This window comes from Diospyros lotus, chromosome 1 (genome assembly GCF_014633365.1).
Source record: "Diospyros lotus cultivar Yz01 chromosome 1, ASM1463336v1, whole genome shotgun sequence".
NCBI classification, from domain to species: domain Eukaryota; kingdom Viridiplantae; phylum Streptophyta; class Magnoliopsida; order Ericales; family Ebenaceae; genus Diospyros; species Diospyros lotus.
The window spans coordinates 50,302,155-50,446,333 of record NC_068338.1 but is presented as its reverse complement, the minus strand read 5'-3'; the positions used below and the strand labels follow the sequence as shown (position 1 = coordinate 50,446,333).

The window sequence follows — 144,179 nt, the reverse complement described above, 5'->3', positions numbered from 1 at the left end:
CTCACTCAATGAGGTATTTGTAATGATAAGAAGTAAGGAAAACATGCGGGCAATGATGTTGCAGGGGGCATTCACTGATGGATCAGCTTTAGTGTCAAACAAAGGAGAAAGATCAAGACAAAGAGGTGGAAAATCAGGGGCACAAGGGTGGCCTAACAACAGAAAGGGACTTTAGTGTACACTGTTAGACCGGGAGGTGCTATGGCACACACCAAGAGGGGGGTAAATTGGTTATTTTAAAAACTTAGTTTGAAACTTGAAATCATTTTGATGGAAATGCTAGCAATGATAAACAAACTAAATAACACAAGCACAAGAGAAGAACACAAAGGATTTATAGTGGTTCGACTTAACCCAAACTTAATCCACTACCTTAGTTCCTCACTAAGGATTTTTCAAACCATCCACTAAAACCCCATACTTAAATCAAGTAGGTCCTCTAATTCGTGACTAGGAAAATTACAAAACCTCTCACTCAAATGGGCCCTCTAGCTACATAAGCTAGGAAAATAAAAACAATACAAATGAAATAGAGAAACTAAGAGTTAACACTCTTAGTTACAAGTTCTCTCACAATGAAAACTAAGCTTAAGAATAGATTTACAATGATAGAACGAAGCCTTGCATAGAAAAATATAACAATGAAAGCATAGACTCTTGTAAAGCTCGAATAAACTGATTTGTAATCTCTATATCAATTCGTTTCCGTCCATTAGCCTCCTCAAGTTCATCCATGACTTATATAAATAGGCATCTCAAAAGCTTTGCCCGAAACTAGCCATTTGTGACCGTTGGAATTTGAAAAACTAGCCATTGGAAGCTTTCTGTGAAAAGAGATAGTTGATAGAAGATAATGGTGTTAGATATGAGCCCTAAAAACCAATTCTAATGACACAAAGGAACTCGATCTTGTAATTCTTTAAATATTATTTAAATGGCAAGTTTATATTTTATTTAAATTGCAATATGATTTAAATTATAAAATATACATCCATTAGTATAATAAGGAGTGGATACCATTCTTAAGCGTTAAGAATACGAGTTATGGATAATCCACAGTTCGTTATACTATAAATATGTTCCTAGCCGTAGAATTCCTAATCTAAATAATAGCAACTCGTAAAGGCCAGCACATCGTCTTCTTCCTTATTCAGTATGAGATACTGAAAGATAAGGTTGATAGGTCTCATGCCATTCTGTATGAGATATAGAAGGAAGATGAGTTGGTGCTCGTTACAAGAACGAGTTCACTGAACGAGACTGTTAACATTAAATCACATGGGTTATTTCTCACGGGTCAATGATTTAATGTTAGCTGCGATTTTTACAACTAGTCCTTAGACCTGAGATGATATGGATATCTGTGTATTGGTGGATTAGGATATCAGTGATATTATGTGGTTGTTCTAATCAAGGATAATCATACGTATCTATGTGCCTGATTCAGTGATACATGAGGTATGTGTGCATCAGACATGAAATCTATCACCTCGAGATTTATGAGGAAGATATCTTATGCAATCCAGTAATCACTTGATGATAAATCTTTGGCCGAGGTAATATGACAATAGAATTTGTTCCATAAGGGTTGTGTCATAATTAGTCGAGATTGATTTTGGATTTGGTCATATGACTAGATTAAGAGATTCGACTTACTGACCATGATCTCATATCTTGTCGAGATATAGGATGATAGAGGGACCGTATTGTATGGTAACGTAGTAAAAGGTTTACAATACCCACTTCACAATAAATTGGGTAATTATGACATATTGCTAAATGTCACTCGTGATTTACAAGAATTAATTGTTGATTATTCTTGTAGTAATTTATTTGTGAACCCAGAAAGTCCCACAAAAAAAAAATCATTTTCAAAGAGTAAATAGATAAATTAGTAATTTTATAATTACTAATAATAGTGCATTTATTTATAAGATAAATAAGAATAATTAAAAAATTATATTATGAATATAATTGTTTAATCATTAATTGGGTTGGGCCTTTTGCTAGCACATTAGGCTTGACCCAATAACACTATTGGATTCAAGTTAATTTAAATGATTTGGGCTTGACCCAATTACATTAAATAGAATGGGCTTGAGGAAGCCTAACCCATTTAATGTATATATAAGCTCTCCATCTCTTCATTTACTTCACTTGATGTCTTCTTGAATCACTTGAAGGTTGAGAGAGTTTTGAAGAAGTGTTCTTGAATCCAAAGAGGTAAATTAGAAATTTTTGTGAAAAATTTCAAAAATTTCTTTGCTTATCATTATCTTTGAAATTCTTAGATAAAAGTGATTTCGGGTGGATCAACTCGGCATCCTACACTTGGAGGATTAAACGGCAGGAAATCTAATGGTGAAATCGGATTTTATCAAAAGAGGTAACCTTTCATTTTTGTTTCCAATTAGTTAAACCATAATTTCTGAAAAATGGGATACCTGTAAACAAAATTTTAATTCCGCTACGAATATGATAAGATCTATGTAATCCCAATAAATGGATAGTCAACAGATTCATAAATAAAACAAGGCATTGTCGACAGAGAAGAAGACATAGTCGACTATTGCCCAACCGAATCTATTGATAGTCGACAAACCCTTTCACATAGTCGACAGATCAAAAAATACAAAGAAATTTTATAACATTATATACATACATAGTCAACAAAACAAAAGACATAGTCGACTATCCTTGCATAATAGTCGACAGAATAGAATATAGTCGACAGAATTTATACATAGTCGATAGAACATCAAGTATAGTCGACTATCCTTAGGCATAGTCGACTATCCTCAGACACATAGTCGACTATTAACAGGCATAGTCGACTATTTTACAAGAAAAAACTCAAACTAAACTGATAACATGTAGAAGAATACTTGATTGATACAAAACATTACAACATATTTACATTTCTTTAGTTTAACTAAATGTCTTCATTTTGTTTAATTTATATTTTACATTCCGTTTACTTTAATACATAAATGTAAATAAGAAAGTACTCCTTATTTGGATTCAATAAAAATATCTAAAAAATCAAAATCTATAACCATAAGAAAGTAGAATTTTGGTTTTAGTACAAACTCGGGATTTAGCAAATTTACCACCTCCAAAATACATACTTTCTATTTCTTGAAAAATTTATTAAAAATCATTTTAACACTAATGGATATTAGATATCAAAATACTGGGAGATAGTTTTCTAAAAAGAAAACATTTTCATATATGTTTCCTTATAAGGTGTTAACCTTTCAGACTTAGAAAAATATGACTTTGAAATCTTGATACTTGAAATTCATTTGGTTTTCATTCTCACAAAGTAATACTTGATATTGAAATTGATTTATGTTGAAAATCACAACCTTGATTCATGACTTAGGGATTAAATAAAATATTATTTTTCATCATCAAAACTAAGTATATAAAAGTAAAACAACATACATATTGCAAGAAACCTTGGCATACTTGAGATAATTGCTTCAAGCTCCACGGAAAGGAAGTAATCATAAGCAAAATGGGAGGATTCTCAAGCACAGTTACTTGACATAACACTCAATCCTATCTATCACACAAGGGACAAGAAGGGGATGGAACTATGGAAAAGCTGGAGGAAAATTTTAGTTCAGATCTCATTCTTCTCAACAGTGAGTAAATCAACAAACTGAAATCTTTTTTGAAGACCATACAAGATGATGACAGCTACTCCTTGGCTCATCAAGACTCTTCCAGTAAGTCCTCAGGTAAGTTTGCTTATTCTATAATTTTTCTAGCATCAAACAATGATAGGAATGATACTTGGATCTTGGATTCCGGAGCTACAGACCATATGACACCTAACTTCCATGTGTTTACTACCTATCAACCCCTTAAGACCACGAAACAAATCTGCATTGCTAATGGCAAAATAGTCCCTATAATCAGACATGGCAATGTTTATCTAAGGCCAAACACAACCCTTAACCATGTTCTTCATGTGCCCCAATTATCAACCAACCTTCTCTCTATCTCTCAACTCACAAGAAACCTACATTGCCATGTTGTTTTTTTCTACTAATGTGTGAGAGTTTCAGGCAATGAAAACCGAGAGGAGGATTGGTGCTACTAGGGAAATAAATGGGTTGTATTGCTTGACAAGAAAAGCAACAAAGAACCAACAACTAGTGGGTTGCTCCTCTCAAATTACAGCCAATTATCACCAAATCTAGCTGCATCGCTACTGGTTCGGTCACCCACCATTTTCTTTATTGAAATCTATGTTTCCTATTTTATTTATTTATTTAGATCCTAGTACTCTTCATTGTGATGTATGTGTTATATCCAAACAACATCGCGTGTCTTATCCAATTAGCAATAAACTCTATTTTATTCCATTTGCATTAATTCATTTTGATGTATGGGGTCTTTGCAAAATTCTTACCTATTCTGGGGCACGTTAGTTTATCTTATTTATTGATGATTGTACTCGGATGACGTGGGTTTTTTTTTCTAAAAGACAAAGCAACCATCTAAACAGTCTTACCAAACTTTTGTAAAATGATAACGACTCAATTTGGAACTCCCATAAAGAAATTTCGATCCGACAATGATTGAGATTATTTTAACTCTTATATGAACCACTTTTTCCTACAAGAAGAAATTATCTATGAATCTTCATGTGTGGATACTCCATAACAAAATGGAGTAGCTGAAAGAAAAATTAAACATCTCCTTAATGTAACTCGAGCATTGCTTCACCATCATACCGTTCCTAAAATCTTTTGGGGGACGTTGTCCTTACGGCCACATTTCTTATTAATCGCATGCCTGCCTATCAAAGTTCTAAACCAACAAAGTTATCTTTCTTGCCTCACTACTCACTTTCCTGACTCTAATTTCCACACCACTCTTCCTCTTAGAATATTTGGATGTGTTTCCTTTGTTCATATTTCCAAATCCTCTCGGGATCAGCTTGATCCAAGAGCTATAAAGTGTGTCTTTCTTAGGTATTCCCCCGCACAAAAAGGATATAAATGTTATCATCCTCCCACTCGCAAGTTTTATGTCTTTAAGGATGTCACATTTGTTGAGACTACTCCATTCTTTGGCTCTACCCAAACTGGTCACCAGGGGAAGACTTTCTATGGTGACCCGAGTGACATCTTCTTTCCTCTACTATCTTCCCAATCCATTCTTCAGCTTAATGTTGATCCTCATTCAGTCTCCAATCAGTCTAGTCACGCCTCTAATCCTGACCCTACAGCTAATCCATCTCCCCAGCACTCAAACAACCTTAACCATGGTAATGATCAGGAAAATTTGATGAGCAAGAAGCCTGCCAGCAGCTGCAAGGAAGATATAAACAAAAATAGCCAAGCCTAGAAAACCAGCAAGCTCCAAACTCCTCTCCCATTCAAAGTCGGGATCACATGTAGACAATAACTCCAGCCTCTATCAGCCAAATCCTTGATGATATCGACCTTCCCATAACTCTTAGGAAATGAGTTAGAAGCTGCACCATCCAACACCCAATGGTCAATTACCTATCCTATCATCGCCTCTCCCAAAACCATAAAAGCTTCTTAACATCTCTATATTCAATTAGCATTCCAAAATGAGTAATTGAGGCTCTAAAAAATCAGAATTGGAAGCTTGCTATGCTTGAGGAAATGAGGGCTTTAAGAAAGAACCATACATGGGATATTGTGGACAGACCTAAGGGAGTTAATCCAGTGGGGTGTATGTGGGTTTTTAATGTCAAGTATAAGGTTGATAGGGCACTCGAGAGGTATAAAGCAAGACTGGTAGTTAAAGGCTACACTCAATCATATGGGATTGACTACTTAGAGACGTTTGCACCAGTGACAAAGATGACTATAGTTCGTATTCTCCTGTCATTGGCAGTCTCATTTGGGTGGAATCTACAATAAATAAATGTTAAAAATGCATTTATCCATGGAGATTTAAAAGATGAAGTGTTTATGGATTTACCACTCGGATATCATGAGAGACTTAGTGGGAAGGTATGTCGGCTAAATAAGGCTTTATATGGGCTTGAACAATCCCCTAGGACTTGGTTTGGGCGGTTATCTAAAGCAATGTACGCTATCGGTTACAGTCAAAACAAAGGGGACCATACCTTATTCATCAAACACTCGACATGAGGAAAGGTTATTGTGCTACTGGTATATGTGGATGGCGTGATAGTAACTGGCAATGATGAAGGAGAACAAGCAAAGCTTAAAGAAAGGCTAGCTAAGGAATTTGAAATCAAAGACTCGGGTGTGCTCAAGTATTTTTTGGGTATTGAAGTAACTTATTCTAAGACGGGTATTTTTCTCTCTCAAATGAAATATGTGCTTGATTTATTGGCTGAAACAGGATTGATTGGAGGAAAATGGGCAAAAATTTCTATTGAACCTAGCTGCAAGCTATGGATCAGCAAGTTTATAGACAAATGAAGGTATTAGCGACTAGTTGGAAGATTGATATATCTCTCTCACACAAGATCAGATATTCCCTTTTATGTCAGCTTGGTAAGTCAATTCATGCACAACCCAACTGAGGAGCATATGCTAACGGTTAGAAAAATCTTGTGTCATCTCAAGGCTACTCTAGATAAAGGGATCCTATTTAAAGCAAGAAATAAATTGAACATTCAAGGTTTTTTAGATACAGATTATGCAGGGTCCATGAGTCCATGATTGATAGAAGATCTACAAGTGGCTACTGTGTATTCCTAGGAGGGAATTTGGTGTCCTGGAGAAGCAAGAAGTAAAGTGTTGTGGCAAGATCAAGCGCAAAGGAAGAATTTAGAGCTATGACCCTTGCTCTATGTGATTCTATGGCTACGAATTGTTCTTGATGATCTAAGAATTTCAGTTCAAAACACATTTAAGTTGTGGTGTGATAATCAATAAGCAATTAGTATAGCACACAATCCAATCCAACATGACCGGACTAAGCATATTGAGATAGACAGACACTTCATAAAAGATAAGTTGGAAGCTGGACTTATTCACCTGTTATATGTTTCATCAGAGGAACAAGTTGCTGATATATTGACAAAAGGGTTGTCAGTAAAGAGATTTGAAGATCTAGTAAACAAGTTAGGAGTGTAGGACATCCATTCTCCAGCTTGAGGGGGAGTGTTGACAGTTGGATGTATCAGTTGATTTATTTCATTAATGTTTTGAGTTATTATAATCTAGTAGGGGTCCTAATTTATAGGAGAGTAATCAACTCCTATATATTAGGAGAATTGTTAGGAGGTTGAATAGTCTTAGAATTCTTCAAGAATTAGGAGTGTATGTTATAAGTAAGATTGTATTCATTAGTTTTGAGATATAAAAGATTAATTTTTGTTCTTTCATAAATCGAAATAATAAAAAGTTCAAATTATCACATAAAAAAATATTAAAATACAGGAGTTAAATTAACTTAAAACTCAAGTTAAGGGTTGTAATTAAAATAACGAAACATTTAAATTATCACATCAAAAAAATATAAAAGTATAAGAACAAAAATATAGATTTGGCCAATAGAAAGCGTGAAGTTATAAATGCCATTTGAAAAAAGAAAATTTAATGTTAGGGTTCTTAGAAAACTTTCAATTTTTGTATTTAATTTCCATTTTTTATCTAAATATTAAACCCATATATTTTGCTTTTAATTGTGATTAATACTTTCTTTCTTTCTTTATTTTTGTATTTGTCCTTAACAAGACAATAACATGTCTTTAGAAGGCATTAACTACTTAATTTCTTATTTTTGTCTTTATTATTGAGTTGGGTTTCCTTTATATATAAGAAAATTTATGAGACTTTAATTTTATGAGAAATTATATATCGTTGATTTTGAAATGGTTTAGATGTCATTATGACTTTATGCAATAATGCAATCACAAGCTTCATAATAATGTTGTCAATATTTTGATTTTATGCCTAAACAACAGGAGTTGGTGACTCTAAAATTATCTAATTGGGATCAAAACTCTTTTTTTTTTTTTTTTTTGTTGGTTTGAGAGGAAATTTGATGATCAATTGTCAATTATTAATGCAAAAATTATTTTATTATTCATGTAGGACAATATAAGATTTGCCCAATATCGCTCTCTTCCGGAGCTATTGTTAATGTCAAATAACATGACTATAAAAACCACTTGTCCCCAACTTTACATACCTCATCCCACACTTCACAATTTTGAAATGTGAGATCATACACATAGTAACATATATGTGTGTGCGTACCTCACATGAGAATTTCTATCTTCATGAACACCAGAGCAAATTAACTTTTTAATGACTCTTATAAGTTCAAGTAGAGTCAACGTATATATAAAAATGATGAAAACTTTCTATCCTACTAATGTGAGAAAATTTTCTATCCTACTAATGTGGGGCAGAGACTATCTATGAACTATTTGATATATTATATGTTTGACAACATCATTAACTTTATCCACCCTCCATGATTGTGGTATCATATTAATTCCCCAGTTGAATTTTTTATCCCTACCACTCTCAACCATGCAAGAGAAAAAATTGCTTTAGAAATACTGAAATAGCATGAAAGATAGAATGGTTAACTTGAGATCAAATGCCTCAAGTTGAAAAGATCCATCTTTAGCTGTATGTAAGAGTAAAGCACTTGCATAACTGTTAAAGAGTGTTGATCAGAACCAATCTAGACGAGTGATTCCAATTCAGCTTCAATTAACAATGTCACGTTGATGAGTTAGCTACTCGCGCATAATGATCTTGCCAGCAAGATGTCTGACTCAAAACAGTGTTTACGTTTATGCATGTATCTCAGTACTAAGAATAATGCCCACCAACTGTTTGTTCTTTGGTATAAGAACAGAGTGACTACCGTTTTACATGTTTTTTGCAGTTTTCCAGTGCTGAAATCGCCTAATAAACATTTGAGTATTACTGGGATATTCTTCATGAAGGCCAGTTTCTATACCAGCCTGCCCATGCAGAGACCAGACCGCTTATTCCAAGCGTGACGGCATGGTTGCAGAAAGGGTTGGGTTCGATATCTGCAATTCCAATGAACAAGTCTGCTAAATTGGCAGCTGTTGCCATCAACCTCATTATCCTGTCAACTCTGATATTCTTGATACTATTCTTGGCATCATCGGTTGCCGACTCCTCTGTCGAGGCAAGGAGCTTTCTCTCGGCCTTGAGGCCCTTTCCGATCAGGATAAGATCAGATATTATGAAGAATATGTAGCCAAAAGACTCACCAAATGCTGAGATGAAGCTCATTCTTCTGGCAAGCTTTGCATCCAGCACTCCAATTCTCGACAACCAAAGGAAGTGGTCGAAGAAGAAGTAGATCATCTCCCCTGCATTGGCAAGAACAGCAAGAGACCGGAGAGTTGGCGTCGAGCCAGGGCTTCGCCTGAGGGCGTTGAATCCAGTGAGAAACCGGCCACTCCTGAAGGCCTTCCGGCTGAGCCCAGAGGCCACTTCCCACTGCTTGGCCCTGCGAGCTACGTCCGGGTTGGTGGACTCCACGTGCCAGTGAACGAGCTTGGAGACATACTGGAAGGTCTTGACAAGCTTGTCAATGCCATCCCTCTTTGCCAGGAAGATCACCAGCTTGTCCACTGTGTCATTCATGGCTGAACTGGGGATGAATATCTCTGCTTCTCCTTGTTGGTGATGAAGAGAAAACCGGGCTTGCTTGGAGAATTTGTGCACCCATCTGAAGATTTGAAGGATAGCCACAAAATATGGTATTTGGATAATACAGCATGGGATATGGTTGGACCTTGTTTCTCCCTTGTTTTCAATCAGTCCTCCTTGTCTTGTCTCAAGCATCAGACTCTTCTTTGCCACAAAATACAATATAAGGCTGCCATTTGTTTCGCGGATCAAATGAAGTCTCTAGCTACCCTCGAAGTTTGCCAATTACCCAATTAATGGTTGCCATGTCAAATATCTTCTTTCACGGTTTTACTTATGAGATCAATTAGCAGTTGCAGCTTTTGCTGGGCTCCTTGATCTTGCAATGTGCAAAGGAGAGGATGATGTAAGAAATACAAAACATATACCCTCTAAAGAAATAAACAGAAATGGTGGAATACACACACACACACACATATATATATATATATATATATCTTCATGAGATCTATCACAAGTCCTCCCAATGTACCCCTAGGGAGTTAAAGCGAGGGATGATGATGCACTGTCCAAATGGATGATGAGTTGGACTGTTCTTTCGATAAATCTACAAATTAAATAAGCGAAAATTTGTGAAGTGTTTTTTGAGATGGGCTTTTCAATACTTAAAGTTAATTGTTGGTGCAATCATGAAAATTAGAAATTAAGTGTCAAGGAAACAGAGGGGGAATGTGTTTGTAACATGAAAAATACTATTTTGTCTGAATGAGAATGATCGAATGTGTTAAATAACAAAAATGTCATCATTCAATTTGCAAATTCATTATCACTGCCCTTGGCCATCTCCTCTCTCTTATGTCATGATCGCTTTTAGCAAGCTCGTCTCATCTTGCCTCATCGTCGCTTTCGTCTCGCCGACAGTCACTGCATCTTGTCGTCGCTCTGCTGTAGTGCCTCGCATGACCACTGTTGCATCTTGTTGTCGTTTTACCGGAGCACCTCGCACTGATCGTCGCTACACCATCTCGTTGCCTTGCCGCTGTTGCCTTCAAATGAAGCTCGATTGATCTTCATGAAGCTCAAGTTTCTCCCATTTATGACAGCTTAATAAAGTCTTATCATAATTCATCATGAAGTTCGATTTGATCATCGGATCTGTCATCTTGTCAGTACAAGTAACATAATCCTAATATTTGATCTTAAGCCTTGTCCCCGTATGTATTTTCACAGTATAAATGAAATAAATTAAAGGCAATGAGACTTTTTTCATTACATAAAACTAATGGATTTAAAAAAAAAAAAAAGTCTTCAATGTAATTCACGTGAATTCACAAAGTCAAAATAAGATGAGTTTGATTATATAAAGCACTTTATAATTTGTTGAGTTAGTTAAATTTAGACTATAATTATTTAATAAAACATTTTAACTCAATTCAATACATCTAACTTACCAAAATTCTAGAATTAACTTTGAGTGGTTTAACACACTTAACATGAGTTTAATAAATTAAATTGAAGTTTATCGAACATCAAATTTATTATACGTACCCATAAACTCAACTTTGATAATTACTAATCTACAGAATTATCATAATTTTAGTTAAGCTCAATGGCACTTTCTCGAAGTGATAGGGAACCAAAATTAGGCATTCTCGTCTGCTTTTCATGTTTATAAATTAACAAATCATGTTACTTTACTATTTAATAAAAAGAGATAATTATTCACTCTAATTTTACATGGCAAAATTCTTTTTTCTCAAATGTTTTGTCATCAGCTTGGATGTTTCCTGAATTTTCTAATGAAATTTATTTTCGTAAAAAATGCAAAGCAAATAAATAAACTTGTATGAAAAAAACAAATATTTCTAGTTCTATGTGTTTCCATTTGATTTTTTATTTTAGGGACAAATGAAAGGTCCTACTCCCACTTAAGGACAATTTTTAATCCTCGAGGAGAATAAAGATATCCGATCACCCAAACGTCCGGGAATGCGAAAAATCTCCGTGTTCTATCCCGAAGCCACTTGAGTTCCCAAACACCAGATTCATCAGCCCTCTCTCCGAGACTAGGGTTTTAAGAGAACGATTCCGAGCTATTTCACTCGAATTCTCATAGTCAGCCATGGACGCTCAACGAGCTTTGCTCGACGAACTCATGGGTTCAGGTACCCTTTCACAGGACTTTAGCTATTTCGCTTCAATAGATTAACCTGACTTTTGATTCGGTAACTCTTATAGGGTTTGACGTGCTTTAGCTCGTAATTTTTCACAAAACTTCAACCACGTGTTGTTGATTCATTCGAATCAAATAGTGTTGTCTTAGCTCTACAACCTGTTGGCGTTTTGATTATATTTGGTTTGATGCTGAAGGTGAATTCTTTTATTTTCGCATGTCGGGAACTTTTGTAATGCTTGGTCTATGTGCAGCTCGTAATCTCACTGAAGAAGAGAGAAAGGGGTACAAAGAAATCACCTGGGATGACAAAGAGGTCTGCGGATTGTATATGGTTCGGTTTTGTCCCCACGATCTCTTCGTCAATACAAGAAGTGACCTTGGTATGCCGCTGTTTATTTTGTTGATAATTTACTGAATCATTAACTTTTAGTTGACAAGAAAATGTAGGAAACGGTAGTCCGCCAAGCTTCAATCATATAATTTTTGTTTTTCAGATTAGAAGTATAGTTTGTTATGCCGTTTATTGCATTATGTTAACTGTGCCTGCAGGTTAGTTGTGAATCTCGATCTCTTTCCTTTTCCGACTTTGCCAATAACCTATGAAGCACGGATAAGGGCACATGGGACATGACATTTTTCAAAAAAGTAGAACACAACACAGTCCATATACGTTAATTAATATATATATATATATATATTTATCTTTTTGTGCTATAATGAAGTGTAAAACTATATTCCAAACTCATAAATATGCCTTTAAAATTCATAAGTCAAAATTCCAAATGAATAATCTAGTCTAATTGGCAATCAACTCACAGTCCACTTGTCTTCATCCCTCAAAATCCTGTTGATGTTTAATGAGCTAGAGAATTGAAGTATGAAGAGTATGAAAACTTAGTCATGCAATCAAAATGTAGAAAAACAAAAGAACCATTCAATTCCCAAGTCAGAAAACTCGAGAATCAAAAAGAAAATCTTTATTGTTTAGTCTTTGAAGTGTGCATAGGGGACACACATGTCCTACTCGTGGTTTAGGGTTTAGACATGTCACGTGGGCATGTCCGACAGGTGTGTTGGAGAGTCCAACACACTGGCGGTACTGCTGCAGCAGCCCCTAGGGAGTGTCTGTGCTTCATAGCCAGTAACCAAATACATCTTTTGTACTCTATCCCTGAAGATTTCTTCTGCTAATTATGGGTGTTTTCTTGGATCAGGACCATGCCCCAAAGTTCATGATCCAAAATTGAAGGAAAGGTAATGGACTGCCATCATCTGAATTCTTTCTGTTTTGGATTTGTGTTATCTGCATTGTTTTTATAGGTTTCTTTTTCTTTTTCTTTTGGATACTACTCATCAAGAACTTCAAATTGTGCACAATCATCCATAGAAGAAGTATTAAAGATTGTGCGACATAAATTGATCATATGCAAGTTGTGGTGTCTTGTTAAATGTTACTCTCATTTTCTGGCAACTTTGAGAGGTTCTCTGGCTCTTTATAAGCACTGTTGAAGAAAATGATGTTTTTCTTTCGTACATGTTTCTCTTTCTTTATGTTACCCTTTTTGAGTGAGTTATGTGCTTCATTACATGTGCTGTAGGGTGGGACTTAAATATGAATCACGGGCACCATAAGCTAGTATGATATGTGGAGTTCCTGGCCTTGTGGTTGTTTCTCTTTAAGGTAACTGATCCAAAGATTTCAGAGCTTTGCAGAGGGTGAACAAAATCACAGTTGATTCAACGAGCTGTAACCTTGGCTTTGAATTAAAGATTTTTAATTTTCTAGATATGGTAGTTCACCACTGTGCTCTTGAACCCAATTTTCTTCACCTACAGTTTCAGGTGTCATTCCATTGCACATCTCTACAAAAGCAGAGGGCAATTTTCAGCCATAAGAAGTTTATTATGTTTGAAAGTGTTTTGTTGGCTCTGGATGTGTCCATACTTTCTCAATTGTCTGCTATATTTGGTACTATATGTGTCTTGTACATCAGCCGGTCACATGATTTATGGGTTCATTTTGTAATTGTTCTTTTTTCGATTAATTTTAAGTTCATCTTAATAAGCATCTAGCAGTTTTTTCCCATGTCCTGTATCTAAATTTCTTAAAACTCCACATTCATATTTTGTTGACTGGGTTTAACATGAACAAGAATAAAAATTATGATGGTTCGAGTTTGGATGGGGGTCCTGTCCCCACTCTGAATTCTCAACTTCCCATGTCCATCCCCATCTCCATTGGGTATTGAGTACCCAACTCGATGAATTCATACAAAAAATTAATTTATTAAAATAAGATGATAATTTTTAATAAAACAATTAATTGATACCCAATTTTAGTTGCTCTTATTCGCTATTTGTTATATCTTGCACGGCCATGGTTAAATAAATTAATTAAATTTAGATATAAAGATTGACAATTGAAGATCACAATTTATAACATGGTAAATTTTTATCCAACTATTACAACACATATTTACATCCAACTGTTTCTTTTACAAAATTTTTTCAATAGTGTTCATAGACACTTCAACTACCTTTGTGCTTGAGTGTGCTCTTTTAAACTCATAATCAATAATTATATAAAATATTAAGATATATATGCAGGTCTCCCACCCCCAACCCGTTCTCTACTAGGAAAAGTTTTCTTACCTTCTCCAACAGGGAAAATTTGGCAGGGTAGCCATTAGATTGGGTAGAAATTGCTATTTGTAAATTAGAATCATTAACATCCTAGCTTAAGTAGACAAACAAATTAATACCAGTTCAAGTATGAACTTTTGGAGCTATGCCATTGTCAACATTGGTCCTTGTAAAGACTAGGATTTTTTTTTTTTGGCATCAATTTTAAAAAAACCATCATCCAATTAGGGTGGGGGCAGGAATGTAGTTTTCATCTAAGTGGCTTCATCTCTGAAAGTTAATGTAACATTTCATAAAGTCTTGTTTACAACTCTAGTCAAATTATCTTTAACTGTATATGGATTGTTAAACCTTGATTTTGTGCTTTTTGCTTCCTTTTATCAATTGATTTTACATTTATGTTTTCGGTAATAGGAAATGTCCATGTATTTTCCCCCAACCTTTAAACTTAGTCTGCTTTGTAGATTGTTTAGACATGAGTGAAGAGCTTTATCAAACTTGATGGTGAAACTAAATGCATGGAGGTTGGTTACCAGGCCTATATTCTAAACTTGGAATGCTGTTGCATAGTCTTTATATTTATGCACGGGGAACTGAATGTATTGGAGAAGATGCATTGGAGACTTTTTAATCTTGTTATCATAGCTGGTCATTCAGGTGTTCGTATATGGTGCATTAATAACTAGAATTGAAATCCCAATGCGTTTGAAGTCTTTAATAGTGATACCTCCTTTAATTACACTTTTAATTTGTTTATTGGCATGCTAGCAACCTGGAATTATCTGACTCCTTACGTTGACATTATTTAATCATTTTTGTTTTGGTATTATATTTCGTGTTCTACGTGTGATATTGATGAGAGCTCATTAATGGTTATAGTTTTGAGAAGTCCCCAAGACATGATTCATATGTGCCGAGATTTGAAGCAGAACTTGCTCATTATTGTGAGAAGTTGGTAAGTTCCTCATGTTATTAATTTCTAAGCATCCTTATGATATATTTTTTTTAAATTTAATTTTGATTATCATCACTCCATCTCAGGTGATGGACTTGGATAGACGAGTTAGACGAGGGAGGGAACGCCTTGCTCAAGAAGTGGAAGCTCCTCCACCTCCTCCCATCTCAGCAGAAAAATCTGAGCAGTTGTTAGTGCTCGAGGAAAAAATAAAGAACCTTCTCGAACAAGTGGAGACACTTGGGGAAGCTGGCAAGGTGGATGAAGCTGAAGCACTTATGAGAAAGGTGCTAATATGCACATGGGAACATATCCTAAATTGCTAATTATACCAGTACCTAATTGTTTGTAAATCATTTATCTGGTACATGAGAACTTTGCGTTTATCAACTCTTTGTTGCAGGTAGAGACACTTAATATTGAGAAGACTGTTCTGACTCAGCAATCCCAGAATGAGAAAGTATTAATGCTTGCACAGGAGAAAAAGATGGCTCTTTGTGAGATATGTGGCTCTTTTCTAATTGCCAATGATGCAGCAGAAAGGACACAATCTCATGTTACTGGCAAGCAGCATATTGGTTATGGCATGGTTAGAGATTTCCTTGAGGAGTACAAAGTGAGTTGCCTCCTAATGGTTCTATATGAAGGAATTCTTTTTTTTTTTTTTTTTAAAGTCTGATAATGAAATTATTTCTGGGTTACAGGCTGCAAAGGAGAAGGCCCGTGAAGAGGAGAGACTAGCAAGGGAAAAAGAAGCAGAAGAGAGGAGGAAGCGAAGAGAGAAGGAATATGAGAGTAGAGGTAGAAGGAGTGATTCAGCTGACAGGGGCAGGTATCGTGATCGGGATCCAGACAGAGAGAGGGAGAGTGGGAGATACCGCGAACGTGATCGTGACCACGAAAGGAGTGGTAGGGGAAGCCGGGATGGGGGTAGAGGGCTGGACTGGAAACAAAACAGTTACAGGAATGGAAGAGATGGAGGCAGGGATAGGTACCATGAGCGGGAGCGTGATAGGAGCAGATCACGTTCCCCAGCTAGGCACAGTCACAGGAGGTCATCCAGAAGTCCAGTTCGCCCATATTAGTGGATTGCATAGATAGATTTCTGAACTTTAAAAGTCAAAAAGAGGTAGATGATCTTTCATCTTGTTGAAGGTTTCTGAATGTGTGCTTTTGGGGTCTCAAGTTAAATTGTGATTGTGGATGAAACTTCTTTTTTGTTCTCACAGCTTTATTGAGACTTTTAGCATCTCCCTACCATCAATATAACTAGAGGAGAAAGGGTTGAGGTAGGTATTACTTCATTGATGTGACTTCTTTTATGTTCTATCTCAAGCTATTGTTGAACTTAATCTCTGTTGTGGATTACCTTCGAAATATTATTTTAAAAGTTACTATCCCTCCTTTTTTGGGATATTTTAGTACCTTACCCTCAACTAGGCAGAATCCAATTGATATGCATGGGTAATACTGCTGCTGAAGGGAATGGTTGTTTTCCAACTTTAAGGTAACCGGAAATTCTTTTGATTCCACAGGTTAATTTCCTATTTTTATCTTGTACATCTGTTTCTTTATATACTGATCATTCAGTTGACAGGAGATGATGCTTTTTGCAACTGTAAAATCATAAAGATTTTCTTTCCCTGATTAGTGCGAACATGGATTTCCTCTTTTCTATTGTTAACTCAGCAGGAGATTTTTACTAGTTTGCAACTTTGAAGTAACTGAAAACTGTAATGGATTTATAGCCTGGATCATCACGGTCTTGATTTTTCTGCATCCTGAACAATCAGTTGAAGCAAATTCTTGCTTCTTGTAGCTGAACTTCTAGTTTGTTTATAAGCTTCGAGAATGTCTTTTTTTCTGTGATGATAAACTCGCCCACTCCTCCACCAGCCGTTCAAGAGAGTGGAGTACTAGTTTGTTGTGGCTCCAGCAATAATCATACGAGGGATTGAGGAGCTTATAGGATAGCTTGTTCTTGCTTAAGATGTTTTCTTTGGTTATAGTATTAAAAAAGTGTCTTCTGGTTTTTAGAACTAGATATTCTGATTACATGTATGGGAAACTGGTTTTGAGAATAGTTTTAAAATGTCTTAGAACTCTTTAGCTTAGGAAATAATAGGAAGATATTGAAGAAGTGCTGTTTATATTGTTTCTGGTTCCAAAAAATAAAACATAAAAACCCCAAATAGCCATTGGGTTTATGTAATTTCAGCTTGAAATGTGAACTAAGCAAGCAGTCCAGTGCAGTGTGTTATGGCGCCTTCGTCATTCTTTTGGCAGGAATGTTATTCTTTCGTTCTCACCTGACAATCTATCTACTACAGTGGACTGCTCTTGGCAGAGGCTCCAGCCCAGGCTTTGGACAAAATTTTGGAAACGCAACTGATATGGGTAAATTGAGCATTAAATCTTCATGATGCATGGCATATTTTTCTGTTAAGTTTGCAGGAGCCGCAGTGTGCTCGGTAAAGATCCCTTTTTAAGGTTGGGGATTAAGTTAAAAGATGGGTAAGCAAATCTTTTTCCAATTTTTGCTACGAGAACAGACAGATTTTTGGAAGAGGAAGAAGCGTAATGACCGACTCATACTGAAGTGAGGAACATATCATGAGAGGTACCATTACAAACCACGAAGCAGGCTCTCTCTCTCTCTCTCGCACCCCAGCTGCTCAACTATGGCTTTTAACCCTTTTAGTCTCTTCTCATGGGACCTTGGGTTCTAAAATCATTCAAATTTTGGCCATGTGCCGGCAATTTTTCCGTTTTCCTCGGTTGCCCGGTACCCATTATTTACTGTTTTAAAGAGCTGAGATGGTGATTGGCCTTTCTTTGTAAATTTAATTCAGACAGAATAAATAGTATAGCGGCCGGCGATGGTATTTCATAATTATATATTTTTGTTTTCCAAGTTTAAAGTACATTACTTTGAATATAAATTTTGTACAAAACCTATATTTATCCATCACGTAATGTAAACAGTAAGCACACACAGAGGCTTCGCAGGCCTGAAAGAAAGTCGCAAAATACTGCTGTCTGCGAATTTCAAACCAAGTTCTCAATTACTGGTTGTTGAAAAATCGCGCTTGACGCGTGACGCGTGTGCTGTACGCTGTTTGAGGTTTCATATAAATATAAATATAGACAGACAAGAGTATCATTTACGGTTCAAAATTTACACCATCTTTCTTCACTTCACAAGTGTACTAAATTATTACCGTTAAATTTATATTTTTAATGTCAATATTGTCGTTTAAGTAAAAAATTAAGACTGATTTTAATGCAATTTTTTATTCTATTATAAATAATTGACTTATTTTAATTTATTTTTAAAAGTGTGATTGTTCTAATCAAATTTTTTGTTCTTCTCTTTATTTGACTTTGTATTTTATTTATTTATTAATAAATTTTAATTTAATTTTACTATTATAAAAATTTATTATTTATTTTATAATTTAATAATAAATATTATGGTATTAAATTTTAATAATATTTAATAAGATAATCAAATGTGCACACATACAAAATCAATAATTAAATATGTATATATACAAAATTAATAATTAAATATATAAATACATTATATCATTTATTCAATATACAAATAAATAAAAAATTCTTCAAAATCATAAATCACAAATCCAATGGTGTTGTTCCCATCGTTGCCCTTCGTTATCATTGCTGCTTCCGTTGGTCACTATTTCTGTTCTGTAACTTGTTGTCTTCGGATTTATTATTCATCGCGTCTGTAATTTGTCTTTTTCAATTGATTTCGTCTTTTGTTGTATTTAGTTAGCCTTTTTCTAGTGTTGAGATGGCCATTATAGGGGGGGTGATTTGATTAAAATTGATTGTTAATTTTGACAAAGAGATTAGATTTCGCAAAAAATTTAACTGGCAGAATTTGGCAATGACGAATAGTGGTGGGCAAATCCGGTTGGCTCGCTCTTATTGGGGATTGCATTAGAGTCAAGCATTAGGGTCAAGCATAAGGGATTGCTCAGTTATCAGTTATGCAGAATAATTTCAGTTCTTTAGAAACTTGCTCTCATCTTATATACCCCTATCGGAGATTCTATAAAATGAATACTTTATTGGAGTCTCAACCGGTTTGTTGCAATTTAATTAAAGAAATTATAATTTCTAGTTTCTTAGATTATAGTTTATAAAACTTAGAATAAGTTGTGAACCTATTTGCTGTAATTTTTTAGAAGTTTTTGTTAAATAGTTGTGGTGTTCGATACCATAAGTTGTAAAATAATTTATTTTTGTATAATTATTCATAATACCCTTAGTAGTTATAGAATGATAATTTAAAAATTAATTAATGCATATGTATAAGTTTCAAGTGTTATAAAAAAATTAATTAAAATATAGAGAGAGAAAAATGGCGAGAGAGAGGAAGAGATCTGAAAATAGAGATGGCGGTGAAGAAGAAAAACTCATAATTGCGTAGACAAGAGGGTAATTCTTTGTTAAAAATAAGGGTAAAATTATCATAAAACTATAATCATTTAAGCAGAAATTGTAAAAATTGAGGTACCCTAATTTTGAAAAAGTCAACTTCTATTCTTTTTAAAAGTTATAAATTAAAATTTTATAAATTAAAACAAATATTACAACTCAAATTTTTTAAAATTAAAAATTAAAAATTATAACTTTTAAACTTGAGCAGTCAGACCCATTATCCGATTATCGGTCCGATTCTCCAACAACGTCGCTGGAGGTAGAAGGAGAACATTTTCTTTCTAGAAACTTCTACATTATGCTCAACGGATCCAGCGGCGCGCGTGTGAATGTGATCGGCTCCTTTCTTGCCTGGCAAGCCATACGCGTTCACACTCGCAAAGCCCTCTATAAAACCCGCTCCTGAAGCCTCTGCCATTCCCATTCTCGGTCTCGTTCCATCAATCATTCGTCGTGATCTCTGAAGTTTCTGTTTCTATTGCTCGGAAATGGCTTCCTCGCTTCCTCCTCTAAAGAGGCTCGTCTTCTCCAACCTCCTCCCGAAGCCCCTTCTCGTCGCTCGCTCGGCGGCACAGCCGGCATCTCGGCTCTTCAACACCAACGCTGCTCGTGTTTCAGACTCCGACGACTACGAATGTAGCGTCAACGGCGTTCGGCGCTGGTGCAATCGCCCTGCTCTCCGTCGCGTCAAGTTCGCTCCCTTCTCGTTCTTAGGTACTTGTCTGATCTCTTCTTAATGTTCTCTCTCCAGGTATATGAATAAATGACTGTAAACACTGGCTACACTGCTGCGTTTGGTTACTTCGGAGGTTTCTGGCTTTGGTAGCTTCGAACTTCATTTCTCATTTTCGATTTCTGAACAGCTCTCTGTTTCTCTTTATTAGTCGGAATGAATCCTTCTCTGAATTTTCAGTCGATTTTATGCAAGACGCGTGCGTACTCGCTTTTATTTCTCGTTCCGAGTGTGGGTTCAGTTTCAGGAACTAATCTAATGCCTTCCAATTCTCTGTTTGTGCTTGTATTTGTGGAAGTTTTCGCTTTGTAAATCTTCAAGCCCTGTTTTCCATTGTCGTTTACTGATACACGGACACCCTGTTTATCTCCCTCAATCCTAATGTATCTTCCTCTCGGATTAATTATCTTTCGAACTCGTTGTTTTTGTGCCTTTTCCGATTTGACATGCATTATAATGTCGTTGATTTCTCATCCTCCGAGACATGATTAGTAACCTGTCAATATGTATCTTAAACCAGATGCATTTGATCCGTTCTCAACGACGAGGAGCCTCAGCCAGATCCTGAACGCGATGGACCAGATCATGGACTCCCCATTGACCGCCGCCGCGACCCCCGGCTCTGGATCACCTCTCCGCCGAGGCTGGGACGCGAGGGAGACAGACGACGGCCTCTACCTCCGTGTGGATATGCCTGGATTGGGCAAAGAGAGCGTGAAGGTGTCTGTGGAGCACAACACACTAATCATTAGGGGCGAAGCTGAAAAGGAATCCGGCGACGAGGATGCCGGGCGTAGGTACACTAGCAGGATCGATCTCCCGGAGAGGCTGTACAAGACCAATGAGATCAAAGCCGAGATGAAGAATGGCGTCCTCAAGGTCGTGGTGCCGAAAGTGAAGACGGAAGAGAAGGGAGCTGATGTGTTCAACGTCAAGGTTGAGTGAGTGATTTTCCTCGTAATTCATAAATAAATTTGTGAATCGAATTAGGTAAAGGCCTAAAGCCTAATGTTTGCCTTTGATTGATAGCGGATTCTGAATTCCAATTTTGTTAATTTCCCAACTTGAGATTGTTGAGCCCAAATACTTTCCTCCATGTGGGCCGTTGTGATTTGAATTGAGGAGACCGTATCAATCTACTTCAACCTCTCATGAACCTGTTTCTAATTCAGGGCCCATTCAGTTTAGCCCTTTGCAAACTCAATTGGGCCCATGAATTAATGCAAACAATTAATTTAAAAATGGTATTGAACTTTCAACACAATCGATATATGTTGCAAGACAAGATTTATACAAACCTTGGATTTTGTTGATTATTGCGATCCTTTCTGCTATTAGGGTTTCGTTGAATCTGTAAATTCAAAGAAGGTTTTGGTATGTCTGTTGTTTAATTATCTTTCCTGTTCATTTGTTGAGTCTTGTGTGAATTTGAGAAATTAGGGCTTTTCAATTATTAATTACTTAAATTAAAGGTTATCGCCCTTTTTGGCACACTTTATTGTACTTTTTAAATGAAGAAAAAGACTTGGAAACATATCCAACAAAGGTAAGGGAAAAATTGGGCAGTGATTTGAATTTGTGGCTGGAGTCCTGTGTTATGGGTTCTTTCAATAGTCAACTTTGATGATAATGATAATGATAATAAATGTGATGTCGTTCACAATTAATTTCAAGACCATTGACAATAACGTCGATAGGGTTAGGTGGAATGCTGCGGGAGGGACGCAGAAAACAAGCAAATAATGGAGATAGAGATTGGGGAATTTAATAAGAGGGTTTTAGTAAATTTTAGAATAGAGTATTTTAATAAGTTTAATAATTAATATTTAACACATTAATTAAATTTAAAAAATTCACCAAATATTCCAATGGCTGATATGGGGGCTTCAATTTTCTGTTATATTGAGCAGATTTGAATTTTTGAACGTGATTTAAAATAATTAATGACTAGTCTTTCCCCCAGTCTGTTGAAAACGTTCTTCTACTACTACACCTTGAAGAATCAGAGTTCAGAACTCACACACTATTTAACATATTTTATACCAGTAAGAAAGTGCTGGCTTAAAAGTGGGCTAATTACATTCATTTTTGTCACCTAGAGACACACTACAACACTACTACTCGCCACATCATCAACTTGCAAAGGTCCTAAGCCAACAAAGGTCCCCCACCATGCATTCATAGTTGATTCCAATTGTATATACATGTACCGTCTCATCCAGCATTTGGAGCTTACCGCGCAAGCACTTTCATGACCAACCATTTATGAGTTTTCCATCAACTTGGCCTTATCTCTGCTCAGGCAAGCGTGTGCGGTCTGCCAGCCATCCAATCTAGTCAGACGTGCCCATAGAATTAAGCGAAGCATGTCATGACGACAAGAGTCTTAGGAGGAGGTCAAAATTTATCCTAATTTGCTTGAAGGATGGAGGCCCTCTCCAGAAGCGAAGGGAATTAACTTGAAAAAACAAAACGGCTTCTTCATCATCCTACTAAAATAATACTAAGCCATGATGATGTTGAGCAGAGGAACGGGAAGTTCATTAATGAGAGGGGTGGGTTTTGGCATCATGCATATGAATGTGACAAGGAATAGGATTGCCTAATCCTCGACTAGAATGCAACCAAGCCAAAGGAAACTTCTCTGAGCTTTCCCTCCACCCCACCCACACAACAATACATCTAGAATCTGGAAACACTTTTAAGGAAACTTATCTGAGCTCTCCTCCACCCCACCCACACAACACCACATCTAGATTCTGAACACACGTCTATCACTGATCTGTATATATGGATCAACAATGGGATAGATATCACATAGATATAGTGTTTATTTGGTGAGCTGAATAAAGTGAGGTAAATTTGATTATGCATAAGTGTTTGATAAATATTTGAGTTAGGATGAATTAAAATTGTAAAAAAACTGAATGATATGAAATATATTCTTTTTAACTATTTGATAAATATTAAAATCAAAATTTAATAACAAAATATATTTACATTACGCCCCAACAGAGGTGGGTTGGGGTTGGGGCACCTACCTAGATGGAAACGCCCCCCATAGGAAAATAAATGCTTTGTTCTATCTTTGTTGTCATCTCTTGTTACGTTAAATGTCTAATTTTCTAAAGATGCCATGTATATAAAGATATTGCTAACATAATTGATAATCAGCTCATTCTTCTGGTACTCAATACCTTGGCGTGGGAGACCCAAGGTCCTAGCAAGGTGTGGGAGACCCAACCTTGGCTAATTGGATCAAGAGGACTATCACTATTATTGAAACTTGTCAATTTAATTTAAGTTATTATCCATCAAAATTTAATTATAAAATAATATAAAATATTTATGATTGGTATGAGATAAAAGTTGAATAATAAAATAAAGACTGAATATATTATTGTTGTGTTTATGGCTGGTATGGCATGGATGACGGATCTATTGGATTACCGACCGGCACTCACAGGTGAGCCAAGAGCCCAGAGGCAGAGGGAGATGGTCCAGGTCCGGTTCCACTTCCACGTCAGCTCATGTTACGCGGACGTGTATCCACGTGGCATCAAGTGGTCCGGCTCAGATTACAAGCCGCACGCCAGGGATATTCGAATATGCCTTTCCCTCCGCCATCGTTTGAACCTGAGAAGCTAAGCATAATGTTGTTCTCTGCCGGCTTCGCCAAATTACGATAACACCCCCTCCTTTGTTCTATAATTTCTGCAGGACCATCGAAATACAAGATTCGAATACCCCTTTTGCCCTTTCATCCCCATCCGTGCTATGCCGATTGCCTTTCTTCTCCTGCTAGATTGTTGTGAAGGAACAATCATTTTAAAAGCGAATGATTGTCGGAATAGAAGATTGCACCGAAGAATGCAGATTTGAGTTATGATAGTTATAGTGTGAGAATTTTATTCTTTTATAGGGTGGTTCCTTATGAGTATTATGTATTGTGCCTCCTACCTTGGGAGCTGCCGTGTTCTGTGATTAATTCCTTCTATGTGCGTGAGACAGTGTGTGGGGCCCTTAAGGCAAGGAATTTCACATTTTACACCCAAGAAAGACAATCGGCTTGTTTTAGAGCACAAGTTAAATGGTTAGGGTATGATAAATTAAGATTTAAATTAATAGAGTATAAATTTTATTTTTTATTTTATATAGTCTTGATTTACAATTTACTTCCTTTATCAAAATTAAGAATACGAATAATGAGGGCCACACAAGAGCGATCAGTCCAAGAAAAACAATTGGTTGTTCATGTAATTTCTTAATAATACATTTTTTTAAAAATTATTTGTTTAAAATAAGTTTAAATAATTATATAAATATATATATAATTCTATATAATTTTTTATTTTATGAAATATTATTCTCAATTGTTTAATCAACCGTTCAAAACTGAGGTAATTAGTAAAACATGATATAACGCATATAAATGGCTGATGGGTGCACTTTCACATACATCCACATATAGATACCTCATTAGTGATTTAGGGAGTGTTTATTAAAATAAATAAGATAAAGTTTTATCAAGATAACTTATTTATAAAGTTGAAGATAAGTTATTTGAAGGGAGAAATAATAAATTTATCTTAAAAAATTAAAATAAGAAGTCAAGTAATTTTTTTTAAAAAAATTAACAAATATAATAAAAAATATTTTTATTTATAATATTTTTCCTATCTCATATTATCTAATTTATATTTTAATTAGCAAATGCAACCTTGAGCAAATGAAGGTTTGAGGCCTTGCCAGTCGCCACAAAGTGAATCAATTGGGGTTGGCATTATGTGTAGGAATATTTATGTGACAGTGGCGCCCTAATCTTGAAAGCTGAAAGACAAATGCAAAGCGTGTGAGCATGACAAGGAAACTTCCCTTCTCTGCGCTTTCTTTCTATTTCTCCTCGCCCCCACACAGCAATGCCAATGTGCGTGTTTATTATGTATGAAGTAAAAAAGAAACATCAATCAATCGTGGTCCGCTAGCCTACTTTAGTTGGTTACCACTCTTATTCATTTCTTCTTTCTTTTTGACACAACAATTGTATAATAAAAACATGACAGACACTGCGCGTTACGTGGAAACAAAAAGATTAAGTAAAATTTAATAATTAGTTAATCCATCAAAAAATGACCCAAAAAAAGACACTGTGAGTGAGAGAGGGAGGGAGACGTGCGGGAAATTGGACAGGCATTCCAATTTCAGCCAAGAGCTCGAGGGAGGGACGCGTCGTCCCTTACTTGCTATCAGACATTAATTAGTATACTTACTATTATCAGATTAACATTATTACAGCGTCACACTGTCATACCAGTCAAGACCGATAATTAATATCTATCAATAATTAATTAATTATTTTAATGTTTCAATTAGTTTCATAAACTGACTAATTTACATGTAATTAATTGATTATTAAAATATATTATAATTATATATTTATTTACATAATAATTGATAAACATAATTATTAATACCCTATAAACACCCGTCCGTCACAAAACAATACTAAATGTATATATGAATCAGTACTAGACAAAATCTTTAGCATATTTTAAATCAATCAATCATATACGTTACGTTATTTTAACAATTATGTTTGTTTTAGGTTATGATATTTTTTTTTTATTATGCAATATAAATTTTATTTAATTTTATAAATTTGTATCTCGATAAATGTTTCATAATCTATGATTGGGCTGTAAAATTATCTGCCGGGTGGCTTCCACGTCATCAATTTATTCTCCACGTGGGCCCCTGCCATGTCGGGCGGAGAATAAGCGCTACATCGGATCATTCCTCTTTATATGCGAATATGCTTCCTTTCCGGCAGCCAACCACAGCCCGTTATTAGCTTTTCTTCATTATTAAAATCCTATGAGTTTGAGTCGGCTACACAATTCCCGCATTACCCATCCACCGGCGTTTTACTGTCGGTTTTGCCACTCCGGTGGATTGCCAATGGCATATGCATTGACAATGCTGCCCTTTTAACCACTCCCTCAACAATATAATGAAGGGTTTATCTTCACAGCTCCTCGAGTTCTTCTTGATTGTAATTTAAATGTTAAATGGATAGTATTCACCATTGCCTTACTTTTATCTTAATTTTTGTTTAGTTGTGGTCTTTTTAAAATCTTAATTATATTTAATATTTCACTCTATCAAAATATAATTATAGTTAAAGTCAAATTTTTTGAGTGATTGGACATTAATCGTGTAGTCAAACCTTAGATGATTTAATTTATTTTTACTGTCACATTATATTCTATTTTTTTAAACATTTACCGGCCAATGATTTGGGAGAGTTTTATCAACAAATAAAAAAAATGATAAATTTAAATTACCCAAATTATATTTTTATTTAATTGGCAAAAATTTTAAAAAGTGAGGGAAATTGACGAATGTGAGCCTATGATATGATCAGCTACTTGCCAAGCTCAAGGACATCCATTGAGAGATTAATTACAAATACGTAAAATAACATAATTTTTAACAAATTTTAAAATTCTTAAACACTCATAATTAATTTTTATCGTTTGTAGTATTTTTTTAAACTTATTTCATTTATTTTAATATTAATTTTATTCAAATTTAGATCAATATGTAATTAATCAATAACTGAATTATTAAAAAAAAAAAAGAATAATTTTCACTACAACTCTGAATTCAATTTATCATATTTTTAATCTTATTAATAATGGATACGTCATGTTAAAGATAAATCCTTAAAAGAGTGAATTTTGAAGGAGGATTAGGATAAATATAGGAGTCCTAATATAACTAGAATTATTGTTTATAAATTGATGTCACCCCGTTTAATCGTTAATTAAGCTGCATATATTCAGGTCAATTGTATTTTTGAAATTTGGTCAATCGTGTATCCCAAAGTCCAACCGTCCAGTTACCTAATTTACCCTGAGGAGGGTATTTCGGTCAATTACCTCCGTCGGAAAACCACTGAAGTCACGCAGGTGAAGCGGTGGGTGGTTCACAGGTTGGATAAGGGCATTATGGCAATTTCGAACCCACCCAGGTTATTCGCTTCTGCGTTAAATAGGAAGTTCCCGTTCGAACAAAGCATTGTGAAAGCTTTCTTTTGTTGGCCAAGCTGAAGGTCGCAGCATCTGAGGAACAGAGAGAGAGAGAGAGAGAGAGAGAGAGGAAACTATCTTCAGAGAAATCCAGCGTCAAGGGGACTGAGAAAATCTGGTAACTCTTGCGTTTCCTTTTCACATGGCTGTTGATTCTTTACATTGGCTATTTTCGTTCTGGAAACTTCCGTTTTCTAGAAATGACTCTCTCTCTTTCCGGGGAAATTTCTGATTTCACACATTCGTCGTTCTGGACAAGCAGAGTCCGGTTCTAAGCGATCGTAGTTCATGGATGTTTGTTCGGACGCGGTTTTATGGTTCAAAATTTCGAACGCTAGTGTTGTGCTTTTCTTCTTACCTCAATTTGAGTTCAAAAGCCGCTGTTTCATTTCAGTAAAGCCATAATTTACTCTGCTTGCGTTTGCTTTCTTGTCTCTGTTCGTTGATGATTTTCTGTTCACGTTTCTTTATAGTACTTTGAGGTTTGATCAGATTATATGTGTCATCGGACGTTGCCTGACTTGTTCTGACCTTCTCGGCAATTACTCCCGTTTAGTTTGCTTACATCTTAGGAAGTTACAACTCAATATCAAATAAAAAGAGGAGAGAACGGTTCCCGATGAAGATCATGATCTTCATCGGGAACCTGGAATTCTTATTTAGTTGGATAGATTGAATTTTCCCCACTACAAACATAAAGTATTGCTTCTTGATTACAAAATTCTTAATTGTGGAATCCCTTGTTTGACAGAGTAGAATTACTTAAAATCTATTTGGCTTAATTGCATTCAGAAATCTTTTTCCCTAATCGTTTCTCATTTCTCGTCTTCAGGTTCTTCTCTCTCTATCCATAACTGGAAGATTTTTCAGTTTATTCTCCGTGTGAATTCATTCATGGGTTCGAATTTAGAGCCTGCAGAAGAAGGACAGAACAGGAAGCCCCTAGGAATTCAATTCTTAGAGTACATAAAGAGATCCTCCCTGTCCTTCAAAACTCACCAAGCCATTGTCCTGATAGTTACATTCTTGGCATACGCAAGCTACCATGCCACCAGAAAAACTACAAGCATTGTGAAGAGTGCTCTCGATCCTCAATCATCAGATTTAGGCTTGAAGTCCTTCCCATTTCAAAGAGCTTACTTTCATAAAAGGGAAGGGAATTCATGGGTTCTTGGGAGCGGCTGGGCGCCATTTGACAGCTCGGATGGCACAGCCTTGCTCGGCGATCTTGACGTGGCTTTCCTCTCCGTGTACGCCCTGGGGATGTACTTCTCCGGCCATTTGGGTGATCGAATCGACCTCCGAATTTTTCTGACAGTAGGAATGCTAGGGACAGGATTGTTCACTTCGTTGTTTGGAGTCGGATACTGGGGGAACATCCATGTGTTCTACTACTACTTGATCGTCCAAATGCTTGCCGGTTTGTTCCAATCAACCGGCTGGCCTTCTGTAGTTGCAGTTGTAGGGAACTGGTTCGGGAAGAAGAAGAGAGGCCTCATAATGGGAATCTGGAATGCTCATACATCGGTTGGAAACATCACAGGCTCCTTGGTTGCTTCAGCCCTGTTGAAATACGGATGGGGCTGGTCCATGGTTGTGCCTGGCCTCATGATTGCATTCATTGGCTTGTTGGTTTTCATGATCTTGCCGGTTAATCCCGAGTCAGTTGGAGCTGATGTAGATGAAGACGACAAGCTGCCTACTGACAAGAAAGAAGGAGAAGAAGGGCCAACAGAACCGCTGTTGAGATCAGAAACAGATAACGAGAATGAGAAAGCTGTAGGGTTCATACAAGCATGGAAGATACCTGGTGTTGCTCCTTTTGCTCTTTGCCTCTTCTTTGCCAAGTTGGTTGCTTATACATTTCTGTATTGGCTTCCATTCTACATCAGCCACACAGGTGAATAACTCTTTCCCCATGAGAAACTTTTGAGTTAGTGTCATGCCCCAAACTGATTTCTCTTTTTGATCACATTGCAGCTATAGACGGGAAGTACCTGTCGAATGAGGCAGCCGGGAACTTATCAACATTGTTTGATGTCGGAGGAGTGATTGGGGGAATCCTTGCCGGCCACATTTCAGATCGTCTCGATGCCAGAGCCATAACAGCTGCGAGCTTTATGTACTGCACCATCCCGGCTCTCTTCTTGTACAGATGCTATGGACACGTTTCCTTGACTGTAAACATTGGGCTCTTGCTAATTGCTGGCTTGTTTGTGAATGGACCTTATGCTCTCATAACAACCGCAGTTTCAGCAGACCTCGGGACACACAGCTCCCTGAACGGCAACTCGCGAGCCCTAGCAACCGTCACGGCAATCATAGATGGGACGGGCTCCATCGGAGCCGCCATTGGACCGTTGCTGACAGGGTACATATCCGAGAAGAGCTGGAGTGCAGTTTTCACCATGCTGATGGCTGCAGCCCTGGTGGCTGGGCTGCTTCTGACCAGGCTTGTTGTGGCTGAGGTGGCCGCGAAGATCGACCAATCGAGATCCCAAGGGGCCGCATCTCGGCCTCCTACACCTGCACATGAAGTATGATTTCTTTAGGTCCTTTGCTAATGGTGCGCGAAGATCCCAAGAGTGCTTTTAAGCTCTGGGACGGAAGCTTTTGGTCATTTGTTTATAGGACAATGCTAGATGAACAATTCTGAATCTGAGACTCAGAAGCAAGTAGAAAGTAACAGTGTGATTTGATAGACTAGAAGATGTGAGAAGTGTGCAGGCAGGAGGGGCCAAAATTAAAGCTCTCTCAATCTGCACCAGTTATACAGATTGTGATGTACATTCTCTATACTCCACGATATGTACATTTTTGTACCCATACGAAGCATAACTGGAGATTTGTGCATTGTTTCTTTCAATACTCAAGAGAGCTTGTGGGAGGACGTTTTATGTTTCTGCCCAGTTGATGATGGTTCATAAACTTCTGAATCGGGGAAGACGTTTTATGTTTTTGCCCAGTTGATGATTTGTAAACTACTGTTCAGTTTAAACTACTTCAATCTTTGTGTCGGACTCTGACCACGCCGCAAATTTAACGCGGTTCGATTTCACCACACCTGCGCCCATAAGTTCCACAATAATGAGAATTCCACTCGATATAGGTTTTGTTTTAAAAAAGTTACAAATGACACGTGACAGTTTTTGCACGAATAAAATTAAAAACTCTTTTAATTTACACAACTCTAGATATTGGTCAGTGACTCTCAAATGACTCTACTTATTGAGTTGTGTATTTAACTTCTAATGGAGAATTGTCTATAATTATAGAATGGCAAAAATTTGAGGAAGATTGAAAAATAAATAATAATAGAAATTAGAAAAAGAAAAAGAAGAAGCATGATGACCCAAAAGAGGAAGAGAGTAACGGGGAAGGGAAAAATCAGTATTATATTCAATTTTATAAAAAAAAAAAGGTATAAGTCCATTAGAATCTGAAACTTAAAAACAAAAATATCATAATAATACCAAATGCTAAAGTTTAAAAAGACTAATTTTTCGTCAATAATTATCCCCAAGAAAGTAGGTTTCTCTAGAACCAAACAAGAAGAAAATGGTTTAAGCAAGATATAATTTAACCATGCGTAGTCAATATCTATTTAAGAACGAAAGAGTTTATAATAAGCCAGCCAACCTTTGACTTACAATTACATCACTGCTAGTTGGGGACCGCTCGGATTAAATTAAGGCTCTTAGACCATACTAATGGATGTATTATTGTGCAATCCACCAGATTATTTAAACCAAACCCTAATACTTGGTGCTGGATTAGTGATGTGGTATCTCTACAGATTACACTAGATTAGCAACTAAGAATCAAATAAAGTATAGAAACTGACCACATTAAAACCGTTCACTACGCCAATTGTCTCATTCAGAGTATAATATTGCTAAAATGTTTATGGTATTCTTCCATGTTCTCCAAACGCGCAAGTTATAACCTAAGCCGCGTATGTGGAAAATCGCGTGCCCGGGTCGTTGTCAAGAAACCGTGAAGCAACAGGCGGCTTGCTTTTTCCCACAACTTACAGTTCGCCTCGACGAACACTCGTCCTAGAACACGGTAACAAGCCAACAAATTCATTATGGTCAATGTCAACTTAGCCTCTCGCCTCTGTTGAGTCCAGGTTGCTATCCAATTAATCAACTTCCCTGTGGTTTTGCTTTGTCTGCTAGAGGTCTATCTAGCTATGGAAGTGCTAAAGCTTTCGCCAAATTGTAAACAAGAATCCAAAAACTCCAACCAAATCTAGAGAAGACAATCAAACACTAGAAACCAGAAAATAACCAAGATGAAACGAATTAAAGGGCTCAAAGCCGTGTCAGTTAGACTATCATGGGATGCATTATGGAATCCCAAGGAGCTAGGAAGATTGGGCTTCAGGAGATGGAGAAACCATTAGTGTCCTGGAGGACCCATGAATACCAACCGTAAACTCTTTCAAACCCCACAGCAAGATTCCAGCATCCAGGTCCGAGACAACCGGTAGGAATGAGAAAACTGTTAAAGAGTCATTCTTGGAAAAGAGTAGCAGTAGAAGAGGTATCCTCACCAAGCACTGCAGCTGGAATTTTGCAAATTCCTATACCCTATAATTAAAGAGCAGGTGCTTGGTTATGGGTAGTTCAAGAAGTAGAGGGATTCAGTACCAAAGCAGCTTTCTTAACTAAGCAGCAGCCTAATCAACCTCCAAGTTCCTGGCATTTCCCCCAAGGAGTGGAGGAAACTTTGGGAGACAAAGTTGCATAATAAACTGAGAATGATGGGTGGAGAAAACAGGAACTTGTAGAGAGATTTCAAGTCATAGATAAAAAATGTTGCCACTGTGATCATCGCCCGGAAACCACATTGCATTTATTTGTTCATTGTCTGAGGGCCAGGGAAATATGGTTTATGGGGGATACAATCAGATAGATTGATATTTGACACCTTTGAAGGTTGGTTATCATGCATCCTAAATCCAAAGAGTTCAAATGCTTGGGAGCGAGGAAACCAGAACAGAACGATGACCTGGATAGCAGTCCTACTGAAGAAAATATGGAAAAAGGGGAATTCAGGAAGGCTTAACCAGATGGAACTCATTCAAAACGTCTCCATGGCCTGTCAAGAACGCATCCAGAGTGCAGAGGATATAAGTGAACAACTATCAAAAAACAGAAATTGTAGTCAAATGAGATGGTCTTGTCCTGGGGATGAATGCATTAAGGTAGATATAGATGCAGAGAATAAGAAGGGTAAGATGTTTGATGGAATGATAACAAGGATCATAATGGATATAGTCTTGTGGGCAAGTACTTGGGTGAACAATCCCAGCTCGGCAATCGCAGTAGAGGTAGAAACAGCTGGTTTGGCCCTGTCCATAGCAGATTTGCAGAGGTAGAAGAAGTTCTATCTTGAAACATATTCACAGCCATTGGTTAAGTACTCAACGAGTCTCGACTCGACCAGGAGCTGTAATGGGAATGCCTATCCAGGACACAAGGGACCTTCTATCCAGATTATATTACACTTCTAGATCAGCAAACATGGTGGCTCACTTGCCGGAAGAATCAGCAAAATCCTCCAAGATCTCCACAACTTTGATCTCTGACAATCTCCCTCACCCTCAGGCAGTGGTAGAAGCATGTTTTCCTATATCTAGCTGCAATAGAATGATTTGTTTGTTTCCTTCTGTTTTGTTTTCTTACCTAAAAAAGAAAAAAAAAAAAAAAAAGGAGAAAATGCCTCCATGGTCCACACTTGTGTTCTCCAGTAAATAGTACAAAGCTTAAACTCCTTAGTTCAGCAAAACTCTTCAGACCTTCAACACCTGCCATCCAGAGGCACAAATTGCTAAATTTAATAAGAGGAGAAATAGCCAAACAGCTACTAATTTATCTGATAACAAACAAGGTAGATTTCTTCTTTCTGTGCTATTTTTGGATGCAAACGAGCCAAGGTTAGCCAAGTAGTAAGTTGTTCAAGTTTTGTTTGATAAGAAGCTTAAAAAATGTTTCAAGCTGAGTTTGCTTAACTTTCCAGAATACTCAAACAATCCTCAATAGTTCTAAGTTCACCAATTCAAGTTCCAATCAAATCCAGAAAATTATTGAGCTCCAAAACATGTTCAAGCTTCCTTATTTAGATAACAAGCCAAAGCTCAAATGAGTTTTTAGTGAGTCGAATATTACTCAGGCTTAATTCTCTTGGCTCATTTTACAGCACTAACCATTTTTGGATTCCAAATAAATGTGCTTGTAATCCAAGTTCAAGAAAAATAACAGAGAGGTTGTCACAATCTGATAACCAAACCAAAGTGAATTGCACAAACATTGTCTTCCAAGCACCTCCAAAAATAAAAGTCTGGTAAAATGGACAGACAGAAAAAGAGAAGCAAAGGAAAATATATTATCTTGATTAAGAGTAAAAACAGAATTGGAAGGTTTTACCTGGAAGTGGAGTATAACCTAACAAATGAATAGGAGTGTGATATTTGAAGTGGTAAAAATGTAGAAATGAAAATTTACCTCCCTCCTTTGTCCCCATCCATCTTTTAAGGGATACAACTTCGTTGGCTTAGAAGAAGTCCTTGCAACCTTACTCTTTCTTGCAATTCATTTTTCCTTACTCTTTCTTTCAATTCATTTTTCCTTCCTACTAAAACAATGGAAACCATATTACCCTACTTTTTTCCCCTACTCTTCATTGTGCCAGCCTATCCTCCTACCAAAGAAACCATAGAATCCCTCAAATGGTACAAATGAGTCACAACATGAAAGCATGCTAGCTGTTATGTAATACATGCCCTGATTTTGACAGAAGATACTCCAAAATGAACCAAAGAAATTATGCTAGCTTCAAAACAAGTCCTTTTATCACCATGCAAGAGAATGATTTCGTCAAAACCCAAACAACTTGACTAAACCCCAACTCTGTACTATACCACACTAGGAAGACAAAAAAGGCAGGGAGAATAAGAGATCCAGATTGACATGATAGTACTCCTCCAAGTTTTCCTCTGGTAACAATATGCATGAAAACTGAGTTGCCAGTTTGAACCACAAATCATCGCTGCGTATTGAAGACAAAGTAGGAAGTACAGCATATTTCTCCAAACTGAAACAAGTAAACTTCTCTTTTTTAGGAGCAGGGTACACAATTGGTAACAAGATATGAGCATCAATGGAGGCTTAAAGCCTCTTGTTTATGCAGTTGACTAGGAGATTGGAAGGGTAGGAACAACTATTTTTATGATTGAGGGTACAGTTTATCTATTTTTATGAATTAAGAGTACAGTTTTTCTATTTTCATTCATGTTCAAATCAAGTACGTTCAGGCACAGTTGACAACTACAACATAGCAAGCTTGGCTATATTCAGGAACAGATGAAAGTCTGCAAAAATACTAATCAGGTTGATTAGGTTGGGTTCGGAATATAGAAGCCAAACACGAGAGTGATTATTCACGTTTCAGGTCATGTAGGAACCTTAATTGATGCAACCACATGAATTTATATACAATTTGGTAGTCCAATAAAAATACAATCAGATAGATTCGATCAGGATGCCCCTGATATTCATTTTAAAAAAATGACCCCGATTGAATGGAAGTTACATGCAAGAGTATTAGATACAGTCACCTGGTTCCACCAAGTTCGCATCTTAGAGAATAGGAATATTTAAAGCCATACTGCCAGATATAAGATCCAGTGTATAAACCATTTACCTCGAGAAATAGGGATTTCACCGTAACTTCATCGTACATTAATCTCTAGGGATTACATTATTTGGTAATATGTTGTGTTAGATAGATTCCTTTTTCCTTCAGTTATCATTTTGGTCATTGTAATTCATAAGATACATGCTCTAGTCTCTTTAATCAAATCCCACTAAATGGTAAGCCACAAAACAATATCCTGCCTTAGAACAAAAATGCATATGGTGAACCTAAAGTTCCGAGCATAACTTAAATGAACATTCTAAAAACTCTTTACTTACATGAATAAAAAAACTTCATGTATAACATAAATCATAACCAAAAAAAAAAAAAATGTAATAGAAAGAGGCACCAATTATCCAGGACTATATATGTCTCATAACAATTCGAATTACCACAGAGCCAAAATCATAAACACTGGCAACACAACATCGTAATAGAAAGAGGCACCAAAATTGAGAGAACAAATCAATACTCTCGCCACCGAAAAAACCAAGAACTGGTAACGCTCATAAAACCTAACAACCATCAATTTCACCTAATTATTTCATCTTTCCCAGTACAAACCCATCAATTTGTATTTGTATTGTGTGGAGCCCAATGAAGGGGAAAACAATGTGTCAGTAAGAAACCCGAGTTAGAGACGTACAATATCTGTGTATCACTTTGAACTAACTAAACGGCGTCACCTCCGTCGCCCCTCTTGGGCTTGCGGTACTTCTCTTCGATCAGCTTGGCCATGAAAATGGCAGTGTTGGCGAGCTTCTGAACGTTGGGTACGTTGTAGTTCTGGGAAATGTAAATCCCGCACACCGTGCCTGCTATGAACGATAAACTGCCCCGAATTATGCCCATCGGCTCCGCTCCAAATTTTGTTGGGTCTTCTCCCTCTCGCGCTGCTGCCTTTTGCGGTTTCTTCAAAGGGAGAGTTCGCCCCGCGACTCGGTCTGGGAGAGAATTAACTCGGTGGATTTGTATTTTTGGGCCTCGCCGGAGGACGATGACAGGGCTGCCCAGATCCGCAACATCTAGAAGCTGCTGTTAAATATATTAATTTATTTTCTAATTATTATATTTTAATTTTTTCATCACAATTATTAAATTTTGATTTATGTTAGAATTAAATTAATTTTTAAATTTTATTAACGAAAATTAACTTGAGGTTTAAATTAATTTTAATATAAATTGATTTTAGAATTTATATAAATATACAAATTTGATGAAGAATTAAAAAAAAAAGTAAAATAATTAATTTATTACTTAAGATAAACTTAATAGTATAATTTGTCTGTAAACTTAATCCAAGGAATGTAGAAGAATAGACGGGGCAGCTACGGCGGGGACCATGTTGCGGCGGTAGGAAGGTTCCAATCTCAAATTTTATATTTGATAATTGAATTAATTAAGGTAATTATAATAGGAATCATCATTTTTCCTTTTAACTTATTCCCGCTGAAACTGATCCAAAGGTGGAAAACTTTCTGTGTCCAACGAATTTAGGAGAAGGGTCGCCGAGAATTTGCTGTCCGACGCCGACGACATTCCAATTGAGATCGCAAAAGGTTAGCGATTCTTGCGACGCCTTGGCTACTTCAATTAGATTTTTCCCATATTTCAATGTACAGAAGAAACTTGTGAAAAATCATGTTCACGCAACGCGCATACATATATTGTTTTGCAGATCGATTTGATCGGTTACTTCACCCCCTTTGCATTGGCTTCCACGCCTTGATTTTTTTTTTGGGTGCTATTTAGGGTTTTCTCTTTTGGGCCGTTTTGTTTTTTTTTTTTTGTTTTTATAAATTTTAATAGCTGTTTTCCCTGAAAATCTAAGGCATTGTCTGCGAACTTGTTTCATTGTTAGGTTCATTAAGCAGTGCTTTCTCAATCAACCGCTACTTTAGTTTTGCTTGGATGTTGAGCACCCATGTTTCTTCTTTTGGCAAGTGAAGACAGGTCCTCTCATATCTGAGATTGCAAGCCATTCAAGCTGAGTCATATTTTTCACCTCTCCTGCTGGCTTGACGTTATGATTAGTTTTGTGACCAAAGGGTCATACCAATTTGGGTGTCATGAAAATATGCAACCTTGGCTTTTGTGAAGAAGTTGTTCCTCATGGGTGTGAGGTGCTTGTCAATCTCAGCAGTTTGCACATTGTTAAGCTTCATTGGCCTCCAGTACTGGACAGAACTGTCACTTCAGAAGTTAACATCATATGGGTCAATTGGCATGGATTTCTTCAGACCTGGGAATGCCTTTCGGCAGCTCTCTAGTTCTCAAGTGACAATTGCATTGTTGGCTAACCTTGCACTAAATATATTTGTTCTGCTCATTCTGGGTCTCAAGGTATGCTTCTATCATTTTTATATCCTTAAATCAGTATTTTTGTTGCCATAGTTTTCCACTTAAAAAAGGATGCTGGGTATGGAGTATGATGCTTTATCTAAAGCAGCTTGTATAGCCAATAGCAGTATAGATTGCATCATGAAGTTGCACTTTAAATTTTTTGACGACATCTTTTCAACCTTAGAGGTCAAAGACTTGATGCTGTTAATACAATTCCAGTGGACATGCTTTAATGCTGTCACTTCACATAACTCTATTGTAATGTGTGCTGTATAACAGTATCAATTCATCATCTTCTAATCTTTATACGAGGATATTAACATTAAAAATAAGTTGCACAAAAAGAAATTATCCACACATTATGAGTAGGTAGCATAGGTTGGGCTTTCCTTTAGTGGGGATGGTCAATGAAGTGGTAATATGCATTGTTAGTGGAATAATTTTCACAAGAAAAAAATTTTAGTGCAAAAATTTAACTTCAGTCCAACTGAAGATACTTATGTCCTCCTCATGATACTTTAAACATATAATTTTTTCCTTTTATTGGCACATAACTATTTTTATTGAAACAAGTCAATGTGGCAGGTATACTCCTGAATACCAAATTACTAACACTTTGAATGCACATTGAATTATTTGGTTTGAGAGGTTTTATTGAATTATTTTTATTCTAGGATATGTCAAAATTGGAACTATGGCATTTTCAATTTAAAAGTACTGTAGCATCATGATCATTATGGAAGTGCAAAAGAATAATAGTTGTAGTATCAACCTTTAGTAATCCTTAAAAAAAAGTTGTTTCCACTTTCCTTTTTGTTTGCTTGGTTCCACTTTCCTAGATGACTTTAGAACTAGAATTCATGTACCCAACCCTATAACACCCCAAATATTTTTAGAATTTTTGGGGACTTAAAAGGAAATAAATCCAAATTTAATTTAGAGATAATTTCGGATTGTCGGTAAGATTTGGGCAAGTAAGATGCTAATGTTGATTGTGCTAATGGTGAGAAAAGAAATAATATAGGCTGTTTAACATCCTAAAACCTTATGGAATCTTGAGAATGAATTTTTGGGACAATTAATTTGGAAAAGTAATTGAGAGTTCAAGGAAAAAATTAATTCGGAGAATAGTCTATTTGACCAAGAGAATGCAATTGTCAAATTGCATATATATATATATATTGTACATATTGTTGAATCTAGGATCGGTTTCCTCATAATAATAGGCACTCTCCCACACCCAAACCCTTAACCGATAGTAATAGAAACAAGAGAAATGCTAACAGAACAAATAACAAACAATAACATAAATAAGAACAAGAGACTTATCCTGGTTCGGGCAAGAATTTGCCCTATATCCAGACTACCAGAAGCTGCCGACAGAATCCACTAGAGAAGAATCAAGAATACAACACTCCTTCACTGATCTCTCTCGCACACACTTAGACTAATAACCAATAGTCTCACTCCCAAGAATACAAGGACCGAGCAATAGCTCTCTCTCAATTCTCTAACTCCTGTGTGCGAATAAAAGAAGAAAATGAATGCTGAGTGCAGAAGCAGACCCTATCCGCCTCTATTTATAACTAATAGAGGCGGTTGCAAAATAGGGACTAAAAGACAAATAAGAAGAAATATAAGGACTTCCAGAACTAATTCAAAAAATATTAGATCAATTACATTTTAACTCAAGGAATGCAGGCATGCTAGCAGGTAGGGTGCACTGCAGCCAGCTAGCAGGCATGCAGCCAAAGGAATGGATTCCTTTGGCTATTTTTTTTTAAATAGATTTATTTTATTATTTTCCTTTTAGTTATAATTTCACAAAAAGGGAAGGTACTATAGCTCTACTTTTTTTTTTTTTTTTCAAGGATGTCTCCTATTCTAGAATGATTCTTAATTCAAGTTAAAGTAGTTAGTTGCACAAGAAGAGAAAGTTTTAAGACATAAAAATAAAACAAAAATTCCTCAAGCTAATTGACTTCTTAATGTGAAAATTAGGGTAAAAATTGAGAGTCCTATAAAATGGATATTAGGGGGATGATCTTCCACTAGAGGGAGTTGAAACAAATGTGAGAGAGGAGAGAAAATAAAAGGAATAGAGAATGAAGAAAGAAGAGAGCATAAGGAGGAAGAAGAACCCCCAAGGTGAGGTTCTTCCACCCACAAAACTCTTACTTTGTGGCTTTTTTTGTGTTGCATGAGAAATCAGTTTTGGAAATATATTTTGTTTGGCTTTTCATTTGCATCTATGATCATGTATGGTAGTCATGCTATTTTGCCCTATGCCGCTTAGGCCCAAGGTGACGTGGTCGGGGACTTTTTAAGAGGCGTTTAGGGTATTAGTTGAGAATGCTCTCGGAAACATGCCAACATTGCCACAAGTGACATTGCAGAGTAAAAACTTGCATTTTTCTTTCATGGACACATTTTATTTAAATATTTTATTTTTGGGGGGTCCCTCACTTAGAAGGTTCATCTTTTAACTTGGGTTCACCTCTTGGAATATTCAAACGTTCTAGGTGAGGTAAGTAGTTTGAAGGGAAAAGAAATTCTTGAAATGTAGGTTTTGGAATCTTCATTATTTTTGTGGCATGCCCTATTTTGTAGATGCTATGTGTGTTTTTATGCGACACACTATAAGCATGTATATGTTTATTTGAGTGATATCAAGTGTATTAAGCACGACAAACCCGTTGTACGAACCTAGGTTGCTTGTAAACGGAAATGAAAAACGGATATGAAAAGGAACGGAGACGAAAAAATAAATATTTTCCAAGATAGTAGGAACTGGATACGTGGTGGAAACGTGTAAATAAAAATATATAAGGGCCTTGTAAATATAATTTTTAATATAGAAAATTATAAAAAATAGTTATTCAATCAAACATAAACATAAATTCCATCATCTATTGAAGCAAACATAAACATGAGTTCTATTATCCATGAATCATGATTTAATAATTAAAAAACAAACAATAAATTCAAAGAAAGAAAATAATCGAACTTAATACAATTTATGAAAGTTCCTCCCTTTTAATTTTTTGGTGTCGATTTTGGTTTGGGTTGTTATTTGATGAACAATCTTTTGGTGTTGCCTGTTGAAAGAAATGTGTGGAGGTTGGTGTTGGGGTTAAATATTTGGAGTGGAGATAGAGAGTTAATTACAGGAAACACGTTTCCAATTTTTTCAAAATTTCCCAAATGGCATGTGACGTTCCTAGGGTTTTCCAAGGATGTAGAATGGAATTATGGAAGAGTTTGGGAGTGAAAAAATAGAAAAGAAGGAAGAAACAAAAGAAAGAGGGGAAATTTGGAAGAATGGAGGGAGAATTAGAATTAAGAGAGGGAAGCAAAATTCAAATTCATTCATAAGCTACCATTCTCTACTTCTACAGCCTATTTATAGGTTGTTACATCCCTTTAGTTACTAACTGTAGGTACAACACCATAATAACCTAAGGTACAACAAAGACAAATGCATGTAACAGAAAAATTACTCCTATACCCTTAGGGTTGTGAAAATCCCCTCTCCTTGAAAGGTTTTTTGTTCCAAAGAAACTTATTACAACCGAGCTGTTGTTTCTTCATCCAATGCCTATCTTCACCATCTGGTTTCTTCTTTGCCTTTTCTTGTTCTTATCTCTTATTTTCCATTTTTTTTGCTTTCCTTTTTCTTTTTCCTCAACAGTAACAGTACTATGACTTGCTGCAACACCAAGTCCAGCCATCCACCTTTTCTCTATTACCGTTAAGAATGATTCCAATTGATCTGTCATTCCTGCAACCTTATCATTTCCAATCATAGAAAGGAATTCAAACTTCTCTGCAAGCCACAATTTGATTTGACGCTGTAGCTCTCAAATTGAAATAGGAATAAACAGAACAACAAGAGTCTCATTCCCCTAAACAAAAATTTCTTCCACCATCTTCCTTTCATCTCGTTTTGCTTTTTCCTTCTACATCCTCCTCTGCTCCAGATCAAGAATATACTGCCGGATGATTTCAACGTGATCAATTTCTTCCAAGCGCGAGCATCCTCCGTCAATCTCTAACCAACCTTGAACTGTACTTCATTGGTCATTCACTTTGATTAAAAAACCTATTCCCTCACCATTGTCTGATTTTTTTTATCGCTGTTACCTGATCCAATGTAGGTAATTCAACAACTTCTTCTAGTCCTGGTGATTGAGGGTTTATGCCTTCATGGAAAACAAACTTACAATCTTCAAACTCCAAGGTTGGTGTAATCATATCCTCTCCCATCTTCACAATCTCTTTTCCTTCCTTATCTTCAGTAGAGACCTCCTCAAGTGGAGTATCTTTTACTTGCTAATTGCTAGTGTACACTAAAGTCTCACCTTAGCAAATTTCTTCTCTAGTGAAACCTCAGTAGCTTCTTCAGCAATTACCATTCCTTTCTTGTCATCCTGAATTGTCTGATCCAATTTAATTTTTTCCTCATTCTTTGTAGCTACCATTCCTATTCTTAGGACCTTATCAGCCTCATACTTCTCATAAGCTGCATGTACACGATCTTCATCGCAATCCTTCTCTTCCAATGCTACTTTATCAAATTCATGCAAATATAAACTATGATCCTCATTGATATCCTTGCCCGATCTCTCTTCCTTGCTGGAGTCTTTAGTTTCAATTGGCCGGTCCAACTCCAACTTTTCCTCAGATTCTTGCTTGACATGATTTGTAGCTTTAGAAGCTATTTCAATCTGTTGGTTGCTCTTAGTAGATTTGTTAGGCTGCAGCTCATGCTTTCTAAAAATGGCTTCCAAGGCGAGTTCTTGCAACCTTGCTTTCTCGACCGCCTGTTTCATGGTTGTAGGCATCATCATCTTGACCATTGACCTTAGTTCGTCCTTCAAACCACTAATAAAACTTGATACAAAATAGTGTTTCATCAGAGCTAGTTGAGCGCTTCACATTAGGGATCTTAGCTCCTCAAATCTAACTTGATAATTCATCACTGATCCCTCCTGCCTTAATTTGTTGAACTCCTCAATCACATTAATCATGTTCTTCTCCCCAAATCGGTCATATAAATTTCTAGCAAAATTAGTTCGTCTGGCCTCCCCTTCCCTAGGCATTGGGGTATGATGGGGAGTGTGGGAAGATGATTCTCTTACCTAAATTTCCGGTTCCAAGGTTGGTAGTTCCTTTGCCTCTTGCAGGCCATAGGTCATAGGAAGGGTGCCATGGTTGGGAAAAATTGGATCAGCTACTGCCCGGGGAGGAAAGTCCAATGATTACTAGAATTGGGGTAGCAAAGACAACATGTTGAACATGTTGTGGATCCACTAGCCATGTTGCTCCATCATCTCCCAATGTTTCTCTATGTCTCTTTGCACTCCTCGAGAGGTATCTAGATCCTCCCGCATGTTTTCTTCGTTGGCCAAACTATCGTCCCAGCTGTGGGTCATCGCCTCACACGTTTGCGTCATCCTGAACTCCCACACCTCCATCCTTGATTCGAGCTGTTTCATCCTGATCCCCTCAGCTATCCTTTAGTTCCCGATTCCGAATGCGTCTTACTTCTTCAAATAGTTCCTGATCTGGACCTAACAGTGTGTAACGAACAACCGAAGCTGCTCCTTGGCTCGATTGCCAATTATGATCGGAATTGCTATAGATCAACAATCGCCACACCTCTATAACAGCTTCCAAAGACCACAAACTGCCTTTTGAAAATCAATTCTCTTCTCACCACTTCTTGCTCGCCTTCCAAAATTCGAGTTTGAATCAATGTCAAAGATTACCAAACCGAGAGTCATCCATCAAAAATTAATAGCCGAGGATTGTTGGCCTGTTCTGCTTTAGTAATCGCCTTCCAGAATCGTCCCTAGCTCGCTTCTGAAACTACTTCCGTTGCATAACTCCTCTTCGTAAACTTGATCGAGTTTGTTCGGCCTTCAAGTTCCCCTGCTATCAGCTTCCAAATTCATTGGAACCTCCCCTTAGTTACGATGCAGTAGCTAAGGACCATCACCTTTCTAATTTCAACTTCTTGAGAGTTCGGTTGGCTCTCGTTGCAATTTCTTATGAGTCGCCGACTCTCAACTTTAGTTAAGATCACTTTAATCGCAACTTGTGGCAATCGCTTATGGAACAATTCACTAACTTGCCTTAAATGCGGCTAGGATTAAGATCAATTGCTATGGGTCAATCAGCAATTGTCGACGATTAATCAATTGCTCAAGGCTCTGCTTTTGATCGCGCGCCTTCCTTCTCGCCTTGGTCACATGCAGTGACCTAGATCGATTCCGAGAATTGCTTTCCCTAGGATCAACAACTTTGCTTGGTTGCGATGTCGGATCGGTATTATTGTATCGTCTATGTGTCCACAATTTTTGTGACTTGGTTGGCTTTGTTGAGCTTTTTAGAGCATCAACTCTCTTGTCGCAACTTCCTGCTTCAACTTCAAACTCAACCTGGATCAATTCTGCAGATAGTCATCGGCTCTATTGCAATCTTTTGAGAATTTGATCGACTCTGTTGAATTAGCAGCACTGAATTGCTGGAATCATTTGCAAAATTAGCTTCGTTGGCCTGCTTTGCCTTCAATTTCGAGCCTAGATCGTCAAAATTCGCCTGAATGTTAATTGGAAATTTCTTTACTCACAGCTAAGGAACGATTAGTTCTAATACCAAATCTGAAGTACCTAGGGTTTTCCAAGGATGTAAAATGGAATTATGGAAGAGTTTGGGAGTGAGAAAATAGAAAGGAAGGAAGAAATCAAAGAAAGAGGGGAAATTCAGAAGAATGGAGGGAGAATTAGAAGAATTAAGAGAGGGAAACAAAATTCAAATTCATTCATAAGCTACCATTCTCTACTTCTACAGCCTATTTAGAGGCTATTACATCCCATCAGTAACTAACTGTTGGTATAATACCATAACAACCTAAGGTACAACAAAGACAAATACATGTAACAAAAAAAATACTCCTATGCCCTTGGGGTCGTGACACGACGATGAAATTTTTTTCCAAATTACCAAAATGAAACATATTTTTGGAATTTCTCAAGGCTTTGGGATATAAAACATTTGAGAAACCATTTAAAGTACATCATTTTATGTTGGTGGAAATGGATGACTTAGAAATTTATTCTAAGGTTTTTAAAGATTTCTGGTTAGGACACTAGAAAAGTCTTTTTTTCCCTTTTCTTTTAAATTCATTTTTGCAGAATGAATTAAAAATTTGAACTTCTTAGTATGAGTTATGAATTAAATTAGGTTCGATCCGCAAAAATGAGTGCGCGCACAAAGATATCGTCTTGATAAACTAAACCAAACACAAGAGTTTAGGTGGGAAGGTGAGGCCACTAGAGGTAAACCTTCCTAAGTGTTGTTTTGGAGAATCATCTCTAGTGAATTTGAGGAAAATAAATAAATGGAAAGGAAAGGTCGAGTGAATGAAAGTTTTGAAAGCAAGATGTAAACCATAAGGGTGCGTGAGGGGCCTTTATGGGAAATGTTTTTTTTTTAACCCCCCCCAAATTTGATGTGGAAACACGCTCTAAAGAGAAGGGCATTTCAAACCGCATCTAGTGAGATTAAGGTTTGTGATGATGATGATGATGATTGATGCCACTTTCTGCCTCTTGTAATTTAGGAAGTGGGATAAGATATGGAAAGGGAGAAAACATCTTATCTCACTGTTGTGAACAAAGAAAACATCTTAAACTTGTTTGGAAGCTCAAGAAAGTGGAAGAGAAAAACAGGGGTAAATGGAAGAAACGTGGAAGGTGAAGGAGCTGATTTTCTTTAGTGGGATTGTGAACGATTAGCCTTTAATATGCCTACTTCTGAGATAGTTTTCATGAAAGATAATTTTAGTTCAAAATTGACAACTTTGGTCAACTTAAAGACACGAGTATCTCTCTTCTCTTCAAAATTTAAACATATAATATTTTGTTTTTCTATTTAGTATGTAAACTTTTTTCTATTACAACACAGAAATTTAGTGTCTGTACTCTAAAATACTAAATTTCCAGCACTTGAAATAACAATATATTAGTTAAAAAATGCATTGAAAGGGCACAAAATTAAAGCGTTGCTCATGGGAAAAAGACATCCACAAAACTCAATAAAGAATTGAATCAAGGGACATATAACACTTCCAGCTCACTAAAAAGGGTAACAAGAACATTTCACTTAAAAGTAGAGAAAGAACTTTCAGAATTCCCACAATCTCTCATATTCCCTTATGAAAAACCTCCAATATTCTTCTACTAGGACAAGCTCCATCAGAAGAAAGTAAAACATCCATAGTTGAAAGCTGGGAGAATTTGCTGGACTCCAAAAAATGATAAAAAAAAAGAAGCTCTAGACAGCACAAGCTACCAAACAGTGAAGCAGCAAATGATCGACCAACAATTTTGGAATAATCTATGGAACAAAGGAACCATCTCTTATTTTCCTTTATGAACAAAAAGGAAACTGATAATTGATAAAGTTGTTTGGAATTGTGAGAAAGGAGACGTGGAAATAAGAGAAACATAGAAGAAAAATAGAACATTGTTGGGCTTTTTATCTTTGTTATTATTTTTTTTAGTATATTATCTTCTGTACCTGAGTTACACACATCTCTTGGTTTTCAAAAATTATGAAAACCTGTTTTATTTCTAAATCTTTGTGATAGTTTATCCCAAATCATTAAGGAACTTTTTGTTGATTAATGGATGTTGACTTGGTCAACATATAATTTTTTTGTACTTCCTCAATCTATTCTTCTTCTTCATTGAATACAACATAATAACCTTGCTAATGGTGCCTATTTGCAGGTCTTTTAGAACCCTGAAACCATACAAATTAGCTAAAATTCATCTTGGGCATCTTGCTTATAGATAAAATCTTGTCTTCTTATTAGAAAAATGAAAACCACTGAACCCATAATAATCTATCAACAAATGAACTACATTTTTCATAAGTAGGCTACTAATAAAATACCATCAATTACTAGTTCTTTCTTGTCATAACGTGTCAATCTCCCTTTGTTGGAGAAAACTTGGGCTTGAGACTGGTGGTTTTTCAACAACCAGGAGATGTACATGAAATGATCGAGAGGGAGGGTCTTGGGGGGATCAAATATTAAATAACCTCCAAGAGGCTAATTGCTTTTACATCTTAAGGTTTATCTCATCCTACCTATGAGGTGGAAAATAACCCTCTTTTGTTTTATAAATTATCCAAATATTATAAGGAAATGGAAACTCATAAGCATGATTCCAACAATCTCATAACATGGTTCAGACCACGACCTTCTAATTAGCTAGGCATATTATTGACATAGGAGGGCATTATGTTGTTACAATTCTTGAAGTATAGTATCCAAGATTGGAAAATCCACTACATGTTTGTTTTTTATTTTTTTTTCCTTGAGTACTTAATGATCAGTTCATTAACAGCCAAGGGAAGAACAACTAGGCATGGCTCTCCATCAGGAGAGGGACTTTACCCAGTGTTCTATAAATCGGCCTAGGCAGCCGCCCCGAAACTGCCCTAGTCGGGCCTCCTAGGCGACGACCCGAGTAATCGGCTGGCTTGGGCGCCTAGGCGGCCTAGGCGGTGCCTAGTCAACCCGCGCGCCTAGGCGCCCAATTCATTGGCTTTAAATATCAGCCATTTTTAGGGTTCTTTTTACTAAATCATTAAATCGAACCCCTCAACGTCCCCCCCTCCCACTCTCTTCTCACCTCAACGCTGCCGCCTCAACGCCGCCAAGCTTTATTGGCCTGCCAGTAGCTCACTGCCGTCATTGCGTCTAGCTCCATCCTCGCCGCCAAGCTTCATCGTCACTGCCTCTTATCCGTCGCATCCTCCTCGTCCTCGTTGCCTCAGCATTGTTGCCGCCGCCCCCATCCTCGCCGTCGAGCTCCATCTCCGCCGCGGCAAGCTCCATCTCCGTCGTAACCTCTCTCTCTCTGGTTATTGGGGCGTTTGTGCGTTTTTGTTTCGGTTTCTGTTTTTGTTTTTCATTTTTTGTTTTATTTTATTTTTCTTTTCTATTTATATATAATTATTAGATTTATATTTAGTTTTTATTATTAAGTATATATATTCTATAATATTTTCAAGAAATCCACTTAGCTGGTTGCTTATAGTATTGATTGTATGACTAAATTAAAATGCTGTTTTCTCATGCTTAATTATATATTTCACTTGTCATTCTATTATTGTTGTATTATTGGTTTATGTTGCATTATTAATGCTTTTCAACTTTGATTTAATTGAAAATAATGTCAAATTACATCACAAGTTTAAAAAAAAAAAAAAAAAATAGCAGTTGCTTAGGCGCTAGGCGCTAGGCCCCAGCCTGGCGCCCGACTAGCGCCTAGCGCCTTTTAGAACGCTGACTTTACCTATTTGGTCCTTCTACGAGGTGCTTAGCGATGGAGGGGTGACTAGCTTTCGTTGGTAGACTATTTGGAGAGCTAGAGTGCTGTCCAGAGTGGCTTCCAGTGGTTTGATGGACAAGTTGTCTTATTTCAAGGCTTTTGGAGTTTCTTGGGTAATCCCTGCTTCAATATTAGATCTTTTTTCACACTCGGGCATGGAGTTGCCAAGGAGGAAGATTGGTTTGGGAAAGTACTCCTTAAGGTGTAAACTGGTGTATATGATGAGAAAGAACAAAAGAACTTTGAAGTGTTAAAAGAGTCCATTGCATTTTTTCCCTTAAAAGAAAAAAGAAACTGACTCTGATTCAATTCTATAAGGGAGCATTTCTCCTTTCCCTTGAAGATAGTCAGATTTTGTTGTCATTTTGCTTTTTATAGGATTAGCCCCTTATCATCCTTTCTTTAGTTGTAAAAAAAAAAAATTGTAACATGACTGCTAATTGAACAACATTAGTAAGAAATCATTTTGTTTTGAGTCCATGATCATCCAGGTGCATAACATAATGATAAAAAACTGTTAGTTCTGTGGCACTTCTCTATATTATAGTGGGTGCCGTTCATTTGGGTTGGTTTGTTTTAGATTTATGCACTTATTTATTTTTTGAATCTCTGGGTTCCATTGGTGAAATAATATTTTACATGAGCTCATTACTTGATTGATATGATCTTTATTCTCTTTGGCAGACCATATTCTTTACTGAGTTACACGCTTCAGAAACCTGGAAGCTGGTGGAGCGACTTGTTAACTATGTTATTTACAAGGCAAATATTCTTAATCTTCAGCAAATGGATGGAATGGATATATATTTGTTTAGGGTTGCTCGTTTGTGTTAACCACAATGGTTGACACAATTGTACTTTTTTTTGTTATATTCTTGGTTGCCCTTGTGGTTTGTTTTCTTTTCTAGGTTGTTGTCATAGATGATAACTCATAATGAAATGTTTGGATTCTTGCTCTTGGGAAGTTGAGTTATTCTTTCTCTTAATTATGAAGTGAAAAGTAGAAAATAATCAATTTTGCCTAAATAACCAATTGAACATGACCTAACAAAATGATAATATTTCAAAATCAAGTAACCAGCATAGACATACATAACATTTGCATTTTTGAACTTTTTTGCACAGCATTGAGACAGGTGAAGGATTTAGGGTTTTGATTTTTGCCTTCATTAGGGGAAAACTAGAGCTAAACTATGAAATGTAAAATAAAAAACCAGATTGCCTAGAGAAAAAAAAATTCTGATTTGGGTGTTGGTTGGGGGTGGTGCTTTATGGAGCTAAAATATATATCATAATACAACCAAGAACTTAAACCAACATATATGTTGCTTTGTACTAATATTATGAAGCAACACAAATTAATTACATTACCCATCAAACATCAAATTTTGGGACAAACCTCCTACCAACCTGAAAATTCTTATAAGGGGTTTAGCATTTGGAAAGAGCTTTACCTACTATCTATGTACACCTTCATTTTCAGTGTAAAATGTATTAATATGGATAAATTGCTGCTTGTTCTCTTATTAACATAATCTTTATTCTTGTTTAACTACCATCTGCATATTGGTGACCATTGAGCAGGGAACATTTCTTCCCTTGATTGTCCCTCCTACTATATTTCAAGTATGTCTATGGTCCACATGGCTGATTATCCTCTGTTCATTAAAGGTATATGAATTATTTTCTTAGATGTAATTGGATTTTATGGACCTAATTGGCTTATAGTTCATGCTCTCATGATTTTTACAATATACAGATGTTTCAAGCTTTGGCTAGAGATCGACTAGAACAGTTGAATGCATCTCCTTCTGCAACTCCATGGACGTATTTTCGTGTATATTCTGCATTGTTGTTTGTCATATCTAGTGACTTGCTCTGGTACTGCTTAAAACTTCTAATCTTTTACAAGCTTATTGCAACTTCTTTTTGGTCTTAATTACCCTTGATTTTGTTGTAGAAAAATAGTTGATTTTAGCAATTTCTATTTCATGCATTATGATGTTGAAAGTTGAAATGCATTATAAAGAAAACATCAGCTCTGGATTTTTGAATAAATGTGTGTGATGTAAACCATTCACCTTTTGGAAACAAAAAAAGTTGCTATTGGAAAGAAACAGTTATAATGATTAAACAAAGCTACATTATTGCAGGAAGAAGAGATTCAGAAACTTGTTTTGGTTGTGCCCATGAGTACTTGTCTTCTTATTTGTGTTTCTTGTTCCTTATATCTAGGAAAGATCATTTTCTTCTTTTAAATCAGAAAAGCATTGTTTAAAGCTTACTGGTAGAATAAGCAAAATTTGATTTCCCTGAGGAGCCAGAAATAATTGCTCATATTACATTTCATCTTCTTAGGAGGTGTATTCTTGGGAGTTCAGTATTTTGGCTTATCTGTAATTGCATTGCATTAAAACGGGAACAGTTGAGCTAGGGCACTTGAGAGTTAATTATTTTTTTGTGTATAATTATTGGATTAACACAGAACAGTTTAACAGGAAATAAAACATCAGCAATTTTTTGAACAATAAGAAAAAAAAAGAAAAAGATAAAGCACAAAAGTACTTGAAAAAAGAAAAAAAGATAGAGCACAGAATTACTAACAGAATTGATCAAAAGTTATATATTTCAGCAACATGTCAAAGTTAGTTTTATTCTTTTCTCAGTTTCAGTAATGACAAGGATCGCTGACCTCCAACTTTATGTTTTGAGGGTTCTGTTTTCCTTGTTGGGTGGGTGTGGGTGGTGTTCCTTACTAGCCAACAGGAATTGATAGATCTTGTGTATTGTCAGTAGCAAAATTTAAGTGATATTTTCATAAAGTATGTATGATCAGCAAAAGTGTTTGATAACTTATTTGTGCCTTAATTATCATATATTTAGAACAATGTTCTAGAAGAAATCCAAATCAAGTAGGAGTAGGCAATATGTTAATTCCGACTTTAATCATTTAGAAGTTGTGAATGGTGATTGTTGAAATTTATCTCTTGCTGACCACATAGTTAATGTCCAGGATAGTTTTTTCTCAAGTTTTCATTTACTCCCGAAAGTGTTAAAAATATGTGATTATTCTCTTTTTGTCTTACTATTTTTCTACTTGCAGGATAAAGATGTGTCTGCTGATGCACAGAACATTAGAATCGCATGTGTTTCTGTTGTTATTCTTCGAGCCTCTTAGTATTGCTTTTGAGACCTTACAGGTAGTCTTGCTAGGGATTTTTTATTCATAACAGTTAGATCTTTGTTAATCCATTACTTTTTCCCTGTGGAACATGCAATAAACTCAAGTTATTCTTTCTTCTGCAATATGTCTGTAGGCTATTGTAGTGCATGGTTTTCAGTTGCTTGATATATGGCTTCTTCACTCGGCAGGGAACAGCTCCAACTGCCATATGTCTAAACTCTTTGATGTATCTGCTTCAGGTAGTTCTTAACCAACAATATGTACATGTGTATATTTGGTTTTCTTTTTATATAAGTAATACTTTATTTTTCTGTTAGTAGGGGTTTGTGGATTCTCAGGCTCTCTGGTTGCATTGCTTATCTTTATCTGCCTATTGCTCCCAAAAATGATGAAAATGTACTGGTTTTTCCTCTCATAATCCCTCAAACCAAATATTTCATGGTCATGCAGAGAAGATATGTCTTGCCAAGCTTTGTCACTGTAAACGTGACTATCTTTTTCCTTTTCCTATAAACACAAAAGCCATCTTAATAAACAGTTAAAACATGTTAAGAAAAACAACATCTTATCTGGTCAGAAAGAGGAAAGAGTTGGCCGGGAAATGTGAAGGTGAAAATTGGGCTGTTGCTTTGTATGAGTAGGTGAAAACTTGGGCTAAGGAACATGAGAATGTGGGTCTGGCTCTTTATATACTTTGTGTAGACAATGCCAAATGTCATTGCTTCCTGCATCCAGCCAACTCAGAATGGCATATGGGCTGAGACAGTTCAAGAGCAGCTTGTAGAAACATGAAATAGGCTTCACCCATTGTCTTCGATCTTTGAACTCCTTGACCAAATTTATAATTTTCTATCAAGGGTGTTATTGTCACTGTCCAAAGCAATTGAAGCTGCACTTAGCCATCTATGAAGGCATTGGTTGCAGATGTGAACTTTTAAGGCCATCCAACCACTCAGTTCGTGGTTGGGCGAATTGAGCAATGAGAGTCCAATAACTCAAGGATGAGTTTTTTCCTATTGGGGGCAATCTATTAGAATTATGAGTTATGGTGATTATTTTCTTTTGTTTTATTTGTTTTAATTTTGATTTAGAACTTAGCTTTCATCCTTTATTTTTTTATTTATAATTTGCTTTGATTGATTTTTCTTTAGCCTACAAATAAGTTTTATGGATGTGAACATTGACTTGGAGTTATACATTGAGATTTCTTCCCTTTGCTTCCCTGCTGAATTCTTTCCCTCCTTCCCAAATTCTCCTCTCTTTGCAGTCCCAAATAAAAAATCCTAGTCATAGAGAAACACCAAAGGTACAAAGTATTTCCAACTTCAATCAACATATTTTTAACACTGATATGATGCGCCTGACATGTAAATTTTTGTGTCCCACTTGCCATCACCTATACATGCACCACATGTTGTGTGCCACATGTTTGGATTTGTCCAATAAGTATATTTGTTGGATATGTATTGAATGTAGTTATCAAACTTATGGCCATTCTTCACACTATGGGCAATTGCCTTCTACATTAACTATGCAAAAACCATGATGATAATTATGGGAATTCTTGATGCTGCTCATTATGTTTGTTGGATATACATGGAATGTGGTTATCAGACTTTTCATTCTTCAGAGTACGGGTAACTGCCTTCTACTTTAACTCCACAAAAACTGTGGAGATACTTATGGGAATTTTTTGTGGTGCATATAATATAAGGTCTCTTTTTCCTATGCTGAGGTTGCTTGATATGTCTGGTCAATAAAGGACACAGTTCTTCATTCTTTTTCTTTAAAGCTTTAAACATTGGTGGTAATTTCAAATTGAACTTTTTTTCTTTTTGTTGGTGGGTAATCTTGGCAACCTTTATCTAATTGTTAATCTTTCTAAAGTTGAGGCTTGCCATGATTTTACCCCAGTTGTTTGTGTTCTATTGTTATTGTTGTTACTGCTGTTTCTAAAGGTCAAGGTCATCCCCGATTCTGCTGTGGATTAGATTTTTTATTTTTTGTTCTTAATGAGGACTGCAGGTTCCTTGTGGGAATGGAAATGCATTCTTAGCCGGAACTTGGGTTTTTTTCTGGATATGATGACATTGTTGATGGCGCTTGGTCATTATGTGCATATTTGGTGGCTTCATGGCATGGCGTTTGATCTTGTGGATGCAGTTCTTTTCCTCAATATACGCGTAAATGCTTTTCTATTTCTTTATTCTGATAAAACATTTGTTTGACTTGGTTGTTCTGATATCCAGTTTCATTTTTGTTTTGATTATTCTTTTACTTAATATATTTTGTGACAGGCCTTGTTAGGTGCAATTATAAAACATATGAAAGGATTTATTAGATTGAGGATAGCTTTAGGTGCCCTTCATGGGGCACTTCCTGATGCAACATCTGAAGAGATACGAGCATACAATGATGATTGTGCTATCTGTAGGGTAAGCTTACTATTTTGTCCATTCCTATGTCTATTTGATTTATCTATTTGTCTACAATCTTTGATGGATGGTTAAATTACAGGAACCAATGGCAAAAGCTAAGAGACTATCTTGTAATCATCTTTTCCATCTAGCATGTTTAAGATCTTGGTATGACCTATATAGCTTATTGTAAATGCTATTATACTTGCCAAAGTTCAGATCTAAGAGCTGATACTGACTGTTCAATTTTAGGATGGATCAAGGTTTAAATGGGAATTATTCATGTCCTACTTGCCGAAAACCACTTCATTTGGGCAGATCTGAAGATGAAGCAAATCCCCGCACAGTACATGTTTCAACCAATGAGCAACTTGCCCTTCAATTAAGTTCTGTCCTTGACCCACATAATCCTCCCGGTCATACTGTTCCCACACAATTTTTCCCCAATCAGATGCGTGATGCTATAGAGACTGGTGCTCGGAGGTTTGTGTCCTCAGCTCTAATCTGTATAATTAGTCCACGCTGGATATCATTTCACAAAGTGGATTCTTGTTGCTTATGGCTCAAAATGGTGAACCTCTTTTAAATAAGTGTAGCAATTCACAATTCATTGGTTTCCTTGGTGTTCCATCTCATATCCTCTTTCTTTTTTCATATTTTCATTTTTAACTAGTTTGTATGCATTTTTCTACTTTGAGAGTAATCAAAACAATGTGTATATCTGGAGTGGTTTGTGTTTACTTTGGCTTGACTTTATACTTTATATAGGAGGAGAGGACTGGATTCAACTAGGTTACGTAGTTGGACTGGTCAAGGTCTAGATGTAGCCGATCCATCTACTGGTAGCAGACCGGTTGGACTGGGGAGAGTTCAAATGATGATGAGACTTCTTGCAGCAGTTGGAGAAACCTATGACCAAACTACCCTTGAAGATGGTGCTTGGAGCCTTTGGCCAATAGATCCATCTCAGCCTGGTACATCCAATTCACCTGTTGCTGCCGGTTCTGCAAGATACCCTGGAAATGTAGGTGGTTTACACATGACAGCTGCCTCAGAAGCTGAAAATGATAATATATCAAATATACTTGCCATGGCTGGAACGGTGCGGGAGGTACTTCCACACATTCCTGATGAACTAATTTTCCAGGTATTTGTTTGAGTAAAGTTGTGGTCTTTCTCTCGTTGATTCCATGCATTTCTAAGAGACCCTACACTTCTTTTCACGGAACTTCTCCTCTGGGTTATGATGCACCAGTTTAGAACTTCTTTAGTTTCTTTAAAACTAAAAGGGGATCTCGTCCCCCCTTCCTCTCACTGTCGGTCTGTTTATCACTGCCTGTTTTCTTGATGTTATTATATAAAATTGTAGTACTGAGTTTACATGAGGTGTAAACTCAGTATGTTTGAAGTAATAAAACAAAGCCCAACTTTTGAAGTAGTGCTTAGTTAGTATGTTTCCTTTATAACCTTTGGGTTTCCTTGAGCATTATATATATCCTGTTAAATTAGGACCAGATCTAGGTAGTGTTTCATTAGCTACTTTGAAAGCCACACTTGCAAGGGTCAACATGACTCTATGTCTGCAGCTTTTTATGGGTAGACGGAATTTGCCCATTAGTACACTCTGCAAACTCACTGGGCATGAGTAGTAACTCAAAAATCATGTGAACCAGGTGAACACACAGAAATTTGCGAGTAGCGTCACCCTTAAAAGACATTTGAACTCTAATGGTAGAGCAATCCATTATGGTCTTTTAGCAGTCCAACCCTTGAGGTGGACAAGGTTTTTAACTAGATGGGGATGGTTCCTTGTGCAAACTTCATGGTTCCTTTTGTTAGAACTCTCTACTTGGTTGGAAACTAAAATGTACCAAAATGTTGCAGGATTTGCAGCGTACAAATTCTGTCACAGTTACTGTGAACAATTTGCTCCAGATGTGATTACCAATGACTATTTTTTTTGTCGTGGTCCATGACCCAAAGCACTCAAAGTGGAGGATGGCCTAAGATTTTGAAGGCTCTGGAGACATACTGCTAGTGGTTTGTAAACCTCCACCTTGCTGTCTGATGAATGTCCACAAGCTTTAATTTTCATGTCTGTATATAAAGGCAAACCATACACCGGAAGAGAAATAACTGTATAAATATACCTTGTCTTTATTATTATTATGTGTTTTATGGGATTTTTTGAGGGGGTTGAATAACATGCTGTAAACGTAAGCATAACCAAATTTCTATTAAAGTGGTTCACAACTTGTAAAATATGAATGTTGTAGACAATGGGATAATGGTACATCATCTTGGTCTTTTTTATCTTGTGATTTATCTGGTACATTTAAGGATAATGCTTACGGTTTGATTTAGTGGAATTTTCAAACTTGCTAACGTGTCTAATGTTAATAAATATTAAAATTTATTTAAAATACTCAAAAAATACTAAGCTCCGGGTACTGGGTTTCCCAAATTTTTACTTTAATGTATATATATTTCCAATTATCGTGGATTCATTTGTTCTCATTCACATCACATGGCCCCCAAATAGTAAGAAACCGCCGCAGAGACAACGGCGCCGATCCACTAGCAATTCTGCCACGGGTTTACGCGACAAACTGACTTTGATTCTGTTTCTGATGCATTAAACTATTCTTTTTTTCTTTTTTCTTGAACTTACCATGAAAGAGAAAGTAAAACTTATTAAAGTAAGGTGAGTAATTTTATGAAATAGTTAGCGAAAATATTATTATAAAAAAATATCACTAAGTCAAATGGTAACAACAACCTTTTTACCTTTGAATTTTTCGTAGTAATTGTCGGGATTGGGAATAAGAGCAAGAGACACGGAGCCACACTGAAGCATGAAATGTTGAGACCAAACCCAACAGACAACAAATTTTGTTAATCGATAGATGGAAACAATTAAATGGGGGTGTGTGTGTGTGTGTGCCTGCCTGCCTCTCTTGGCTTCCGTTCTCACTCGCCTGCTTCTGCTTGTCTGCGACAAACTTTCACGCTAATGCTATATATATATATATATATATATTTCTTCGATAAATTGTTACAAAACTAATCTACTATTAACATCTAATTGAGTTTCTTTTCTCTGCAGCAGCCAAAGGGGGAACAAGGAAGATTGCCATTGATCTTGATCTTTTTTTTTGCTCTTTACCGCACATTGACTTGTTGCGGGGTCTATTAGGCAGCCTCTTTTTTACTCTAATTGGAGCACCTCAATTTAATATATATATCATTCTGTACTACAGAAATATATATATATATATATATAGTATAAAGTTATTCTTGCAAATTAAGTCGATCGAGGAGGTATGTATATATATTAATATACATCCATCCAAGCCCTTTTACATGTACTGTTGTTTCCTGCAATTTAGAAGCTTTTAGATCCTTGATCTGATAATATCATGTCCACCATGATCTCTTCTATTTTCATCTTCTCCCTTTACTTTTCCCTGCGTGCATGCGATGCCCGGTTTGTCATCAATGGAGCTGGTTTCAGCAGCAGGCTGTTTCATTCTCCAATCAAGGTTGGTGCCACGCAAATATGCATGCATGCATCCTCATATACATATATATTTCTTCGCAAAAAATAAGGACAAAAACTGCATACGGATACGTTTGCATTTCGTTTCAATGTTCAAGACAAGAACTGGCTTTCTTCTGGTAACATTGTATTAGAAATAAATCTAAATGAACGTGTGGTCGCAGCAGGTGTTTGAGAAGGTGAATATCAGCAACACGGGTTCGACTCGAGTGGGATTAAATGAAAAATGGAAGGAAATGGAAGAGAGAGAAGATGCAACAGCTGCTGCTGCTGCCGCAAAGCCTCTCGTTTCAGTTTCTTCTAATAATAGGCTGCAGAAACCTGATCGTCCTGCTGGCCCAGGCCTTTTCTCCGACTATTCTCGGCCGAGGACTCGGCCGCCCTCTCACAACTGATACTAATTTGATGATTTTTTCATTCTTCCCTGACTTTTGTTTTTGATTATCTAGATAATTAAGATCTGTAAAACAGTTATATATATATATTAGAAAACTAGGATCAACGACTCTTTTTTCTCACCCACAAGCATGACACCCCAATTAGACTAGCTAGTCAACTAATAATATATATGTTTACAGTGTGAGAGTGAAGATGAAGATTTAGCCATATATATATATATATGAAGCTCCATGAAGGTTAATTCTTCCATCACATGCTTCTAATTATCAGTAAACTGACCTATGTTAACCCTCTAAGTAAAAGTTTACATTTACATTGTATTGTAGTATTTTCAAATTCATACAACTAAAATTTTTAGCACGGGTTGTGGGTTGGGCAGCAAGTAAGATCATCCGCCTTCATCTCTAAATTGACAATAGTAAAGCCAAAAGTAACCTGTATATAATAATATATATAGTAAAATATCAGTAATTAAAGCAATTTAACAGGTGAGTTGGAGATAAAAAAAAAACAGCTTAATTATAGAATTATATATATCAAGTCCCGTTTGCACATGCATGCATAAATTCAAGAAATTAATTAAGCAAATTTAATTCTAATTTTATAATTAAAGACTTCCTAAGCTTTTATGTTTCAAAACATCATAGTATTTATTTTTAAAAAACTTAAGAATATTAAAAATAATATATTTTTTTAATTTATGGTATAAAGTTAAAAAATTAAAAACTGAGTTCTCAATTTTTTAATGAGAGATTTAATTATTTAATGAAAAATTAAAATTATAAAACAAAAAAAAAAAATTTCAACAGCTGAACAATCCCTTAGCTTAATTAGCTTTTCATTCAATTTGGAAATTGGTAGGTTGCGTGACAACGAAGGCTTCTTAGTTCTTATTCTTAATCCTATAGCTACCACCAAGAAGCTTCTGAAACAAACTAATTAATAAGAAACTAACGATCTGATGAAGAAGAAATGAACAGAAGAAGCTTGCTAATTAACAAGAACACTGGAAACCATGAGGGGAGCGCCTTTCCACATGCAGGCACTGAGAAGCAGATTCAACGAAAGCGGGACTTTCAGATTGATGCCCAGAAGGTTGGCTTTGATGGCGACGCAGGGGCAAGCAGAAGCCTCGACGTCGACCAGTTCGATCAGCGAGTTGCAGCACGGGTGGGTTGGCATCGTAATTTGTGACGACCGCCTCTCCGACCAGTGAGCCGAGCAAATTGGAGCAGGGGTCCCAGTTGCAGGGCGTTCCTGGGACAGGTTTGAGTGGGCGGAGAGGCTGAAGAGAAGAGAAGATTACGAGGTTTAGGAAGACGAGAATGGCGGCTGAGATTGAGTTTCTTGAGGTCATTCATGTCTCGACGAAAAAGGATGAAGCAATGTCTGATTGATGATGTAATTTTGGATGAATTATTGAAGAGTAGATGCAGAGTAAAGCTTTATTTTTTTTTTTTTGGGGGGGGGGGGGGGGGGGGGGGGAAACAAAAATATCAGTGATTTTTTTTCATAATTTTTTTAAAAAATAATTGTAAATTGAATTGTGATAATCGATATATATACGTGAATATGCTATCTCATAATTATACTGAATATTTGGGCGTAGAGATTTTATTGGGTTAATTCAAAGGTCGTGTCTCTTGAAATAATGGTCACAATCCCTCATAACACGTCCCACAAAATTGCCCAAGTGGAAGAATCCAATCCATTATTCATTGATACGGTGGAAGGCCAGATGCAACACCCCCTCCCCTACAGAGATGGCAGGCCCATACGCAAACTTGCAAAAGAAACTCCTGGAACTCGAATCCGATCTCGTTCGTCTCTTCAACCTCTCGCCAAACTCTCCTTACCGACAACCCCTCTCTGACGACATCCACCAACGCTTCCTCTTCTTGAACAAACGCTTCATCGCGGAGACGGCTTCCGGCCCCCTTTCCCATCCCCACCAAATAGACCACTTGCTTGCACGATTCCAGGCTGACTTCCAAAGCTTCCATGATTGGCTCCACCGTACAACTTCTGCCTCGGACCGACCATTCGATGCCACATCCCAGTGTTTTTGTACCGAATCCTGCCTCAAAGACGGTGATGAGGGGTGGTTGACTGACGTAGGTTCGCCGGTTCATCATGAAGAGGCTCAAAGCAATTTTTCTGATCCGGTGGTGGAGGAGAAGGAACCGATGGAGGCAGCGGCGATTACGACGGAGGGTAGTGGGAGGGAAGAGAGGAGAGTGGAGGCCTGGGTGAAGAAGTGGTCTTGGGTGAAGAATTGTGCGGTTTTGGGAAGCGGAATGGCTGTGGGCGCAGCGGTGATGGGCTTTGTGATGGTAAGGCTTTCTGGTTGTTTCTGTGAGATGAAACTTCAAGGCGGTCTCATCCCTACTTAGAAAGAATCACGTCATCATTTTGACATTACATATGTCTTACCATTTTTTTTGGACAGTATATTTATTTGCAGTATATTTTGCGCTTTGTACCACTTTTAGGTTTGAATTAATTACATTGATTGTTACAGTAACAAAATTTTGACATGTTATTGTAATAGCTTGAAAAATGAAAAATGATGGTAATTCATCCCTTCTTTTATAGCCCACTTGTCAAAAAAAAAAAAAAAAAAGGTGGTGTTGTTATATGTGATTATTATATATTAGCAATTTGTGTTGTTATCATTGTACTAGCTGTAGTAATTTACAAGTGTTTATGTCTTGTAATATTCAAAAGTGTAAATTATTCGAGTACTATATATACTTGTATTAATATTGTAGTGGTGTTAGAATTGATTTTGTCGCAGAATGATGAAATGAGCGAGACTGAAGAATAAAATAGAAAATAAACGTACAAGTATACTCCATTTAACTTTCTAAATAAATATACAAAAAATGTCAAATCATTAAAATAATATATATATATATAAATAAGAATAATAAAATATGACAATGAGATAAACAAAAATTGTTATATCCACTAATTAATATTCATTTCATATGAACAAAGTTAAATTAATATGATGATTGGAATAAACAAAACAAAAAAATTATTCCAAAAAAACCTTGATTTTCTTGATTAAATGAAATAAAACATGGGGTTGAGAATGATTGGCTTTAAAGCTTTGTTATAATTAGTATGCATGCTTTAACATCATTAAATGATAACAAAGTGAACATCAGCCATCATTCAAAAGCTTCCCCCTTGAGAATTTAGAGATGTCAAAATGACCGGGCCGACCTGGTATGGTTCATGGACTTTTTAAACTGGTCGAGCCAGCCCATTTACTAAAAGGGCTGGGCCCAATCCGACCTTTTTTGTTGCGGGTAGGGCTCGGCCCAGCCCATCAGATCAGTCCCGATCTTTTTTTTTTTTGAATAATTTTTTTTAAAAATAATACATATATAAATATCAAAATAATGCATATATAAAAATTAATTTTTTTAAACAATTTTCTATCTTAAATTTTAAATATTATTTCATCATTTTATATTTCAAAATTTCCTGATAAATTTTATAATGAATTGATATGAAAAATAATACACATATAAAAATGAGAATGTTCATTTATAATTTAAATATATAAAAAATTTAACTTAAATTTTTTTAATATATTGATGATTATTATTTATATATATTACGAAATGTAAATTTTTTAACATTCAATATCAATAATTAATAAAAAATAACATAATTAAAAAAATAAATAAACAAGAAACGTTGGGAATAACATAAGATTCCAACGGGCGGGTCCAATGGGCCTAACTAACCGGGCCCATAAGATTCCAACGGGTCAAGCCCAATGGGCCACGGGCCGGGCTATGAGCCCAAATTCTGGTGCCCGGGCCTACCTCAGCCCTTTTGACATCTCACCTTAAATCAAACTGACAGAGAGGAGGAGGGCAAAATTCTCCTCTAGGAACATGGCTCGTCCCCCACATTGCTTCAGAACATCAGGGGGGGGGAGACATTTTGGTCCATTCATCCATTTGAATACCCGCGCCAGTGCCAGTATATAATAGAAAACCTGAAAACAAATAGAATAAGAGAATACGGATGAGGGGTTGATATGAGGGATAGATAGATAATCGAAGGGAATTTGGCAACAAATGTATAATGTATGTGATTACGGGGTGGGGGCGTGGTCCAATGAGGTATCGTCACATAAGAGTAAGGCCAATGGCTGGCTGGCTATCTCTATATTGCAATTTAGCATAAAGAACAAACTGAAATGACTTTCTTGGATCCTGTGACTGTGAGGGACAATGGTCACTGTTGGGCAAATTTATCAAATTGTTCGGCTAAAGATAAAGGAGGAGGAATGATGAAAAAGTAGAGAGGGAAAAGAAAAGGAGAAAGAAATCCAAGAAAACAAAAGTAGTATTGTAGGAGGGGGGGGGGGGGGGGGGGGTGCAGAGAAAGGTAAAATACTACTGAAAGGGAGCTCAGCAGGCTTAGCTTATTATCATGACGGGTAGAAATTTGAGTAGAAGTTGGAAGAAGGAGAGGGAGAAGAAGGAATAGTGGTGTGGTGGAAGTATTACTAGTTTCACACACACACACACTCTCTCTCTCTCTCTCTCCCTCCCTCCTCTCTTTCTTCAAATTTCATAGCCAACAGAACCCACTGAAGAAACTAATAATCATGAAACACCCTCTGCGCCCAACACTCCAAAAAAGCAATTCTCTCCGCCATCAAAACCTTCCGTCCCTTAAATTTGCTTCTCTCCAAAGAACCCATTTCTCAAACACAATCCACCAAAAGCCATGAACCACTACCGCCCTTCTTCTTCTTCTTCTTCTTCTTTCCCTCTCTTTCTCACCACATTTTCAGTTTTCTTCTTTCTTAGAATATTCCTAGTCTTCTCCTCCCCCACCACCGCCGGCGCCGTTCCCCTGCAGCTCTCCGCCCTCCTCTCCCTGAAATCCTCCCTCAACGACCCTCTCAAAACCTTAGATGACTGGCAGTGGGACCCCACCCCAGCCTTGTCCACGTCTACTAATGCTGCTGGTTCTAAGCCTGTTTGGTGCTCGTGGTCCGGCGTCAAATGTGACCGGAAGGCCTTCCAAGTCACGGTGCTGGACCTCTCCAGGCGCAACCTCTCCGGCAGAATTCCGCCGGAGATAAGATACTTGACCCACCTTCATCGCCTGAATTTGAGCGCAAACGCTTTCGACAGCACCCTTCCGACTCCCATTTTCGAGCTACCGTATCTCAGAACTCTCGACATCAGTCAGTCACAACATGTTTAACTCCACGTTTCCGCCGGGGATATCAAAGCTCAAATTCCTTACCGTCTTCAGTGCTTTTAGCAACAGCTTCACCGGTGCCCTGCCCGGCGAGTTGGGCTACTTGGCTAAGCTCACGACAATAGACCTCGGAAACAACAGGTTCGAGGGCCAGATTCCGCCCAAGTTTGGCAAGTTGTCCAACTTAAAGTACTTGGATCTCAGCCACAATAATCTTCCCGGCGCACTCCCCATTGGAATCGGGAAACTGTCCAAGCTCCAGATGTTGTTGATATTCGGGAACCGATTATCGGGGCCAATTCCGGCGAGTCCGGGCAAACTGGAGGGGCTCAAAGCCATTGATTTATCGAACCGCCAATTTTCTGGGCCCATTCCGTGGATCGACAAAGTTAATTTATCGCACAATCTGTTGACAGGGACGATTCCATCCAATTTTGAGAACTGTAGCAAACTGGAGACCTTCAACACGTCGCGTTCAATAACCTCAGTGGGTGGAAGAATTCCCCCCCTAAAGTTAGCGCAAGAGGCTAGAACTGAGTGGGTGATGGTCTTTCCGTGTTGTTTTGCTGTGCTGTAAGATAATAAAAGTAACGTCGGATACTGTTAGTGTACCTATATATTCATGTTAATTAATATTTTAGAAAATGTATTAACTTTTAAGTTCTGTTGTTTAGTATGTACATTAATTCCTGGAGAGATCAGACAATGACACTCTCAAGTCATGGAAAATTTAAAAGAATGCAATATATAGATTAAGATTTTTGTGTAATTTATGTCCAGCCTATATATGATCCGCCTTTATCTAATTCAATACAAGATGCATGCATATACTAATTAGATGCCAAATTATATATGTCCTAAATCAATCCCAAATTAGATCTCAAATCATCCCCTAAACCAACCCCCCCATATATGAACATGAACTAGCTAGCTAGTTCAAAATGAATTCCAGATTATCTGTTAATTAGATGATAGCCTCAATCTTCTAATTAATTCAGCAGTGTGATACTAATTCTAAGTACATAACTATATACTTGACAAAAGTTCTGAATGAATCCCTTTACTTAGTTGTTTGATTCTTAATTAATTTATGTCTTGGATTGGATATGATTCCTGCCAGCTCGATCTTCTTTTATCATGGTTCTTAGGCATATATATGCACAAGGCTTTCTGGTTAAATCTCCATCTCACATCAGTGGACATGACTTCAAAATGGTTATTTGATCCACAAATCTTGGCTTAATAACCAAAATAAATATATCAAATTAATACAAAACAAATGAAAGCTAACAAGAAATTAGAGAAGTATCTGAAGAAAATCATGCAATTACAGGAACTGAACTTAGGATCTAAGCGTTACACCTCTGACTTGTCGCTCGCGCTAAACCAAGAACCACTTCATTATATGTAGCTGGCAACATCCGTTTGCAAGGTTTGAGTTAAATAATAATAATAATAACAATGTGAGAAAGGAAGACGAAGTAGAAGAGATATGCAAAAGGGGCGGTGGATATGTTTGAGGTTGTAGTTACAATTAATATATGTATGTTAAGAGAGGCGGTGGATATGCTCTGGATTATACAAACATCCTCGAACCCTAACATTAATTCCAACCTCCATTACTGAGACTCCTTCTACCTAGCTAGCACCCATCATTATACAGAAACCAAACTTTCATGTCATAACTGTTGCTCACTATATATATATATATATATATTATATTATATTATATTTTAAGATTAGATTTATGGTATTTCAAACCATATATATTCTGTAATTAACACTGTAACCTTGACCTCTTCTTTTCTTTTTCCTTTGGACGGCTTGCATGCCCAAACTCTTAATTAAATGTGGGCACTCCTCGCAACAACTCAATTATAACTCTCTTGACCTGTTCAATTTTTTATTTTTTCGGAATTTAATATGCCACATATTATGTATATAATATAACAATAATAATTATAATTTTTAATCTCACTGAATAGAGTCATTCTTAATATGCAATAATAATTATATAACTATGTGTACATTATACGTATATATGCATTGGGTACCCGTTAAATAGAACAATCGTGTGAGGGAAAAAGTTAAACGACCACCTTACTAATTTTGTGAACCCATAAATTACCAATTAATAACGTCAGCACGCGAGTACTAAAACGAAAAAATAAATAAATAAATAAATAAATAAACCGGGTTTGGCTTTTCTTGGAGTGAAGGGTTACTTACTGGAATCCCAAAAGGATATGGCAAATCCCATTGCTGTGATATGCATGTTCAGTTTCAGCTCCCTCACATCAGCCGGTCACTCTCAATCTCACAGGATTACATTAATTAATTAATCTTAAACTTTGGGTTAGCGAGCACTGGCGGTGCAATATCTTGATTCTTGAGAGAAGAAAGAGAACAGTTTAATTAAGGGTAGTTGACTTTGGCGTGTATATATCCTATTTATATATATATATATATGAGTAACATGCATTTTTGGGAGAGACAGAGAAATGAAGAACAATCAGGTGACAGTACTGCTAAACAGTGGCACAACCATACCTATCATGGGTTTTGGGACTTTCTCTTCTATGAATGACAGAAAGGAAACCAAGCAGGCAGTTCATATGGCTCTCCAGGTATATATATATATATGTATAGTATTTTTATTCCTCCTCCTAATTGTGAATTTGCATGGGAAACGGGGTAAGTAAACAGTGGTTTTGTGGCGTATATGCCAGATGGGATACAGGCACTTTGATACAGCAAGAATATATGGGTCTGAACCTGCAGTGGGAGAGGCCTTAACAGAAGCAATTCATGGTCAGATGATTGACCGGGAAGACACCTTTCTCACTTCCAAACTGTGGAGCAGTGATCACCATGATCCCCTCTCTGCACTCAACCAAACTTTAAAGTAAGTATATCTATGCTTCTATGCATCGTATCTTTGGGTGCAAAAATGTGAAATTTCTCACTTTAAGGGCTTCACACATTGTTCCACGCACGTGAAAGGAGTTAATCACGGTACACGACAGTCCCCAAGGTAGAAGGCACAATGCATAGTGCCCACAAGGAGCCACCCCCATAAGAGGATGAAACTCCCACTCTGCGACTATCATGACTCAAACTTACATCTTTGGGTGCAATATTTTATCATGTGAACCATCCGTACTACACCAGTCGGGGACTATGCATGGTATCTTTTATAATATAAAAAGGTATTTTGTGTAACATAAATAGTATATTATACAATATGAATATTGATCTGTGTATATTATACATTAAATGGTATTCGAATTGTACTGTACATTAAAATTTTATACTGTATAATACATCATTTATGTTATACAAGATAAACATACACAATAATTCAAGAATAGTATTATTTCACAATTACATAATCAGAGTCCCTCAACTTTATACTTCGGAACAAACTGTCACTATATTTTAATTTTTGACATCACTACCACTAAAAATTAATTTTTATTATTATTTTTTCTTTTCTTTTTTATCAAATTCTATTAATAAAGACCAACACAACATACATTAATATAAACTTAAAAATTACTTAATGTTAAAATTAAGATAACTCCCACAATCAAGTAATTTTCAAGTTTATATTAATATATATCATGTTAATTTGACCAAAAATTAAAAAAAATTATAATACAAATTAAAATTTAATAATTATACAAAAATTAAAATACATTAATTAACTTATTATGAAGCATCAAACTCAAACACTACATCTTGTCTTGGACCTATATTTAATCACTTTGGCTGGATTTGATGACAAAAGACTCTGGTTTCAGTGTTTATGCATAATATGGCAACTTGGAGATTGCAGATCCGAAATGATTCGGGTCAGCAATTTTGTTCTTTAAGGGTTGGAGATTTGGGTAGACTTAAAAAAAAAAAAAAAAAATTAAGGATTCGGAATCCATGCAGATTTGGGGTTTGTGCTTTGTAGAGGAACGAGGAATCTCCTTTTGTCCCATGTTTCAAGCAAAGATACAATAGATTTATGTGTACTTATATATTAAGAATTAAAAAGTGACATTTTTTATACAAATACTAATAAAGATATCATTTTTCTTAAAGGCTTTGTTAAAGGGCTTCATTATATTAAATGTACCCCAATCTTACTCATTTGAGAGTTAATGTAAGGTTAGATGCCCAAGTAGAATTGATTTTTGGCCTACCCTTCTTATCAATTATTTAGCTGTAACCCATGGCATGACATGACATGACATGGCATTATTAATGTTGTAGGAAGTTGGGGATGGAATATGTGGACATGTACTTGGTGCACTGGCCGGTGAAGTTAAAGCCTTGGGCAACTTATGCAGTCCCAAAGGAAGATGACTTTGAAAGTGGACTGGGCTTGGAGACAACATGGGCCGCCATGGAGAAATGCTTGGACATGGGCCTCTGTAGGTCCATTGGTGTCAGTAATTTCTCTTCCAACAAAATCCAACACCTCCTGGACTTTGCTTCTGTCCCTCCTGCTCTCAATCAGGCAAGCAGCCGTAGCCTCTTCTTCTTCTTCTTCTTACTGTACATTCAGTATTGAATCACAAATTGCTGCATTTAAGATGTATTTTTTTTTTTTTTTACTGTATATTCATTTCCCTGCTGCTGTTGCTTACTACAGGTGGAAATGCATCCAACGTGGAGGCAAAGAAAGCTGATAGAGGTATGTGGGGACCACAACATCCATGTAAGCGCTTACTCACCGCTTGGTGGGCCAGGCAATGCATGGGGATCAACGGCTGTGGTGGATCACCCTATCATCCGATCCATTGCTCTCAAGCACCATGCAACCCCTGCTCAAGTATCTTCTCTTCTCTTTCCATAATTTTTAGAATAAATACACTTAACACCCTCCTGAAGTTTTTTCTATTTCAAGAGACCCCGCTTGATTTCTTAAAATTTACAATCCTTAACCCTTAAAGTTTAAAACAGCTTACCCATTCCATTAAACAATCATCGTTAAATTTTGAAAATTACTAAGTATAGAAAAAATTTAAAAATTATCCAAAATTTCTTTTTTTTTTTCTTTATCTCTCGTTTTCTTGTTTTGGTAATCAAATATTTTTCTCATCAACTTCTTTCTTTCTACAACAACAAAGATGATTGTCACTGATCATCATTAGTCTCGCTAGAACTCAATTATGACTAGGTTCTAGTGAACTCAATTGTCTCTTTCTATGAAGAAAGAAAAATTAATTTTTACATTTTCATGTTTAGAGAAATTAATTCAAAAAGAGAAGAAAAATATAAGAAAGAGTTGAAGAAAAATTGGTAAAATGGTTATTTTACCCTACTCTTAATGAGAGATGTGCCCGATATAATGGTGTTTTGTATAATTTACACTAATTTATATAAAAAAAATGCAATTAGAATTGTATAATTACCATATTTATTTACTAAAAGATAAAAAAGCGATTATAGTAATTTGAAATTGCAAAAACATTATTGACATGTCATTTCTAGTTATTTTTATTTGAAAAAAAATCATGTAAGAGTAATATTGTTTACATATCCAAAATGAAATATAAGTGAAATAAACTCCATGTAGGTTGCACTAAGTTGGGGGCTATCCAAGGGCGCTAGTGTAATTGTCAAGAGCTTCAACGAACAGAGGATGAAGGAAAACTTGGGGGCCCTTGATCTGAGATTGGATGATCAGGATTTACTCAGCATTGAGAAGATGGAAGAGAGGAAAATCATGAGAGGAGAGTTCCTTGTCAATGGAACCACAAGCCCATATAAGACCATTCAAGATTTATGGGATGACGAGATTTGACATCAATAGCTATTATATATTACATGATTTTTATTACATGCCATATGATACATTGCTCCATATCCTAATATGGAAAGTAATATTAAGGGACGGTGGAAGTGTTTGGTATTGTTTTGATATCACTTGATACATAATAATAAAATAAACATAGAAATGAACTTTGTAACACGCTCGTGCTAGATGAAAAGCAGGGTTTTATTTAGTACTTTTTGAAATATTTAGATCCCTTCTTTCCCATGCCAGTGCCAGCAAGGGTAGATGAAAGGAGAGACTTGGTGTTGGGCCTCCACTTGAGCTCTTTAAGCTGAGAAAACAAAGCTGAAAGTGCAGGTGTAACTTCATTGTCCTTTATGTTTTGACATGATACAACTTCAAGGCTTTGAAGCTCTTTCCAAGAGAACAGCACAGACGCCAGGCCTTGAGTTGTTAGCAGTGAACAGCCTTCTAGAGATAGGAATTTCACCCCCCTGAAAAAGAAGTTACAAAAACTCAGTAGAAACATAAAGACTCAAAATAAATAAATTTTGTATTTGTTTTGAATGACATTCTATGATTTACGATTGATGTGTAGAGTATTTATAGACATAACCAAGAGATAAAATTTAAACACAATCAAGAGACAGAACTTGTGTTAATTAGGTAGTCGACAGCTGATGTAAAACTTCAAATATCATGAATTCTTCTTGTTGTATTATAGAGTGGCACTGATGATGCCATCATCTACAGACGTTCAACCCAAAATCCAAGCTATTTTGGAAGCTCATTTAAATTATTTTCAGTTGACTGACATGGGATTTTTATTCCTTTGCCTATTAACATGACTCTTTGACCAACATCTTTTTTACAGAAGAACAAGAGGAAGACATGCGCATACGAGTACAATCCTATCCCAACCCGGCCTTTGCTGTAGTACAAGTGAATGAAGAGAGAAAGCCTCAAACCTGCAAATGCATGCTATCCCGAACGCATCATTCTCCAATCCCCAGCAGTCCTGAAAAACAATCTCCCTTACAGTTTCACATACAAGAAACAAAGCTCTTAAACTCCCCTTGTCCCTCAATTGGCACCTTTCAAGAATCAAACGCTCTAGCAAAGGGCAAGATGCCAAGCACTCATCGAGCCCTAGACCAGAATCCACTCTCTTACATCCCTGAAACCTCAAAGTCTTCAAATTCCGACAAAATGAAAGAGCCAACAACCACCCACCATCCATCCTGTGATTAACCAAAACCAACTCTTCCAGCATTTCACAACCCTCCCCAATTGCCTTCATCCCTTCATAGCTTCCCTCACATCCACTGAGCTCAAGTTTCACCAGCCTCCCACACCCTTCTGCCAATATAGTCAACCCAATGTCCGAAACCAAAGACCCATAATAAAACCCATCAACATTTGCCACCAATTTCAGAATCCTAAGATTCTGGATAGCCGCAATCCCACGCAGAACCTGTTGAGAGTAAAAACAATAACAAACAAGATAAATTAACTCTTTGTCTACTAATATAGTTTTTAGAGATCTATTTGTTTAAATTTTTAAATAAGACGATGGTTAACAATTTAACGGAACCTGATCGGTGCACCGATGCAGCTCCAGCTCTTGCAGTGTAGGACACTCCTCTGCAACACTCAACAGACCCATTTCACTGGCGTTGACAACCACAAGCTTTCTCAAATTAGGGTACCTACAGGCTAATGCTTTCAAACCAGAATCAATTTGATCGACTGATAACATGGAAGCGTAATTCTCCGGGGCAAACCCATTTGGAGAAAGATGGGAATCGACGTGGAAGGAAACCAGTTTGTGGGTCAGCAAAATGGGTGAGTGTCTAGGAGAAATTATGGATCCGTGAACCAGATCGATATGGGTGAGGTTTGGGAATCGGAGAAACAAGCGACCGGACACGAGGAAGTTCCAGTCGAGAAGCTTGAGGGATCGGACGAGGCGGCCTTGAAGGTTCAGCCACTGTTTTGAGACGAGGAAATTGGAGTTTCTTTGGGAGTGGGGAAGCCTGGAGAGGATTTGGAGAAGAAGCTCGTCGGAGAGGAGGGAGATTGGGTTTGAGCGATGGAAGAGTTGGGTTTTCATGGCGAAGAGGACATGGTTGAGAGCTGCTTTGTGGGTGTTGCCGAGCCAAAGGTGTGACCAGCTCGGCCGGCGGCTCTGTTTTAGTCGGTGAAGACGGCATGGTTTTGTGTGTAGCCTTCCAGACCCTGTATCACCTCTTTCTCTCTCCCAACATTCTTCTTCGATATGTTTGTTTACTGCTTCTGCCAGGCCATGGCCATTGCCATTGCCATTTGCCAAGTTGATTTTAGTCAGTTTCGAGTTTCCATTCCAGGCTTCTATCTATCTGATTCAAGTTCTAACGGACTTCCACTTCCGACATGTGGGGTCTGCAAATTTGAATTTGCCTTCTGATTTTGACTGTTGTGTTGGTCTTCGTGAACATAAACGTTACTGTTTTGTCTTCGTTTTAACACTACTAAAATCCAACTTACAACGACGTTCTTAACTTCTTATACAAAAAAAGAAATACGTTTCTTTGTATATATAAAACATGTGCCGCCCGCACATTAATTTTAAACCTTAATCAGTCAAATCACAAAATTGAGGTGCGTTACATATGAATAAAGATTTTTTGTTTGAGCTGTTTAATGATGCATGTTATTTAGATAAAGATTTTATTTGTGTTTGTTTGAATTTATATTGTTAAGAATATTGTATAGATTTACGTAATTAAGAATGTTGCATAAATTATATATATATATTGTTATTTTCTTGTTACATCATCTACCTTAATTTTAATAAAAAAAAATTAAGATGAATTGAATAAATATGTATATTTTAAAAAAACGGTAAGAATACAATCTATATTCATCCCTAAGATTTACACTTTTTAGTACCTAGGAAAAATATAAAATTATTATTACTATAATCTTTGGAGAACTTTCACAAACATGAAATAAAAGAATTTTTTCACACTTAAAACCTATAAGATTGTGCCCTAACTGATTAGTCAGATGGCGTTACTAACTTTCTTATAAAATAAAAATTATAAAATTTAAAGATAATTATTTATATATATATTTTTATTTTTATACATTTCATTTTAGAATCATATATCTACTTCTTGTATAATGAAAAAACTTACAGACTTATCCAAATTAATGTGTTAAGACAATTTATCTATTTTATTATATCGACATTTATTCAGACAACCTATTCGCAAAATTTCTCTTTATTCAGAAAGTCATTTCTTTTCTTTTTTTTCTTTTCTTTCTTTTTTTATTTTCTTTATAAAAAGACAGACTATAGAGGGCACCCAAAGACCAATGCATAAGGCTCCATTTGGTATTGCAAAACAAAAAATAAATAAATTCACATTTTTTTAATATAAATGTTACAGTTCCCTAATACCTATAGATGAGAAGAGTTCAAACCAGTTGGCTTTATACAAGGAATGCCATACAAATGATTTTTCATAGGGAACAGACATCACTAAATATTTTGTAATTCTTTCATCACAGAGCAAAAATATCCATCATGTAAGGCTGGAGGCCATCATTCAGATGCCAAAACCTGTACTGAGCTGTTGTTGAAGATATGCAGTTTCAAACCCTACCAAAACAGCAGATAAGCTAAGAATTACATGAAGAGCATCAAAAAATGGCGTCGTGACTGCATTGGCACTGAGAGAGTGCCACGGAATCAGTAAAAGGTTTATGTATGTTACGTTTAGTATATACGTTCATATACATAGTAACAGCAATATGTGGTTTTTTTATTACTTGAACATTCAATTTAGATAAGTAACTTTTGATTGTAGATGAGAAGCCAATTAAGTACTGACCCCTTTTTTTTCTTTTTTTAATTAGCACTAAGATATCTCATCTAGCTTCGAAGAGCCACATGCATTTGGAAACAAGTCTCGATTCCAAAAGCAAGAAAAACAAAACACACGCACGCTGTTGAGACCCATACTATTATTATATAGAAACACAACTGAGTAAAGGATCTGATATGCATGCTTACAAAGAAGCAGAGGTTGCCGAATGCTGACGAAGATATCATGATCGGGGTGCTGCCATTTGCTGCTTCTTTATCCTCTCTCCCTGTTTTACCACGCTGAAACAAATATACTGGAATTTAGTTCTATAATCTTAAATGAGAAAACAAGTATGGTGGGTGATCAAATATTCATATGCTACTAATATACCGTTCAAATAAAAGTAACCTTCCAATTAACTACAAAACAACGGGAAAATAGAATAAAATAGAAAGGCTATAAGATTAACATACTTTATCTACAAAATAAATATAAAATAAAAACAATTGAAATGGCTCAATAATGTGTTGACAGGAAAAATAATATATTATAGATAAAGATCATGATTCCACCTTCCTGTACGACGACAGAAAGCTAGAACAAGCATGTCTCAAACAGAAACAAAATCCACAAACATAAACCAAAAGTACAGTTCAGCCCAGTAGAGCAATAGATTAAGTCAGTTCTACAAGGCAGCATCAATGTTTCAAAAAACCCTTATAACTTGGGGAATCTTAAACTATCCCTGAATCACCATCACCACCATTGTTTTGTCACATCAAATCAGTGAATCTAGTTAATCACTGGTAATATATGCTAAAGAAAATTGCAGAATCCATGAATCTACTTCACAAAGCTTCAGAGACTGAATCTTGCATGTTAAAATAATAGAAATGTAAAACTACTTTTCTTTACAGATAACAGTATTTGCAGAATTCAACTCCAAGATGCATATCTACCACAACTCAGTGCATTAATATTAATATTAATATTGTACTCAATGACAAATTTGAATAGGAATGATATCTTAAAACTGCTTGATTTTACACAACACAATGCTACTTGGATTCCTATTTCTGAATACAGTGCAATACCCAAATCTGAATTTAACTTTTTCAAGGTATCCAGGTGACAAGAATGACAACATTTAAGGTTTAGATTATTTGGATGTCGCAGGTTAAGGTCAGGAAATAGCTTCTTTGCTAAGTAAGGGCAAGGCTGCATACAATCGACCTTCCCCAGAGCCTGCAATACCAGGAGCCTTGTGCAATATGTTTAATGAAAGTTGGATCTAGAAGCACGGTTTCACAAAAAGATGTTCCCAAGCACGATTAACTAAATAAATACTTGATATTATTACTATGTGCAGCACAAAATCCTCATTCCCTCACACAAAGGTTTAACATTACTCAGTATCAACAACCAAGTTAGGGATAAGAAGACTAAATAGAGTGCAAATCCAGAGATTTTGACGAAGTTGCTCAGCAGGTAAGCTGTCTGATAAAAGAGCCTTGGCATGTTCACAAGCCATAAGACTGAAAGAATTATCATCAAAAAAGTGACTAAAACCTTTGTGAAAGATGAAAATTATGAAAAATTCAGATATAAATGACCTAGTAATGCTAAATGCCAACAAATTTATGATCTATTCCAATGATTTTCAGTTCTTGTACATAATGAGAAGCATCAAGTAGACATTTTAGGATTATACTCTTCATTCTGAGATGATACTGAGCCAGGTGAAATCTAGTGCATGCATGATTGCAAAGTTCATTTGCCTATGAAGATTTTACACCTTGCCCTCATTAAGCCTAACACCTCCTGACAGATGACATTCCACCTGGATTATGTCAGCATCAAGGTGGCCCAAAGGTGCACTTCATCATTGTTGTCATGATCATCACCATCACAAGCCTTTGATCCCACTAGTTGGGCCCAAAGGTGCACTTGCCTCAAATAAATAAATATAATATCTAAAATTTAACCAATTGTGTAATCAAGGCTAGGTTTCCATCAGTGATACAATATCTAAATCAATTGAAGGTTTCAATAAGGCATCATCATGCAAAATGACAGCAACTTTTTAAAACAGACATCAATCAAACACCATAGTAAAACCACAACCTGATATCATGAGGGGTGATAAATATCCACTGGGATCCTTGTGCCAAAGCAAAATCCACAAGTGCGTCTAAGCTTATTTTCCGGCTAACTGCATCCTGTTTATGAAAATTAAGTGAGAAAGTTGAAAAATATATTTTTCTTCACAACTTCAACAAGGCCAAAAGACAAGCCATTTCTGGATATAAGGTGAGTGATCACTTTGAAAAAGAACTTACCATGAACACATCAAATTCGTCCATTGCACGAAATGGAGCTTCTGTCATTTCATGTAGAGCTAGTGCAAAGCACAATGTTGAGAAAGATCGTTCCCCACCTAATAAAATATCCATCACAAGTTTACCAAAAGTGGATGACGAACATGACTATGTTCATGCATGGCTCCACTGACAGTTAAACAACAAGATATACCCCTAATATAGCTAAAATTGCTTTTTGGCTATAAGCTGCACATAGTGGAGAGAAAGGCATGCATTTATAGGTAAATACATTGCTCATGAAAAGGCAAAGCTTAGAGAGTACTACATCCACCTTGCCTAATTCTTTATCCTTTTGTAACATCCCCTTTTTGTGGCTGATAGGTTTCAGAAATTAAGAGAGAGTCAGGTAAGAATTGAAGTAACATTTAGTATGCTAGAAGGCGGTATGCTAAACTCCTAAGAAGGGGGCCTATGGATTAGATAACTTATTATCATCAATAAGGCTCTTGCAGGGTGGTGGAGCCATCTAGGAAGTATGGTAAGCACCAAATCAGCAGAACTACTTTGTTGGCAGCTTGTGTTGATATGAGGACACTGCTAACCTTTCAAGGAATGAAAAGCGCCTTTTTTCTGGACTGGGTACAATTTTTCCAGGTCTATTTGTATAGTTGGTAATTAAAGACAGTTAACTCGTAAGGTCAATATTTGAATTATAGAGAGACTATGGACATATAAGCCATACATTAAAGGCATCTTGTTTTCCTAAAAGTGTCTCATACACGGGCAGAAATAACATTGATTTGTTTCCAAAGTGTTCATTGCTCTAAAGAAAATGCAGTATCCTCTGCTAGTATGATTAAATCAATAAAAGGTCATAGGTCAATCAAACTTATGAGTTGATTGCATTAAAAAAAATAAAAATAAAACAGCATAGAGGTCCAAGAACATATACATGAACTACACAAACATTGAACAAACCTGAGAGCCCTCTAGTGTCACGGACATTGTTATGCGAAGCATCTTGGGGCATCTTCACCTGCAGAAAGATAGAACTAGATCAGGCTCTCTCCCTCTAGTCAAGAATAAACCCAGGCATTGGAAATGAATAAAGTTAAAGATTCTCATTGATTTGGGTACTACAGGATAAATATAGCAAAAAACTTAATATTCATTTGTTTTCTCCGGGACAAAAAACCACAGCAACAATAACATTCCAAAACAATGTAAATTGCTTACCTCTATTGAAAGTGTCTGCTCTTCATAGCTAACTTTAACATGGCCACTGATTCCTTTCTTTCTCAAATGCCCATTAAATCTGGTCAAAAAATAATTGTTCATGTAACAGTAGAAAAGATTCAGATGTTTAGGACAGCCATATGGGCTGTATAAATTCTTGTAAAACATATATCTGAAGAATTCACACTATATGGAAAAGCAGCTCATACTGCCAAGTCAACTGGCGCTTCAAAAGAGTTGCATTTCTCTGAAATTTGCTCCATCTCAATTCTAGGGCTTTCTGGCATGCCTATGTTTGAATTACAAATGAATTGTCATGGTGAGGACAGGTAATGAAAATGATAAGACTAAGGAAAGGATGAGAAATAAATTAATGGCAGCAAGATATCATAGAATTCAAAAACAGAAGATGCCATTCCATGCAATTGGAAAATCTCAAGAAACAAAAACCACAGGGAAGGAATAAGCAAAGAGAAAATAAAAAATAATAATAATATAAAAAAAAGAAATGCAGGTCCTATATACCGTACATCATGGCTGTTTGTTGTCTCTGTTGAACACAAGATATCAAGCCTTAATCACAATAGAAGGATTCAGCTACATGGATTCTAGCTTGCCAATCATCTTTATTTAGGCCATCTCTTCTATTAAGCCATTATAACACACATCATGCTTGAAAGTTTCTAACAAAGTTTTTCTTGGTCATCATCCAACCTATCACAAACCTATTCATAGGTTCCAATAAAATAAAATTTATGATTGCTTGTATACAGACATCAAATTTTTCAAAGAAATACATCGGTTGTATAATTTACAAAAAGAAGGTACCTCTAGTAACACAATATGGGAATAAGTAACTTTCTTTGTGTCCAGAATGACTAATTTTATTCCTGCACTTCGGCTCTTTTGTGTCATTTAAAATAAATTTATGATTTCAATTCTGCAATGATATTTTGTTTTGATGAAAAAGGGTAAGTAAAAATAAATGTTGGATATTCAAAACAAATGCATCAATATTTTGTTTGTTGCTTCTGATAGAAATGCATATTGTAGTCAAGAATCAACATTCTTTCTAGGAAAACCATCTTCTAGAATTAAATACTGTTGGAGTTTTGAATCATCCAAGTACAACATTTGCAACTAGAATCACAGTGAAAATTATGTACTATAAGTGCAAGCAATTGTCACGACCCTAGGGAGTAGTGTGTAATATTGTAGAATGTTAGGGTCTAAATAAGGAAATAAAGAAGTAGTAGAAATACTATAAGCGGCTAATTGAAGCCGTTGGGGAGGTAGAAGGTAGTTGAGGTAGCTAGAGGTCCTATAAAAGATAGACCTATGGCACTTTGAGGGATATCTTGAAAAATGAATAATCAAAGTCTCTCTCTATTGATTCTCTCTATCCTTCTCCTTTCTTTCTGTTCTCTCTTTTCTATCAATTCTAGCATTCTCATATCACCAAATTGCAAGCCCTAATTCAAGGGCTTGACAGCAATACAAATCAATATCCCACAATAAGTATCATCGAGTACATTAGCATGCATCATCAGCAACTTGAACCATGTCACACTTTCTGCTCCAAAAGTTAGATCAAGAGAATAGATATATGTATCTAAAAATTAGATTAAAACAAGTGATTTCTAATGCACAAAAAATATCTTGTTTTTCAGAAACAGCTAGAAATATAAAACTCACATTCAACTTCTCTCGAAAAGCTTTGTATGTTTGCTGTTTTCTCAATATTTTACGCTCCTTTTTCTCATACAACATTCTGAGATCATCTATTGATTCAGTATATCTGCATAGGAAACTTTCACATTTCAAACTACACTTCATTTTTATTCAAGATAGGATAGAAGAAAACATATCACATTTATACCTCTCACTCTCACGTTGAAATCTCTGATTTAGCCTTGTTAATTGTGCACTAAGTTGCTCTGGAGTACTCCCTTGACAGCCCCCTAAAGCTTCAATGTCACTTTCTGGACAAATAATCGAAGCTTTTCTGTGACTCTCCTGCAACACATTACATAGTTGACATAAATAGCTGGTAGATGCTTATCCCCAACTCACAAAAAAACAAAAAAAAAAAAAAAGCATACACTATAAACATTCAGAGGGGTAATTCTCAATAACTACGGCCAAACATTCCTTCATAACAAGGTCAAACACAAGCAAGTATTTAAATATTGGGTTGGTGAGGTTTGAAAGCATGATTTTTCGTCTATTGTAATAAACTGTTAAATTTGCACCTACCAACTAATCTATACGCTTAAAACAGATAGAGATTGGTAATTTTATCTCTTTATACAGTTATTTTTACTCCTAACACACTTCAAATATTTAACAGCTAATCTAATAGTGTATGAACAGGCATTGGTTTAAAGATTCTATGGACCTGTTGTGTGTGCCAATCAACAATAATGACAAGCCTTAATCCTACTAAGTTAGATCAGCCACATGAATTCTAGAACCCAACAATCTCCATCCATGGCAATATCTTCTGTCAGTCCATTTTTATATCCTGTCATGTTTAGGGTTTCCCAGCAAGTTTCCTGTTGTCTCTCTCCCTCTTTTGCTACAAACATTCTCCATTTCATCCACTTGCCTCATAGATGTGCCTATTGGTCTTCTCCTCCCATGTTCAAACCATCTTAATAGATGAATACATCATATCTTCAATAGGCGCTACTCCTACCTTACTACATATATTCTTTTCTTATTTGTTAGAGAGTGCCAATGTTTTAACCAAATCATTGACCAATATGCTACCATACTTTTTTTTCTCATGTTCATTACAGCTACTAAACCACGAAAAATTGTTGGTTTGCACTTGTAGAAAACATGGATCTACATAAGAATGATTTCAGCACACACCCCCCGGTAGTTTTCAAGCTCCTGACACTGTGTCTCTGCCTCTTTGATTTCGGGGATGACCTTTTCATTCATCACTTTTTCATAATGAATCTTTTCCTGAGAAAGAGATTGCTATCAGAGAGAGAAGAAATTTGCATCCCCAAATAAGCATAGCACTACATAAAAGTTAGATAGAGAAAGAGAGTTAAATAGATATCAGGATGTGTGTGTGTGTGTGTGTGCATGAGCGTATAGAGAGAGAGGTAGGTTCAGCAAGAGTAAAGGATAGAAGGAGGTAACTGCTTCTGTAGACCGTAATTCTTCTTCAATTAGCATTAGTTTACGCTCAGCTTCCTCAAACGCATCAATTTCCCCTTTGGCCGACTCTACATTTTTCATTAAGGAAAACGATGCACATTAACTGTTGAAGTGTGAATTGATAATGATCTGAGCAACAAAAACTACCATACCACATAAATTCTCAAATGAGGCTTTTAGATCATTGGCTCTATTTTCTGCCTCCTTCATACCAATAAGGCTTTTTTCTAACATCATTTCCTTCTCTTGTATGCCAACTTGAATTTTCTGGACATTGTTTTGAAATAAATGCCATAATGAAAAGAGAATTCATATAACAGAAGCCATGGAAAATTAGAACTTTTGTAATATAGCTATCAGATACGAACAGAGATCTCATGACGAAGCTCATCAACAGTAGATTCTGAAGCAGGACTTGCTTCCGAAACATTTAATTTCTTTATATCCTGGAGTTCTAATTTTTTCTGCATAACACCACGTTCTGTCTCCATACGCCGCCTCTGTATGAATTGAAATAGAGTGAAATGAAAAAATCAAAATCAATAAAACCATCATCTAAACTTGTAAATAGATATGCACTTAGTTCCTCTTCATGCATATAAATGAAGTAAAATAGTATACAAGTATTAGTAAAACATTTCATTTCATAACTGAAGATAGCAAAACAAGAAAAAAAAAATCACGTGAACTATAGGGATGTACTAAAAAGATATTGATATAATGTAGAAGTTTTTCAATGTCAAAGCATCTGTGGGAATGCAAGTCTAGGAAAATTAGCTCATCAGGGGGAACTATAATAAATCCTGTATATTGTGGATGAAAATATTGTGCAGCCAAGATTCATAATGTCTCGAAACAAGGTTGCAGCCAAAAAAAAATGTCTAATTGCAGTTATGAATCATTTTGTAAAGGATGTAAAATTTGCCCAAAATGGGAGGACCTTCCCCACCCCAATTTACTCCCTTAGGACAGGAACAGGAAGATCCAAAATGCAGTAAGAGTGGGATCAGATTGGTGCTCAAAAACCTATTAAAACTGGGTCAGGACAAGGATTTGGACGCCACCACCAAAATCTGGCTTGAATTGATATCTGTCAAGAATTCAACATCTTTGTTTCCCTACCTACTCTGAGTTTTTGCAGAAAAAACTCATTACCAATTTGGAGAATAAACAAAAGTCAGGAGCAACCTATTCTCATAGCCTTCCTTACAAAGTCAACAGGATTTCCAACAGAATGTTTCTTAATGGATGTGTCAGGGCTCAACTGTAGGCCAAATAGATATGCAGCACCTTGCCCCTGATCAGGCACTGCCCTGTGACCCAGCCGCTTGAAGACACAAGGGAATCTTCCCACCAGATAGATGTCCATCTGATACCTTCGCATGTGGTTAGGCCCTCAGTTCCCATTTCAGTCCCAAGTCTAGTCTTCATTATCAGGATTTTCACATTTCTAACAACTCTTATCATGTATATGTTATAACATTAAACTAAGATAACACCAAATATGAATATCACAAAATCCTCATTCTATTTATCTCAGATAGCTTTCAAACATCAACAAGCTACTGAATATACTATGACATACTTTAAAATTAAAAGCGCATATTGCTAGCTTTATAGTATTGTACATGCTTAGACTTGTACATAGTGCTTCCTAAGTTGTACCAAGTAAAGTGTATATATACCTAATACACATGAATAAAATATTTAACTTTTTTGTCTCTTTTGCAAAACATGGAGGTATTAAAGCAGCTGGACACTTTTGCTTTCTTTCTTTGCCACTTAGCCCTATATGCAACCTCTCTTGTATGAAGACATCTCACCTATACCTATGCCACCCCATGTTGTTTCTAGAACCTTTCACAAGCTTCCCCAAGACTATACGGATTTCCTAAAGCTGGGACTGTATAAATCCTTGCTTGCTTAACCATAATCTATTTAATTAAGTCCTTAATCAACTCTCTCAATTCTTAACCAAAGTTAATCATTTTCATACCATTAGAATCCTCTTTTATGCTTAATAATATTAAAAATGGATATATTTATCTCTTCAATTCTTCCCCAAAAATTGATTTTAAATTCAGCAGCTTACCTCTGGCTTTTCACCTGCTTCAGCAATCCTGGCTGCCACCTTGCTTATTTTTGTTTCAGCAAATTTTGGGAGTAACTCATCACCTTTTTTTAAGATTCTCAATGTGACCCTCTTCCTATGGTTATTAAAAAAATGATGGGATGCCACAGGATAGCTAGCATGATTAAACTCAATTAAGCATTTGTAAAACCGATGAAGTGGCGATAGATGAAATGGATGTTACCAGGCCTGTATGGTTAGATAGAGAATATGATAGAGGATATTGTTTAAGAGCGCAATGGAAACCATCAAAAGCCACTGAAATATTTCTCAAAACATCAAGCAATAAAACTATTTCTCTGTTTAAGTGCCTTTAACTTGACACACCTACAAGTCTACCTTGTTTGCAATTTAAACTTCAGAATCCAAGAAGCAAACACTACAAATTTGGACAAAGATGTTATAGACATGGCTCAACTTGGTCTAACAATATTAGCTTTTCCTTCATCTCAGTTTGAGCTCATGATAATTACAGGACAGCAAGAATTGGTAATTTCATAGGACTCTTTGGACTTCCACTGTGCTCCGGATGATGAATACGAGTCCATAACATGTCCTCAATAGCAAACACCAATTGCAGCAAATAAATACTGCCAATAACACTAAACATGCATTAACTTAAAAATACATTTGTGTGCACATGGTTGTGCAAGCGATACCAACAAAACAAGATTCCTTTCGGCCAAGGCGACAGCTTCAGGTTAATCAAGATCTTTTGGTCAAATTAGTATGGCATGAGAATTAAAATCACAGAGGATTTACTGTTGGAGCACAGATGGCAGAGAAAGCTGTACACAATTGGGATGACAGCTTTTGAATTTCACATCCAAATAGCAATTTTTTCTTCTTGCAAATATAAAAGATTACAGAATTCAAAATCAATGAGAAATGAACAAAAATGCCACAAATATAAGTCGCTAGAATAAATTATGCACAATCAGAATATACTCACAAAAATAGACGCAAAAATGAGGATAAGTTTCACCTTAACACTTTGAAATTTATTATTAAGTTCCTGAAATCCTTCCTCTGTTTCCCGCTTCCTCCTACGAGCTTGTTCAGTATGTTCTTTTGCATTTAATGCATCCCTTTCAAGATTCTTAATTTGATCATCATACGAACCACAAAGGCGACTGGTTCTAGCCCTCTTATTTGGAGGGAGAATGGTCTGGGCTGAACCACGGGAAAACCTAGGAAGAAATTTTTGACAACATTGCAGAAAAATTTATAACCATACCTAAAATGGTATAAAGATTAATTCAAAGGAAGTAGGGAACGGCAAGTGTAACAGGTTAAAGAAGTTAAGTAACAAGCATGCATATGAACCAGTTAAGTAATTGATCTCCAAACCTACAACTATATCCAATAGAAGGACATAAGGCATTGCATCTAAGTAGTCCAAATTTTTTATTCTCCTCAGCTCAGGTTAATGTTTGTTTTTAACCTACTCCACTTAGTATTTTGTGGACTCTCTTATTCCTCACCCGCTACAAATCCTTTAGACCCTACCTCCAACTGGGCAGTCCTGTGCAGTTATACCCCAAAAACTATCTACAATTGCATTCAAATGGTTTGAGAAGTATTAGAAGAAAATTTGAAATTTCACTTTCAGAATCTTAAAGACTATTACTTGACATGAGTGAGATTGCTGAGGTACTTGTGCAATCAGATTACAGGATAGAGAGAGATTGTTATATATCCTATGGCTATTGTTTCATCATCTAGGCTTCACCAAACCCATCGTATTCATAGTGTTTATAAATTAAGAAGGGGTAGAGAAGAGGTTACTCACTAAGTGACAAACTGTTGAAAATGTCTATTATAACTCCGTTTCAAGCATTTCTTTTGAGATGAGGAACTACCAGGGCAAGCAGAGATAATATAGCTTGCATTCACAATTAACAAAAATCCCTTAGTAGACTATTTAGACCTATCATTATCAACTACATCTTATCCTAACCAGTTAAGATTGGTGGCACACAGCATATATAATGCCAATTGACTGCTAAAAGTCACATTGACAATACAAATCCATGCAAAAGAACAACGCGGCAAAATTTTAAGCTGGATGCCCTTTCCGATGCAACCATCTAGCCAAGGAATAGACCATATTTATACTTGGAATATATATATAAGTAAAAATGATCAATTTCTATGTACCTATAAATATGTTTGCATATAATTGCCACTATTCAAGGATTTTAGATTTTCAACTTTAACTAATAGCTTCAATAATTTGAAAAAGTTTCAAGAGACCATGAATATTTTGGCAATATTATTAGTTGATTGAAATCACCACACAGCTTTGTTATTTCTACCATACACATGGACGCTGTACCTAGGACGGACTTATGGAAAATGTTATAAAACCCAACTAGTATAAGACAAAAATTACCAAATCCAGCCATTTTTTTAAATTTATTTCCAAAATCATTGCCTTCATTAAGTTTTTTTATCAAAGCAATTTCTAGATTTAAGTCATGTCTTCTATACATGACTTGACCTGTTTAGAATGGATTTTTCTGAAGCATGGTGTTAGGTAATCAGTTCTGAGACCACTTGTTGGAATTAGGATCTGATACCACTTGATGCAGGAATAAAGCAAACGCAGAAACTAAATTCTGTAACACTCACATAGGATCAAAATCAGAGACAAGACAGATATAACGTGATTCAGCAAATTGCATAGGTACATGCCACAAGAAGAATACAGATCATGTGAATACTTTACAGAAAAGAGATAAATTTCACACTCACCCCTATAATCCCAATACGCCCAAACTCACAACTCCTAAGCTACACTCTAATTTGTATGCCCCACCACCTTCTAATCATTTGATATTCGACTCTATTTATAGAGAAACAAGATGGGTCCAAAATCCAAAACTCATTCTGTGTGTACAAATTCTATCTCAATCATACTTTCGACTCTATTTATAGAGAAACAAGATGGGTCCAAAATCCAAAACTCATTCTTTGTGTACAAATTCTATCTCAATCATACTTTGTGTTTGGTGATCTAAATTTGAATTCAAGACATTCTCAACAATCTCCACCTTGGCTTGAATTCCCTAAGCATAGCAAAAATAAACCCCCCAAAAAATACACTTTCTTCAATATGCTCTAAATAGGGCCTTGCACCCAATGAACTCGACAACAAAACTGGGTTAGATCAAACGAGCCCTTACAAAACCGAATCTTGATGGCTCAAACCAAAACTAGGTCAGACTAAAATCTGAAGAACAACCCAAACTGGGTCAGCAAAAAAAAAAAAAAAAAAGGGATCTAGGCAGCCAATCGCTTAAACTAGAGTTAATAGACTCCACTAGATTGGGGCAAATCCCAATGCTATCTAATAGACCAGGCTTATCCAGACCAAAACATCAACCAAATCAAATTTGGATATCACAAAAATTCATCTAGGTCGTGTGTGGATATCAAAAGACCAAATGAGTCGTGTTCATATGAACCATCTAAAACACCTAAATCACCCAGAACGTGAGCTAAATCAAAAGAAACCCCAAACCAACCTGTCCAAGACTCTAATTTGAGTTAAGACCTGCTTTACACAAAGCCTTCAAATCTAGTCCAACCTTGATTAGTGAAGTTTCAAGCTAGTTTCTTGGTGGCAGCAATCCCCTTGGCAGCGGCAACCAAAGGACCAACATTGACAATGACGATGGTTTTCACTTGTCTAGCAGGTTTTCTACTTCCTTGAAATGGCTCATGAACCTCCTTTCTTTTCATGCACGACTTTAGTCAACAGAGAGCAGTGGAGGTCATCTTCAACCTTCAACAGTGCGCTTTACCTCTCTTAGTCTCTCCTTCAGCACTCTCAAATGGCAGGGATGACTTAATGCAGTTGCAGTGAACCAGCGACAATGATCCTTCTTCTATGATGTTGTGCATTATCTCATTAGTTGTGCTCTCTCTGGTTGCTGCTTAATACTATTGCTTCTGCCATGTTGCTGTCTCTCCACGGGTGCTTTTTAATGCTTTCTAATCACTTGGTTTCTATTAATGTGTGGCAAGCATTTTGATTATTGTAGATCGAATTTCTATTTGTTGAGGTTGCACATTAAGGAAATCAAATTGGTGGCCTGCATGTGTGTTTGATTTTCAAATCAAAGGCCACTCTAATGATAGCCTACAATTGACTGGGACAGTTCCATTCAATCAAGTTGGATTATGGAAGTTGTGATTGATCTCACAGTCAATTGTCAGTTTGAAAGTCAATGTACTTTGCTCACTATAATTGGAAGCTGGCCTCAGAATCGACTCATTGTGCTAGTTGATCTTCTAGAAAGCTTGTTTTGCACTTTGGTTTCAGAAGTCAACTTGAGAGTTGACTGTCAAAGTTGGCAGTCGATCTCTCTAAGATCTTGTATTTGGTTCAAATTTGAATTGCTTGTTAGAGTCAACCTTCCAATCAACTATCAATAATAGCAACTAATTTTTCATATGTTACTATAGATGTCATCCTAAAGCATTTAATGCCATTCTTGCCATTATGGATGACTCAGCGAAGAGCTTGGACTATAAATGTGCCCTCAATAATATAATGTCACAACCCAATCCCAAATTGGTAATTTACTAAGGAGGTCTTGGATATCTTTGGTCTCATAAACCCATAAGTCACCTTCAATTAGCACTTTTGGGTGAGAACCCATGGTGTTACAAACAAGAACAAGTTTATGGGGTGCACTTAAAGCTCACATTCAAGAAAGTTCAAAGACAAGTCTCCTAAAGCTCAAAGCATTCAAAGGCTCACTCCAGTTCTCTCAAACCCATTAACTAAAGAGCCTCTACATACAAAGCATTGTAAAGCATGTATATCATTTGTATTCTTCGCATTGTATTCAGTTGGTTCTTCATTTCCTCATTTGGTCCAAGTGTGGACAAGTCATTGTAATCTCTATCTAAAACCATTACTGAGTTACTTGGCTACCTAGATCCTAATTGAATCTAAGGAATTATATTCTACGTTTCCAAGGTGAACTTGTAAGAAAAACCTTAGTGACTTGATCGTGGACACAAGGTGGGATTGCCTTGTAGAGTGGACGTAGGTGTTTGTGACACCTAACAACTATAAATCTCTTTGTGATCTTTGGGTTGTGGTTTTTAATATTGCCACTTAAGATAATACTGCACGAAAGTCGAAAAGGAATTAATAAAAGATAAAATTTGTTAAAATTTATATAAACTCAATTCATACCCTAGCCTAACTTTGAGGTAATTGACACAGGTTGTTACAACCTAACTTTGAAGCCTCCCTTTTTCAAGTAAAATAGGTCACATGAGCCTCAAACTTCCAATTTTCAACACCATATACAAGTTATCATAATTAAGCCCCATTTCTAATAGAAACCACGCAATGCCTACAGAAACTTAAGAATGACAAGTACAAAACTATAAACTAGGCATTTCTCCATTTCTTAAGATACATAATATGTTGATTCTCTTTTCTCTTTATAGAGGAAGAGAATAATACAAAAGGAAAGAGTAATATACACAGAATATACATGACTTCTAAAAATACAAAGAATATTCTATATCTAAAAATACTTCTATTTCTACACTCCCCCTCAAGCTGGCTTAAAGAGATCTTCCATGGCAAGCTTGCTCACAAGTTTCTCAAACTGAGTTTTGTGTAATCCCTTTGTAAGAATATCATCCACTTGGTCAACTGTTCGAATGTAGGGCATACAAATTACTCCATTATCATTTTTTCCTTGATAAAGTGTTTATCCACCTCTACATGCTTTGTACTATCATAGAGAACTGAATTATGAGCAATAGATATTGCAGCTTTATTATCACAATAAATTTTAGCTGGTAGGGAAGTGGAGACCCTCAAGTCTGATAGAAGCCTCTTTATCCACATGACCTCACAAATACCATGGGCAACTGCACGAAATTCAACTTCAGCACTCTTTCTAGCCACCACATTTTGTTTCTTACTCCTCCAAGTAACAAGATTGCCTCCCACAAAGGTCCAGTACCCTGCTGTAGATCTTCTATCAGTTACATTGCATGCCCAGTCTGCATCTGTACAAGCCTCTATATGAAGGTGTCCACATTTTTTTAAAAGCAAACCCTTCCCAGGGGTTCCCTTTAAGTACCGCATAATTCTGTAGGTAGCTTCAAAATGTTGTGAACCAAGTGAGTGCATAAATTGACTTACAACACTTACAACAAAGGTTATGTCTGGTCAAGTATGGGATAGATAGATAAATCTACCCACAAGCCTTTGATATTTCTCCCTTTTTACCACATTCTTGGCCTCAATAGGTTGAAGTTTTAAGTTGGATTCAATGGGAGTTTCAGCAACCTTACACCTAAGCATTCATGTTTCACTAAGTAAGTCCAGAATATACTTACGTTGGTTGACAAAGATCTCCTCTTTAGATCTTGCAAATTCCATCCCAAGAAAATACTTTAGAGGACCCAAGTCCTTGATCTCAAACTCATGAGTTAATCTCCTCTTAAGCTCTTCAATCTCTCCCTTGTCATCACCAGTCATTATTATATCATCCACATAGACAATTAAAATTGCTTTCTTACCGTCACTAGCTTGTTTGAAGAACAGTGTGTGATTTGCTTGACTCTGAATGTAGCCATAGCTTTTCACCGCATTTCCAAATCTTTCAAACCATGCTCTTGGAGACTGTTTTAAACCATACAAGGATTTTTTTAAACGACATACCTTGTTTGTACCGAAGCTCTTCTCAAATCCTGGTGGGAGATCCATAAACACTTCTTCTTCTAGATCACCATTTAGGAAGGCATTCTTTACATCAAATTGGTGAAGTGGCTAATCGAAATTCACTACAAGGGAGAGGAGAACTCGAATGGAGTTTATTTTAGCTACTGGAGCAAATGTTTCTTGATAGTCGATGTCGTATGTTTGGGTGAATCCCTTAGCAACCAGCCTTGCTTTGTATCTTTCTATACTCTCATCTGCCTTACATTTTATAGTAAATACCCACTTACAGCCTACCGTTGTTTTGCCTTCTGATTTGTTCACAATCTCCCAAGTTCCATTCTTTCTAAGCGCACTCATTTCCTCCTGGACTGCTAACTTCCAATCTGGGTCACCAAGGGCATCCTGAATTGTTCTTGGGACATGCAGGTTAGAAATATTTGAAAGAAATGCCTTATGATAATTAGACAATTTTTGGGATGACAGGTATTTCGCAATCGGGTGTTTGGTACAAGATCTCACTCCTTTCCTAGTAGCAATAGAGATATCAAGATCGGACACGTCAAATGAGGAATAATCTAAGGGAGTGAGTTTAGAGTTACCATGAGAAGAAGTACTCTCAGAAGGCCCATTATTCAGAGACGTCGATTGTTCAATTGTTAGAGGAATATTCGAAGTATTCTTCAGGGTTTGACTTCTTATATAAAACTGAAGCTCCGATTTTGAAATATTTGGATCCATTTGTGGTAATTCTCCCCCTGGTTCCAATCCCATCATGCTAGGCACCTGTGAACCAAACACACCCTGTTCCACAACGTTTGGAACATTTATATTCTTGAGTTTGTTTATCAGAGTAGATGGGAGTACTAATTATGGTAGGACGAGGGTCATAGAGTTTTAAGGAATTATCCTTCTCAACATTAGAATTCAAAAAATTATCTTCTTTCTCAATATGCTCCCCCTGAAGATGATTTGTGGCAAAGTAGGGTTGAGTTTCGAGAAAGGACACATCCATACTATTAGGATACATTTGTTCTAGATTAGGGCTTGTAATGTGAGGGAAATATCATGTTGTAATTCTGTTTCTGTGCTTCTAGAAAGAGTTATGTTGTCTTTTTTCTAGGTTTGACCAAGGTTGTTGTAACTGCCATTTTGGGTAGTCGGTCAGGAAGGTTTTCCCGCCCCTATGGCTTATAAATAGGGGCCAAGATGTAGGCTTTGGGGTGTGCTTTCTATTGTGTAGTTTACAAGCTGTCTTGGGCAAGAATGTGCAGTGAGAAGGAGTGAATATCTTTCTTGTATACAACTCTATATAGCTTTCAAGTTTATGGGCTAGGTGAGAGTTGGGTTTTAGGGCACATACAATCTTGTAATGGTATTCAAGATAGTGGAGAAAGCAGGGGCAAAAGCCAATCTGGATGTAGGTCTTTTATTGAGACCGAACCAGGATAATCTTGTGTGTTGTGTGCAGTTCTTGATTGTGTTCTTGGTTGAATTCTGATTTCTATTCATTGCAAATTAGAGAGAGGTCGTTGGGTGAGTTTGAGTGATTGAGTGATCATATAAAAGGGTGAGATCTAGGTTAACACATACTGATATAAGTTTTTTTGGTGACAGGATTAAAGCATTTGTACCCTTTCTTATTTAGTGCATAGCCCAGAAAGACACATTTTTCAGCTGTGGGATCCAATTTCGAACGAAATATTTGAGGAACATAAATGAAGTAAGTGCATCCAAAAACTTTTAAGGGTAACTCAAAATATATACGGCATAGAGAAAAGAGTTTTTTTAAATAGTGTAAGAGAGTTTGAAATTGTAGAACACGAGTGAGCATACGATTGATGAGATAGGAAGTAGTTAAAATTGCATCACCCCAGAGATATTTAAGGACATTCATAGAAAACATGATGGCCCTGGCAACCTCTAGGAGGTGTCGATTTTTTCGTTCAGCAATACGATTTTGTTGGCGAGTTTCTTGACAAGTGGCTTGATGTAAAATTCCTTTTTCTTTTAAAAAAACCCCCAAAGATTCATTAAAATATTCAGTGTCATTATCAAATCAAAGAATACAAATTTTTGTGTTAAATTGAGCTCAATCATATGGAAAAAAATCCTTGAAAGTTCTACACACAACTGATTTTTTTGCATGTAAATCCAACAAACTCAAGTATGATCATCAATAAAAATAACAAACCATTTTTTGCCAGACAAAGTAGAGACCTTAAAAGGGCCCCAAACATCACTGTGTATCAAATAGAATGATTTTAAAGGACAATAGGGTTTTGGATGAAATTTAACACGATGATCTTTGGATAAATGACAACTCTCGCATTGAAACATAGAAGGATCCACTCCTTTAAACAACATAGAAAATGCAATAGGAGTCAAAAAAGATAACACGACAGTTAGAGTCTTTGGATAGTTTACTAACAGATAGAAGATTGCAGGCAAGTTTAGGTACATGGAGTACTGATTGAAAATCAATACTATCAAAGAGTTTAATGAGACATTTACCTGCAATAGGTGAAAGAGTACCATCAGCTATTCTTATTTTTTCATTACCAACACAAGGAATATATCAGTTGAATAGATGCGATAAACCAGTCATATGATCAGATGCTCCTGAATCAATGATCCATGGAACAGATTGGAATGAACTAGACAAGACAAAGGAATTTTTACCTGAACAGGCCAATGAACAATTGGGTGTACCAGGGGACATATTAGGCTTTAGCAGTCGCAGAAGTTGATCAAGTTGCTCTTTGTTGAATGGTCATGCATCAGCTTCATGAGCAGTAGGTTGGGATCGCTTTGATCTAGGCTTCCAATTGACTGGTTTGCCATAAAGCACCCAACAGGTCTCCCGAGTATGGCGTGGTTTATTGCAATGATCACACCAAACACGAGGTTTTTCTTCCGCCTTTCGTTAACCAACAATATGTCGTCCACCAGCATTAGCATCAGCAGTCACGAGTAGCATATTTTCAGATAGCCCACTTTCACCACTCTTCTTCTTGCCCAACATAACCAGTCTTCGGCTTTCTTCACGCCGAACTTCAGAAGAAGCTTCACTTAGAAACGAGAGTGGATTTCTACCGACGATCCTCCCACGTACTTCATCATACTCAACATTGAGTCCAGCGAGAAACTTAAATACCCGATTAGCATCAACCATTTTCTGATAATGTTTGCAATCGTTTGTGTTCTTCCACTCATATGTGTTGAAGAGATCCAAGTCCTGCTATATACGCTTTAAAGAATTAAAGTATATGGTGACAGTATCACTACCTTGTCGAATCTCACCAAGCTTCAAGTTGAGCTCGTAGAATTAGAATTGATTCCCCAAATTGGAATACATGGCAGTGACTTCATCCCATAGTTCCTTTGCTATAAAGAAGCACATATAATTCGAACTTATCTCTTCTTCCATGAAGTTAACAAGCCACGTCATCACCACTGAATTCTCAACATCCCACATGTCATACAGTGGGTCTTTATTGTCTGGGGCTGATGTGGCGCTAGTTAAATAGCCAATCTTTCCCCGACCTCGAATGTACATACGAATAGATTGCGACCAACGTAGGAAATTGGTACCATTGAGACGAATGATCGTAATCTATACCGAATGTGAGTCGGAGGAGCTTTTGGGAACTCGAAATTGGTCTTGAGAGGACTAGGATTGTTGGGTCGGAGTGACTGAAGATGCAGAATCGGTCATGGTGGTTGAACAATCAGATCAGGGTATTGCACTGTGTGGTGGCAACAGAACAATCAGATCTGAACAACCAGATCTGGTGGCTAAACAATTAGATCTGACACACCAGTAGAGATCCATAGATCTGAACCCAGTAGTGACCCAAGGATTTGGGTGCTTGGATCTAGGTGCCCAATCTAAACAAGAACTTATTTAGGCGCTTGGATCTGGGCGCTTCAAAGGATGGGAGCGACTCTGATGTGCGAATAGGGGCGGCTCACGAACGGCAACCAGGGATGGCGTTGAATGGTGGATGGGAGCGGATCTGATGCGCGGACAAGGGCAGCTTCTAATTCGCAATGTCGAGGCAACAAGAGCAGCGACAGGTCCGACGAATGGAGGCCGACCTTCGCGAGGGGCTATGAGGCCGCGACCATTCCAGAGGTGGGAATCCTTCTAGAGAACGACGACTATCGTGGTGACGACAGCGACAGGGATGTCAGATCGCAGAGGCAGCGGCCGGCGTAAGGGCGGTGGCGGCCTGAGGATTGAGCGATGACTGGCGATCGGTGTAAGGGCAGCAGCAAATCTTGGGTATAGCAAAGGAATAGGAGAAGTTAGGGTTTCACAGTGGACGACTGTGATTCAATCCCTAACTCCCACTCTGATACCATATAAACTGGGTATTTCTCTATTTCTTAAGATACATAATATGTTGATTCTCTTTTCTCTTTATAAAGGAAGAGAATAATACAAAAGGAAAGAGGAATATACATAGAATATACAAAACTTCTAAAAATACAAAGAATAATCTATATCCAAAAATACTTCTATTTCTACAAAAACATAATAAATCTAGCTTGTGATTCTTGATTTAAATTTTTCCACAAATATCACAATTAAGCCCCATTTTACTAAAGATTGATTAGTAGCATGCTTGTCCTTATCTTATGACCTATAGGATAATAAAAGAATGAGTCACAAATGTAGGTCATATCTTAACTACTTTAGTAAACACAATTATGATAAAGAATACAAGTCACTCGTGTTGGTCATGTCTTAATAGTGCTTACAACAACTCATACAGCTTTTTAAAAGTAGCATCATTTCAAACAGAGAACACAGGGAACTCTCCCAATTTAACCTTTATACTACTACAGAAAATAGTAAAATGTTTGAAATGAGAAGAGAGAGAATTAGCCACAGAAAAAGAGAATATTGTCTTAATCGGAGAACCTAGAGGTGAAGGTACTATCATTGCTTTCAAGACACAGATAGTAATTTTAGAGAATCAGAGCCATATTTGGGGTGAAGACATGGACAATTCCACATTGAGACGGTACACAATCTTTGGATAATTTCAGTAGTCTTTCCTTGTAGATGAATGTATATCCTGCATGTCCTTCACATTGTGTCTAGTTTAGAACCCAACACTCAATTTATTCCTGTCAAAAATTCATTACATATAAAACACAAATGTAAATAATTTCATTAAAAAAATGCTACTGTTGCAAAGCCCTTTGAAATACCAACCATTTTAACTACAATGGGTCATATTGTATGCATCGCGCAGAAGCAGAAATTTATGTAGCCAACCACATGTAATGGGGTTAAAAAGTCTCTGATTGTTGTTGTTGGGTCACACTATAAGCATTAAAGATGAATTAAAATAACACAACAAAAAAAATAAAATCAAATTCCATCTTACATTCGGTATCCATCTGACGTGTAAACTTCCTTTAAATTTAATATCTTCTGCTCAAAAGCCACTGATTTTCCCACATCATAATTCCGGACAAGCACCTGTCTCTCTGCACTACCCTGCAAAAGTAAGGAGGTTATGGAAAGATGTTTAAGGGAGCCCTAGTACTTCAGGAAAAGAGAAGGTCAGAGGATAAAATCATACAGATATAGCAATGGCAGACTATAAGAATCCTCTTTAACAAAAATTGGATTGTCCAGGCTTCCATTAGATAACTAGATTCAGGTTTCACTATTAAAAGTCATTACAACACTATCTATAAGGAACCATGAGCCAAATTAGCTCCACTCTCAACCAACATGAAGTTATGTTGAATTCATGATAATATGAAGCTGTCCAGAGCTTGTTCAATGAGCAGCACTTTTGTTTAAGAAGTAATAAACTGAATGAAAGAACAGAATACACATTGACAATGAAGGAAAATAAGCAGAAATATACCAGATCCACCAAGACGTTCAGAATGGTAGGACTGTCAGAATGTAAAACAGAAATAGTAGTAGGGTGCTTAGTCTGAGGAAGCATGTGATTTGGAATATTTAACCTACAAAAGAAATATATTAGTACAATAATGAGAAATAAACAATGCAACATAAGCAAAACCAATATGTAACTTGGTAGTCCAATTCTACAGACATTTGCCCTTACCTTGGCCTAGCAAAGTCATATATGATAATTTGGAGGTGGTTGTAGCCAGCTTCCCTAGCGCATCCTCTCAGAAAAACAGAATCTTTGTGGTCCGTCACAACAAAAGCGTTAAGAAGTTTTCCTATGGCATTCTCGACAGCAACAGCCCACATATCACCATGAAGCAAAGACTGCATGCAGTCACATGTTATGTAAAAAGTTAGTAACTAATTACAAGAAAATAGGTTAGAAAAAGAAAAAAGAAAATGAAATATATCACAATAGGAAAGAAAATTTCTCAAGCATAACAGAATCTAAATATCAAAATAACACATTCTAACTATAATTCCAAACTTCATAAGATTGAAATTGCCATCCTATCAGAGTGATCAAAGACAAATTTACAGCACTCCATTTAGAAAGATGGATGGGATAAAGGTCAGAATTGTTCCTAAAGGGATTGATCATCTAATAACTAAGGTTTAAGTATTTTCTTGCAGGAAAAAAGGCCAAAATTGAATTAATAGTCACATGGAAGTAAAATGTGTAGCAGTTAAAAACAGAGCATCTATTTCAAGTTTTTTTTTTTTTTTTCCGTTGATATCCTTTTAAGTAATTACTGGAACAGTCAAGCCCTTGAACAAATAAAAGCACGCGCCACATGACTGGTCAGCCTGAGGGGAGGAAAGTATATTTTGGATATGGGACGAATAGAAAGTCTGATGGTGGAGCAAGTTTGCAGTGTATGGCAAATTATAAAAGTTCAAAACATATTAGTTCAAAGTTGTCTGAACTCCAAAAAATAGAGAACACAAAACAATGGTGAATCCTGCTCAAATAAATCCAATTGCCTCACCATGACTATTAAGTGTTCTAACTTTAGACATTATAAAAGCCAAATAAATCCAACCTAGAATTGGCTTGATCTCAAAATAGTCTATCCACAAACCAGCAGAGATAAATACTAATTAGGAATTAGATATACTGTCTCTACTAGTTCAGCCAACAGTATAATTTGAAAAAAAAAAAAAAAAGAAACGGATACAATTTATGAGCAGATATCCAGGACTAACAATGACATGGAGACACAGTGGTACCTAAGCTTTCTGACATTACTTGGCTAATTCAGTACAGACTAGCAGTCAATTATTGATTGCTGAACAAACCCTGAATCAGATTACCAAAAGACAGTCACAAAAATCTTATTTGAATTTCATATTTATAATTTCAATAAATTACATGCAGCAAAATCAAATAATTAACAAAAGTGGCATAACTTCTACATCATTTTGCAAAAGTCCAAGCATCAGCACCAAGGCGCTTCTCACAATCCAATCCCACATCAGTAGCCTGCTAGGGAGGTCTTGAGTATTTTACTTGGTCCCATAAGTTATCTTCAGCTAGCACTTTTGTGTGAGGACCCATGGTGTTACAAGTGAAAAAAGACTACTGATGCAGGCCTGGATCATGGAAAACTCCCCTCTTTTAATACTTGGCATCCTCACCATGCCAAAAATCCCATATCGATCAATCTAACCTGTAACACCCCACTTTCCCGGGCATGTTATAACTTAGAAAATTCCGGGCTATATTTTTTTTCAAACAATCTTCGCATGCTTAAGACAATCATTCTAGAATTTCCAAAATTTCCGTCTATCTACCTAGCATGAGATTCATCATACATTACACACACTAGACTAGATATTTCATCAATAGCGGAAGCAAGAATCGAACTTAACTTTAACATTAACCACAAATTTGATCATTCATCAATAACTTTCAAAACGTTCTGAATTCAAAGTAGCAGACTTAAATACATAGTTGCAAAATTGTAAAACCAACAACATACACTTGCTAAGTGCCATTATATGCTTCTTCCATGCCTGCCTCTGCTAAATCTTCACCTGGAACGTTTGAATATTCTAGAGACAAAGTCCATGTTAGATGATGAATCATCTAAGGGTATAAACTTCATAACTCATGTATGTATGCAAATGCAAAATGTCTTCATTTCTTTCGTTTGAGCCAACAAGGCATTAACCACACTTTATTGCTACTTTTCATTTTTACGACCTTCTTACCAGCCTAAGGTGTATGGAGGCACCCTTAGTAGAGCAGCAATGCCTGTCCGTACTCTCAAACGTATGCGATGCATGATCAATAATATTCAGTGTTTCAAAAGGCGGTAGTCGGGCGGCAAGCTACCGCCTAGCGCCTAGGCCACCTAGAAAATTTAATATTTTTTAATTTTTTTTCTTAATATATTCTTTCTTTCCCCACCCCACCCCCTACCCCCTCAAATTTCAGCACGTTCTCACTCCCCCCCCTCCCCTCCCAAAAAAAAAAAAAAAATTCACAATGCTCTCTCTCTCTCCCTCTCAAACCTGCCTCCTCCAAGCACATCGTTGCCCCCGCCATAGCCAATCGAACTGTCTGCCTCCTCCAAGCACATCGATGCCCCCCACCATTGCCAATCGAACCGTCTGCCTCCTTCTATCACATCGTTACCCCCCGCCAATGCCAATTGGACCGTCGTTGTGTTACCACAGGTAAGTCCGAAGGCTGTTCTAGTCCCTATCCAGTGGTGGTGACGGCGACGAAGTCGGGCAACCCAAGCTGATGCGGCGGCAGCGGCTGCAACAATCATCACTAATGGAGTCGGGTGAGAGGTCTTGAGCCCAAACCACGTCTGGGCGGCCAAGGCAACACCTCGTTGCCTTGGCCGCCTAGGAGCCGCCTGAGCCCAATTAATTGGGCCGGCACCTAAGGGGCCGATTTGGAGGAACTCACAGCTGCCAAGGGTCGCCTAGCGCCTTTTTACCGCCTAGGCGGCCTCCTAGAGGCCGCCTATTAGAACACTGATAATATTATCATGAGCATATGCATATTTCATCATCATGACATGTAAATGCAATATACATGACGTATAGCATAACAAGGCATGTCAACATGAAACTAAATCTAGGATCGAACCACTTACAAGTCAAAACCATTTGCATGAAACTAAATCCAATTTTGGTATAACTACTCACCTTTGAAAGCAATTTTAACACTGAAACCTCGAAATGCGTGTTGACCTCGATTGTCGTGTTGAGACCTAATAATCACACTCTTGCTCAAATCTCGATGTCTCAATGATCCCTGGTCATCACATTTATTCAAGAATTTCAATATCCTATTTTCCTCTAATTGCCTCCCATTTTCCTCTCGATAATTCCAAAATAAATCTCCTTAAATATTTTCCCAAATTTTTCTCCACAATAATTCATAAAATAATTTTGGGAAAATTTAAAAAAAAATCAAAAATAAATACCTATCCACGCGCCTAAAGAAATTGGCCAACGCGTGAAGTCCACACACTGGTCATCTTCTCCGATCCTCCAGTAGCCGGCAATTGCTCCGATCACTGATTTTTTTGCACCACTTTGAAGGCCTCTTCAAGTCCCCTGATGGCACAACCCTTGGCCTAAAAACACCACCGAAGATGCCTCAATTTGGTTGATTTCAAGCTGGCTCCAGCGACCCACGCGATAATCCGGCCAAGCTCAAAACCTCTTAGAACCTATGCGAAACCTCACGAAATTTTCCAAAAATGACCCTCTTGACCTTAGGAACAAAAGCCCTCTAACAATGTCTCTCAAATCACTCACTAAAGCCTCGGTTTAGAGCTTGAATTCGATGAACAAAACCCTCGGCCATAACCTCTATTTATACTCGATTTCTAGCCTTGTCGAGCCATTCCTTGTCAAATCCAAGCCTTTAATGCCATAAAACAACCTTAAATCACCTCAAATTGTGGTGATTTGCCATGAACACCCCTCTCCTAAATTTCTGGCGACTCACGGCCATACCCCATCATCCTTCCGTCAAATCACGGCCATACTCGGCCCATAGTCACCTCAATCGATCCACCATGCTCTGGGGCCCACTCTGGACCCTGAAACGACCTTTTCGATGATGGCAAGAGGCTGGCCAGTGGTGGCCGGCCGTGGCCATGGCTGTTTTCTTCAAAATTTGCACTTTGACCCCCGCTACTTTCCAAATTTCATTTTGACCCTTATTTGAAGTGCTTAAGCTTTGATATTTTGTCACTTGAACCCCTAAGTCCCATGCTCTTAATTTGGCCCAACAAATTTGGAAAAATATCCTTTTTGACCCTTTTCCAACTAGAATTTAAAATTACACTTAGGCCCGAAACTATGCAAAAATCACATTTTGGTCGTGAATCCTTTTGTTTTACCCCGAACCCACTTCAGAGTTTTTCCTTATGCAAAACTTAAATCCTCTCAAGGTTCTGTTGCCTTTTTTGAAGTCTCTTATGATGATTTGATTTCCTAGGCTGCATCGCAGCTGTACCAAAAATAATTTCCATTTTGATTCCTTTTAGCATCATAAATCTTGCCTTGAAACGCTCATCAATGATATACCTTTCTCTTTGGATATTTACATTCTGGGTATTCCCTTTCATTGATTCGGCTGTTTAAGATCTTTAAACTGTTTTCTAGATTTTTCTTATCGTCACAAAATATGTAATATTTCACATATTAACGACGTATTTATTTATTTTGACTTGGGATATTACATAACCCAAGTCAGATTTAAAATATACCACTACTGCATAGGTGTGGGCCAAGAAAGTATTTTTAATTTGACTCAGGTTAGATTGATCAATATGAGATTTTTGGCATGGCAAGGACACCAAGAAATAAAGAAGGGTAGTTTGTCACAATCCAATCCCACATCAGTAGTTTACTAGGGAGGTCTTGAGTATATTACTTGGTCCCATGAGCCCATAAGTTATTTTTAACTAGCACTTTTGGGTGAGGACCCACAATGTTACAATGCTAATCTATTGTAACAATTTTCTAGTCAATAACATGCAAAGCAGGGACAGGGAAAATTATGTGATCAAAAAAGAACAAAAGCGATACAGAAGCATATTCTTGGATTCATAAGTGATTTTATTATTTTATTTCTTTAGTTTATGGTTAGTATCTATGTTATTAGGTTTTGGTAGGATTTTATATTATTAGCTTTAATAAGTTGTCATGTGACTAACATGTGATGTTTAATATAGAGATGATGACTAAGATTAAAGATTCCTTTGTGAGCAACGGACATAATTTATTTCCGTAGTAACCCTAGTATAAATAGTCTTTTAAGACACTTTTTAGGCAGTTGTTTATATTCTGATTCAACATTTGAGGTTTTATTAAACCTTTCATATTATTGTTCCAGATTTGATCTTACACTGTTTTAACCCAAATTTTGCAGTTGCTTTTCTAGTTCTTCCTCTCATACTAATCAATAAGTAACTCTTTCTTCCTCGCCAAAATAGTAAAATGTTTCCTAAGATTTATAAGAAATTGAAAAGTAAGCTCCACTTCAGGTGAAGGAATACTTATTCAGGAACAGAGCTAAATGGGTAAATAATAATTACATGACAACCAATCCAATTAAATGAATTAACTTCACTCACAATCACAGATACACACGCTCCCACACTTCAAAAGACAACATCATTTTCTACCACTAACCAGATGAGCACCAATTGGACCAATGGGTGGTCTTTTAAACCTATGATGGTGTCTCTCTATTGTCTGCAAAAGATTAGTTACTCTGAATCCTCCAAAAGCTGTAACCTGGGGTAAAAGAAAGCATGCCATGTGTAAGCAATACAACTGCAATCAAAGCATAGAATCATAGGTTTTGCACTTGTGAACAAATCTAATTATTCAAAAAGGCATCATATTCCAAAAAAAAAAAAAAAAAATCATGTTTAAGTGCTTCAAAAGACCCAAAAGCTAAAGAATTATCCGCACCTTGTTGGTTTGATGCAAGCGGAGATCATGTATCTGTGAAAAAATTTCACGATGCCTCCTTTCATTTTCTTCAATCTGAAAAAAGATAACATAGATCACGTAATTCCACTTTTATTATGGATAATAGAACACATGAAGAGGATGTCATGACCCTATGAATAATAAAAGGGTATTATTGTAATAGGGTAGAATAGTTGGTTAGGGATATTCTAGCAATTAGTTAGGTGCACATGGCTGCATGTGCAAAGCTGTTAGGGGACAAATATGCCTATATAAGGCTGATGTAAATGGAGGGGAGGGTATGCTGAAATTGACAATAGAAAATCTGATTCTCTCTCTCTCCAATTCTCCCTCTCGTTTCTCTCCATTCTGCTCTCCCTCATTTCTCTTAACTTTCTCCCTAATTCTCTTCAATCTCCCCCTTCATTTCTTCTTTGTTCTTCCCCAATTCTTCTTCTAACCCATCACGAACCCTAGGTTCGTGACAGAGGAACATACAAATCAAGCAGCAGGTGCGACGCCATAAATAATTAAAATTTCGTGAGATATCTCACAGGTTTGCCAAATTGAATAAAAAATCCAAGCCAAGTAAGATTCAAAACTACTGGTTCATCATTTTTAATAAATTTTATAACAATAAAGTTTTCCAAATTCTTTATCAAATAATTTTCTGGTAGATATCTGACATAAGTAGCTTCGTTAGAAAGCATCAAAGGGGCATGGCATCCATAAACATGGAAGTAAAGACAAAAGCTAGCCAAAAAGGTATAGTGAGCCTCAGCAAAGTTAAGCTATCCTATGAAATCAATTCAAGAAAAAGAAGTCACAAAACTTTAATATAAGCCAAATACAGAGACACTGCAGTAAAGAAGATTTTGAGCCTATGAATTGCAATTCTAGTTTGCTCTTCCAACTAGCAGTTTTTTTTTTTTTTTTGGTTTCTAAATTACAACACACATGGCTTACTTAAGGAAGATTGTTTCAGCACAAATTCTCATTTATCAAAGAAAATAGTAAGAAAGCAGTATTTCTTTACCTAATTCTTAAGGCAGGGAGGTTCTAAACTCAAATGAAGTTAACTCCCACATAGCCGTAAGATTGTGTCATTGATCACCCATGATAAGAGGTGTCATTGATCACCCATGATAAGAGGTCATAGGAGAAGTCATATTGATTATAGACATTCAAGTTACACCCATTCTAACAACTTCTTAAGTTTTCAATACTGTTGGTAGCTAACAACATAACTATCACTTTCCCCAAGGGATCTAAAACAAGAGGCAAAATCCCTGAGGAATGCATCATTATTATTTTAATTGTGTTCTATCTTTTGAAAGAAAACAATGTATAAAAAATAAAAATAAAAGAAATCCCTTAACAAGCTAACACCGGCAACTTGTACGACATGATTATTTAAAAACTTTTATAAAATATTCAAAAGAGAAGGAAAATTCCATTCTATCCCAAAAAATGGAAAATAAGGATACTTCACCTAACATAGGCTAGAGAACCATCACATTTTTCAAAAGCTCTCCTATTTTTCTCCCTCCAAAAATTCCACATAAAACAGAAGAAACCAAAAATCACTCACACTCACAACCTCACAGGGAGTAGCCCAACCCTGAGAAGACAAAAAATCAAACACCAAAGCTAGATTGACCCACTGGACATGAGAGAGAGAGAGGAGCACTCCATATATCACAAGTTGCAGAACAAGTAAGAAGTAGATGATCAACCAATGCCCAGTCCACCTCACAAATCCAATCATTCACAAAAGACACCTCTACCGCAAATTAATAGTTGTGAGAATAATCCAAGTGGAGCACTCCAATCAAAAAAGGCCACTCTAGGAGTAGCCTTCAATTTCCATAACAGTTTTCAAGGAAAATACAATCACCCTTTATCAAGAGAGCTTCATAAAATGAAAAAGAAAGATCCACAATTTGATAGATTCAAACCACCAGTCCTTCCTTGGAGAGAGTCTTAAGGAACTCAAACAACAAAAAGCAGAATCAAACTCTCAGCCATGCAAGTTCCACCTTAAAAGAGGGAACAACATTATCAAAGTTGAAAGAAGTGTAATCACGTCAGGCTATTACTACCTAACAGATACAAATCTAGTAATAACTGAATCAAACATCTAAAATTATACTAACAGTCAACCAGAATCTAAACATTTCGTATCACCTACTTGAAAAGATAGAAACTAAAACAAATTAAGAAAGCATTCTAGATTTATGATACCTTTCCAAAAAGCTATCACCATAAGGTGAATTAATCAAACCCCCAAACCAACTCCATTCCCCTGGCCCCAATAAAGAACCATAATTTGATTACATAAAACTCTTTCCAAATAAATTAATTTTCATTAGCAAATCCCCACAGCCACTTACCCAAAAGGACTTTGATATCTTTAAATTTCCAAGACCTGAACAGCCAAACCACTTCCGTCCCTAGGAAGACCAAAGACATACCACATCCCAACTAACCAATGAATCTTGAACTCCTCGCCTAACCCTCTACAATGAGAATATCCTTGCAATTATCTAACCGAGAAACAATCAAGGTCAGGATTTGGAACAAAGCCAAAATATAAGTGGGAGTACTAAAAAGGGTTTTCTTAAAAAGAGTAATCTCTCACCCTTACACAAATCCCTGATCAAGGTGTGAAGCATAATGAAGGTTAATGCTCTAAAAAAAAAAAAAAAGATAACCAGAATATATTCTTTCAAAGTCAATGAACCGCTATGTTAGACAAAGTAAGACTTACACAAAGATAGCACAATGTAGTTCCACTTTATGCAAAACATAGAACTCAAGGCACCTAACTATATCCCATGGTTAATCTACCAACAGGAAGCAACCCCAACCAAAACATGATGAAAAGAAGCTAAATGCAAAGTTTTCAACATAATATCAAAAACAAAACAAACTATCAAAACAATCCTGTAAAACTATACAGTCCAGCATTCTCAATTTTCATCAATCTTGTAAAACTATCAAAACAATTCCATACCTCACGAGCAAACTTTTCTACTTCTTCCTTTCGCATGAATAGGGTTTGAGATAAGGCTTCCTCTTCTTCCCTCAATCTATAAGTAACAGAACTTAAAAATCAGAGGACAAATACCATGAAAGCAGCTTATGCTAAACATATACATATAAATTCAAAAATAGCTTATATGCCCAAGTCCAGATGCATTGCGGAAATTAAAAACCTGTTTTTGGATCAGAACCTGTATCAAATCATGAGCCATGAGATGTGTTGACATTATAAAAGACATACAACAACTTCAGGTCTGGAGAAATTAAAATATATAAATATATATTTCAAGATAGAAAGTAAAATTACAGAAATACATTCCTTTTAGGAACATGGTCAGACTATCTAGTAAGTCAGCTGCCATGTCCTCCAACTATCCTCCCTTCTTTTATTTCAGACTTAAATCCTTGACATGAAACCAAGCAAATTTAATCCTCTTAGCTAAACAGAGAGATCTATCAAATAGCAAAAGCAAAAACATACAGAAAATACTAATTTCTCAAATAATAAATTTCAACTCTTCAACTTTCTTTTGTGTATGTGTGTGTCTTCTTAACGTGATGTAATTGCTACAAAATTCACAAAAACAAATGTATTTCACAAATAAATTATTAATCTTATTAAGAACCATTTAAATATTTTTTCATCTTATTATGGTTTTTTTACTTACTCAAGTAATAAAATATTTGTCTTTGTGTGTGTGTGTGTGTGTGTGTCTTCATATTCCACTATGGGATCCTTCATAATACAAAAGTTGGCATGAATAGTACCAGTTTTTCTTTTTTTGCAAATCTGATTATTAACAAAATATACTAACAATAAATTCTGAATAAATAAAAATCTTCTAGAAGTTCAAATTGCAGTAAACCATTCAATTTGTCATTCAATGATTATATCTTACAGGTCAAGTTGCCTTACAAGAAGTAGCCATTTTCCAAAAAATGGGACCAGACAACCATGTAATATGAAAAGAAGTGCTGACTTCAAAGAAGAATATAATTGACTAGCTCAAATTCAAGATAGGACAGTTCTCAGGTGCCTGAACCTCTTGGAAACTCCTAGAGAAATGTCCAATAACTCTTGAAATGTCAACAATTTTGAATATTTTACCTATTCTGTCCGCATGCTCAATCAAAACCATTGTCATTGTTGAGTTTAATGAGCTATGAACATCATGCAAATTACTTTAATTCTAGAACTTAATAAAATAAAATAAAAATAAAAAGAATAACCTTGAAAGTGTTGTATTAGCAGCATCATACTGGTCATGAAGCTCCTTTAGCCTTTCCTCAATTTCATATTCCTCAGCCTACCACAAAATAAATATTACAACAAGGTGTTTTGCAACATGTTTCATTCACTCTCCAAATGACTGACCAAGTTGATGAAAGGAGAAAAGGAGATCAACTGTAAGAAGTTATTAGTGATGCCACTGTGCCCGGATCAGTTACATAGTAATACCAGTATAAGTTGGTGCTCTGTAACCAGCCATCTTTTCCTTCCTGTTGTCTACTTAGGTCTGACATCAACGCCAGGATTCCTCAAGTAAGAAGGGAAAGAAAGCTTTGACAGGGTTATGATGGACAAAGCCAGGCCTTGTGACCTCTGACCTTTAATCCACGACTCTTAACAGTCCAACCTCCAAGCTGGGTCCCAGAAGTCAAGCTCACCATAGCCTTGCTTGGGAGCAATAGCAGACAACATTATCCATCAAACAATTAACTTCTAATCTCAGGCACATAGGGTTCGCTGACTTCAGTCTATTTCATTTTGCTTTTCAAAGGGGACAAACAGTTGGCAGTTGGGAAATCACTGAACAAGATGCTTAGGAATATGATGTATATGATTGCTCAAATCAAGTTGAGTCAATGTCCAGGTTCAAGTTTATGAAAAAATTGTTTTCATTCTTTTTTTTTTTTTCATTTTACAACTGCTGTTACTGACAATGCTTGACATTCAGGAAATTGTCCTTTCTAGTTAGCAAATTACACCAACAGAAACAGTTGAAGAAAAGTAGTAATGAATGGGTGTCAAAAACGTATACCTTAAACTATAAGTAAAAAATATAGAGAGGAACATTCAGGAAAAAGAACATTGCAATAAAGAACCTGTGTACTCTTGATATGTTGCTCGTGAATATGATCAATTTGTTGTTCAAGCAACTTCACTTGCTTCACCATCTTCTGGATGTGGTCAATTTTGCGGTGGTGATTTTCTTCCAGCTCAAGTCGTTCTTTTGCAGCCTAAAAAATTTTTACTTTGATTGAGTGAGGGATTAACCAGCTCTCACTGTCACAATTTTGTGTATGAGAATGCTTTGAGATGGAAAATATGCTTCATGAGTGGTAATTTCCACTTTTCCTCTTCACTATGTGCAAACTTGAGCATTCAAGAGCAAAATTGATTACTTGATATTTTAAAATATTAAAGACTAACCAAGGAAAAGAACAGGAAGCAAATAACAAACAAACTTGAACAAATGGGAAAAAGAAAGCCCCAAACGAAAGCTAGAAATAAAACTAATATTTAAATGTATTTTGTCTAGCAATCAATTACCAGCCTTTCATACCAGAGAGAGACTCTGCTGCAACTCATCCTTCATTCTCCTAACTTTTGCTGTCCTCTCCATCATTAAAGCAATTTGAGTTTTCTTCTTTGTCAAGAGATCCCTCAACTCTTCCATTTTACCCTGTCAAATTTATTAAACAATCTCATCTTCCATGTCATCTGATTATTGCAAAAGCAATGAAGTAAAAGGTAGCAGATTACAAATGGATATCCACAAACAGTCCAGATATTAAAACAGTCTAGGTAATAATGTGCCATAGAAACTTCAGATGTCACAAATATATTGCCACAAAATAATTCTGTAAAGCATGACGTCAAATTCATTTCAAATGTTAGGAGTAAAACAAATCAAATGGAAAAGGCTAAAAAAAGAGCTAAAATCTCAAACTACCCTATCAATATTCAAGATGTCAAGACATTACAATAAACACTAGAAGTCCCTTTTCCACACACTTCAGACCATGCAAAAGAAAAAGAAAGGAAATGCCCACAAATAGAAGATAACCTAAGAAGAATGAAGCAACGTTGCAGAGCAGTTGATTGGTGGACGCCATCTTATTGCCACATTCAATAGTTGTCCTCAGAAAGGCATTATTAAACAAAAACAAATCATCTATAGCAGAATATATGCAAGCAAGACCATAAAAAATCTCACTTGGCTACTGCACCTATGGCATCAATCTCACATGTTCCCTGCTCCCTGGTGTAAGTTGGAACACTTGGCAATAATAGTAAATAAAACCAAAACAAAATTGCTAATAAAAAGTAAATCCACCAGAAGGTGACAAGCAGAAGAGACTACATGGGAGCAACAGCACATAGGAGAAATAAGCAGTCTGGGGTATTTTAACTTACCTCATCATGAAAGTTCAAAGACTCGGTTTTTCAAGAAGGCTAAATAGGAATACCCAGTGGCATTTTATTAATTCCTATCAGGAAGAGCGGTTCTGTATGCATCTAAACATGATGATTTTCAACCCCAATTTGCTTGTCCTGCTATTAATATTTATTAAAGGCAAATAATGATCAGGACTTATCAGGTGAAGCTTGGGTCTGAAGAGGCACCTAATACAAGCAAAGTAACTGTAAAAGTTATTATACCAACTAAGTGTTAGGACTCCCATTAGTCACACCTAACAAAGGTGTAAAAGGAAAGGAACAATAGGGGCAACCAAGGAAATTGATTCAGGGGCAAAAGAGTCAGAACTTGGTTAGAGGGGAATATTCATTCACGTGACTGAAACGGAATGAGGAATAGGTATAAAAGGGGAGGGAGGAGGAGAGAGAGGGTGTGTGGAAAATTTGGAGATTGTCAGGGAGAGAAGAGGCCCTCTCGAATTGGCTTATTAGCATATTTTTTCCTTGGGGTGTAATTGTTCAATTTTGCTACTGTAATTTGTTGTAATAGAGAAAATTCCTATTGTCATACTATGGAATACAATCAAAATTGAGGGAGTTCTATCATTCTAGTATCAGAGCAACAATCCATGGGGGTGACCGTCTCTAAGAGAGTGGGGAAATTGGAGGGAAGAATGGAGAGTTATCAACAGCAGATTGAAGGGAAGATGGAGGGTTTGCAGATAGGATTGGAATTGATGAAAAAGGAGTTCCAGAAGGTGCTTAACATAGAGAAAAACATGGCGACAATGATGGAACAGTTTCAGAAGGTGAGGAACATAGAGAAAAACATGGCGACGATGATGGAACAATTTAGCCTGCTGATGGAGAGATGGGAAGACCAGGAGAAAGGGAGGAAGAGGAAATAGTTGGCGAGAACCTACCGATGGGTTCATCCCTCATTGGGGAGGCCACACCTGAACTAGGGAACCAGAACGGGGAAGTCAATGACGAGTACAAGAGCTATGGGAGGTCGGAAGGAAGGAGTCGACGCCTGGAGATGCCCATGTTTGAAGGAGACAACCCGGATGGTTGGGTGTTTCGGGCTGAGCAGTACTTCTCCGTGAATCAATTGTCAGATGCGAAGAAGTTAGACTCCACTTCTAATGGGAGCAGCAAAGGCGACATGTGAGGAGTTGGGCGGAGCTTAAAGCGATGATGAGGAATAGGTTCTGGCCCACACAGGAAGGCACAGTGGAGGAGCGGTTCCTTCTGCTCCAGCAGTGGGGGTCCGTCAAGGACTATCGCCTCTGCTTCAAGACGCTGGCTTCATCGCTCAAGGACATGCCAGAGGCGTTATTGGAGGGACACTTTATAAATGGGTTGAGACCCGACATACGGACGGAGATGAGGGTGTTGAGCCTGATTGGGCTAGAGCAAATGATGGACCTAGCCCAACGAATTCAGGAGAGGAATCTAGTGGTCCGAGGGAGTCATTCTGGTCTCGACCCAAACAGAGCACAAGCCCCTGCAACCCTGGTCGCCAACCAACAACGAGGGAAGTACAAATGAGAGTGAACTACAAGCCAAATGTAATGGCTCCTTGGTGCCTCCCTCGAACCACTAAGTGAGAGTGAACTACAAGCCAAACGAGCTAAGGGGTTGTGTTTTCATTGTGACAAGAAATATACGATTGGACACAAATGTAAGAACAAAGAGCTGCAGGTGATGGTAATTTACGAGGAGGAAAGGGAAGAAGAAGATATAGAAGGAGCTAAAATAGGGGAGAATTCAAGAGAGGAAGGTGATACGATCAAAACGGGGGAAGTAGTGGAGCTGTCCATAAACTTGGTAGTGGGATTAACCCCTCCACAGATCATGAAGATCAAAGTGGAAACAGAGGGTCAGGAGGTGGTGGTCCTAATTGAGAGCGGGGTTTCCCATAACTTTATAGCGTCTGAATTGGGGCAGAAATTGGGACCGGTCCAAACACAAACAATAGGCTATGGCGTGATCATGGGGTCGGGCATGGTTGTTCAAGGGGTTGGAGTGTGTAAGGGGGTAACCTTAACACTGCAAAATGTGGAACTAGTGGAGGATTTCCTACCATTATGACGCAGCGTGTAGCGCGAGTGTGAAGAAAACACACCAAAATAAACCCTTGAAAAAACAAACTTCAATAGCTGAAGCTTGGCTCTCAAAAAAACGCAAAAACAAGACTGTTTTGCTAAGAAAACCCAAATAGGTTGCTGAAATTTAATTGAGAAAAACTTGATTACGAACTCTAGATACTAGGCATATTTATAGTATTTGACTAATCCAAATCCATCTAATATTTGTAAACAAAATCCAACTAAAATCCTAATAAAAATAAAATCCTAATCCAACAAGAAGTAGAATCCTAAATCAAGTAGAAACCTGAAATTGAATCCTAAATCAAGTAGAATTCTAAAACTTAAGAAGTATTAAAATATTGTTCCGGCGTGATCGGGTCGGCTTTGGGCCGGGTCTTGATTGGTGACCGCATTATTCACCTCCACTTGAGAAGAATTCATCCTCGAATTATGATCTGGGTATGACAACTCAACGTCCGGCTAATACAAAGAAAGATCAGCAACATTGAATGTTTTGGAAATACCCATATGATTTGGCAAATCCACAACATAAGCATTATTATTGATCTTCTTTGTAATCTTATAAGGACCATACTTCTTTGGCTTGAGCTTGTTTTGTTGTCCTGCAGGAATCCGTTCATTCTTCAAGAATATCATGACTTCATCTCCAATCGCAAATACCTTGTATTTCCTATGCTTGTCAGCTGCTGCCTTGTACTTCTTATTCACCTCATGCAACTTTTGCTTGACATCTTCCTGAACTGCTTGAATGTGTTCGGCTAAGTCACTAGCTGCAACACTGAAACCTGGTACCTTTGGCAATTTTACCAAATCCAATGCATGATTAGGAACTTTCATGTATACGATAGAGAATGGTGATCTTCCTGTTGAGCTATGCACGGCGTTGTTGTAGGCAAATTCCACTTGAGCTATGACTAGGTCCCATTGTCTTGGCTTGTCATTGCAAACACTGCGAATCAGATTTCCTAAGGTACAATTCACCACCTCTGTCTGTCCATCAGTCTGGGATGTGTTCTGCTGCTGAAATTCAAAGATGAATAGAACATTCTCCACAAGGTAATCCAGAAGTGACTCAAAAACCTTGTATCACAATCCGAAGTAATAGTTTTAGAGACTCCATGTAGTCTAACAATCTCCTTGAAAAACAGTTTGGTTGTAGCTACTGCATCTGTCATCTTCTTGCATGGGAGAAAGTGCGCCATCTTGGAAAACCTGTCAACCACTACAAAAACAAAATCCATACCTCATTGGGTTCGCAGTAGACCCAACACGAAGTCCATAGACAAATCTTCCCAAATAGCATTGGGAACGGGCAATGGCATGTAGAGACCGGCGTTAGAAGAGTGCCCCTTAGCTATTTGACATATATAACACCTCGCCACAATAATAGAAACATCTCTCCTTGCTCTTGGCCAATAATACCTTCCCATAACAGCTTCAATAGTCTTGTCTCTGCCAAGATGCCCTGCTAAGCCACCACCATGCAAATCTCGAATAATTTTCTCACGAAGAGATGTGCAAGGGATGCACAACTGATTTCCCTTCATGAGAAACCCATCATGCACATAGAAATCTCCTGACGGTTGCCGAGACATGCATTGTTCCCACACATGTTTGAAATTCTCGTCTGTCGCATATAATTCTTTCAAGCACTCAAACTCAACAATCTCAACACTAAGGGTCTTGATCAAATCCACATGCCTACTCAAAGCGTCCGCCACTCGATTATGCACAATTTTATAAGAAAATTTATCAATAAAAGCATACCATCTAGCATGCATATCATTCCTCAATTGCCTTTGGCTACTCAAGTACTTAAGAGCTTGGTGATCCGTGTAAAGAACAAATTCTTTGGCAATCAAGTAATGTTCCCATGTCTTAAGAGCCCTCACCACTGCATAAAACTCCTTATCATTAGTAAACCACTTTCTTCTGGCTTCACACAACTTCTCACTAAAAAATGCAATTGGTCTCTTCTCTTGGGATAACACAGCACCTATACCCACTCCACTCACATCACACTCAACCTCAAACAATTTGTCAAAACTTGGCAAAGCTAAGACAAGAGCGATACATAATTTCTCTTTTATCAAGGCGAAACTTTGATCTTGTTCTGCACCCCAATGGAACTTTCCTTTCTTTAAACACTCAGTAATTGGAGCCACAATACTACTATAGTGTTTGATAAACCGCTTATAGAAAGTTGCTAACCCATGGAAACTTCGCACATCACTGACATTTTTAGGGGTTGGCCACTCTCTAATAGCTCACACTTTTTCCTCATCTACCTTTATGCCCTATTTGCTTATAACAAAGCCCAAGAACAACAAGCTCTCACTCATAAAAGTACACTTCTTCAAATTACCATAAAGTTTGTTTTCCCTCAACACACTCAACACATCCCGAATATACCCCTCATGCTCATTAATAGACTTACTGTATATCAAAATATCATTAAAATACACCACAACGAATTTACCAATGAAATGGCGTAATACTTGATTCATTAGTCTCATGAAAGTGCTTGGTGCATTGGTTAGTCCAAAGGGCATGACTAATCACTCAAACAACCCATCTCTCATCTTGAAAGTTGTCTTCCACTCATCTCCAGATCGAATTCTGATTTAATGATAACCACTTCTAAGATCAATTTTGGTAAAAATCACAGCCCCATCAAGTTGATCAAGCATGTCGTCCAGCCTAGGAATTGAAAATTTGTACCCAATAGTATTTTTGTTGATGGCTTTACTGTCAACACACATCCTCCAACTCCCATCTTTTTTTGGTGTCAATAATGCTGGCACTGCACATGGACTCATGCTAGTCTGAATGTGCCATTTTCTCAACAATTCCTCTACTTGCTCATGCAAAATCTCATTCTCCCTAGGACTCATCATGTAGTGTGGTAGATTAGGCAAGCTAGAACCAGAAAGCAAGTCAATGTGGTGTTGAATATCCCTCATAGGAGGTAGCTCATTAGGCAACTCCTCAGGAACCACATCAAGAAATTCCTCCAACAATCCCTGCACCTCCACTAGAATTTGATTCACCTTCAGTGGCTCACTCATGCTCTCTCCCTTGATAACCAATAAGTGAACCTCTCGAGTATCTTTATACTCCCTCACAAACTCAGTGTGCTTATGTGTAATGGTAAGAAAATTTCACCCCTCCACTTCAGAAGCTTTGGTTTAGTTCTTTTCCACTATGAGTAACAAAGTATAACGCACACCTTCTTTCTCAAGCTGATATGTGTTCTTCCTACCCGAGTACTTAGCATCCACATCAAATTGCCAAGGCCTCCCAAATAAAATATGGCAAGCATTCATATCAACAATATCACAATAGACTTCATCAGAGTACTTACCAACAGAGAAAGGCACCTTGCAACATTCATCCACATGTATGCCACCAACTTCTTTGATTCATCCAATCATGTAAGGGCTTGGATGTTTTTCAGGAGTTAACTGCATCTTTGCCACCACGTCTCTTCCTATAATGTTCTCCTAACTTCCACTATCAATAATCAACTCAAAGATTTTTCCTTTCACCGTACACCTCGTGCGAAAAAGCTTATGCCGTTGAGTAATATCTTTATTCTTTTGAGATAGCCTTAACTTCCTCACTACAAAGGTATATTCCTCATGTCCATAATCTTCTTCGTCATTGTAACATCCCGCATCGAGCGATAGGAAGATCCGGGACAACTTACCTTGATGGGCCTACGCGAACTTCTCAGGGGGGTCACCCATCCTTGGATTACCCCAAGTCAAGCACGCTTAACTTGGGAGTTTTTTGCCAACATTCAACCCAAAAGGTATTCAGCTGGTGTTGTTTCCTTCCTTATCTATTCTCGATATATACTATTCTCCTATGGGCTCTCGAGGTATTACATTCTCCCCCCCTTGAGCACATGACGTCCTCGTCATACGACCTTACAACTGGTCCTATATCTTCTCCCCTTGGGGGCTGCCATCCTAGAAGCCTGCCAGAAGTCGCTCCTTGTACAGGCCCTCGAGCCCCAGCACCACTCCCCGCCCTCTTCGGACCGCCTTCACCAAGGGTCGGCTCTAATACCACCTGTAACATCCCGCATCGAGCGATAGGAAGGTCCGGGACAACTTACCCTGATAGGCCTACGCAAACTTTCCAGGAGGTCACCCATCCTTGGATTACCCCAAGTCAAGCACGCTTAACTTGGGAGTTCTTTGCCAACATTCAGTTCAAAAGGTATCTAGCTGGTGTTGTTTTTTTCCTTACCTATCCTCGATATATACTATTCTCCTCTGGGCTCCCAAGGTATTACAGTCATCCTCACCATCAGGCCCGCAATATACTTCCTCTTCAGCAACATCTTCCTCTTCCCTTTCTACAATGTTAACTGTTTTCCTCCTTGGGCAATCACTAGATCGATGTCCAACCTCATTGCACTTGAAACATTTTAAAAGAATAGGCTTTGCATAAGGATTAGGGGATTTTGGAAGATTAGAAGTAGTACCTCGAATGTTTTCCCCCGTTGTAACCTTATTAGGGTTGGCTATATGGGGTGAATTGGAGGGTTGCGTTCCCTGAACCGACTTGCCTTTATCAAAAGCTGCTTGTTTATTTTCATTCTCACTATACCGACGATAATTGTCATTACGAGCTCTCTCACTCAACATTAACACAACCTTTAAAGTTAAGTTCCTTGTTTCTTGCACACTCAGAACCATCTAAACCCCAATTTTGTCACAAATAACAGGCTTCAATCCATTCAAGTAACAAGCTGCTTGTTGATTGTCACTTTCTAACAATTGGTTTCTCTCTACCAATCGCAAAAACTCAGAGATATATTCATTCACACTCTTCATTCCCTGTGCACATCTTTGATAAGCTTCAAACATATATTGTTCATAGTCAGGGGGCAAAAACCTACCTCTTAACAGCTGCTTCATTCGTCTCCATGTCTAAACTGGTTGTCGGTCTTCCCTCAATCTCGTCTCTCTTAATCGCTCCCACCAAACGGATGCATCGCCCTTCAATCTGTAAGCCACTAACTTTACTTGTCGTTCATCTAGGATCTCCATGTATTCGAAAAAACGGTCAACCTCAGTGATTCAATCCAAGAACCCCTTAATATCAAGATCTCCACTAAAGGTAGGAATATCAACTTTTAGTTTATACTCATCGTTACCCCAGTGGTTGTGCTAATGCGCATTCCTCCTAACCCCTCTACCACCAAGGTTAGCTATTGCTCGACCAAAATCATCATCTTCATCAATATCTTCAATCACTGGTCTTCTAGGATTAACAAGGACATGATTAATGGGTGGTCTTCTCGCTCCGGCTTGATTCACCCCATTATTCAGGTTCCTGTCATTATCAACTCGTAGTAAGGTACCCAATTGGTTGCTAATTTGCTCCAATCGCTATTAGATAGTACGAGTTACTTCCCGCTGTTCTTCGATTGCTCTCCAAACTGCGAACAACCCCCGATCACCGTCACGAGGCTAGTTGCTACCGTTACCTTCAAGATTAGCCATCTGATTGGTTAATTAACCGCTACCACCTAACGCAGAGTGTAGCGCGAGTGTGAAGAAAACACACCAAAATAAACCTTTGAAAGAACAAACTTCAATAGCCGAAGCTTAGCTTTCAAGAAGATGCAAAAACAAGACTTTTTTGCTAAGAAAACCCAAATTGGTTGCTGAAATTTAATTGAGAAAAACTTGATTACAAACTCTAGATGCTAGGCATATTTATAGTATTTGACTAATCCAAATCCATCTAATATTTGTAAACAAAATCCAACTAGAATCCTAATAAAAATAAAATCCTAATCCAACATGAAATAGAATCTTAAATCAAGTAGAAACATGAAATTGAATCCTAAATCAAGTAGAATTATAAAACTTAAAAAATATTAAAATATTATTCCGGCGTGATCGGGTCAGCTTTGGGCCAGGTTTTGATTGGTGACCGCATCACATTGGAGTTGGGAAGCTTAGACATAATCCTCAGAATGAAGTGGTTGGCCACACTCAAGGAGACACAAATGGATTGGGTCTCATTAGTTATGAAGTTTAGAGTAGGGGGAGCTACCATAACACTGCATGGGGATCCCAGCCTCAGTAAAACCTTGGTAGCGTTGAAGTCGATGATAAAGGTGTTTAAAGAGAATGGAGAAGGGGTGTTGTTGGAGTTGCAGAGTTTAACTGCCAAGGAAAAGGAAGCGGGAGGGGCAGTCCCTGGCAGCTTGCAGGAGCTACTAGCAGAGTTTGAGCATGTATTTGAGGAGTCATGTGGGCTTCCCCCACACCAGAGGCAGGACCACGTGATTACATTGCAACCAAGAGTGCCTCCGGTGAATGTACATCCTTACCGATACCCCCCACCTTCAGAAAAATGAGATTAAGAGGCTGGTTCGAGAGATGTTGGCAGCAAGGCTTATCAAGTCGAGTGTGAGTCCCTTTTCCAGCCCAGTGTTGCTAGTCAAGAAGAAGGATGGAGGTTGGAGATTTTGCGTTGCGTTGACTATAGAGTTTTAAACAATGTAATAATTCCCGATAGATTTCCAATTCCAATTATTGAAGAATTATTGGATGAATTGAATGGGGCTGTTGTTTTCTCCAAGTTGGACTTGAAATCGAGGTATCATCATATACGAATAGCACCTAATGACATTCCTAAGACTATTTTTTGCACACGAGGAAATTATGAATTTTTGGTTATGCCATTTGGGTTAACAAATGCCCCCGCCACGTTCCAATCTTTGATGAATGAGCTCTTTAAGGAGCATTTGAGGCACTTCATTTTGGTGTTTTTTTATGACATTTTGGTTTACAGTAAGGACAGGGCCAAACACAGGGAACATTTGAGGTGTGTGTTGGGGCTCCTAGCAGTTCACCGACTATATGCTAATGCGGAGAAGTGTCAGTTTGGGCTGCGAGAGATTGAGTATTTGGGGCACATCATTTCTCAAGAAAGGGTGGTTGCGGATAGCTCTAAAGTTAAGGTGGATATGGAGTGGCCCAGCCCTAAATTCTTGCGTGACTTTAAGGGTTCTTGGACCTTACAGGGTATTATCGGAGATTTGTGAAGGATTACAAAAAGTGGCATGGCCATTGACAGATCGCCTCCAGAAGGGTAATTTCTTTTTAGATGAATTAGCGGAGCAGGCTTTTCAATCCCTTAAAAAGGTGATGACCGATCTGCCAGTGTTGGCTTTGCCAGATTTTTTGAGGGAATTCATTGTTGAGACCGATGCGCCTGGGCATGGATTAGGGGCAATCTTGATGTAGGAACAGCGACCAATTGCCTTTTCAATCACTCCCTAAATTCCACTGGTCAAAATAGGTCAGTGTATGACAAGGAACTGATAGCAATAGTATTTGCAGTGAGGAAGCGGCGACATTATCTTCTCTGGCGTAAGTTTGTTATTAAGACAGATCAACGAAGCCTTAAATTTCTTATGGAGCAACGGGTGGTCAATCCAAAGTGTAAAAAATGGGTCATGAAGATGATGGGGCACGATTTTGAGATTCAATATCATCCTGGATTGGAAAACTGAGCAGCTGATGCTCTCTCACGCCTCCATTCCCCTACCACGTTAATAGCCCTCTCCATTCCCCGAATATTATAGCTAGACCAACTAAAAAAGGAGGCAGAAGGAGATGAGCCACTCCAGCAAATTGTTAGAGAAGTACAAATGAATCCTTCTAGCAAACCCAACTTTGCATTGGTGGATGGCCATTTGCTATTCAAAAGCAAGTTGTATCTTCCTAAAGGGTCTGCTTTAATTCCGTTAATGTTGAAGGAAAGGCATGATGGACCAGTTGGGGGTCATTCCAGGTTTCTCAAGACTTATAAGAGGATAGCCGCCAATGTGCATTGGGTGGGGATGAAGCAGGACATTCAGCAATATGTCCAGCAATGCCATGTGTGCCAGCAGAATAAATGAGGTTCTATCACCCGGTGGGTTGCTACAGCCACTTCCAATTCCTAGTTAAGTTTGGGAAGATGTGTCTATGGATTTCATCAAAGGGTTACCCAAGTCGGTAGGGATGGATACTATCTTGGTGGTAGTGGGTCAACTAAGTAAATACAGACATTCTATTGCCTTAAGACACCCATTTACAACAACAAGTGTTGTGGGATTTTTGTGAAGGAGATTGTACAGTTACATGGGGTTCCAAATTCTATTGTTTCTGATAGAGATAGAATTTTTGTTAGCTATTTTTGGGAAGAATTATTCAGGCTGCAAGGCACTCAATTGAATAGAAGCACATCCTACCATCCTCAGTCCGATCGCCAAACAGAGGTCTTAAATCGCACATTGGAGACGTACCTTCGCTGCTTCTCCTCCTTCAAGCCTAAGGCATGGTACAGCTGGCTACCATGGGCGGAATATTGGTATAACACTTCCTTCCATGTCTCTTCTAGATTGACTCCGTTCTAGATAGTCTATGGGCGTGAACCTCCCCCACTATTCAGGTTCGAGAAGGGCACCATTGTTGTTTCGATAATTGAACAGCAATTGTTAGAGCGGGATTTTGTTTTTGGAAGAATTGTAGTCCCAACCATTGCGGGCACAAGCAATGATGAAGGAAACAGTAGATAAAAGGAGGGATGTGAAATTCAAGGTGGGTGATCTGGTTTATGTTAAAATTCGCCCCTACAGGCAGAAGACATTGGCTACTTGGGTGAATGAGAAGCTATCACCTAAGTTTTACGGGCCTTTTGCAGTGGAGAAAAGGATCAGAAAGGTGGCCTACAAGCTGTCTCTACCACCTTCTTGTGCAATCCACCTTGTATTCCATGTCTCCCAGCTTCACAAAGTGGAAGGAGCAGTGTGGGAAACGACTGAATTTCCCAACCAGTTACAGCTGAGTGGGAAATGAAGGTGAAACCAGAATTTCGGCTAGGTGTAAGGCCAAGCAGGGGAAAGAATCTACGGAGCCTTAAGGTTCTTATACAATAGAAGCAGTTGCCATCCCTAGAAGCCACCTGGGAACCCTATCATTAGATTCTGCATCAGTTTCCTAAATTTCACCTAGAGAACAAGGTGAAACTTGTGGGTGGGAGTATTGTTAGGACTCCCGTTAGTCACACCTATCAAAGGCGTAAAAGGAGGAGAACAATAGGGGCAACTAAGGAAATTGATTCAGGGGCAAAAGAGAAGTTGGTTAAAGAGGAATATTCATTCACGTGGCTGAAACGGAATGAGCAATAGGTATAAAAGGGGAGGGAGGAGGAGAGAGAGAGGGTGTGGAAAATTTGGAGATTGTCGGGGAGAGAAGAGGCCTTCTTGAATTGGCCAATTAGCATATTTTTTCCTTGGGGTGTAATTGTTTCAGTTTTGCTACTGTAATTCACTGTAATAGAGAAAATTCCTACTGTCATACTGTGGAATACAATAAAAAATGAGGGAGTTCTATCACTAAGCTCTTTGAAGACTCCATTAAAAGGTCAAGTGTGCCTTGCTACTACATGCTAGGTATACACAGAAGAGAGGGCTTACTTACTGTGAGAAAAAGCATTGCCAGAACAGAAAAGAAACAAACCGGCACATCCATCCAACCTCCTCAGAATATACTTAACATCTACCTATATCAGGTTTATGCTTCACATGTTTACGGATAAAAAAGCATTGAATCTTCATTGAAGAGAAAAAACTCCCAAAATCCAAAATAGTGAGCTCAATGGATAAACTATAACTAGCATTCTCACTCCTCCAAATCAATGTATGTTCCTCCCAAATATTTCACCATGGGCACATGGCATTGTTGGCAACAACTCTCCCATTTCCCTACTACAACAGTTCCCAAAATCCCACCTCTCCTCACTCTCCCTACCAGCCTACTAAAACAAAGAGGACAGGAAAAACACACCCAACCAACCTCTACAATGCAAATACAGATTCATAAAGGTACTTAGTCCATACCCAGATAATTAAGGCAAAGCCAGTCATCATTGGCAATAGGATACCAATTATCAAATGGACATGTTAAAAAAAAAATCTTAAGCTACTTCAGCACAAGGAGTATATGCTTAGAGACTAGAAGTGAAATTAACTAATTTACTGATTGGGCTCTATGACTGAACCTTCAAAAGTTTAAGGTTCTATCAAGAAAAACTCTCTGTTGGCCGGTTAACAGCCCTGGAAAATGAGGAGGGGGAGAAGGGAGTGTGGAGCGGATCTCTGATATCACTGAAGAGAATACAATAGCTTTTAAAGGGGGAAAAAAATATCTCTATTTGAAGGAATTCTCCAACTATCTCTACCTACCAGCTAACAGCCCACTAACCAAACAACCAATAACTACCAACTGAATCAAAGAATTGCTGTAATCAACAACTGAAGCAATCAGCAATAGCTAACTGCCACATGTCCTATTCCAGTTGTCAACAGCTATAATAATTTTAGCTATTCATCTCATTGCCCTGCCCTTTAAAATGTACCTTGTCCTCAAGGGGTAAATTAGGATAAAATTTGAATAAATTGTTGGTATTCCATCCAAGTAGCTTCTTCAACGGGCAAACCCTCCAACTGCACCAATACTTAATTTGTCACCAATATCCTGTTTTCAAGGATGGCTAAGGGTGTTACAACTGGTTTATTATTCACTTATCAATGGAAGAGGAATGAAAATTGCTTGTTGATTAGTCCCTTTATAAGGCTTGAGTTGGGAATTGTAGAAAATAAGTTGCATTCTACTGTTTTCTGAAAATTCCAACTAGCAAGCAACAACCACGATTTGCTGTAGAATTTTCTAAGGTCCATAGAATCATTTGCACAATTTTTGCCACCTCTGAGACTGTTTATGTCTATGGGGTTGTCTTTAGCCATACCCAATCTCCTCTGTTGAAATGCAATTCCCTTCTATGTAATCATCCCAATTCTTCACTCTATTCTGAGCTTCCTGCAAAGTCCATTCAAGCTCCTGAATAAGGTCAATCCTGTTAGTTAGGTGTGGAACAGAAGCTTCTAGTCTTGAAACCCCTTGAAAACTGAAACTTGTTCTCTGATATCCTTGAAGATAGAATACAGAACCTTCTACAGGAGAGAGGAGAGTTCTCTTTTGAAGGGAATTCTCTGACCATCTCTCCAACTATCTCTAACTACCAGGAAACAGCCCATTAACCAACTAACAACCAATAACTGCCAACTGAATCAAACAACTATCGTAACTAACAACTGAAACAATCCTGCAATAGCGATCTGCCATGTCCCATTCCAGAACCCTTGGTTGCAAAAGCCTCCACCTACTAGTCTTTTTTCAAGACTTCTCTAGACATTAGAACCCTCCCTCGGTCAAAACTATGAGCAGCAACCGAAAAGGAGTCTTATTTAGGTAGTCTTTCCACACTTGGCTTTGCTAGGCAGGTTTCCCCAGTCGTAGCATTCCTAAATTCCTTCCGTTCAGAGCCAATTCTTATTGTTTGGCTTTCAGGCCTAAAGCCTAGAATAGAAGGAAATAATTGATGACTTGCATTCCTGAAACTCTCACAAGGAGGGAAAGCCATGGAATTGATCGAAGTTAGCCAAGTTCTGTTAGCCGTTACGTTAGGGTGACTCGGAAAGCTTGAAAGGGAATTCTGAGAGCCCTTAAGCTTCAGCTATCCGGCTTCAAGCCGTGAAGGATGAATACGAGTTGCATCCTAAAATAAGGAAGATCATTCATCAGCAATTTCAGTAACTAAGAGTCAATCAGGTGCATACTCAAGCTAATCTCATTCCTTAGGTGCTGGAGCAATAGGGGATGAAAGAGTTGACTTTACGTTGAATACAAGAACTAGTACACTTAGCATAGATGGAATGAAATGAGACCCTGACTAAAATTCAATTCAATGAAAGGCAGACCCCGCAGAAGTAAGCCTGAGCCAGCTCATTGTCAACAGCCAATTATATTGTCTAGAATTCATATCACTCTTACAACAATATTCTTATAGGAAAACAACTAAACAGGAAACATAACACATTGAGACAAACACCTGTCAGTCAAATGTCAAATTATAAAGACAAATCTTAGCATTGCTCAGATGCCTATTACTCACAATTTGTCGATCAATCTTCGCTTGGCATTTAGGTATACGGCTTTTCAGTGTCTCAATCTTTACCCTGTGCTCCTGGAGCTGCCTGTCCGTGTCATATACCCATGACCACGCAAGTTTCTTCTTTAATAGTTGTACCTGCTGAGATATTTCTTCTACATGCTCCATACTTTTAATCTTCATTTGCAACTCATTGAGTTCCTTCTGTATCGGTCGTATTAAGGATTCCAGCTCATCAACCAGTTGATTTGCATCAACCAGTTGACTCTTAATACTCTTCAAAAGCTCATCCACTTGATAGAGAAGTGTTGCCTTGAAAAAGAACTGATAATACATTATCAGTAAAGCACAAAGAAAGAACCCCTTATCCAAAACAACAGAGGAGGAAAAACACAAGAACAAAAAGCCTGTACAAAAGTTCGAATAGTTCTAAGCACGGAAGAAAGTTGGTCCTAAGCTTTCACATATTAGCCTCCCAGGTTTATTCATGAAATCATTAAACAAAAGTACTGAAACCACAAATGTCTCACCTTGAATTTATCTTTGTCATTACCAGAATGCAAAAATTCTCTGCTTTTATCTTGAGTCATTATGACACATGGATTCTCAACATCAATCTGCACAATATAAAGCCTAACATCTTGAGAAAATTCCATTATTCAGTGCAAGGTTTCAAGTTCAAATAAATAGAAATATCCAAGAAGAAACAGATGTTAAGATTGGAACCAATAGACACATCTATGAGAGAGAGAGAGAGAGAGAGAGATGGCTACATTAATGTAAGTGCATATCCTTTATTGTTTCTCTGTTGGTAGGATGTGTGTGTGTGTGTGTGTGTGGTGGGGGGGTAGAGCCATGAATCCTTGGATGGAGTTAAAAATTTAAATACAAAATGATTTAAGATTTTTATGAGTTTGAAATTCTATGTCGATTTAAAATGCCAGATAATCTTTACATGAAAGAAGACGAAAACTTTCACAGTTGTGGAAAGACATCTTCTTTTTCAGCGGATAAAATATGCAGAATCTTGAATCTATTCTTGAATAAAGTAGACAAGGACCAAGTCCTGGAAAGACGGAGGGGAGAGAGGGAGACCTAGACTGCCATAAGTCCTTGGACTGAGTTAAAAGTCTGAATACAAACCCAATTTCCGAATGCAGAATGGTCTAAGATTATGATTTTGAAATTCTATTATCAGTCAAGAAAGCCAGATAATATTTACATGAACAAGGAAGATAACTTTCATAAGTGCAGAAAAAGTGATCTCTTCTTTTTCAGCAGATAAAAAATGGCACCAATTTGTATCTATTCTTCAATAAAGTGGACAAGGACCAAGGCATGAAGATCAAATACATTTCAGGAACAACAGATGGAAGATGGGAATAGACTCCTGCAAGCTCTGTGTTTGATCATCAAAGTTCTTCCTTTGCTTGATCAAGTTCAAAAATTTCTCAGTGGCAGAGCATTCACAACCCAAATCCTTGCAACTGCACATTTTCAGTCTATCAAGGAATTGGCTGCAGCACAACTTCTAAGTCATCCAAGTGCAGATGAAAAAAAAGGATAGGCAGCTGAAAACAGCATGAATTGTCAAAAGTTGCAACAATTACTGTTACTGGAGTACTTCAGGCAGTTTGCCTAATATTTCAAGTTACTAGAGCAACTCTGACAAGGAGCTTAAGAAGTTGTAAAGACTTCCTCTACATGGTCCCCCATTAGGCAAGGTAGGTTCGGAGTTAGAAGCCAGGAAATTGTTAAATGAAGTTCTGCCGCACAAATGATTTGGGGGTTTTCTGGTGAAGAGAGCAGGATTTTACAAAACCAGATGTATCATGGTAGTGCTTTTTTAAGAGTTTTAACTGGTTTGCTCCTCATATTAGTTTGGTGATGGACAACGGCAAGCAAATTAAGCTTTGGTGATCATAAAAGGTGCCCAGAATAAAGGTCAGAGGCATTTTGGAACCAAGAGTAAGTTAACTCATTTAGGTTTTGACAGAGGATCCCACTTTAAGGAGTGGTTTTCCAAGAATATACCCAGTGTCTTTTGTAATTAACAAATACAGCAAAAGCAGCATAATGCAGCAGCAGCTTACCGGCCACCAGCTTTGAGCTATTCGTCTTGGAAGAATTAGCAGGGTATCAGATGAGGTGGAATATGGATATTATGCAATTGGTCTTCCCTATCAAAGAGTCTGGAGAAGTACAATATTTTATGGTGTTGACAATCTTCCCAGATGGCAAATACCCAGTGAAATCAGTTGATGATGTTATGAATACAGCTAGTGTTGTACATAGATACTAATAGAACTTGTACCTAGGTGCTGACAGAACTTGTACCTAGCAGTTATATATATACCTGACACATAATTGAATAGAATGAGATCTGAATTTTCCCTCCATCCTCTGTGTCTCCATTTCTCTCTGTTCTATCTCTTGTTGTCAATTAAAAATGAAATTTTGATGACAAGGTTGTTGTAGAGGTGGAGATGGTTGGACTTGGTCATGGCTGTCAGGTTCTGAGCTCCGCCATAAGTTGTAGTTTTTATTTGTTGAGTGGTCCATGAAAAAAAATTTATCAACAGACAACATGATTAAGAGACAAGATTTTGATTATTTTTTGTTGCCTGTGCGATGTCTTCCACCTTATTCTCTGTACAATTGCGAGAGAGCACTGAATACTAATTTTACCGTTTGTGAAGTGTCTAGGTTTTCTTTAAGATAATCTCTGATACGTTGTACCATTAAGTGCAGAATGAGGCTAGGTACGTGCCATATTTTGGCTTGGTTGGATTCTTTGGGGGAAGATAAAGGAATAGAAGAACCTTTTGAGTAATAAGGAAGTATTATATCTGCTGGAGAGTTTTCTATTATCTTCTTCCTCATTTCGATGAAGAGTTTTCTGTTATCCTCTTTTAAAGGAATACAAGATGAAAGGATATGGAGTATTTTCTCAGATCAGTTAAGACAATAATATTCTCCACACTAAGGTGAAAAGTAAAGCGTGTTTCTGGGCTCCAAGCTCAAATATTATCGTACAAAACACTTGTGAGAGGAGGGTTTCAACAATGTTTGTGGGCAAGTGAACCAGTAAAGCACTATGTTTGAAAGCCCGGGATTTAAACTAACAATGCACCAAGTCATTTACCCAAAAAACAGATATAATCACGCAAGTGTAGTTCCTATTATAGTCAAATAAAAGGACAGCAGAAGTCTGCAAACAATTATTATGCAAAAAAAAAACTTACGTTAAAATGTTCTATAATCTCACGTAGATCCTCCTTGCGACCAGCTACCTTTCTTCCTGCCAAATAACTCGGCAAAAGAAAAGAGAGTGAATCTCAATGCCTTTAGCTAGTCATGAAAATTTGAGAATTTTAAAAAGAAATTGAAGTGCATGGGGGATTTTATAGCAACAAGAATTTTTTTTTTTTTTTGGCTGCATTAGCAACAAGAATATTTTAATTACAACAGCCCCATATTTTAGGTCGTAAAGAAAATCAATGGTCAAGTTCAAGAAAGTAAAGAACATTGCAAAATCATTGACACATGAAGAGAAAAGGTGTCCCCAACGCACATAGCTCCCCACTTTGCAAGGGTCAGGAGAGAACAATCTTTCTACACAACCTTACCTTGCTTTACAAAAAGATTGCTTCCACAACTCAAACCCATGGCCCTCCAGTCACAAAGGAGCAACTTTATTATTGCTAGCAAGGCTCACCTCCGGGCACATGAAGAGAAAGAAAAGAAAAAAACAAAGGAAAGAAGAAGAAAAGTCCAGTATAAAATCTGATGCATACAGTAATGGTGAACCACAAAACAACAGGACATTAGATCAGGTGTACTTTCTTTCTAGGTACACCGCTACACCAACTTTTCTTGAACCTTTTATAAGTTAAAAATGTTAAACATTGCATGTCAAGCTTAAGCCGAAACAATTATATCAACCCTTTTGCTGAAATCTCCTTTCCTTTAAAACATAATTTCAACTGTCTGAGTGCCTCTCATGAACGAATAGATTAGCAACACACGCCCTTGCCCATATCCAGGCTTCATCAGTGGGATAGACCAGAAAACATCTGTAAATTGATGTTAATCACTCCTGCTTGCCATTATCCTCTTGCAACACATGAAGTACCATATGCATCCCTAGGAATCTTAAGCCATCATTTCCAACAACATCTCACAAAAGAGAAATATGGAACCCAGCGTATGAAAGCTTTAGACACAATGAAGTTGGAAAAATTTAAGGGGCTCATGTGAGAAATTGTAAAGAAAAAACTCAGCAATCACAACCATTCCCCTAAAAGCCGAGGAGGCCACAGAAAACACCAAGACTTGAGGCAGCTGAGGAAGTACAGGAGACTGAGACAGTCAAGAAAACCCACAAGACTCTCAAGCCAACATTTCACATTAAATCCGAGAGAGGATCTCAAGCAAACCTTGACAATTCTTTAAGACAGTAGAACTGGTCGTGTCAGAAATCCTGCGCTCTACTATTATCACATCCCCATATACATCTGGTTTAAAAGCATCTTCCCCTTGATTTTTAATTTCCACATTTACAACAGCATAGCTGCAAATAAATACCAAGAATAAGCACATATCAGGTTACCAATAAAAGTTGACCAGGTAATGTGAATGCATAAGACATCTTAAAGGGCTAATAGATGGAAGACAGAAAATAATAATGCAGTTGTCACAGTGTTCTTAATCCACAACAAAATAGGCAAGATGCATAAGCTTTCACAAGTCAAATATGGTATACCACATATTGAATTTTCTGCTATCTTTTCTTTCTTTCGTGTTCTCTTCTTTTCTTATTGTAAATAAAATATTTCACTGATTAGGGGAAATGCTGAGAAGCATCGCAGGATGCTTGGGGTTGAAGAATAGATCCTCAAGGGTAGAATCTAAAAATGCAAACCAAGACCAGTGTCTAGGGTTCATCCTCCTCAATATCATCACATATATTTGTGAACATAAAAAATTATGGTTGGGAGAGATTGGGAGAGAGAGAGAGAGTAGAGAATTGAGTTATTGGGAAAACAATTGTATTAAATAAAATGCCTTAAAATCAGGCAGAACAGAATAACACTAGCATATACAATGACTAGTGATTATAAATCCTTACCATGTCTTTAAGCCTGTCACCATCTTCTTTTAATACATAACTTAATGGAACTCAAACTCAAGTCTTCTTATTGGCAGAATGCAGCCCAAGTTGCTGAGGTGTACATCTTCTGTGAGGCCCCTTCCTTGATTACCCATAATTGATCAATTAACAATTGGTAATGCAGGGTGTAATTGTCACGGTCCTAATATGTAGAAGTAGAATATACCATGTAAAGGGTGGGCCTAGCATACACATGTGGCAGTTAGGGAAGGCAGTTAGATAACTCTAGAAGAGGGTACCTATGTAAATAAGCTGGGTGGCAGAAATGTAATTGTGGGATCCTATATAAAGGACCCGAGCACATGTAAGGAACTATCGAGAATATTGAATTGAATCATTCTAGCATTTCCCTCTCATTTTTGTTTCTCTCTCTCTCTCTCTCAATTTCTCTCAACTCTTCCTCAATTTTCTTCTCCTTTCTCCCTCTGTTTCTACCATTCTCCAAAATTCTTCAACAAATTCTAGAGAATTCTCGTCAGATCTCTTAGGATCTGACAATTTGATATTAGATCAAATCTGGGCCAAGGGAATTCAATAAACAAAATGGCGGAAGGGACTCGAATGAAGAACTTGGAGTCGCAAGTGCACCAATTTCATTCGACGGTGATTGACTTGCAAGCTCGAGTAGAATTGCTGGAGATTAGATCCAATTGCAATCATGAAGCGATCATGGCGATGGGTCGGAAGATGGACGCATCATTATGGGGTTTAGAGAGAAGATTGGATGGAATTAGAGATGAAGTTGGAGCTCAGATCAGGGACCAACTGCAGAATTTTATGGTGATGTTTACACGACAAAATCAGATAAGTTTATCCCCTAATTTTCCCCCTAGAGAAAGGACAAAACCGGTCAAGGAGTGAGGAATAGGAATGCCGGGCCCTCTAAAATTGAGGTTGCTCTAAGAGAAGAAGGGGATATGGGAATAGATCTAAGGCGAGAGAGACTGGTAACATTTAATCAATCAAGATTCCCTATGCCCAAATTAGATATTCCCCTATTTGATGGGGAGTAATCCCAGGTGGTGGGTGAGGAGATGTGAGCGGATGTTTAACTGGCACAATGTTCCAAAGGAGCGTCGGGTAGCATTGGCGGCTGCTTACCTTAATAATGCGGGGGATGCCTGGTACCAAGGGTGGTCACAGGCTAGAGGAGAATGTCCATGGGAGGAGTTTGTTGAGAAATTGTGTGAAAGGTTTGGAGATAGAAATAGGATGGACGTGGTGGAGGAATTCAATAAACTCAAACAAGAAAGAGGACTACAATCTTATCAGGCCCGATTTGAGGAGTTAAGATAATAATGGTCACCCTAAACCACCACCTATCTGAAGCTTACTTTGTCTCCAGCTTCATGAGTGGGTTAAGTGAGGATCTTAGGCCTACGGTCAAGATGTTACGACCGAAGACGGTGGAACAAGCTACTAAGGATGCTAAGCTACAGGAGGTTTTGATAGAAGTTGTCATGAAAAAGCAAAGGCAGGAGAGTAAGGGAGTCGGTATAGGACGTACAGTACCTGTGGTGAAGGGATACAATAAGGAGATGGTAAGGGTGAATTCAGGAGAGAAGAGAATGACAGTCGTTGCACCTGTTCATTCCTCAACAGGACAAAATGGGAGGTTGATAGATCAAAGAAGGAAAGCAAGACTCTGTTTCAAATGTGGTGACCGGTATTTCCCAAGACACCAATGCAAGAGGCAATTGCTCTTGCTGGAAGGGAAGGATGAAGAAGTAGAAGGAGAGCAAGTAGAAGAAGTGATAGACATAGCAACGGATGACAACGGAGAAATATCATTGCGCGCCCTTAAAGCAAACAATAAAATTATTAAAGTGGAAGGAAGGGTTCAGGAGGGGAGTTTGATGATCCTGATTGATAATGGGAGTACCCACAGTTTCTTGGACGAGGGTATGTCATGTACCTAGGGTTTAGCCTAGGATTGGATTGACAATCAAAAGGATCTGATGGAATAAAATCAAAAACAGAACATTGGAGAGGAAAAAATGGACAGAAATGGGGGAAGGATGTAGAGAGAAATGAGGGAGAGCAGTAGAAAGAAACAAGAGGGAGAATTGTAGAGAGAGAATCAGAGTTTTATTTAAACAATTCAAGCATGAGCCATCCCATCTGTTTACAGCAACCTTATATAGGCATAACAGACTATCCCAACTCACTCATGTGCTCCTAACCAATTGATAAAATATCTCCTAACAATTATCATAAGCCTATTACTATATTACCCCTTTAATGCTCCTTGGGTCATGATAATTCCCCCCTCCTTGAGAGAGTTCTTATCCCCAAGAACTTGCAGCAAGTAGCCATTGCTTCATCCAATTCCTGCCTTCTCTATCTAATTTATCCTTCTTTCTTTCTTTCTCCTTCTAGGCCTCTTCTTCTTCCTCGTTCTTAAGTGTCCAAGATCAATCCTAGCCGTAATTTGGCATAGAACTTCAATGAGAGCAACCTGATAGAGTTCAAATCCAATACACCCACCTTCTACAATAGCTACCCAATCAAGATTGGTCTCCAATTTAAGAACATAATCAGCCATTGGTTCATCCCACCATGCAGTAGACAGCAACTCGAATTTTCCAATAGGAGTAAAAAACAACACAGCAATGGGAGTCTTGTTCTCTTCGATAACACCTTTGACTTCTTCAGCTAACTCCCTTAGCTTTTCCCCAACTACCATTGGCTTCCAAAATTCCTCACCACTTTGAATTTGTTGCAAGTTGAGAGAACTACTTTCAGAGTCATAACTCGTCGAAGATTCCCCTTGAATGAAAGAGAAATCAACATCTCTATTTTCCGTGAGGGTGACCTGCCAACCCTCATTAGGCACATCCAAATGTATTAACTCTTCCATTGGCTGCAAAACAACCTTAACTACTTTTTCTGTCAAAATTTTCTATTTCCATGTTAGCAGTCCAACAACATCTTCTTCTTTGTGTTTGCTGGAATTTTCCTCTATATGAACTTCTTTTTCAAAAATATTCGATGGTCCCTTTGCATCTATTGTCCTATCCACCTGATTGTTACTGATTCCCTTTGAATAATGCCATTTCTGATATTGTAGTCATCTTTCTTGTCATTGCTGTTGAAATCAGAATACTTCTTTTTCTGCCCAAAATCTAAAGTAAGCAATGAATCGCTCTTCTATAATCTTGACTTCTCCTTCGGCTACTCCATTTTAAGGAAGTCCTCTTTATTAAAACTTCCGCAACAATCCTCGAAAAATTCTACGAGAAAGCTGTAATGATAATTCTTAATCAGTATCACTGCAAACTCCTGCAACTGCTCGTGTAACATACGACTGAATTCCTTGCTCGTATCATGTACCCAACTTCTTGTTTCCTTATCCAATTAGCTGATCTCATTCTCAAACTCTCTTTCCCATGCCTGAGGCTTTTGGCCAAACTCCCCATGTTGTCTGACTCCAACTAAAAATGTAACATTCTTTTGTTGCAATTGCGAACTCATCTGCTTCATGTATGCACTGCTCCCAATGGCCTCACGAGCAAGTCGTCCCCCTAAAAATGCAACACCCTTCTACTACGATTGAGACTTTAATGTCTTCGTGCATGCACTACTCCCCCTAACAGACTTCTCACAAGCAGGACAACCCAAAGGCCAATAAACAAGAGCTCTGTACATCCTCTAAAATTAGCAGTCGAGGGTCACTTGCTAGAATTTCGAATTCCATCAATTCCACCAATCTCTGGAATAATCAATTCACCGAGGTTGCCTTCATATTCCAAATAAAGATCACAACCAATAATCGATCAGAATACACCCTAGACAGCTTGGACTACTCGCTAGGGTCTAGGAAGGAATTTGGATAAGAGTTTGAGGAGGATAGAGCAGAGAAGAAGGCAAGGAAGAACATAACAAAATTGAGGGAGAGAGAGAAAAGTCGTGGGAGAGTATTGAGAGAGGGAATTGAGATTCAAATCATTCCCAGAACTCCCTTCCTCTAACTAATCAAGCCTATTTATAGGCTTACAATTGAAGATGCTAACAACAACAATAGAAAATGCAACTAATAAGGAAAACACATGACATGTATTACTAATATATCCTTGGGGTTCCTTGGGGTCGTGACACTCATCAACCAAGTTTTTGAACCCTACCTACGCCATTTTATTCTGGTTTTCTTTGATGATATTTTAATATACAACCCAACTTTCAGTCAACACTTGAAACACCCAAGGACTACATTTGAGGTTCTCAAAAATAGCCAATTGTATATTAAGAGATCTAAATATGCCTTCGGTCAGAAGCAAGTAGAGTATGTAGAGCATGTTATCTCAAGAGTAGGAGTGAGTACAAATTCGAGAAAAGTGGCTACTATGGTGGCTTAGCCAAGGCCTACTAACATTAAGGCCTTGGGGGGTTTTTTGGGTTTAACAGGGTACCATAGGTAGTTTGTAAAAAATTATGGTATCATCAGCCGGCCTTTGACGGAATTGCTAAAAATGAGGGATTTCATTGGGGTCCAGAGGCTGAGAAGGCATATGAGCAATTGAAGGGGGCTATAGGCAAGGCTCCAGTGCTCGGGCTACCAAACTTTAGTATACTAGAGACTGATCCATGTGGTACGAGGGTGGGAGCGGTGTTGATGCAAGAAGGAAGACCATTGGCTTATCTTAGTCAGGCTTTGTCCCCTAGACATCTGGGACTAAGTATATATGAAAATGAGGTTTTGGCAGTAATAATGGCAGTTGAGAGGTGGCGGCATTATTTGAAAGGAGGTCAATTCATAATTAGAACTAACCACGAAAGCCTTAAATTCTTACTATAGCAGAAGCTTCATACCCATCTCGAAAGGAAGGGAATGTCTAAGCTTATGAGCCTAGACTACAGCACAGTATAAGAAGGGGAGAGAAAACATAGTTATTAATGCCTGTCACGACCCAAGGGTAATTAGAAAGGCAATAATATAATTAGTTACCTTAGTTTGTTAGGAGTTATTTCTGTTATTCTGTTACAGCACATGGGGTTGTTATTCTAGATATTTCTTTCAGTTATATAGCCTATAAATAAGCTCTCAAGTATGTGGAGAAGAGGAGGCTTGAATGTTTTAAATGAAACTCTAATTCTCCCTCTCTACAATTCTCTCAAATGTCCCTCTCGTTTCTCTCTACTGCTCTCCCTTGTTTCTTCTCTAGTTTCTCCCCCATTTCTGCCCCCTTTCCCTCTTGAATCATTCTGTTTCAGTTCTATTTAATCAGATCCTTCTGATTGCCAATTCCAACCTTGTTATGAACCCTAGGTTCATGACAATGCCCTGTCCAAATGCCTAGAAGAAGGAGAAGCAGTTGCCCTTGTTGTTATCACCCCTGACTGGTACCAAGAAGTTGAGGCGAGCTATGAAGGAGATGATAAAATGAAGGAGTTATTGGAGTAGTTGATTCTAAATCCCAATGGGAAGCCAAGGTATACATTGCATCAAAGGGTAATGAGGTACAAGGGCAGAGTCATAATCGATGGAAGTGAGATATTGAGGAAGAAGATATTGAGTTCCCTTCACGAGTCTCCAGTGGGAGGGCACTCAGGAATTCAGAACACATCATAAGGTGAAGCAAATCTTTTACTAGCCTCACCTCAAACAATATGTGACCGAGTATGTAATGGCTTGTGATGTGTGCAATAGATGCAAGTACGAAACCATGGCCCAGCCAGGCTTGCTGCAACCCTTACCCATACCTACACAAGCTTGTGAGAGCACAAGTATGGATTTTATCGAGGGTCTACCTAAGTCAAAAAGGAAGGACTGCATCTTAGTGGTGGTGGATCGATTCACTAAGTTTGCACATTTCATTGGCCTAACCCACCCCCACCCCCCCCCTACTCAACCCAAGAAGTAGCTAGAGCTTTCTTGGATCAGGTGATGAAGCTACATGAGATTCTCGGGTCGATAATTTCAGATAGGGACAATATCTTCACAAGCTTGTTCTAACAAGAATTGATGAAATCCCTAGGGGTGAACCTTAAAATGTCTACAGCTTACCATCCTCAAATGAATGGTCAGACGGAGAGGGTTAACCAATGTGTGGAAGGCTACTCAAGGTGTTTGTGTTTCTTGCATCCTAAAGGGTGGCATAAGTGGATCTCTCTGGCCCAATGGTGATATAATACCAGCCACCATGCATCTATCAAGAGATCCCCCTTTGAAGCATTATCCGAACATCAACCTCCACTACTCCCAGCAGTGGGGGAGCACACCACAATGGCCACTGTAGAGGCATACTTAGAAAAGAGGCAGAGAGTTTTGCAACAACTCAAGGAAAAGTTGGCATTGGCTTAAAATCGTATGAAGCAGTACATTGATAGGAGGAGGAGTGAAAGAGAGTTCAACGTGGGGGAAAGAGTATACCTAATGGTCAGGCCAGCCCACCTTAAGGCAATTTGCTAAGGGCCAGGTGAACAAACTAAGCCCTATCAACTACAGCTACCTGAAGGATCCAAAATTCACCCGGTCTTCCACGTCTCTCTTTGCTCAAGAGATCAGTAGGAACACAACAAGCATCTTCCAATTTACCACAGTTGTTTGTAGATGCAGATGTCACAGCAGTACCCAGCTCTATACTAGACTAGAGAGTATTATACATAGGGATGACAATTGCAACCGAAACCGTGGGGAACCAAACCGAAATCGAACCGGTCAACGCGGTTAAAAACCGTTTGACTGGGTAATGGTTTGGTTCGGGGAAAAACCGAACACTGTTTCAATGGGTATGGTTTGGTTATGATTTTCACTAAAACCAAACCAAAACCCGAACCGAAACCGAAACCGAATGGTGGGTAACCGAACCGAACCGAATATATCTATAATATAATATGTATATATAATATATATTATATACAACCCCGCCCACCTGAGCCCAGCCCACCTGAGCCTAGCCCACCCCAGCCCAATTGCCTTGCTTGCAAACCCTTTTCCCCTTCTCTTCTCCTTCATCTCTCAACCTCACTCTCACTCTCTCTCACCCTCGCCGCCTTTCGCTCGTTCACCCGCCCTCGCCCTTGCTCTCTGCATCTCTCTTGCTCTCGCTCGCCCTCGATGGATCTCTCTTGCTCTCGCTAGGGCTCGGCCCCTGCTCTCGCTTGCCCTCGATCTCTCTCACCCTTTCTACCTCCTTTCTCTTGCTCCTCCGCGCAAGCTCGCCAGTAGCCCTCGCTCTCTGCATCTCTCTTTCTCTCACTCGCCCTCGCTAGATCTCTCTTGCTCTCGCTAGGGCTCAGCCCCTCTTGCTCTCGCTCGCCCTTGATCTCTCTCACCCTCGTTGCCTCTCGCTCTTTGCCTCATCTCTCTTCATATTAATTTATTTTTTATATTTATAATTTTGTTAGATGGAGTTAGCTCATTCTATGCATCAATTTACGAAGAATATATTAATGTTGTTGATGAAGGTATTAACTTTCGTAGCTAATTTTTTTTAGCTTAAATTATAATTTAATTATGCACATATTAATTTATTGATCTTAACAATTGTCGGTTTGGAAATGTGATTTTATATCCAATAAGTTTTGTAACTTTATGCAAGAACAATGTAACTTTATTAGAATTTATCTTTGTTTGTTGTGAAATTATCAAAAAAATTTATGAATGCTATTTGTCTTTATTTGTTGATATGGATTAAACTAAAAAAACCATAGTTAAACCGAAACCGAATGGTTTGGTTATGGTTTTAAATTTTTAAAACCAAATGGGTAATGGTTCGGTTTTGGTTTTAGTAATTTAAGTTTGGTTTGATTATGGTTTTGACAAAAACCGAAACCAAACCGAACCATTGCCAACTCTAATTATACAAGCATGGGGCCCCTATCATTCAAGTGTTGGTGAAATGGTCGAACCTTTCCCATGACAACAGCACCTGGGAATAGTTGTCTGATCTGATAAGGCAATTTCCCCAACCAGCCAGCCTACTTAGTATTCTTGAGGACAAAAATTATATCAAGCCGGGGGGAACTTGTCACGATCCTAATATGTAGAAGTAGAATATACCGTGTAAAGGGTAGGCCTAGCATACCCGTGCGGCAATTAGGGAAGACAATTAGCTAACTCTAGAAGAGGATACCTATGTAAATAAGCTGGGTGGTGGGAATGTAATTGTGGGATCCTATATAAAGGACCAGAGCACATGTAAGGAACTATCGAGAATATTGAATTGAGTCATTCTAGCATTCCCCTCTCATTCTATTTCTCTCTCTCTCTCTCTCTCTCTCTCTCTCATTCTCTAAACTTTTCCTCAATTTTCTTCTCTTTTCTCCCTCCATTTCTGCCATTCTCCAGAATTCTTCAGTGAATTCTAGAGAATTCTCATTAGATCTCTTAGGATCTGACAGTAATTTTCTTCTTTTTACTTTATCTAACTCCTTGGTACTATCAACTCCTTATGCCTTGTATTTTACCATCTTAATTGGATTGAACATCATCCCATGGATGATTGTACAACAGATCACAAAACTGGGAAACAGCAGTCTGCCATTTAGCTATCAGCATTTACCGAGGACAAGGGCAGACTACCTATCCTCCTAGCAGCCATTTGATAGGCGGATTAATTGGTGGTAATACCACCTGACACCATAATACCTTGTTTGGTACACAAAGAAAGGTGGGATTATCTTAACTCCAGAAGCAATACAAGGATAGAGTAAGAAAGAGAACATACATAAAAGCAAAATAACAACCACGAAGATCATTATCAAAGAACAAGAACAGAACATCCCAAAGTGGATAAGGGCAGGAAGCTCTGTCTAAGCCCAGAATATGTCACAAAATTCACCAATATTCAGGCCTTGTGTAAAAACTGTTCAATGAGATGACAATATATCCTCCAAATCATCCCCATCATTTTGACCATCTAATAGAAACAGGGCACCAATCCTTCAAATGGTCTATCTAATTACCCCAATTGATAGTGCTAGTGATGTTCAGATTTCCACTGAAAAGTCCATTGCAGCAGTCAAGAGAAAGAGATAGCAACTAACCTTCACAACATCTAAGAATATATGTGATTCCTTGATGTTCATGATTACCAGGAAAAAAATCATAACTATGACGTTCACTCCTTCCCATACTGCAAGAGCTAACTGGTTGGTCAATCTCGACCACTGCATCCAACTTAATCCAGTGACTGGTTTAAAAGAACCCATGAGAATATATATTCATTTAAACCGTGGTTACAGTGAAACCTAGTCCCAAGCAAATACCAAATTCGTAACAACTAATCCAAAACTCCAGCAATATATTTCCAGAACCACCTGCTTGATCTCCCTCTGCCCAGCAAAACCAACTTCTCACCTCTATACATACATCACAGAACAAGCACTTTTGAGAACCTATGACACTTTTAACAGTTTTTAAACTGAAACTAGTAGTACTGTTTTATCATTACATTATTATAACGAACACCCAAATTTTTCATCTGTCTCTGCAGCAAGATAGCTTCCCAATTTGCAAATTTTCCCTCTCCCATCATAATATAATTCAGTGTTATTAAAGGCGCGCCTTGATACCAAGCGCAAGCCTGGCGCCTAGAACCGAACTAGGCGTGCGACATCTGCCCAGGCGCGCCTGGGTGCATCCAGGCCCTTAGGCGCAGCCTTGGGCTTAGATGTGCCAAGGCTGCGCCTGGTTGGTTTTAATTGAATTTCAGTTTAATGTAGTTTAATTTTAGTATTTCTTGCTATATTTAATCAAATCTAATCCTAATTCAAATTAAACCTAAATAAAGAAAGCAAGATATTCTAAAAAGATGAATTCAAAGAGACTTATGATAGAAGAAATCTCAAAAGTCAAGTTTGCAGTTGTCCTCTCCTCTCCCTTCTTGGCTATTCTTGACTATCCTCTCCACGGCAGTCACGGCACAGCTCCAAGACAACCAGAACTCCTCCTCCTTCTCGGCTTTCCTCTCCCTCTTCAAACGGACGGCTGCAACGGCACAGCCCTCCCTTCTCGCTCGACTCTCCTCTCCCTATTCAAACAGATAGGACCGGCTGCACAACCACCATTCTTGGCTCTCCTCTCCCTCTTCAAACGGACAACACCCATCTCGGCTTTTCTTGCTCTCTTCAAACGGACAACACAGCTTCACTTCACAACTTATCTCCCTTCTCGACTCTCCTTTCTCTTCTTCAAAGTTCAAATGGACAGCATAGCTACAGCCTACTGCATCATCTACCTTCTCGGCTCTCCTCTCCCTTCTTCAACGGTTTCCAGGTATGTTCATTGTTGTTTCCTCTCTTTATTTTTTTTCTAGTTTTGAGTTACAAGTTTCAACAAAAAGGCAGCAAGCTAGCTGCCAGCAACTGTTGATTTGTTGTATGTAAGCTAGCTGCCAATGACCCTTAAGCCAGCTGCCAGCAACTATTGATTTCTTATTGTTGTTGGTTATTTGTTTGTTCTTGGAGAAGTTATTTTATTACTCTTAACAATTTATTACTATTCTATAAATAAAATAGTGGTCAGCAGCTCTTACTAGCATGAGTCGCATGGCTCCAATGACCCTTAGGCCTTAGCAATTATGCCAATTCAATACTATTCATAAATAGAACAGTGGTCAACTGCATCAGCAATCAGCCCCATGAGCTGCATAGCTGCAATGACAAATGACCCTTTGCGGTATTTTTTTTTTTTTCTTAAGATGGTCTTTAGAGTGGTATTGTTGTTGACATGTTGTGAATCTTGCAGGAATCAAAAATTTAAAATGTCATCCAACACTATTGATCCTAATCCTGATAGTAGCTCTGTTGGTAGAAGAAAAGATCCAGCATGGAAATATCATAGTTTGGTAAATCCCAAAGACCTTAACACTTTCAATGTAATTTTTGTGGGAAATTAACTAAAGGAGGTGTATACCGAGCCAAACAACACCTTGCTGGAGGTTATAGGAATGTTGAAATTTGTTCAAAATGTCCTCCTCATGTTAGAGACGAAATTATAGAGTTTATGTCAAAAAAGAAAGGGAAGAATGACTTTGATGATATGCCAGATTTTGATGATATAGACACACTAGGAGATGATGTCGATGAAATGGACGTAAGGGCCTTCCAAAACCATGGTAAAAGGCCTATGCAAGGACAAGCATCATCTATGCAACAAAAAAAAAACAAAGGCAACAGCAAAAAGGGCCTCTTGATTTGTTTTTATCTGCTAAACCTAAAGTGAGTAATCAAAAGGATGCAAAAGGAAAGCAAACTACAATAGAAAGTCATGTCAACAAAGAGTTGAGAGAGAATGTATGTGTTTGGTTCAGTAGATGGATGTATGAAGCTGGTATACCATTTAGTGCAGTCAATTACCCTAGTTTTAAGCCAATAATGGAGGCTGTTGAGCGAGCTAGTCCGGGAATGAAACCCCCAAGTTTTCATGAGGTTAGAGTACCTTATCTTAAGAAGGAGGTGGAACACACAAAAGAAATTATGAAGAGTCATAGGGAGGAATGGGCAAGATATGGATGTACAATCATGTGTGATGGTTGGAAAGATAAGCGAGTGTGTTTATTGATACATCAGTCATAGGGAGTGTGTTTATTGAATCTATTGATACATCTTCCTATGCTAAAGATGGAATGAAACTTTATCAATTGCTTGACCGATTTGTGGAGGAGATAGGAGAAACAAATGTTGTTCAAGTTGTAACTGATAATGCTTCAGCTAATGTTCTAGCTGGTAAGTTTTACTTTTACTAATTTATTTTTTTCTTTTTAACTTTTACTGAAATTAATGATGATTTTTTTCCTTGAATTAATGTCTTGCAGGAGAGTTCTTAATGACTAAGCACAAGAATTTGTATTGGACGCCGTGTGCTGCCTATTGTTTGGACTTGATGTTGGAGGACATTTTTAAAATTCCTAGACTTAAGAGCACATTTCAGAAGGCATGTTCAGTCAATGGGTACCTATATAGCTCTGCACAAGTATTAAATATGATGAGATCATTTACACAAAAAAGAGAGATGCTAAGACCTGGAAAAACAAGATTTGCCACAGCTTTCCTCACCCTTTCAAGATTTCATAAACAAAAAGCTAATTTGAGGAAGATGTTTACTTCAGAAGAGTGGACTAACTCTAGATTTGCAAAGGAAACATGAGATAAGCAAGCAGCTCAAACAGTGCTCCAGGAATCATTTTGGAAAAATATTCTTTTTGCTCTCAAGGTGTCTGGGCCTCTTGTCAAGGTGCTTAGAGTGGTGGATAATGAGGACAAACCTGCTATGCCTTATATTTATGAGGCTATGGATAGGGCAAAAGAAGCCATTGCAAAATCTTTTGATGATGAGAGCAAATACGAGAAAATATTTGAAATCATTGATGAGAGATGGAATGTTCAGTTGCATCGTCCTTTACATGCAGCTGGATATTATTTGAATCCAGAATTTTTTTACTCAAATGAAAGTATTAGAGAAGATAACGAGGTTATTGAAGGGTTGTATGCTTGCATAGAGAGGATGGTTCCCACTGCAGAAGTGCAAGACAAACTTTCGAAGGAGTTGAGCTTTTATAAGAATTCTGAAGGGTTATTTGGCAAACAAATATGTATTAGAGGAAGGAATCAATTATCACCAGGTAACACGGTTTTCTAAATTATCTAATTTAGATTAGATCAATAATCTATATTTTTAATTGCTAATTTGTATGTGTTTTTCTCAGTTGAATGGTGGTCTCAATTTGGTACTGGAACCCCTAATTTGCAAAAGTTTGCCATGAAGATTTGTAGTCTCACTTGTAGCTCTTCAGGTTGTGAAAGAAATTGGAGTATCTTTGAGCATGTAAGCATTTCAATCTTATTAGTAATATTAAGTATTAACTAGATGATTTCTTATATCTTTTAACTTACTCTAATTCTAATTTAATCATTATGGCAACTTCATAACAAAAAGAGAAATCGATTGGAGCAACAACGTCTTAATGATTTGATATTTGTGAAGTATAATAGAGCTTTGAGATGTCGCTTCAATTTACGTAAATCAATAGATCTCATTTCCTTGGATGAAATTGATGAAAGTAATGAGTGGTTGCTTGGGACAATTGACCAACTTGATGATTCAGATAATGAACTTGTACATGAGGGCGATGATTTAACATGGGCTGATGTTTCTAGAGCTTCTGGTGTTGAAAAAGCTCACTATGCAACTAGATTAAATGCTCCAACTCTAAATTTGACAAAGAGTAGAAAAATGGCTACTACTTCAAATGCTCCAATTGAACCTGATGAAGAGGAAGAGAGATATGATGTGGAAGAAGAGGATATTGGAGATGATGTTTCTGATGATGGGAATATGGAAATGTTAGATCTTGATGTTGACAACGAGGATGATTTTTAGATTATCTAATCTTAATTAGGATTTAAGATCTACAAACCTCTTTTGAATTTAATCTAATTTTAGTTAAAGACTTTTCTTACAAATATTTTTAACTTCTGTGATACTTATATATTTTGGTTGCTGAAATATGTTTGGATTTGTTGTGCTGTAATTCACAGGTATGTAACTTGTTTTAATATTTATTTCTCTTGGTAGTTAGCATATGTTGAATTTTTTATTTTTTTTTATAACATACTTGTTAAAATATTATTAGAAGTTAAGACTTATTTTATACATTTTTCTTTAACTAGGACATATATATATTTATATTTTTTTTTTATTAAGTTGCGCCTAGTTCCACCAGGCTCGCGCCTCGCCTTGCGCCTCAGGCTCCAAGACCCTTGTGCGCCTTAGTGCGCCTTGCGCCTTTAATAACACTTATATAATTACACACGATTATATTTTATTGCATATCTAAGAGATGGGCATGACTTGGCAAATAATAATAACAAGAGGTGGGCATGAATTTAAACTAAATCTAACTTAATTAGTAAAGAAAGGCAGAAATTCCTCACGAACCTGCATCCAGTCTTTATAAAATCCTTCAATGTGGTCGCCCTCTGTGTGCCTTTGGCTCGACTCCCAAAAGCAACACATAATGCAGTCAGTATCGCACTCTTGCCACCTATTCATGTCAAAATTATACAATTTTTATCAAAGTTTCCACAAATTTAGTTACGCATTTAAATGCGCCGGTACATGGATTAAGAAACTTACTTCCGTTTTGGCCTGTGATGAAATTGACCCAATCCCCCAACTCGATTACCAAGCTACTATGGCACATGAAGTTCTCTAATCGGATCTTCGAGATTATACCTGCCTGGGAGCGGTTCGAGAGGCTGGTTGATCCGGCGAAACCCCTAGAATCACCGTCAGTCATTTCCTAGGGTTTTTTCACGGGGAATGGAGAGGTTGATCAGCAACTAAAACTACTCGCGAGATAGATTAGTGCACAAGACGAGAGAAAACGATATCCAACGACGCCTCGCTCTCTCTCTCTCTCTGCGCTCGGCTAATCCGAGTGTTAAACCTCTGACGAGAACTATGGCGGGAAAGTGAAAAGCTCTGTGCTGGGTCGAGCACGACTTCCTGACCTTTTATGAGGCAGGGATCCGCTACTACACGCTACATTAAACTAGGTAGACTGCAGTGAACACTTTGTAACTCATATATGTTAAAGCTATATAATACATGTAAAATAATAAAAATATTCTTACGTCTCATCGTCTCACGTCACCTCATCTTATTGCTTTAGATAATGAAGGATATTTTTATCATTTTATATACATTATGTAGATCAAATAATATTTATAGTATTTTTTTATTTTTAATGATACTTTTAAACCATATATATTTAAAATATTAATAAATAAAATATACAAAAAAGTAAATAATAAATATTTTTAAATCAAAAAAATCTCTTTATATATAACCTGCTAAATTAGAGAGATTTAGATGCAATTTAGCTAAGTAAATTCATGACCTTTTACGAAAGTGCAAGAGTATCCCACCTATTATAAAAAAATTAGATAATTCATCATTTATCATTGAACTTCGTCAATTAAACTCCCTTTGATAATAATGATGGTGTGACAATAATAGTAACTTATATCTTCTTTCCATTTCTATCTTGCTTTTCAAAAGGTCACATTATCACTCTTACATTATAATGTAACGTTAATTTTATAATTAGAATGAAAATTAAATACTATATACCCTAAATAATAAATTTAGAAGTTGAATATATCCTTGAAAATAAAGAAAAAAAAAGAGTATTTTTCTTCACATTGACCCTAAAATTAATCATAAGGTAGCTAAAAACAACATAACACCATACAAAATGAAATAAAAATTTATTATATATATATATCACTTATGGGGCGTTTTGTATAGGATAAGTTTTCAAATTTATGAAAATGTTAAGTTGAAAATCTATATTCTCATACTTGATACAATTTTTTAAAAAAATAATACTGAAAAAATGAGACTGTATTCTCTTTGTTGTTTTTAGTTCATTTTTTATTTTTAATTTTTTAAAACACGCAAAACCTGTTTACTTTGTTATTTTTTAAAATAGATTTTTAAAAATAAGAAAAATTATTAAAAAAAAACAAAAATAACCAAAACGTGAAAAACACTCAAGCTTCAATGACAACTTATCTTTTATTATTATTATTATTATTATTCTACCTCTTGCACGCGCAAGCTTCTGTGGCAATAAACAACAGAGACAAATACGATAAGGATGAGCAATAGCAGAAGCAATTGCAATAAGGACCAGCAACAACGGTGGCGACAAGCAACGGCGATGATGGTGGCTAGGACAAACAACAACAGCAATGGTGTGGGTTTCTTCATGACCAATGATTGTTTCGTGGTTTCATTTCAATTTTGGATTGGACTCTTTACATAGCAAATTTATAGAGGTGAATTTTTGGGATTTTGATATTTTTTATTTATCAATGTATTGAAGGATTGATAGTGTGTATTTAATTATTGATTTTGTGTGTGTGCATATTTAATTTTTTTGTTTATGCGTGTATCTAATTATTTTGTGTATTTAGTTATTAATTTGTGTATTTGATTATTAATTTTGTGTATGTGTGAAAATTATAGATAAGATAAACTAAATATAATTAAAATTTATTAAAATAAATAAATAAAATAGTTAGTGAAATAGAGAGGATAATAGGGAATATGGTCGAAGCACGTATAATTTTCGAGATAAGTTAAAAATATAGAGTACATTGTTTATGATATAATAGGGAGTGAGATGGGTTGGAGATAACTTTAGTGGTTAGTTTTTTGAATATCATGCCAATTTTTCTTATACTTTTTGTTATGAAATAAGTTATTGTCGAGTTTTTATTTATTGTTTATCTTTCAAATTTTTTCATTCTCATTCAGTTTATTTTCAATTTTTATTTTTATATTTATTTTGTTGCCAAAATTAATTTATTTTTTGTTTGTATTTTATTTTTATAACAGGAAAAAAATATTGTAAGATTTACCAACTTCAAATATGTATATTACTTAATAATATATTAGTATTAAACTATTCTAATTTATTAAATAATTAAATTTATTAAATAAAATATCTTAAAATAGTTTTTTTTAATTTAAAAATAAACGAGTTTTTTAATTTTCTATTTTAAGAAATGGTTTTTTCATAATGATAAATAGAAAAATAGACTATCAAAACATAAAACTAAAAATGAATTCAAAACTTAAAATTAAAAATTAAAACTCAAAGAAAACGCAACTTAATATTCCATAATTTATTTATAATTAATTTGTTCACAAAAAATGTTCATGGGGGTTGGAAATGTTGGATTCTCATGGACTAGAAAGTTTTTAATAAATAAAAAATCTAAAACACCTCTTACCCTCTTAGAACCCTATAGTTATTTCACGATTATCTTTGCTATAATTTTCTTCTTACAAATATATATTATGTCGATGTTGAGAATTGGTTGACTGTGCTTCGTTGATCTGCACTGACGAAATGAACACGAGAGGGAAGAGATAAGGTACACCAAGGAATGTTATGTGATTTGGTATGCGTTCCTCCAGGTGGCTGGCCCTTGCAAGTACTCCAACATCCAAGTAAGTAAGGGAATAAGGAAAAACTTGTGTATCAGTAGGTTCACAAGAAAATATATACATTGGCTCTAGAAATAGTTTACTGATCTAGGAGGAGAGATGTTTCTCCACACGCTTGCCTCGTGCATCTGTAAGTGATGGGATTAAATATCCAGTGCCTGTGAAGGTATCCAGGTGGCGCCAAAGTGCCGACGGGACCCTCACTAATGTGGATGGAATCACTATTAACAAGGATGAGATATAAGGCGGGGGGCGCGGATACCCAAAAGAGGTTGCAATAATGTTGTTTGCAGGCTTGATATAAGGCCATTATGGGACTAGCATGGGCCAAAATGGTGGAGCAAAATTGGGCTTAGACGGCCCAGTCAGAATAGCGCCTAGTCTACGACTGTTCTATGGTTATTTCGTGGCTTTCTTGTTTATGCGATCTGAAAGCATCTGTGAGAGCTCACTTGGTTAGGTCAGCGAGCTGGAACATCGTTGGAAGCTCGTTTGGTTCTCGCGGTCTAAACTCGAGCCTCAACGAAGTGTGACCGTGTTTTGGCGAGCTCGGCCTTGAGCCCATTGGACTTCAAGAGATTGAGCTGGGCTATTGGGTTGAGTTTAGCCCATAGAAGGGATCCGAGAAATACCCGTAATATATTATATATATAATATTATATAAACATATATATATACACACACGTATATATACAATGTGTAAAAAAATGACTTTTTTGACTTTCTAAAAAACTATGGGTCTCAATATTTTATATACTATAAGGAATTTATCATTTTTAAATAAAAAATTAAATAAAGTAATTTTGAAAAAAAAAATGAATTTTCAGGAATATTGTATTTAAACCAAACATAAGAATGTAAAATTTTCATAAAATAATTTTTAATATTTTTGAAAAATATTTAAATTTAATCAAACATAGAATTATATAAATCCTGCGAATAAAAAATATCAAAGAACATTTTCATAAATTATAAATTTAAAAAATATAAAAACTTCTCTCATACCAAACGCCTTTTTATTGGCTTACTTGGTTTTTTTTTTACGAATAGTTTCAAAATATTAACATTTTTTTAATTTTATTTGTGTAAATACTAATACTAGGAGCAACTCTAACGTTGGACACAAAAGCTAGCACCAAATTGGTGTCCAACAGTATTCTGCACCAATTTTTTCAACACCAATTTGGTGTTGTCTCCAACGTGTAACACCAAATTAGTGTAAATATACAATTTTTAAAGAATATTTTATATATAAATATGTAATAAATATTAATTTATTTATTTAACTTAGCATAAAAAACTTTTATATATGTTATATCTTATGGGTTAAATTCAGTCTAATAGCCCCAATTGCCTAAAACCCAGCCGAGCTCATCAGGCAAGCTCATA

General features: G+C 37.2%; 9 protein-coding genes and 2 long non-coding RNA genes across 19 annotated transcripts; 7 read left to right on the top strand and 4 right to left on the bottom strand.

Moving 5' to 3' along the window:
* Positions 1 to 8,587: 8,587 nt before the first annotated feature.
* On the bottom strand, positions 8,588 to 9,775 carry LOC127798459 (peroxisomal membrane protein 11-4). The gene has a single exon (XM_052332042.1). It carries the CDS (start codon positions 9,609 to 9,611, stop codon positions 8,928 to 8,930), a length of 684 nt encoding a protein of 227 aa, XP_052188002.1. The 5' UTR covers positions 9,612 to 9,775; the 3' UTR covers positions 8,588 to 8,927.
* A 1,835-nt stretch (positions 9,776 to 11,610) lies between these two features.
* Positions 11,611 to 18,284, top strand: LOC127811613 (uncharacterized). Of its 5 annotated transcripts, none has more exons than XR_008025757.1 (9): positions 11,611 to 11,782; positions 12,045 to 12,173; positions 13,008 to 13,047; positions 15,316 to 15,391; positions 15,478 to 15,678; positions 15,795 to 16,007; positions 16,096 to 16,520; positions 16,621 to 16,680; positions 17,678 to 18,284. XR_008025757.1 is itself a non-coding variant. In XM_052351627.1 (8 exons), the coding sequence occupies exons 1-7, from the start codon at positions 11,740 to 11,742 to the stop codon at positions 16,474 to 16,476; spliced, it is 1,083 nt and encodes a 360-aa protein (XP_052207587.1). In that variant the 5' UTR covers positions 11,611 to 11,739; the 3' UTR covers positions 16,477 to 16,520; positions 16,621 to 18,284. The 5 variants fall into 5 exon arrangements, 2 of the variants coding, with proteins under 2 accessions (XP_052207587.1, XP_052207607.1); XR_008025755.1 differs by having other exon boundaries at positions 16,814 to 18,284; XR_008025756.1 differs by having other exon boundaries at positions 16,096 to 16,680.
* Positions 18,285 to 20,274: 1,990 nt separating this feature from the next.
* LOC127796599 (heat shock 22 kDa protein, mitochondrial-like) lies at positions 20,275 to 21,928 on the top strand. Its single transcript, XM_052328848.1, has 2 exons — positions 20,275 to 20,575; positions 21,115 to 21,928. Exons 1-2 carry the CDS (start codon positions 20,350 to 20,352, stop codon positions 21,537 to 21,539), a joined length of 651 nt encoding a protein of 216 aa, XP_052184808.1. The 5' UTR covers positions 20,275 to 20,349; the 3' UTR covers positions 21,540 to 21,928.
* Positions 21,929 to 27,638: 5,710 nt separating this feature from the next.
* LOC127809159 (putative glycerol-3-phosphate transporter 1) lies at positions 27,639 to 30,511 on the top strand. Its single transcript, XM_052347892.1, has 3 exons — positions 27,639 to 27,803; positions 28,518 to 29,585; positions 29,666 to 30,511. Exons 2-3 carry the CDS (start codon positions 28,580 to 28,582, stop codon positions 30,226 to 30,228), a joined length of 1,569 nt encoding a protein of 522 aa, XP_052203852.1. The 5' UTR covers positions 27,639 to 27,803; positions 28,518 to 28,579; the 3' UTR covers positions 30,229 to 30,511.
* On the bottom strand, positions 30,321 to 34,786 carry LOC127809169 (uncharacterized). Its single transcript, XR_008025087.1, has 2 exons — positions 34,198 to 34,786; positions 30,321 to 30,749 (listed from the first exon to the last, which is right to left on the bottom strand). It is a non-coding gene; the product is annotated as an uncharacterized LOC127809169 (long non-coding RNA).
* A 1,920-nt stretch (positions 34,787 to 36,706) lies between these two features.
* Positions 36,707 to 56,064, top strand: LOC127809862 (E3 ubiquitin protein ligase RIN2-like). Of its 4 annotated transcripts, none has more exons than XM_052349032.1 (14): positions 36,707 to 36,793; positions 36,887 to 36,948; positions 37,251 to 37,732; positions 48,829 to 48,906; positions 49,729 to 49,815; positions 49,904 to 50,025; positions 51,248 to 51,344; positions 51,462 to 51,567; positions 53,354 to 53,511; positions 53,626 to 53,763; positions 53,846 to 53,913; positions 53,998 to 54,228; positions 54,514 to 54,856; positions 55,630 to 56,064. In XM_052349032.1, exons 3-14 carry the CDS (start codon positions 37,502 to 37,504, stop codon positions 55,684 to 55,686), a joined length of 1,716 nt encoding a protein of 571 aa, XP_052204992.1. In that variant the 5' UTR covers positions 36,707 to 36,793; positions 36,887 to 36,948; positions 37,251 to 37,501; the 3' UTR covers positions 55,687 to 56,064. The 4 variants fall into 4 exon arrangements, with proteins under 4 accessions (XP_052204992.1, XP_052204968.1, XP_052204978.1 ...); XM_052349008.1 differs by having other exon boundaries at positions 36,710 to 36,793; positions 54,514 to 54,892; XM_052349018.1 differs by lacking the exon at positions 36,707 to 36,793 and having other exon boundaries at positions 36,811 to 36,948; positions 54,514 to 54,892.
* A 792-nt stretch (positions 56,065 to 56,856) lies between these two features.
* LOC127791563 (uncharacterized) lies at positions 56,857 to 57,814 on the top strand. The gene is made up of 2 exons (XM_052321546.1): positions 56,857 to 57,287; positions 57,472 to 57,814. Exons 1-2 carry the CDS (start codon positions 57,165 to 57,167, stop codon positions 57,697 to 57,699), a joined length of 351 nt encoding a protein of 116 aa, XP_052177506.1. The 5' UTR covers positions 56,857 to 57,164; the 3' UTR covers positions 57,700 to 57,814.
* Positions 57,815 to 65,436: 7,622 nt separating this feature from the next.
* LOC127797880 (NADPH-dependent aldo-keto reductase, chloroplastic-like) lies at positions 65,437 to 68,744 on the top strand. The gene is made up of 5 exons (XM_052331066.1): positions 65,437 to 65,571; positions 65,674 to 65,849; positions 67,208 to 67,454; positions 67,590 to 67,769; positions 68,517 to 68,744. Exons 1-5 carry the CDS (start codon positions 65,446 to 65,448, stop codon positions 68,742 to 68,744), a joined length of 957 nt encoding a protein of 318 aa, XP_052187026.1. The 5' UTR covers positions 65,437 to 65,445.
* On the bottom strand, positions 68,740 to 72,093 carry LOC127794330 (F-box protein At5g07670-like). The gene is made up of 4 exons (XM_052325343.1): positions 72,076 to 72,093; positions 70,312 to 71,091; positions 69,686 to 70,191; positions 68,740 to 69,211 (listed from the first exon to the last, which is right to left on the bottom strand). The coding sequence occupies exons 1-4, from the start codon at positions 72,091 to 72,093 to the stop codon at positions 68,944 to 68,946; spliced, it is 1,572 nt and encodes a 523-aa protein (XP_052181303.1). The 3' UTR covers positions 68,740 to 68,943.
* On the bottom strand, positions 72,068 to 140,275 carry LOC127789285 (structural maintenance of chromosomes protein 6B-like). 2 transcript variants are annotated; one of them, XM_052318160.1, is made up of 29 exons: positions 139,905 to 140,275; positions 139,707 to 139,812; positions 125,091 to 125,224; positions 123,897 to 123,952; positions 121,182 to 121,268; positions 120,655 to 120,975; positions 105,651 to 105,770; positions 105,190 to 105,324; positions 104,314 to 104,390; positions 103,055 to 103,130; positions 100,039 to 100,113; positions 99,754 to 99,858; positions 94,238 to 94,407; positions 94,031 to 94,133; positions 93,539 to 93,651; positions 82,419 to 82,623; positions 79,671 to 79,802; positions 79,455 to 79,569; positions 79,285 to 79,370; positions 79,006 to 79,101; positions 78,008 to 78,144; positions 77,824 to 77,926; positions 76,338 to 76,417; positions 76,129 to 76,207; positions 75,871 to 75,928; positions 74,911 to 75,008; positions 74,696 to 74,790; positions 72,778 to 72,870; positions 72,068 to 72,363 (listed from the first exon to the last, which is right to left on the bottom strand). In XM_052318160.1, exons 1-28 carry the CDS (start codon positions 140,065 to 140,067, stop codon positions 72,813 to 72,815), a joined length of 3,183 nt encoding a protein of 1,060 aa, XP_052174120.1. In that variant the 5' UTR covers positions 140,068 to 140,275; the 3' UTR covers positions 72,068 to 72,363; positions 72,778 to 72,812. The 2 variants fall into 2 exon arrangements, with proteins under 2 accessions (XP_052174120.1, XP_052174128.1); XM_052318168.1 differs by lacking the exons at positions 79,006 to 79,101; positions 79,285 to 79,370; positions 79,455 to 79,569; positions 79,671 to 79,802.
* Positions 134,149 to 139,299, top strand: LOC127789723 (uncharacterized). Its single transcript, XR_008020636.1, has 2 exons — positions 134,149 to 137,494; positions 137,584 to 139,299. It is a non-coding gene; the product is annotated as an uncharacterized LOC127789723 (long non-coding RNA).
* Positions 140,276 to 144,179: the final 3,904 nt, after the last annotated feature.

Excerpts from the sequence above, each read along its gene's own strand:
- LOC127797880 (XM_052331066.1), top strand. The coding sequence starts at position 65,446 with ATGAAGAACAATCAGGTGACAGTACTGCTAAACAGTGGCACAACCATA. Across the intron at positions 67,455-67,589 it reads TCCCTCCTGCTCTCAATCAG|GTGGAAATGCATCCAACGTG; the intron begins GCAAGCAGCCGT and ends TGCTTACTACAG. Across the intron at positions 67,770-68,516 it reads ACCATGCAACCCCTGCTCAA|GTTGCACTAAGTTGGGGGCT; the intron begins GTATCTTCTCTT and ends AACTCCATGTAG.
- LOC127794330 (XM_052325343.1), bottom strand. Across the intron at positions 70,192-70,311 it reads TGCATCGGTGCACCGATCAG|GTTCTGCGTGGGATTGCGGC; the intron begins GTTCCGTTAAAT and ends TACTCTCAACAG. Across the intron at positions 69,212-69,685 it reads GGGATAGCATGCATTTGCAG|GGGGGTGAAATTCCTATCTC; the intron begins GTTTGAGGCTTT and ends CTTCTTTTTCAG.
- LOC127791563 (XM_052321546.1), top strand. The coding sequence starts at position 57,165 with ATGTCCACCATGATCTCTTCTATTTTCATCTTCTCCCTTTACTTTTCC. Across the intron at positions 57,288-57,471 it reads TGTTTCATTCTCCAATCAAG|GTGTTTGAGAAGGTGAATAT; the intron begins GTTGGTGCCACG and ends TGGTCGCAGCAG.
- LOC127798459 (XM_052332042.1), bottom strand. The coding sequence starts at position 9,611 with ATGAATGACACAGTGGACAAGCTGGTGATCTTCCTGGCAAAGAGGGAT.
- LOC127809862 (XM_052349008.1), top strand. The coding sequence starts at position 37,502 with ATGGGTGTGAGGTGCTTGTCAATCTCAGCAGTTTGCACATTGTTAAGC. Across the intron at positions 51,568-53,353 it reads CTTTGATGTATCTGCTTCAG|GTTCCTTGTGGGAATGGAAA; the intron begins GTAGTTCTTAAC and ends TGAGGACTGCAG. Across the intron at positions 53,914-53,997 it reads CTAGCATGTTTAAGATCTTG|GATGGATCAAGGTTTAAATG; the intron begins GTATGACCTATA and ends GTTCAATTTTAG.
- LOC127789285 (XM_052318160.1), bottom strand. The coding sequence starts at position 140,067 with ATGACTGACGGTGATTCTAGGGGTTTCGCCGGATCAACCAGCCTCTCG. Across the intron at positions 123,953-125,090 it reads TGTCTTAAAGAATTGTCAAG|GAAGAAAGGTAGCTGGTCGC; the intron begins GTTTGCTTGAGA and ends GTTATTTGGCAG. Across the intron at positions 100,114-103,054 it reads TAGAAAAGTTTGCTCGTGAG|ATTGAAGAAAATGAAAGGAG; the intron begins GTATGGAATTGT and ends ATCTTTTTTCAG.
- LOC127811613 (XM_052351627.1), top strand. The coding sequence starts at position 11,740 with ATGGACGCTCAACGAGCTTTGCTCGACGAACTCATGGGTTCAG. Across the intron at positions 15,392-15,477 it reads CTCATTATTGTGAGAAGTTG|GTGATGGACTTGGATAGACG; the intron begins GTAAGTTCCTCA and ends ACTCCATCTCAG. Across the intron at positions 15,679-15,794 it reads CTGAAGCACTTATGAGAAAG|GTAGAGACACTTAATATTGA; the intron begins GTGCTAATATGC and ends TCTTTGTTGCAG.
- LOC127796599 (XM_052328848.1), top strand. The coding sequence starts at position 20,350 with ATGGCTTCCTCGCTTCCTCCTCTAAAGAGGCTCGTCTTCTCCAACCTC. Across the intron at positions 20,576-21,114 it reads CGCTCCCTTCTCGTTCTTAG|ATGCATTTGATCCGTTCTCA; the intron begins GTACTTGTCTGA and ends ATCTTAAACCAG.
- LOC127809159 (XM_052347892.1), top strand. The coding sequence starts at position 28,580 with ATGGGTTCGAATTTAGAGCCTGCAGAAGAAGGACAGAACAGGAAGCCC. Across the intron at positions 29,586-29,665 it reads ATTCTACATCAGCCACACAG|CTATAGACGGGAAGTACCTG; the intron begins GTGAATAACTCT and ends ATCACATTGCAG.